General features: G+C 36.5%; 8 protein-coding genes and 2 long non-coding RNA genes across 18 annotated transcripts in view; 6 read left to right on the forward strand and 4 right to left on the reverse strand.

Annotated features, from left to right (window-relative positions):
• LOC123876556 overlaps nucleotides 1-5,826 on the forward strand; it is a 7,111-nt gene extending 1,285 nt beyond the window's left edge. Inside the window, exons 2-3 of one of the 2 annotated variants that reach the window (XM_045922870.1) lie at nucleotides 4,669-4,897; nucleotides 5,645-5,826. In XM_045922870.1, coding sequence (XP_045778826.1) covers nucleotides 4,669-4,897; nucleotides 5,645-5,810 — 395 coding nt within the window. In that variant the 3' untranslated portion in view covers nucleotides 5,811-5,826. Of the gene's footprint in view, nucleotides 1-322; nucleotides 905-4,668; nucleotides 4,898-5,644 lie in introns of those variants that run through there. The other variant, XM_045922869.1, reaches the window with a different exon arrangement.
• Nucleotides 5,827-15,175: 9,349 nt separating this feature from the next.
• On the reverse strand, nucleotides 15,176-19,528 carry LOC123876557. Its single transcript, XR_006798376.1, has 2 exons — nucleotides 19,230-19,528; nucleotides 15,176-15,796 (listed from the first exon to the last, which is right to left on the reverse strand). It is a non-coding gene; the product is annotated as an uncharacterized LOC123876557 (long non-coding RNA).
• Nucleotides 19,529-20,347: 819 nt separating this feature from the next.
• Nucleotides 20,348-26,178, forward strand: LOC123876555. 2 transcript variants are annotated; one of them, XM_045922867.1, is made up of 5 exons: nucleotides 20,348-20,466; nucleotides 21,096-21,195; nucleotides 21,468-21,641; nucleotides 22,671-22,912; nucleotides 26,105-26,178. In XM_045922867.1, exons 2-5 carry the CDS (start codon nucleotides 21,100-21,102, stop codon nucleotides 26,133-26,135), a joined length of 543 nt encoding a protein of 180 aa, XP_045778823.1. In that variant the 5' UTR covers nucleotides 20,348-20,466; nucleotides 21,096-21,099; the 3' UTR covers nucleotides 26,136-26,178. The 2 variants fall into 2 exon arrangements, with proteins under 2 accessions (XP_045778823.1, XP_045778824.1); XM_045922868.1 differs by having other exon boundaries at nucleotides 20,352-20,466; nucleotides 22,671-22,916.
• Nucleotides 26,179-30,447: 4,269 nt separating this feature from the next.
• Nucleotides 30,448-39,550, reverse strand: LOC123876552. Its single transcript, XM_045922862.1, has 4 exons — nucleotides 37,981-39,550; nucleotides 36,284-36,404; nucleotides 33,616-33,741; nucleotides 30,448-31,548 (listed from the first exon to the last, which is right to left on the reverse strand). The coding sequence occupies exons 1-4, from the start codon at nucleotides 39,084-39,086 to the stop codon at nucleotides 31,351-31,353; spliced, it is 1,551 nt and encodes a 516-aa protein (XP_045778818.1). The 5' UTR covers nucleotides 39,087-39,550; the 3' UTR covers nucleotides 30,448-31,350.
• Nucleotides 39,551-41,380: 1,830 nt separating this feature from the next.
• LOC123876553 lies at nucleotides 41,381-58,160 on the forward strand. The gene is made up of 9 exons (XM_045922864.1): nucleotides 41,381-42,132; nucleotides 42,451-42,607; nucleotides 43,208-43,290; nucleotides 52,767-52,932; nucleotides 53,498-53,587; nucleotides 53,719-53,832; nucleotides 55,939-56,009; nucleotides 56,927-57,085; nucleotides 57,570-58,160. The coding sequence occupies exons 1-9, from the start codon at nucleotides 41,665-41,667 to the stop codon at nucleotides 57,747-57,749; spliced, it is 1,488 nt and encodes a 495-aa protein (XP_045778820.1). The 5' UTR covers nucleotides 41,381-41,664; the 3' UTR covers nucleotides 57,750-58,160.
• Nucleotides 44,622-67,561, reverse strand: LOC123876551 (protein tumorous imaginal discs, mitochondrial-like). Of its 4 annotated transcripts, none has more exons than XM_045922859.1 (11): nucleotides 67,354-67,561; nucleotides 66,971-67,185; nucleotides 66,282-66,512; nucleotides 65,682-65,850; nucleotides 64,923-65,017; nucleotides 64,203-64,361; nucleotides 63,606-63,677; nucleotides 62,874-62,981; nucleotides 62,444-62,549; nucleotides 61,539-61,878; nucleotides 44,622-44,640 (listed from the first exon to the last, which is right to left on the reverse strand). In XM_045922859.1, the coding sequence occupies exons 1-10, from the start codon at nucleotides 67,523-67,525 to the stop codon at nucleotides 61,541-61,543; spliced, it is 1,665 nt and encodes a 554-aa protein (XP_045778815.1). In that variant the 5' UTR covers nucleotides 67,526-67,561; the 3' UTR covers nucleotides 44,622-44,640; nucleotides 61,539-61,540. The 4 variants fall into 4 exon arrangements, with proteins under 4 accessions (XP_045778815.1, XP_045778816.1, XP_045778817.1 ...); XM_045922861.1 differs by lacking the exons at nucleotides 44,622-44,640; nucleotides 61,539-61,878 and adding exons at nucleotides 58,818-58,968; nucleotides 59,735-59,767 and having other exon boundaries at nucleotides 67,354-67,559; XM_045922857.1 differs by lacking the exon at nucleotides 44,622-44,640 and adding an exon at nucleotides 60,171-61,232 and having other exon boundaries at nucleotides 61,530-61,878.
• Nucleotides 67,562-68,391: 830 nt separating this feature from the next.
• Nucleotides 68,392-77,018, forward strand: LOC123876554 (protein king tubby). 2 transcript variants are annotated; one of them, XM_045922865.1, is made up of 7 exons: nucleotides 68,392-68,591; nucleotides 68,721-68,844; nucleotides 68,973-69,062; nucleotides 71,154-71,338; nucleotides 74,318-74,501; nucleotides 75,028-75,227; nucleotides 75,673-77,018. In XM_045922865.1, exons 1-7 carry the CDS (start codon nucleotides 68,550-68,552, stop codon nucleotides 76,075-76,077), a joined length of 1,230 nt encoding a protein of 409 aa, XP_045778821.1. In that variant the 5' UTR covers nucleotides 68,392-68,549; the 3' UTR covers nucleotides 76,078-77,018. The 2 variants fall into 2 exon arrangements, with proteins under 2 accessions (XP_045778821.1, XP_045778822.1); XM_045922866.1 differs by lacking the exon at nucleotides 68,973-69,062.
• An 861-nt stretch (nucleotides 77,019-77,879) lies between these two features.
• On the forward strand, nucleotides 77,880-88,887 carry LOC123876144. The gene is made up of 3 exons (XR_006798270.1): nucleotides 77,880-77,892; nucleotides 80,587-80,589; nucleotides 88,661-88,887. It is a non-coding gene; the product is annotated as an uncharacterized LOC123876144 (long non-coding RNA).
• Nucleotides 87,973-88,509, reverse strand: LOC123876143 (60S ribosomal protein L28). Its single transcript, XM_045922297.1, has one exon. The coding sequence runs from the start codon at nucleotides 88,426-88,428 to the stop codon at nucleotides 88,009-88,011; it is 420 nt and encodes a 139-aa protein (XP_045778253.1). The 5' UTR covers nucleotides 88,429-88,509; the 3' UTR covers nucleotides 87,973-88,008.
• Nucleotides 88,888-89,434: 547 nt separating the features above from the next.
• On the forward strand, nucleotides 89,435-119,016 carry LOC123876084. Of its 3 annotated transcripts, none has more exons than XM_045922220.1 (15): nucleotides 89,435-89,721; nucleotides 90,787-90,929; nucleotides 101,293-101,606; nucleotides 107,190-107,296; nucleotides 108,789-108,952; nucleotides 109,271-110,346; nucleotides 111,175-111,295; nucleotides 111,884-112,279; nucleotides 113,390-113,497; nucleotides 114,318-114,484; nucleotides 114,993-115,115; nucleotides 116,874-116,936; nucleotides 117,678-117,768; nucleotides 118,267-118,369; nucleotides 118,879-119,016. In XM_045922220.1, the coding sequence occupies exons 1-15, from the start codon at nucleotides 89,630-89,632 to the stop codon at nucleotides 118,928-118,930; spliced, it is 3,120 nt and encodes a 1,039-aa protein (XP_045778176.1). In that variant the 5' UTR covers nucleotides 89,435-89,629; the 3' UTR covers nucleotides 118,931-119,016. The 3 variants fall into 3 exon arrangements, with proteins under 3 accessions (XP_045778176.1, XP_045778177.1, XP_045778178.1); XM_045922221.1 differs by having other exon boundaries at nucleotides 111,181-111,295; XM_045922222.1 differs by lacking the exon at nucleotides 116,874-116,936.
• The last annotated feature ends 2,880 nt before the right edge of the window (nucleotides 119,017-121,896 follow it).

Below are 121,896 nucleotides of genomic sequence, written 5' to 3' on the forward strand. Positions count from 1 at the left end.
GCATATTCTGTATTGAAAAATGCCTCTTACGCCTTCTATGGGTCTTGCGAATTTTTCAGTCGTATGCTAACCTCTTAGAAAAATTACATGATCTTTATTTATTGTACAAAATCCACAGCTTTATCAATAAAGTAAAATATAGTTCAGCCTATTTTTTGCCAGATTAGATTTCCACTTTTTATCACGATCATCATTTCCAATTAATGAAAAAAAAAATTAATGACGCAATCGTGCACAAAACTATGTAAAAACCGATTAATAAACATAATATGTGCGTATTTTTTTTGTGTCATGTACCTATCTACGAATTCTCCGTTTTCAGTGTTACGGCTCTTTATCACAATATCACTAGGAGCCACCATAGATTGCTACAGACATAAGTTCTTTTCAAATAACCTGGACACGGAGCCGTCTTTATCAATCCTATATGCTCGAGACAAACGAAGTGATCTCATCACAAACGAGTGCCTCTCAGAAATGTACCCACGAAACTTATACAGACACCCTCTCCACATAGACCGGAATGACATACCTTGCATCATACATTGCGTGTTGAAAAAGTTTGGGATCATGTCCAATGATGGTATTATAAACATAAGGAACTACTACAGGCGGGTGCAAGCGATCCATCGATACGATCCAAGGGTTTTAATATCGGATGTTGGCGAGACCTGCGCGCAGAATATCAATGGGATGAACTTGGATCACGACGTGTGTAAAAAAGCTAAAGTATTTAATGACTGTACGCAGCTGTACGTAATTTCGTATAAAGATCCTGAAACTGAATAATTTTTTACCAAATAATAAATTTTACTAGTGTGGACACTACAGGTATAAAACAATGCCAAACAATAATATTGTGTGTGAGAATGCGTTAAACAAAACATATAATTATCATTATTATAATCTGTAATTATTATTTTAGTAATGATTTATACTTTTGTACTATTTTGAATAAAATGTTTTTTTTTTATTTTGTTCCAAAGTTTTCTTTTATAGATCGTAAGATAGAAAATAAGCATGAATAACAATTAAGTAAATGAAATTAATACGTTTTATCGCTTTCATCCTTTAAGAACTACTTATATTGTGTACGATCACTTTTACCGCCGACTAAAACCAAATGTGCACCAATGAAATACATACCTTATTGCTTGACGTTAGGATTTTAAACCCGAGAACAACAGAGACTCATGCTATCTCACTCATAATTCGCGCGTACAAAACATGGCATGTAGGTAACAACCAATAGCAGACAGGCATGCACTATGATTGGCTGCAATATTTTTTCGCCATTCAAAAATAAGATTTCTGCGCAGGTACATTGGCGTAAGTTATAAAAGTAGTACTGTAGGTACATACCTATCTAGGTTTATAATTAATCTAGACTTAAGAAAGTTACTTGCGTTTTATTTTTTAATTAGAATACAACACGACTACCGACACCTTTTCAATCTTAATTGAATTACTGGTTAACACAGATTTAATTAAAAACGGAAAGTTGCTTTCACAAAATAACTGACATAAAATCTTGTTAGTACGACTATGAATCAGATAAAACTAGAAAATGAAAAGAAATTGCGGTAAGTAAAATTTTTCATTTCAACGGAAAATTATTTAATTGAGCTTGAACTTCGATAAAACTTGCCATTTAAAGCAGTGATTTGAAATAATTATAACTTTATATTAACTTAGTAATGCATGATTTTAAATCGTAATTATGTATAGGTGGGAACCACAAACTTTCTTCCAGGAATATTTTAAGAAACTGTTGGTGAAAACTTGAATAATAACAAGCGTTTAGAAATTTGAATTAGTTTTCACCTAGGAAGAGTGCAACCATTTGAAATTCTCATTATTTTATTTCTTAATTTTTAACCCCCGACCCAAAAAGAGGGGTGTTATAAGTTTGACGTGTGTATCTGTGTATCTGTCTGTGGCATCGTAGCTCCTAAACTAATGAACCGATTTTAATTTAGTTTTTTTTATTTGAAAGGTGGCTTGATCGAGAGTGTTCTTAGGTATAATCCAAGAAAATCTGGTTAGACGTTTGAAAATTATCAGCTCTTTTCTAGTTATTGTAACCTCCACTTGTCGGGGGTGTTATAAAATTTTAATTTATATTTGTATAAATAATCATTTTTGTTTGCTTTTTAAAATAAAAGAGTTTAAACTGTTTAAAATCCAGCAGACTTTTCAAGACTATTCTTTCTTGAAAGGCCTAGTAATTAACACGCAGTCAAGACTTGAGCCTCCTATACGAGGAGTGCGGGTTCGATCCCGGGCATGCACTTCTGACTTTCCGAAATTGTGTGCGTTTGGCTCATCACTTGGCGAAGGAAATATCCTGAGAAGAACTGCATGCCTGAAAGTTATCCACAAAATTATCAAAAGTGTGTTTGTTCTTTGATAATTTTACTTTGTATTTAACCAGCATGGTAGCTTTGGCCTAAGCCATTTTAGTTCTGAGGTTATCAGTAGTGGGTCGACAATCGATTGAAATGATGATGATGTCTTAAAAAGGTAATAAATGTGTTTATCTGGTAATCGGATCTTTTCCGAATAGTTCGGGTTTTTCTTTCTACCCAATTATTGTTAGGTACCTACCGTAAGTATCAGATAGTTTTACGTAACTGCCTACCCTTTGTTACCTAGTCATTAGACTGAAACAGTAGTCACGCGCGACGAACTATAGAACTATTAAATTTTATCAGCGAGAACACTTTTCCCAGGCTGAATAATCTTTGATTAGACTTCTTCCCACGAACTTTTAGTTTCATCACAGTTCACGACAGATATGAAACTTGTTACAAAACCTCGAAGCTTCACCTGCACTGGTATGGCAGGCGTCAATGTAGGTTATATGCTATGAAACGACTAGATACCTATGTGACATGGAAGCGCAGTGTGAGAAAGAATGGAGAATTATAATATTTTTAAATATTATAATATTTTTAAATCTTTGATTTTACGTCATTCCTAGTGCTCAAATTAGGCTCAATAAGGTATAGTCCGACAAGGCTCTTTTGGCGCGTGGTCAAAATCGGAACTAAAGCCGCCATCTTTAGAAGAGCATTTGTTGATAGTTCGCTGTGTCGGCATAAAGCTGCAACAGCGCCCTCAATAAGTGCCAAAAGAGCCTTGTCGGTACCTAATATTTGACAGATGTTGATTCAGAATCAAACCGAGAGCTCACTTGGATCTAACTCACTCTAGTTCACTGTGGTTTTGTCCTGTCCATCAGTCTGTCTGTAATTGTATCACAGTCATTTTAAAATTAAACTAGAAGCTCTACCAACCAGTAATTTAAAAAGTTTTCAGAAAACCCCGACTGTGGTTTGCGCTGCATTTTTTTCAATCCACACATTAAAGCACATAAAATCCACCATTTTGATTTTTTAAGAATCATATATACTCACACACTATATTATGTACTCACTGTGAATAACACTTGCGTCATCAAGACAAATCTAATGATGTATCTTTTATCAATATAGGTTTAGCCGTTGAGTAGTTACGAACGGTCACAGGAATGTGCATATACATACCTACATAGCGTCAAGCATAGTTATAACCCTCTGGGCTACAGGTGAAAATCATGTCGATCCGTTCATCCATTGTTGCGCAAATGATATACCAAACAAACAACTTTAGCATTTAGAGTATTATATTACTATAGTTTTGATGACCAGTCATTATGGGAGGTTGTTATGAATCGACAATAATCATACGGTCGTAATTGCTACCACAAATCATTATTATACGAGTTCGTGTAACATTTCATGCATCCATTAGTCATATCCCGTAACCGAAGCCAATAAAGACCGTTGCATGTAACAGATAGTAATATGTTACGTTATTAATTTTATTTGTATTAATAAATAACTCGTCGCTTGCTAAATGATATGGCCATAGACATAGGATCCTCGGATTATGAATATCACACCCATATTTTTTTTTAAAGAATATTAGCCATTTTAATCATCATTAACATTTTCCTTTCCCCTCCAACTATGCGTAAAGCTTGTCCTAGGAGTGGGCACGACAATCGTGCGATGGCTGGGGTTTGCACCGCCGACCTTTCGTAGTTCAGTCCACTCCTGTAACTGTTGAGCTATTGGGGCTTTGTATATTATAAATTGTTTGTCTATTAGTTCGTTGGTTTGTGCTTCAATCACGCCGAAACGAGCTTTTTTGATGTGGCAATTGCAACCACTCTGATTGAGTATTAAAAAAAAAACCGACTTCAATAACCACCAATAAAAAGTAAAAAATAATTTAATTTATTATCGAATATAATATTATGTATACAAGAGTTAATGTAGTTCTTTTTCAATTTCATAGCTCTATTGTTTGTGAATTCACATTGGCACCTCATTGCCACCGACTCCAAAAACTGTTACTAATGTATGTAATGTAATGAAAAACTATCAGACTGAGAGACGCATTTATTAACCCCCGACCCAAAAAGAAGGGTGTTATAAGTTTGACGTGTGTATCTGTGTATCTGTCTGTGGCATCGTAGCTCCTAAACTAATGAACCGATTTTAATTTAGTTTTTTTTTTTTTTGTTTGAAAGGTAGCTTGATCGAGAGTGTTCTTAGCTATAATTCAAGAAAATCGGTTCAGCCGTTTGAAAGTTATCAGCTCTTTTCTGTTCTTTTACAGAAGCACTCTTTCTTTCCCTGCTCATCTGTTCAACATACGCCAGGATCTCAGTGATGTACGCCCACGAGAGGGTGTCTGACATGGTGGCGCAACAGTGCCTCAACGAAATGTTCCCGAAGGGCAGGCGGCTTGAACTCCAGGAGTCCGACGAGTCCTGTATCATCTACTGCGTCTTGAAGAAGTTCGGCATTATGAACGGGAACGGACAAATTAACTTAGATATCTATAGGTAATATCTACTTGCGTCCTTTTTAGGGTTCCGTACTCAAAAAGAAAAAGGGTTCCGCCTTATAGGATCACTTTGCTGTCAGTCTGTCTATCCGTCTGTCTGTCTGTCCGTCCGTCTGTCTGTCCATCTGTCCGTTTGTCCGTCGTTGGTGGCTGCCATGAAGATTAAAAAAGTTAAAAGTGTTATTTCTTGTACCTACGATGGTACGGAACCCTTCATGTTCAAGTCTGACATGGACACGCATTTTTTATCAAACGCCGCACTTCCGCTCTGCCGGTGAGCATTGCATCTTAGGATGAATAAATTGGACCTTTGTACCTCAGGGATCATTCTAGATATTGGACAGATTATTATTAGATAAGTTCAGCAAGTTCCGATTGACCTTTGCAGCTGGTTGTGGGTAAACTAGAACCGAGTTTGGCATAGACAAACTGTTTACCCAAGTTGCTAACTAAGATTATCGGATGTTAACGATGATACCGAGTGAGGCGATATTGAGATAGCTCGAAATATTCGAGATTTGTGTCGCCAGATGAATATTAATTAATTTTACTATGTAAGCCCTTCTACTTCATTTGTGTATTGTTTTTGGAGTTTCGTACTTCAAAAAGAAAAAAGGAACCCTTATAGGATCATTTCGTTGTCTGTCTGTCTGTCTGACATTTCTACAATAATCCCATACGGGAAAAATCTAGTATTTTCATAATGCGTAGACGTTTTTATCGTACAATCTTCTCCTATACCTAGGAAACGAGTAAAGCAAGCACACCAGCTGGACAACCGTCACATGATGGATGACAAGGGAGGTGCATGCATCGAGAGTGCTGAGGCGACGCAACACAAGCAAGACGTTTGCAAGAAGGCCAAAGTATTCAACGACTGCACCCATTTGTATAGATTACTTTTCAAATAAAACTTAGATAGGTATAATGTAGTTTCATTTATTTTTACTGAGCGATCTATCCACTTTTTTGGTACTAAGAATGCAAGTGATATTAGCAGCAAACCAAGAGTCACTCGTATTAGAACAGAAACCCGTGCTCTGTAGTGAGCCGGCAATGCGTTGATTATGATGAAGATGAAATGTACTTTAAAAACATACTAGCTGACGCCCGCGACTTCATCCGCGTGGATTTATGTTTTTCGAAATCCCGTGACAACTCTTTGATTTCGGGATAAAAAGTAGCCTATGTTCTAATCCAGGATATTATCTATCTCCATTTCGAATTTCAGCCAAATCCGTCCATTAGTTTTTGCGTGAAGGAGTAACAAACATACACAGACACACACACACAAACTTTCGCTTTTATAATATTAGTGTGACTAACACCGACGGTTTAAAAAAAAATAGTGAAGAAATATTTTACCAGGTTTGTACCATACTGGCGATCATTAAATTCATCCTAACATCGTTAAACTTTTCTGCATGGTTCCGTCATTTGCTGGTTGGTTTAAAAATCTCAGATTTCCTATTCATTTCTGTAAATAAGAAAGTAGAGTCACATTAATATTCTTTTGAACAAAATCTAAATATTTTTTCTAACTTAAGAAGACTTAAAACATTTTGTTTTAATCATTTTCTTGAATGCACCTACCTATTTATTCAGTAAATAATACCAGAGAACTATTTAAACAGAAAGTCCTCAATCTCAAGTCCTGTATAAATCCAATTTTGTATAGGTACCTACTTAAAACCTACAAAGTGCAACGCTTATTGCGTTTGAATTAACTTTTCCAGTCATTTTGATATTCCATTCCTCCCGTTTATTTTTGTATTTTCTTCCCCGTTAAACTAAACGTCGTGAAATTGAAAGGATTCAAAGTGAAGTGGAAGCCTTCAAGGTGAAAGTGGATGCAACGTTACCTATTTTAATTTTATTTCCATAAAAATGTTTTGAAATGGTTTCCATTTTATAGAAATGCTAACCACATTTCTGTTGAAAGTCTGATGTATTTTTAACCCAAAGTTGCTTGCTGAAATGCTGGGTAAATGGCTTTTTGATTTCTATGAAATTATACGAAGTTTTCTGGCCCAGAACCCAGTAGGTTGTGAAAACTTAATATTATGTTCTTAAAGTTTTCTAGAAATGTTTTAAGATTAGGCATATAATTTTTTTCATATTCAACGAAATTTTACGGTGTATTTTTAAAGTTTTTGAATCGAATTCAAATAAAAACCGAAAAATTTCAATTTCAATTGATGAAATTTTTCGATTGGTTTATTGCACAGATCTCACTGGTCGAGACTTATAAAGTTGGCACAGACACTTAGTTTTATCAGACTGTTTGTTTGGTAAGTCTGGAAAGTGCTGAACTGTTATATCGAAAATCTATGCAAGCGTATACTTTCTATGCTTGAAAACAATCAGGATGGGATTTCAAATAAATAATTTCACGTTCATAAAATCGCGGGAAAATTGTGCTCAAGTTTCTTATCTGTCAAGTTACATGCTGTTGGCAAATGAACCAGATTATGCTTTTAGTAGGTACCTATTAATCTAGCTTTTGGTTGATATTCATTATCACTGGCATCACGCCAGAGTCCTATGCTGACAATAGGTACATAAAGTGAAAATGATATTTTTGCTTTAATTGTGCCAAGATATCTATTTAGGGATTACTTATACCTACGAAAAGTATCAGAGGGCACGGCAGTGCCTCCGCCAAGACGAGCCAAACGGCGGCCGGGGCGCTACGTACCTTTTTCTCGAAGTGTTATCGCCGTATTTTCGAACCGTCTAATATTTACTTGTTTATATAATAAATATCTGCTTGTATCGACTTGCAAAGGGATCTTTCCGAGAGCGTCCCACACAAAATATTCAGCTGGCCACCTTTGTCGTCTAACCCCTTGCTGCCACTTTCTTTTAGTTATTGATCCAGTGGGTTTGGAGGTCGTCCCACGCTATGCTGCTGGCACGTGGTCTCGTATTAAAAAAAAAGGTCACTAATCATTGGAAAGAAAAGCACGGATCGACAGACTTTATACACTTTTGATGAAGTATGCAGGTTTCCTCACGACGTTTTTCCTAACCCTTTAAGCAAGTGATATTATATTTAATTGCTAATGATATATCGAAATACGAAGGGGTGTCTATGTCTGTCGCAGAACTAACGGCCGATGGGGCAGACATGTTCTGAAGTGGAGACCGCGTACCGGTAAGCGCAGGGTAGGATGATCTCCAGCACGATGGACCGATGACCTGAAGAAGGTGGCAGGGAGCGGGTGAATGAGGAAGGCGGAGAATCGTGTTTGGTGGCGTGCTCTTGGAAAGGCCTATGTCCAGCAGTGGACACATAAAGGCTGATGGAATTGAATCCCTTACCTCCCGAATAGAAGACCGATGTCTTACCCACTGTGCTGTCACTTTTTGATCACTTACCCGGAGAGAAATAAAAATTTAGCGCATCCTCCAGTATATTAACATTTAATGACTGGGAATGGACTCGGGTCCCTCGTGGTCGTAAAGCTCTTGAACCTTGTTGAACGTATCGATAAGCCACTTGCTGGCCTTAACTGCTCTGCACTAAATAAAGCCCGAATGACCCTAAAAGTCCACTGTCAGCTTATTCTAAATTTATCTCTTTGGAAACATATCTATGCTTCGGAATCGCTTCTTAAACAAAACAAATACCTTTATACACCCACTAGGTTATTACTTTGGGAGCGGAGAGTAAGGCGAAGCTTTAATGATAATTCAGAGATAAGATTGACTCATTTTTTCCCGCTGTAAACCAAACATTCTTAAAATCCAAACTCCATCCATAGTGTATATTAATTGATACTAATATTATCTATTAAATGTGAAAATGTGTCCATCAGTCTGTCTGTTCATCTATCCTTCTATGTATTGCCTTTTTCAGGTTATCTATTTAATCAGTTTGAAGAAATTTAGTACAGAAGTAGCTTGCATCTCGAAGATGGACAATTTTGATCTCGAAAAATCATTCCGATCTTGAAAAACTTCGTCTGCGCAAAGTTTCTATCTAACTCAATGTGGACGAAATAGCTGGTGTTTTCTGATAGGATACGAGTATAATATGTATGATCATTAATCATACTGACCCACTTTATCTTGTTGCTTGTTGCACAATTTTCACATTCTTCAGACACAAGTGAGTGGTACCTAAAGTCTTGACGTAGCATAAGTAAATCACACAAGTAGTCCCACATAAAGTACTTAATTTCAGTATAAATTCATTCAATATTATTCCCATTCAACATAATAGCTTAGTTTTTTTTAGTTAGGAGTTTGTTTTAATAGCTATGTTTTATCAGTTTCAACACTCCTTTTCATAGTCATAATTTAAAACGATGTCCAATTAAGGAACTTCTTCAGTGCGCTCTACTTAAGGCAACTAACAAGCTTCTCTATTGCGCCTTCGTAGCTTCAGTTACATATACCTACAGGGTGTAACCAGAACGCTAGCAAAAATAAAGATAGTACCTACTTACTGATGATTTCTGATAAGATAACATAAAAGGAACTACGAAAAAAACCTGTATTTTTTAAAAGTTCACAATATATTGCTTTTTTTTTCTTTTTTTTTTTAATTATATAGACTAGCGCTTGGCTGCAATCAGACCTGCTAGCAAGTGATGATGCGGCCTAAGATGGAGCGAAGTTGGAGATAGCGGATGGAGCGGATGGAGATAGAAGTTGCCTATTCACTCTTAACTTAAAGGTACCCATATTATAGGTGGATGGGAAAACTGACGCCGGAAGGGCGTTCCATATCCTAGCGGTTCGAATTAGGAAAGAGGAAGCAAATCGCTTCGTACGTGTTCGAGGAATTTCAACTACGTACGGATGCAGACCTTGACGATGCTTGATAGTACGATGGTAGAAAGGTGCAAATAAAACATCTGATTGACACTAGAGGTCAACGACCGTTCCGTAAATAGGTCACTCGAAGTCAATGCCGCGTCGTAGATGGCGCATTGACCCGAGTTTTGCACGCTATACAATGCGGGTTTGTATATATAGACCTAGCCTTTTCCCATGTTAATTGGGGTCGGCTCTCCTAACCATATTTCTCCAAGTTGTTCTGTTTTGGGTCGTCATTGTGTCTATTTGGGCTGTTTTCAGGTCGTTCAATACTACTGACATCCAGGTTTGTCGAGGTCTGCCCCGTCGTCTGGGTCCAGCGCTAACATGTATTACGCTTCTGGTCATGTGATCCTCGGGTCTTCTCATGACATGACCATACCACCGCAGCCGTCTCTCTAAGAGTTTGTCTTCGATTGGTGCTACTTTAAAGGTGCCCAGAATATGCCTATTCTGTATTTTATCTAGTAAGGTGACTCCACCTGCCCATCTCAGCATTTTCATTTCAGTTACATGCATCCTAGAAACCTGGGTTTTTTTTTACAGGCCAGCACTCCGAGCCATAGATTAGAGCAGGGCGAACAGCGGTTTTATAAACTTTGCCTTTAATACGAATAGGCATCCGTTGGTCGCACAGCAATCCAGAAAGTTCCCTCCATTTCATCCATCCTGTGTTTATTCTGTGTGTGATGTCAGCATCAATAGTTCCATTATTTGACACCATTGAGCCTAGGTATTTAAACATATCAACCTTCTTTACTGGATTCCCTTGCAGTTGTATGGTAGCGCCTTGGTCGATACCACCAAAATTACAGTACATGTATTCGGTTTTTCCTCGACTTACTCTTAAACCGGCATCCTCAAGAGCTGCCCTCCATGTTTCGAGGGCGTTTTGGAGTTCAGTTGGGCTTTCTCTTATGAGTACTACATCGTCCGCATAAAGAAGATCCCAAGGCGGCTGCTCCTGTATATTAGATGTGAGATGATTCATTACTAGATTAAAAAGGAGAGGACTCAGTGCCGAGCCCTGGTGAACTCCCACCTCAACGTTAAACTCATCACTAATCCCAGCTGGTCCTCGTACTTTGGTGGTTATATTACAGTACATATCCTTCACTAATTTAATATAATGTTCAGGTACCTGTTGGGATCGTAGGGCCTCCCATATCAGTTTTCGGGGTACTCGGTCAAAAGCCTTCTCGAGATCTATAAAAGCCATGTGCAGGTCTTTCTGGCCGTCTCTGTACTTTTCTATTAGCAATCTTACAGTATGAATGGCGTCAGTGGTTGACTTTCCCGTGACAAAGCCACACTGATTTTCTGTAACGGCTGTTAGTTGTTTTAATCGTTGGTTAATTACTCTTTCCCAGATCTTAAATGTATGTGAAAGTAATTTAATAGCCCTATAATTTTCGCATAATCTAACATCCCCCTTATTCTTGTAGAACGGCACTAAGAAACTCGTCCTCCAGCCAGTAGGTATACCATAGATTAATATTTTATTAAATAGTGTTGTTAGAAAACTAATGCCAACGTTGCCTAGTCTTTTCCTTAGTTCTGCTGGGATGTTATCAGGACCAGTAGCTTTGTTATTAGCCATCAGAGTTACCGCTACTTGTACTTCCCTTGGGGTTATGTTTGGTATAGGTCCTTCCAGAGCAGCTGATTCTACTATTTCTAAACATGGAAAAGTCTCATTTAACAAGTGAGAATAGTATTCTTTCCACCTGTCTCTTATATCTTCATTTGATGTGAGTAGTATACCCTGTTTATTTTTAATGTATTTATTATTCCTAATGTCCTTGGTGTTGTTATATCTCTGTTTTGCTACCCTGAAAAGCTCCCTATCGTCTTTAGCTTGAAGCAAATCACTATAGAAATTTTCATCACTTCTTGCTCTGGCCTGGGCTACTGCTCGTCTTGCTTCCTTCTTTGCTGTTCTATATTGACTACGATCTTCTTCTTCACCACTTTGTTGCCATGTCTTGAAATTTGACTTTTTTCTGTGTAGTTTGTCTTTTACCTCAGCTTGCCACCAAGCTGGTTCTTTATTAGATTTTAATGGACCTTTAGATACTCCAAGTATCTCTGATGCTTTCTGTAAGCAGTGATTTTGAAAATCCGACCATATGGTGTTTGGCGTTTGATCATGAAGCTGTTCGGCTTTATCGAGGTATTCACTGAGGTTTTTACAGAGTTCTTCACCTTCCTGTTGCTGTAGTTTGTACCATTTTATGCGTGGTTCCTTGCTGCGAAGTAATTTTGTGGGTTTAGGGATCGTAAAGTCAGCTACAAGTAGTCGATGTTGTGTTGTTAAGGGCTCTCCCGGGATCACCTTACAATCCTTGAAAGACTTAAGTTTAGCACGGTCTGCCAATATATAGTCAATTTGGGTTTTGTTGTTACCACTCTTAAATGTTATTAGGTGTTCTGGTGATTTTGTGAAAAATGTATTTACGATAGCGAGGTCGTAGGTTGATGCAAATTGCATTATCTCTTCTCCTTGGGGATTTTTAGTTCCATATCCCGAACCACCATGAATCCTTCGGTACTCTTCGGCACTCGCACCAACATGCCCATTAAAATCTCCTACAACATACTTAGCCTCAGCGATCGGTATAGTTTGCATTAAGTTATTTAAGTCATCCCAAAAAGTTTGCTTTTCAGTTATGGTGCATCCCGTTTGCGGGGCGTAAACAGAGACTACATTCATTGGCAATTGTTGATCCATAGCAAATTTGATGTAAATAATGCGGTCACTAATCCTCTTGGTTTCAATAATACGATCCTGCAAATCATTGTCTACTGCAATGCCCACCCCATTATGTTTATTAGTTATACCGTGGTAAAGTAGTTTGTAACCGTAACCAATGTTACGCGCTTTGGACCCTTTCCATTTTGTCTCCTGAATGCAGCATATATTTACTCGTCTTCTTTTCAAAACTTCGGCTAGTTCTGCACCTCGTCCAGTCATTGAGCCCACATTCCAGCTCGCTATTCTTAGCTTTGGTACATTCGGGCGGGTCATAATAGAGTTGTTATCGTCGCTTCGGGGGGACGCCCTAGTATTTGTAGCATTCGAGACAGCCTTATTCACACTTACGTCGCTTACAGGGGACGCCCTAGTAGTTATATTCATTTCTTTATTTATGTAATTCATGGTTAGGAGTGGAAGAATGGCTATAGATTTTACGGCCGGTTGCCACCTGACGCCAAGACTGTCACCTTGTTAGCGAACCAACAAGATGCGGGAGCCACCGTTGGCCTATAGAGGCTCTTCCGCCGACAACCCTACTGTGTACTCCAGCCAGCACACAGCACTGCAGTACCCTTTTCTCCAAATATGTCAGAGGAGCGTGCTGCAGGGGTTTTTTATGGAGTTTCCTTCTCCAGCCTTATTTGGTCCACGGGGGCATTTTTTTATTTTACCCCTTCCCATCAGATACCACTTGCAATTAAATCGTAAGTGGTATCTGACGAGAGTTCCCCTATCCGCCACCTGGGGACGCGTCCCGTTGGGGTTCGGCTTCCCCGAGGGAGCTATACAATGCGGGTTTGTAAAATACTAAATCACTAAAACTACAAGGTAAGGCAAATGGTAATTGGATTGGATTGTGTTAAGGTAGTATAATAATAAGTTTTTGGCAGCGTTCTGGTTACACTCTCTATAAATAAAAATAGATTCAGTTTATGCATAGGTAATTTTTCAATTAGAAGTATATTCTATATGGGCATATAGAAGTTTTCACTTTAAAAGTATAATCAATCAATAACCAATTCGGATTTCGCGCCAAGAAATCTACGGAAGACGCTGTATTAAAATTAACTTCACTGATCACTCAACACTTAGATCGAAATAAAAAGGCTGTAGGAGTATTTCTGGATTTGCAAAAAGCTTTCGACACAGTTTCCATCCCAATATTATTGGCTCGTCTAGAAAACTGTGGAATAAGAGGATTGGCACAGAAATGGTTTTCCGACTATCTCTCTAATAGAACCCAGCAATTAAGAGTTGAAGGATGCTTAAGTGATACGTATACCTGCTCATACGGAGTCCCTCAAAGTAGCACCTTAGGCCCTACACTTTTCTTAGCTTATATAAACGAACTATGCAATATACGAATCAATAATGCTGATGTCATAATGTTTGCTGATGACACAGTTCTCTTATTCCACGGTTCCACATGGGATGATGTTAAAGTAAATGCAGAAATAGGCCTAAGTAAAATAATTTCGTGGTTAGAACATAGTCTTCTTTCTCTTAATACCAACAAAACCAAGTATCTTTGCTTCAGCAAAACCAAAAGTGGACGACCGCCAAATGATTTTAGAATAAGAGCCCATTGTTACCCGTGCAATCAAGATGATGGATTTATGTGTAACTGTGATTCCTTAACGCCAGCGAATACAGTTAAATACCTTGGCGTTACAATAGATGATAATATGACTTGGGTTCCACACATAGCTAACACTAGTATGCGTATTAGAAGACTTATTTACATTTTTAAAACCCTACGCGCAGTATGTAGTACGGATATGTTAATCAAGCTTTATAAATCCCTTGGCGAATGTGTCCTCAGCTATTGCATCTGTGCCTGGGGTGGAGCTGCTAAAACGCATAATCTTGAGGTTGAGCGGGCTCAACGCGCCTTGCTCAAAGTCATTAAGTTTTATCCGTTTATCTTTCCAACTACAAGATTATATGAAGATTGCGACGTACTCTCGGTAAGAAAACTCTTTATCTACCAGACTCTGCGCAGATATCACAGTGAAGCGGTTCCACTCCTACCTGCGAGTACAAGGAGAATCGACAGATGCCCTGTACCTGCAGTCAAGAGTGGTTTAGCGCGTAGACAGTACGACTTTCTTGCACCCTTCTTATATAACCTACTAAAAAAAAGAACATTGAAAGATATGACGAATAGAGACTTAAAAAGCTATGTCAAAACATGGCTGAAGAAATACGACTATGAGAATGTCGAGAAATTATTCTGCAAAAAGGATTAACAAATTAAATAAATGTAATTATTATATTTTATATTTCTTTTCACGCGCAAACGCACTCAAACTCGCACACACACACACACACACACACACACACATTACACATACAAACACACACACACTACACAAATCTCTTAGAATTGTAACTATCTATCTTTAAATATTAAGTATACCTTTAATTACGTGTTTTCAACTTAAACTTAATTTAATTATTATAAGTGGTTATATTATATTGTGCTGTACACTATATTATGGGAAGACACTGCCTCCTGAAACACAGTTTTCACTTCATCAGGAGGCAGGGCCTCACACCAAAGTCTGTAAATAATGTTCTGTTCAGATAATAAAGATTTATTTATTTATTTATTTATTTATTTACTTTAAAAGTATAATCCTAAGCCGCGGCGAGTAAACTAACTCCCATTAAAGGTGAAATTAAATACAGTTTCAGAACCCACCATTTAATCAAAATGATTCCCTTCACGATCTTCTAGCTACTTAGCAATTGCGAGATGACAAACATGGCTATCTTCTGGATCCAGCACCAAATTGAGCAACTTCTCTTCTGAGGCATTTCTTCCTCTTCTTCTTCCTGAGCCGTGGTCGCTGGTGTAGTAGTAGCGTCTTCACAAAGAACGTATGACGTCATCAGGACCAATAGTAGCACTAAAACTAACTTTATACCTATCAACTTCATTGTTACGTTTAATTTGACTTGTAGTTTTAATTTTACTTGCTTGTATAAAACAAGACCTTTTTGATCTGTGATCGCTTTGAAATGTCCAAATTTTTGGTTGAACTGTACAATTAAGATTGCTATCGTGATTTCCGAACCATCAATTTAATTCTCATCAATGTCATTGTATTTTGATCTTGATATTCCATGATATTCAATATTGTATAGAAATAATTGCTGTTATTATTTTTGATGATCAATTTTGATGTTTGATTTGTTTAGTTGATAACTCTGCCATCTAAAATGATAATCTAACTAAACTGCTCTATAACTTTCATTGATTTTTGCTTAAGAACCCTTCAGACGTGCCACAATCTGAACAATACCACACTGAAAAAGTTAAAATTAAATCAAAAATTTAAACCTCCGACACATTTTTATTAGAATTTGGCTGGGCACTAATTCGTATTGGTCGGATAGTAATAACCGGTCTAATAAGAAAACTAGGAAAGAGCTTATAACTTTCAAACGGCTGAACTGATTTTCTTGGATAAGAACACTCTCGATCAAGCCACCTTTCAAACAAAAAAAAAATATTAAAATCGGTTCATTCGTTTAGGAGCTACGATGCCACAGACAGATACACAAACACACAGATACACAGATACACACGTCATACTTATAACACCCCTCTTTTTGGGTCGGGGGTTAAAAATATAGCTGCCCATGAAATTGTTTGAAAACGTTTTTGTAGTTCGATTCACACGTATCACAACTTGCCATCACGTTCAATGGCTGTTGCGCTTGAGTGGTTAATACACAGGACATCGCGGCCACAGACGAAAGCCTCTGTCTACATCAGGACCACTGTATCATTGAAATTCAAAAGCCAGCGCAATATAGGTAGTGCGATATTGTGGTATACTACAAGGGCTGCTTGGTAAAAGAATTCACTTGGTCAAAAATTGTTCGACCTTGCGTCATGACTCATTTGGCGGACTGTAATATTCCAATTCTACAGCACGATGCCCATTGTCAAACCAATACCATTCACACAAGACTGACTACATGTGGTCCGTGTGAATAGACTCTTATAGTTACAATTATTTTAATAATAGTACAATTTAGCTAAATAATAGTTATAATCGGAGACTCTATCATTAGTTGATGAACCTTATCTTGAAGGTTCTAATTAATTATTATTAAAATTATGAGATAATTATCATCCAAGCGTAATATGATAATAACGATAGACTGAACTTAATAATTTGCTGTGGATAATAGAAAATGATTATGATATAACCTTTATTATTATATTACAAGATGAGCTACTCTCATCATGAAAATTACCTGTCTTGATTCTTTACTTAATAATATAGTTGAATTTTACACTAAAGATTATAGAATAGAATAGAAATTGTTTATTTGCTTACTGTGTGTTACAAAAGATAATAGTAAATATTAAGTACAAAAGTTCAACACATGAGCTGTAGCGGCGGCATACAAATATACAATTTCATAATACATACCATATTCGTAATTCAAATATCGTGTAGCTAGTCAATTTAGTAATTTTAACTGCAGTTATTTATACTAGATGCCCGTTTATTTAGTTATTTAAAAATCCCGTGGGAAATCTTTGATTTCTAAGCTATAAAGATGTTTAAATAATTACATTGAAATTGGCATTCTGAAAACAAAACACGAAGGGGACTCAAAGGATGCCCCTGAGCCACTCCAAACACCACTGGCCGTACCACGGCCATTATGCCAAAGTAAACAAAGCATAGTTTCAGTTATTATCAAGAAAGACGCGTCTTAGCTCTACTCTGCGGATGTGTGTTGCACACTAGGTATTCTCCATCATGGTACCCTGTCATCACTCATGCCTACATATCTGTCATCTATAAAGGGATAAGCTTCCTTTTGTGTGTATTATAAGTTTCTTTCTTAAAGGATTGTCCCTTTGTTGTATTGACATGTACGATTTATCACGTGCTAGACTGTCTTTCCTTTCGGGTTGTGCGAAGATGTGAAATAATATGAATTCCACCAAAAGAGCGAAACGCATGCCCTGAGGTTGGAAAGAAGCTAAGATGCAGAATTTTTAACCCCCGACCCAAAAAGAGGGGTGTTATAAGTTTGACCTGTGTATCTGTGTATCTGTATATCTTTGTATCTGTCTGAGGCATCGTAGCTCCTAAACTAATGAACCGATTTTAATTTTTTGTTTTTTTTGTTTGAAAGGTGACGATGCCCATCGAGAGTGTTCTTAGCTATAATAATAGCTTAGATAGAAAATCGGTTCAGCCGTTTGAAAGTTATCAACTCTTTTCTAGTTATTACTGTAACCTTCACTTGTCGGGGGTGTTATAAATTTTTAATTTTTAATATTTGTTGTTAAAGCGGCAATAGAAATACACATTCTGTAAAAAATTCACGTACCTATTGCGGCCCGTTGACAGACAGACTGATGGACAGCGGAGGCTTAGTAATAGGGTTCCGTTGGCACCCTTTGGGTACGGACCCTAAAAAGGGCCTCTAAAAAGGAAATTTGTTAGGTCCATTCGTAACGCGGAAAAAACGTTTTTAGCCACCATTAGATCAGCCGAGCACGTTCCCAGTAAAGTAGGAAACGTCGTAGTTTCGCAATAACGTCTCACAAAGAAACCTCTGGAGGGCATAAATTTGGTTGCTTTAAGCCAAAAAATCCTAAAGAGATCTTTTTTATCGATGTCTTGCTAAGGGGATATCTAAATATAAGTATAAACGGAAAAGCTGACTGATTGACTGACTGACGGACTCACTGACTGACTGACGGGCTGAATGATTTATGAACGTACAGCTCAAACTACTGGATGGATCGGGCTGTTTGGCATGCAGATAGCTATTTATTAAGTAGACATCCACTAAGAACGGGCACCTCTAATTGTTCAAATTCGCATGATAAAAATTATGTTAAGATTACCTACCTGTTCGCAAACAAAGTTTGCAAACTAGTAGATAAAACGAACTGGCAAGAAATTCTCAAAAATAATCACATAATTAATCATTTCAAAGATCTTGTTTGTAAGTAGCCGTAGTTACAAAGAAAACTTTTCTTGACAAATTCCTACTTAGCCCGTGCCATAAAAAGTCTTCCGGTGCTTTTAAACATTTTTTAATATGAAGTAATTACTTTTACTTTGTTAAAGAGTTTGGAAATTATTTCTTTACTTAAAAAATATTCTTTTGTGTGGATATAATCTCGTTAAAATAATTTAATTTCTTTTTAAAGCATCAAAGCTTTTCAGTTTTATAAGCTTGTTTGGAAGGTAACAATTTTCACGTTTTCAAGAAATCCTTTCGCAAAAGTTAGGATTTGTTTATACTATGTAACTTGGTAGACAGACTAATTGGTAGAATTTAGTTTTAATTAACTATATTCAAAAACTACTTCAAAGGTTGAACAATTCTGTAATATTTAGGTATAAAAGAAATCAGAAAAATATCTACTTCCAAGTAAAAGAAACTACATATTTATAATAAAAAAGTTACAAGTAAATAACTTTCAAACGGCTAAACCGATTTTCTTAGATTATTATAGCTAAAAACGCTCTCGATCAAGCCACCTTTCAAAAAAAATCTAAATTAAAATCGATTCATTCGTTTCGGAGCTACGACGCCACAGACAGTTACACAAACACACAGATACACACGTCAAACCTATAACACCCCTCTATTTGAGTCGGGGGTAAAAACAAATTGAATTTAAAAATAATTACCAAGCTAGGGTTATATCACTTTTACTACGTCTGTAGTCTGTACTATTTCTAATACTTACCTACTATTTATGTTCTGTGGGAAAGAACAATTTCATGAAATTACTAAAATGACCGCATACTTCCTCTGTTTACACGTTGTAAAGTAATTTTAATTACACCACACAAAGTACCAGCGCTAGGAAATTATACAAATACCAGTGCAAATTGAAAATTTCCAGTGCCGCGTCGACAAGAGCAATTTATCTCTCGTCAGTAACAAATGATCATTTCGCGCTATTTTCCGCGAGTTTATAATAGCGGTTTTGTTATTTGTCACATGCAATATAATACGTGCGGGGGAATTGCATGACGTGTTACATTCTCGTTAGGGTCGATTCACACCTTTTCGCTAATCATGATCATATACTTACTATCTTAGGTAGGTACGTCGCCCACACCGACCTTTTTCACAAAGATAAAGTACTTACTACAGAAATTAGTAGAATGAGTGTAAAAATACAACAGAAGCATACCTATTTGTAAAATGCGCGTTATTGTAAAAGTAGACATATTTACATAAACTACTCAAAACAAAATAGGGCCCACCACGAGTTAATCTCGAATTTTGTTTATAAATATGCGGTATGTCAATCATAAGCAAAGTTATGCATTCTAACATCAAGTAGGCTTGTTTATGAATCCTTAACGATGTTTTAAGCAATAACTTAGTATAACAGTTTCAATTAGGTACGTTGCTTTGTATGCTGAACAATTTCCGAATTCCGCTGAATTATTTATGCACATTTATCTATCATATATCAAATTGCACGAAATCGGCGACAACAGATTCTATTTGTTCTATCATAGCGGTTTTGTTATTTGTCACATGCAATATAATACGTGCGGGAGAATTGCATGACGTGTTACATTATCGTTAGGGTTGATTCACACTTTTTCGCCAATCATGTCGCCAAACATGATCCACAGAATCGAATGCTGCAGCTATACCTATTTATTATTGATGATGTATTCTGCTAACCTGAAAGAAGTACCAACAATTTTAGAATCCTCCGCATAATTTTATTTCAGTTCATCCGTTGGATTACAGAGGTTCCATGTTCTAGAACGATTACGTATTGATTCTTATCATACCATCTGGCGAATTATGGGTAAGTAGATTAAAACAATGGTGATTGTTACAGGTAAGTCCGGTCATGTATTGTTTTCAGTTACAACTGAAATTAGTGAAAAACTACTTCAGTATTTAGGAAGTGGTGATAGTTTGTGGTATTTTTGAAAAGTTGATTTTAAAAATTTGTGAGTATCTGCTAATGATTACATAATTATTACAAATTACATTTAAAACGTTTAAAACCATATTATTCGAACCTACAAATCAACACAGAATAATCGGTCTATAAAACCCGAAATACAGCTTGAGATAAATGCCATTGAGATGAAGCCGAAGCAAGAGCTAGTTCATAAATACATACCTACTTATTCTCAGACTGGGGCTTACTAGTAGGGTTTTTATTCTAAGCGAATAGCTTATCTATCATCATCATCATTATCAACTGATAGACGCCCACTACTGGACATATAGGTCTCTTGTAAGGACTTCCACATACCAGGGTCTTGCACCGCTTGGATTCAGCGGCTCCCTGAGACTATCTCTTTGATATCTTCTGTCCGCCTAGTGGACGGTCTTCAAACGCTGCGCTTTGGGACCCCAACGTTTATCGGTTTTTCGAACTATGTGCCCTATTACCACTTTCGCGTCGCCACCCGTTGAGCTATGTCAGTTAGTCTGGTTCTTCTACGAATCTCATCATTACCTCACTTCTATTAACTAGAATAATATTCAACTAAAGTGCGCCTAACATGTATAGTGTACTAAACCTACTTAGAAAATAAATGTTTTATTAAATTATTTAATATTTTTACAGAAGAATGTTGCTGCATATACTGCTGAGTGTAATTGGATGCACACTGGCCACACAACCACATGGCCTCTCCGGCACTTTAGTTGATTTTACGGACCCTAAGGTTTATTATTCTTGTAATAATAATATACTTAATTATTGTTATAAATGTCGAACTGCCGTATTCTCATGGATAGAACGCGTAGATCATACATTAAGTTCAGAGATCAATTAATGGGCGGCAGTTTTTTACCAATTTTAACTTAAAACCATAGTTATCACCCGTCTTTCAGCTCTTTCTTTAAAAATCTTGTAAAGGTACTACGAAAATAGTTGGCCAATACAATCATTCATCTTATTACTATAACCATACTTACTATTTTTGCAATTTGAAAGGTACAAGGTCACCTAGACGCGTTAGTACGAATGGCACAATCCTGCGTCATCAAAGTCCGGGCGTCCCCCAAAGACGTGAGAGCCTACTTCACCAACTCCCCACCAATAACCAGGTCGGGGCAGTGCTTCGCAGCGTGCATGCTCGAGCAGAGTGACGTCATTAACCATGGAAAGGTACAGCACTAGGAGTTTTACCCTATTTTACAAAGGTACAAGGTCATCTAAATGCGTTAGTACGTATGGCACAATCTTGTGTCATTAAACTGCGGGCATCCCCCGAAATCGTGAGCTTATTTCACCAACTCTCCACCAATAACCAGGTCGGGGCCATGCTTCGCAACGTGCATGCTAGAGCAGAGTGACGTCAATAACCATGGAAAGGTACAGCACTAGGAGTTTTACCCCATTTTACAAAGGTCATCTAAATGCGTTAATACGGATGGCACAGAGTGACGTCATCAATCATGGGAAGGTACATTACCAGAAGTTCCTAAAGGTACAAGGTCATCTAGACGTAAAAGTAAAGATGGCACACTCCTGTGCCATCAAAGTACGAGCGTCCCCAAAAGATGTGAGAGTCTACTTCACCAACTGCCAACCAATACCCCATCACTTGCTCACTACTAACCACAGGTCCCTGTCAGAATGAGAAGCCTTGGTCATATACCACGCTGGCCAAGTACGAACTGGCAGACTTCACACACCTTCGACAATGTTGTGGAGAATACTCACGTATACAGGTTTCCTCACGATGTTTTCCTTTACTTTTAAAGCGAGTAATCGCACTTCACACTCACACTATAATATTACAAAGGGGAAAGTTTGTGTGTATGTGTGTGTGTGTGTGTGTACGTTTGTTACTCCTTCACGCAAAATCTACTAAACGGATTGGACTGTCGAATGGAGATAGATTATTCCTTAGATTAGCACATAGGTTACTTGTTATCCCGGAAAATTAAAGAGTTCCCACGGGATTTTTAAAAAACCTACATCCAGGCGAACGAAGTCGCGGGATTCATCTAGTATTTAATACTCATAACTCCGAAATGTTAGAGGTGCGTGCCTTTGATTGCACCCCGTATCCCCCTAATACGAGGCCGACGTCTTAACCACGAGGCTATCACCGTGTTACTACCGTGTTACGTATGGGACAATTATTAATACCAGAGCTAGTCTATTACAAAACAGAAATTCCTCTTACAGGTAAACCGTGAACTCCTCATACACCTGGCAAGCCTAGTGAACGGCAAGAACTCCCGGGTGGTCCGCAAACTACACAGCATATCCCGACTCTGCCTGGACAGCATCGTAGGGATGTCCGACAGATGTCAACTAGCCTCCACTTACAATGACTGCTTGAATGAGAACATGATCGAGTTCGCTTTCCCTCTCGATATAGCCGAGGAAGCTGTGAGAAAGATGCCCTTCCACCTTATACAGCCTAAGTGAGTAAGTCCTTTCCCTTAGATTACTTGTTTCTTTGTAAAGGTGGATCCACACTTGCGCACGCGAACGAACAGCTATAGACACGTCATTGCCTCTGTGAGCACGTATATGTCGCGAACGTATATGTATCATGTTCGTACTCACTGTCAAAAACTCACGGATATGTGCACACCGTGACTTGTATGCTCGCAAACAACACGAGAACACGTCCATCTAATTTTCTTATATGCGCGTTATGTGTATGGTTCTTGCGCGTGCGCAGATATAAGTAGATTGGCCTTAAAGCAACTAAGAGCGACCATATTATACGGGCAACCATATTATTCAAGCAGTCATAACCGATCCTTTCAAACTGCGACTGCATTGCGAACAAGTGTTCCTTTCGTTGTCATGTTACCTCCATGCTTGACCAGTTGACAATGACTAGGTACTCGAGCGTTCCGTGTACGTTATTCAACTACCAGTAAATTCAAGCTACCAGAATGACCCCTTTAAGATACTAAGATAGATAGATAGATAGATAGAACACTTTACTTGCACACAAAAACACATATAAAGGAACACAACACAGAAAGAAGAAACCAGAAAAACAATTGTGTGCAAAGGTGGCCTTATTGCTTGGAGCAATCTCTACCAGGCAACCTTTGCTGAAAGGAGAAGCTAAGCTAGGGTAGGGTAGGGTAGGGTAGGGTAGGTAGGATAGGTAGGGTAGGGTAAGGTAGGGGTAAGCTAAGACATGGCTAGTTACCAAACTACTAACAAAGTTATGCCACCAAGACTATAGCCTTATCTGCATCCAGCTAACTGCATTACCTAATTAGCTCCCAACCAACACATTAGAATATGTATGTTACTGTCACATTAGAAGCTTCTATATGCATGCTTACAAGATTGAATCATTAGTTTTAATACTATTAGCAATGCTTCCATAACTTAAAATACCATTGTTTCTTGACCGAAATAATACAATAGAAATCGACAAAGACATAAATATAATATTCCTGAACATTCTTGTATTGTACGAAAGTCGTGAATTGAGTAACAGTAAAAAAGGCTCAAAGTATCTATGCATTACAGCTCCCAACATAATAGGACAGGAGGGAAAAGCGACAAAAGGAAGAAAACAAAAGATGACGCACAGTGCCATCTTTATCGTAGGGCCACGACTTTTCGATTAGTGATAAGCGTTGCGACAAGATAAATAACATACGAGTAACATATTACTCAATTAATGATTACCTCTCAGAAAAGTTATAACTGTATTTTAATTTTGGACATTTTGCTATTATTATTTAATTATTATTATTTTTATTTATTTTTTGTGTGACCAAAATGTATCTTAATTTAATGTAACATATTGCATGCTTATAAGCAGAATTTGGCTGTACCTTTTTATCTTTGTAACATCTCCACTGTTTACCCAAATTCGCAATAATAATAATTAAAAAAAAAAAAAAAAAAAAAACATTCTTACAACAAAAATGATAGTAACAAAAAAGAAACACAAAAATCAAAAGGGGCTATATCACTGAAAGTCAACTTTTATAGACCTATACGTAAAATTACGAGCAATACTTTTTTAGTTTATATGTTTTTTGCACATATATCACATTTTTTTATATATATCACATAGCAAGATAATACAAAGCTGCAGCATTTGATTTAACATTGTTTCCAGCCCCTTATACATTCATTTAACTCTCATTTATTTATTTTGGACATTTTACCCTATTTTTAAAAAATGTTCAAAAATAACAGAAATAACAAAAAATTTAATAACAAAAACAACAAAAAATAACAGAAACACAGAAAGAAAAAAAAAGAAAATAAATCAATGCTCATATCACTTGAGAAAATACCGTTGAGTTGCATACGAGCAATAAAATGCTAATCTGAAACCACTCTTATTGACGCTTAACTCTACGCACGCTCTCGCTAATTCTACGAGGTTATGGCCCTCCAGACACTACAGTTATCCTGTTTGACCGACTGTAGCACTATCTGGGTCAATTTACTTGAAATGAGCAAAATATAGTATCTTTATATCGTGAAAAGATTCCCCTGTTCTTGTATTAGCGTCGTGACATTTATTGTGTGAAGAAAATAAGAGAAAGCTTATCTATTTATTTTGTACGAATGCAGCTTGTCTACCAACATATTATAGCGTTTTCATTAACCCCCGACCCAAAAAGAAGAGTGTTATAAGTTTGAGGTGTGTATCTGTGTATCTGTCTGTGGCATCGTAGCTCCTAAACTAATGAACCGATTTTAATTTAGTTTTTCGTTTGAAAGGTGGCTTGATCAAGAGTGTTCAGCCGTTTGAAAGTTATCAGCTCTTTTCTAGTTACTGTAACCTTCACTTGCGGGGGTGTTATAAATTTTTAATTTACACTTGTGGGCCTATAGCGTTTTACGTTAGTCGTAATGCATTTTGTACATAACTAGCTTATACCCGCGACTTCGTTCGCGTGGACTACACCAGCCTATATTTTACCCCCTTCAGGGTAAATTTTCAAAAATCCTTTCTTGCGAGAAGCGGAAAGTGAATAGGGCTCCGTTTTTGCCCTTTAGGAATGGAACCCTAAAAATTAAAGCAGAACCCTAAAGGAGGAATTCATTCCTCCTTACTTTGCGTATTCTTTAACCCCCGACCCAAAAAGAGGGGTGTTATAAGTTTGACGTGTGTATCTGTCTGTGGCATCGTAGCTCCTAAACGAATGAACCGATTTTAATTTAGTTTTTTTGTTTGAGAGGTGGCTTGATCGAGAGTGTTCTTAGATAATCGAAGAAAATCGGTTCAGCCGTTTGAAAGTTATCAGCTCTTTTCTAGTTTTCTTATAGAGGTTTTTGTGTCGGTGGTTTTTAAATTTTGAGTAATTTACCACGTCACTTGGCTGAGAGCAATATAGAGCGATATAATTTAGACAGGTATAGAGAGATACGTATTGTGCGTGCTTTGACTTTACTCAGACTTCAGTTAAAACGAGACAGATGTATGCCAGCGATGTAACGCTGTCTCGTTTTAACAGTGTCTTAACTCCTAAGTCTGAACAAAGTCAAAGTGCGCTCTATAGATCTGAACCTTAGACTTGAAGCGAGAAACTTAGACGGCCTGGTTAACAACTTCCGCTGAGAAAAACATAGATTCTACTTATTTAATCTAATACTTACTGTATTTATTATTGTTACAGCTTACCACAAGAATTGAGACACGCATACTAACTACGATTTTTTTGTACTTTAATACCTAATTTAATAAAATATTGAAAATGCTTTAATCGTTTTATTTTACCATCTTGATACTTTTTGCCATCTTTGTTGCTGTAATACTAATGTGATAAGCTAATTAACCAAATCTCATACAGATATTGTACGTAAAATCTGAAGATAAGCGATTTCTATTAAAAAAACTCCAAGTTAGAAACCACTTCCTGAAAGGTTGCCTGGTAGAGATTGCTCCAAGCAATAAGGCCGCCTTTGCACACGATTGTTTATTTCTGTTTTCTTCTTTCTGTGTTGTGATCCCTTACATGTGTTTTTGTGTGCAATAAAGTGTTCTATCTATCTATCTATCTATCACTTCCCTTGTGGAAGTCGCTTAAAATGCTGCTTATATACGTTATTTATACGTTACCAAAACTCATGTAACACCAATTTTTTTAATTTACATAAATATTATGATTACTTATAAGTAACCACAACGATATTTTTTATCTGTCCGTCGATCTATTTTCCAAGATTTATCCGGTTCATTTTCAATTTTTTTATTGCAAATTCCACAAAATTATTTCTTAAAATATATTTTCAATGCTGTACTGATCTTAACGATACTCGTTGGCATAACTATGTACCTAATGATCTAGGCTATTTTTAACCGCCTTCAAAAAAGGCGGAGGTTCTCAATTCGTCGGAATCTTTTTTTTAACCTAGATTTCATCAAAACAGGGACGAAGTCGCAATCAAAAACTAGTTAATCACAATACCAACCTTGTGAAATATGAAAAAAAGATTAATGTTTGCCGAGTGAAGATAAAAAATAGGTAAGATGTAACAAAGCCTGCCCAAAGATTATTTGAAGAAAGGTCAAAATAAACAAAATATAGACCTGGTATGCCTGGTATGGATAAATAAAAAGATCTTTCCATAAATGTGGGAGTTTCATTTCATCCCATCGCCAGAACAAAAGACAAGAAAGTTATTTGACTGAGTTTATCGATACTACCTTTCTCTACCTTACTGTTTATTTTCAATACAAGTAGGTACCTATTGAGTTTTCTATAAGCTTTTGCAATTTTTATGGTTCCGTACCTCAAAAGGAAAAACGGAACCCTTATAGGATCACTTTGTTGTCTGTCTGTCCGTCCATCCGTCCATCGTGTCTGTCAAGAAACCTATAGGGTACTTCCCGTTGACCTAGAATCATGAAATTTGGCAGGAAGGTAGGTCTTATAGCACAAATACAAGAATAAATCCGAAAATCGTGAATTTGTGGTTACATCATTTGAAAAAAAATTAAAATGTGTTTAAATTTTCAAAGTATGGTAACTATACCAAGTGGGGTATCATATGAAAGGGCTTTACCTGTACATTCTAAAACAGATTTTTATTTATTTTTATGCATAATAGTTTTTGATTTATCGAGCCAAATGTAGAAAATACCCGAGTACGGAACTCTCGGTGCCCGAGTCCAACTTGCACTTGGCCGGTTTTTTGATAAGGAAGAAGTATTTTTATCTTATTTTCACCTTCCACGTCTTTTGTCATACTTAGTACCTGCGTTACTTCCCATTGTAACCTAAAAACCTCATAAATCAAGTGCAAAATGAATTACAGCATCACATACCTAGAACCTTATCCTGACGAGAGTCATTTGTAAAGTGTAAACATTACGAATAAAAATGAACCCGAATTTGTCTGTAGTGCATCATACCAGTGAATGTGAAGGTATATATGGTGGCGAATATGTTTATCTATACTATCTTATACCCGCTACTTTGTCCGCGTGGACACTTAACTTCAAACCCTCATTTTACCCCCTTAGGGTTTGAATTTTTAAAAATCCTTTCTTAGTAGTTGTTTACGTCTTAATAGCTATCTGTATGCAACTAGGAGGTTTCTATTCTTCTGCTTAAATTTAAATTTTACAGTTCTCACAGTTCACTTTTATAATGGCTGTGACGTACAGACAGACTGGATAAAACTATAAAGGGTCCCTTGTTTTACCATGGATCTCTAAGCATATGTCGTATTTCATTCGATATCGATATAAATGAAAAATAGGTAAATATTTAACAATATAAAGAAGCAAGTAGGTAGCAGCCATAGACTTATGTCATTTATATCAATGGAAGCAGCAAACAAAAGGCAATTTATTGGAATGAAGGGTAAATACATAATGTCACAGCCTAAAGAACTTCATACAGTTGGCCGACGGAGGCGTCTTTAGTCTGATTTTTCATTCCGTGGAATACTAATGGTATAATACTATAAGAATAATGGGTGGTTTTTTTATGTTGACAGGGATTTGGGTTGAAACCGGTGGTACATGGGTGGTACATTTTACAAATAACCCACCCAATCTAATACAGACTCTAATATGACATCTGTCAGAATTCCACCGAATTAAAAATAAAAATCAGTCATTATTAATCAATATTATTAAATAATCCTGCTAGGTCACATGGGTAAAACAGAAGAGGAATTATTATACTGACGTGATCGGTAGAAGTTGGCAGAACAAACTTTAATATTTTAATCAGTGAGTAATTTCATCGTCAGTCGTTAGGTACGGCTCGCTACGCGCTGGCTCTCTGTATGCTGTGATACACAGTTCTATAAATAAAAAGACATAGTAGATCATGTTTGTACGGAGACATAGAATTTCATTTCCGATGAATGCTTGGAAGACAGCAGAGAACTTTTATTATTCAATATTGGAATACTTATATACATTTTATTATCCAAATGTAGCTAAATAACCATAGATATATTTAAATAAAATGCTGTGATAGCCCAGCAGTTATGACTGCAGCCTACTAACTAACTCTACTACTACATACTCGGGGCTAACTCCCGGGCACGCTTCTCTGATTTTTCAGTTATGTTTATATATTTCAGTTATGTTGTATATTTTTCAGTTTACACGCACGAAACGTTTTGCGTCTTCATTCCTCATACGCATGGCTAAGGTTTGGAATACTCTCCCGCGATCTGTGTTTCCTACCAATTAGAATCCGGGTATCTTCAAAACAAGAGTGAATAGGCACCTTCTAGGTAAACGCGTCCCATCTTAGACCACATCATCACTTTCCATCAGGTGTGATTGTGGTCAAGCGCTTGCCTATAGTGAATAAAAAAAAAAGTTCGTTTTTAACCCCCGACCCGACCCTTAAAAAGAGGGGTGTTATAAGTTTGACGTGTGTATCTGTGTATCTGTATATCTGTGTATCTGTGTATCTGTCTGTGGCATCGTAGCTCCTAAACTAATGAATCGATTTTAATTTAGTTATTTTGTTTGAAAGGTGGGTTGATCGAGAGTGTTCTTAGCTATACTTCAAGAAAATCGGTTCAGCCGTTTGAAAGTTATCAGCTCTTTTCTAGTTACTGTAACCTTCACTTGTCGGGGGTGTTATAAATTTTTAATTTACACTTGTAAGCTACTATAAACATATCACTTGCTTTGCTGAACACCATGATGACTCTATTTGAACGCTTTTTTAACGGACGATAAAAAAGCTCTCGTGCGAATGAGGCCTTAGAGCTTGGAGGTGCGTGCCCAGGATCGAATCCGCGACCCTCGAATAGGAAACCGACGTCTTAATCACTGGGCTATCACCACTTTTTTCAGTTAGTTAGGATAAAATACAAACAAACCGAGTTTCATATATTATTTATTTGATAAATTCTATTACTTTCAATTAGGACGTAATTATAGTGCATTTCATAAGAAAGGATAATAATTAATCATAAAATATTACAATGTCTTATATCTACATACTTATTTGATATAATATAATATAAATATTTTTACATTAATAGCAGTAGGTAATTACATCAGTTAGTCATTTAAGTTACAATATTTTCGCTATTAATAAAATATAAAAAGTAACTATAACCAGCTACCTATTTAATGCTATAAAAAAAATTTCTTAAACATATTACAATGAAATAACATGAATTTAAGTTTTTATTTATACTTATATTTATCAAGATATTCACAGATACTGACATACGGCCACTTTGCACATGGCGACTTTCATGACATATAAATTACTAGCTGACGCCCGCGACTTCGTCCGCGTGGATTTAGGTTTTTCGAAATCCCGTGGGAACTCTTTGATTTTCCGGGATAAAAAGTAGCCTATGTGCTAATCCAGGATATTATCTATCTACATTCTGAATTTCAGCCAAATCCGTCCAGTGGTTTTTGCGTGAAGGAGTAACAAACATACACACACACACACACACACACACACACACACACACACACACACACACACACACACACACACACACACACACACATACAAACTTTCGCCTTTATAATATTAGTGTGACAATTAGTAAAAATGTCGTCATACGCAAAGTCACTCCAATCACCTTTAATATGAATTTTAAAATGTTCATTTATGAATTTGATTACAAAGACTTTCTCCTAAAACAAGCACCTAAATAACGTATTGTATTATCTCAAAAATTCTAAGCAGCACAAACTTCTGAAGAACTGTAAACTTGCTAAAAGGTTCAGGTACTTTAAATGTAAACTAAACAATCTGTTTTATATCAATATTATCTTGAACAACAAAGACTCAAACTGAGTATTATTATCTAAATAGTTGCAAATTAAATCGTTTGTTTTAGAAAATTCTAATAATAGGTACCTATTGTTTTTTGAATAGCGCGGGCGTTATCAAGTTAAAAGATTCTCATGACTACTAAACTAGTGTTTAAATTATCTTATAAAGTATTCAATTTTGAATGAAAGAAGATAGCAACTAACTATCACTGTATTGGCAATATCAAAATAAATATTTACGCTTTCACTGTTGTATTGTAACTGAAAATATTAAAATAAAGGCTAAACTTATTTAGTCAATTTAGTTTTACTCAAGTTCATCTTATACCGTTGGTCGTCTGATTATTATTATTTCTGTATTACCCGTTACTCATGTATTATAGATAGGTACTTATGGTGTAAGTTATTTTAAAATTGTGCAAAATATCTCACAAAAGCAGTAGGTACCTATCTAATACATCTTCGCAGTGCTACGTGAGAGTCGTACGTCAAAATTGTCGTGGGTTCCAATATTCACATTGCGATGGTCGCGTCACAGTAATCGCGTCGCGGTCGTGTGACCCAAAGTACCTATAGCTTTACTCCTGACATATACTCGTCCTATGCCTATATAATTTTTCATCGATGTTTGTAGTGCACAAATTAGCTCCCAAACATGAGTTTGCACTTGGGTCTGTTAGGGTACTTATGTCTAAACGAAGCGACGATGGTCTGGTAGCGTCTATGGTTCATCCTCTCTGCCCGGTTGTGTCGAGGGCTGACCCTCGTGGCGGCGGCGTGGCAGAGAAAGCCGCCATCGAGTACCACCATCCTGTACTCTTGCAGGCACATTTCTAACATCTAGTTGTGGAATAAAACAGAAACAAAATTATAAATATTTAATTACTAGCTGTGCCCGCGACTTCGTTCGCGTGGAATAGCTCTCAGCGCGCTTTTTATAGCCACGGACGCTCAGGCGCGAGGCGTGTAGTACGTACTCTGTACGTTAAAAATGTTCGCCGTGATTCTTTAAATTGACAAAACTTTTTTATTTATGAACCGATTGACATGAAATAAACACTAAAGGTTAAGTGAAGCTTACTACAATATATTAGTGAAAATCGTATCTAAATCGAATAAGCCGTTTCCGATATTAGCGTGCACAAACACACAGACAAACAGACAAAAAAAATTAATTACAATTTCGGGTTCGGCATCGATATAATAACAACCCCTGCTACTTTTTTTTATATATTTCCATTGTACAGACACCACTTTTCTACAATTTTATTATATGTATAGATTTCATTCTTTATATTTCGAGCATCTACGCAATAGGTGATCGTTAAAACACAAACAATAATAAATAAATAAACTTAAAAGAAATAATTAATTTATCCCAAAGCATGAATCGTTAACTTTAAAAATCATAAAATTAGATTACACCCTAGGTATCAATTGCGTGAAATGAATAAATTTTGAAAACATCTCCCCAAGGCTGACCGAAGTAGCCGTTGGGCTACTGTCGCTTAACATACTTCTTCATCACCATCTCAACTCATCGCCGGCCCTCTACTGAGCATGGGTACTAGTTTTCGAATCAAAAGAGACGCTGCACATTAGCTCCACTCTTTTCAGAGTGTGTATCTTTTTAACCCCCGACCCAAAAAGAGGGGTGTTATAAAGACGTGTTAGTATCTGTGTATCTGTCTGTGGCATCGTAGCGCCTAAACGAATGAACCGATTTTAATTTAGTTTTTTTTGTTTGAAAGGTGGCTTGATCGAGAGTGTTCTTAGCTATAATCCAAGAAAATCGGTTCAGCCGTTTGAAAGTTATCAGCTCTTTTCTAGTTACTGTAACCTTCACTAGTCGAGGGTGTTATAAATTTTTAATTTACACTTGTCTCTCCTAGTAAATAGCAACTACAATTTTCACTCAAGTAGTTTTAAGGCAAGTCGAACCAACACTGCACCAACGCATCCTATCTCTTTGTTTCCGAATAAACGATGTTTAAACATTGTATTCGCGATTGCTTTATGACATTATGACAACAAAGTTCCATAGCGCTCTGAAACTTCATTAACTAAACAATAGAATCTACAATAGAATAGAGGAAATAGAAACTTTATTAGCCCGACGATTGTAAATCTAAAGTTTAGTGTAGTTTGATTTGCTTTGTATAAGGAGCTTTGTTTGATTAATTAATTTTGTGAACTGATTTCAACATTATTATTAATTTCGAACGTTTAAACTCGAAACGAATTCAATATGACGAAATGGCACCTAAAAATAAAAATACTAACGGAAAAAAGTTAACACAAGATAAAGTTGAAAACTAAAACCTGAAATATTAGTGTAAAACTATTTTTTGTAGCTTGGTATATTTAAATGTTGTACTTAGTACATTTATATTTATGAACTCAAAATTTTTTCCTCTTTCATTTATCATCCCACTCGATACAATAGCAAAAAATTTTTTTGGAAACCCCCGCTTTGTTTGATGTAACATCATTTAGGTCAATTTTTTCGTATAAAATGTAGCCTATGTCACCCGGACCTTTACGACGAATCGATTGACACCTCACTCATCAAAATCGGCCCAGTAGTTTAGGTGCTACGGTGTAACACAGAGAATCTGGATACAAACATACATACATATAAACATACATACATACATAGACTGCTAAAATCATAACCCTTCCTTTTGGCTTTGAGGCAGTCGGGTAAAAACTTCAAGTCAATCCTGTATAAGTAGCCCGCGTGTTGATGGCGTCTTATCCGTCTGCATTATTAGCGCACTTCTAATATTTCAATACCAAATACCTATTCCGGAAATCCGCACGGTTTTTTCCGCTAAGTTTCTAGACTAACAAAGGACGCACGGGGTTTTCCGCTCAATTGGTTCCTAGTCTAATAAAGGAATTCACCTGAGTCATTTTGTCCTGACGTCCTTCCCAAGACAACAACTCGCTGTACCAGGGTTCGTTCTTCGTGCCGAAGTACAGGGGCTCCCATCTGTGGTACGGGTACTCTCTCCGGGCGATCAGCATTGGCTAGAAATAAGTCTTTATAAGCACACAACAGATGTTACTTACTATTCTGAAAGGCCTGAGCATACTTTGCAACACTCTAAGGCCCAGTATCCACCTAAGCAGAGGGAGAGGAGATGTTTTTAGAAGATGACGTGATAATTTTTTTACGTCATCACACTTCACACTATCACACTAATCACACTAATATTATAAAGGCGAAAGTTTGTGTGTATGTGTATGTGTGTGTTTGTTACTCCTTCACGCAAAAACTACTGGACGGATTGGGCTGAAATTAAGAATGGAGATAGATTATACCCTACATTAGCAATAGGCTACTTTTTATCCCGGAAAATCAAGGAGTTCCCACGGGATTTTCACAAAACCTACATCCACGCGAACAAAGTCGCGGGCATCAGCCAGTCTATTATGAATCTGATTGGTTGATTGAACACATATCCTCTCCTCTCCGCTTAGGTGGATACCGCGCCTGACACATTCTACGTACATACGTCGTGTGACAAATCAGTTTTAATATTTGACGACCTCACTAACATTAACACGGTGGTAAATGAGAAGCCAGAGATTTGGAAATGCAATTGGCAATATATGGGTAGGTAATTTCTAAATTGTCTGTAGTTCTACACTTTGCAAGCATCATCAAAGAGATTATGTAATCCAGTACTATCCACTGCGAAGTGTCCAACTACTGCGCTGCAGTTAGAACAGGAGGATAACTACATAGTTAAACTAGTTTCATTGACCATAATACAAGTACGCTGGACTTACGATAAACGACCTGTTTTTGAAGCAACTTGATTTTCGTAATTTTGGCGCTGATAGCATCAATGATCGTCAACGTTGTACTACAGGAAGACTATTTGACCCAAAGTGTCAATTTATTTCCCGGTACACTCGGTGGGGCATTTTGAATCGGTGTAGTACCACAAGTGTAAATTAAAAAATTTTAACACCCCCGACAACTGAAGGTTACAGTAACTTGAGCTAAAGAGCTGATAACTTCCAAACGGAACCGATTTTCTTGGTTTATAGCTAAGAACACTCTCGATCAAGCCACCTTTTAAACAAAAAAAACTAAATTAAAATCGGTTCGTTAGTTTAGGAGCTACGATGCCACAGACAGATACACAGATACACATTACACACGTCAAACTTATAACACCTTCTTTTTGGGTCGGGGGTTAAAAAATAATTGTCATATTATATACGGCACATCTTTTCCAGTGTACTTGTAAGTGTATGTCCATTTCAGTGCATCTATTGTTAGATATACTATCCTTATCGGTAACTATTACTGAGATGTCATTTGGTTGCCCACAATTTTTTTTAGGATAAAATAGATTTATTTGTTGGACTAAAATGGTTCTACTGTAAAACTCAATTACCCACTGAAGTGCGGAATTAAGAATAAGCCTACAGAAATATTAGAACAGAAATCGCAAAAAAAAAAACCTTTTTCTGAACATTCACACGCAATCTAGTCTCGTATTTCATATTTCCCAGGTTATAGGCGTTATAAAAACACGCAATCCATCAAACAATATTTTAAACGCTCGAACCATGCTAAAAGGAAGCCATCCGTATCTGTCGGCGGAGTTGATTGAAGTGGCACTGAGTTAGACGGTCGGGCAATTGGATTTTTCAAAATAAGATGAACTTTTATGAGATAAGCTATTTTGGTGCCAAGCACTTTAATTTGATTATTTAGTAAAACACTGTATCCTTAAAAAACATTATAGGGATTAATTGATGTCGAAATAAGTTATGTTATACGACTTATTTAGCTTCTTTTAATTTAAAAAACTTTTCTATCTTCACTGCTGTAAAATTTTATTAAATTGTTTTCTTCATTTTTCACTTAATTGGATGTAATACAAGTACCTATACTGGAAGAAGACGTGTACCATAAAAATGACAGTTATTTTTGTGGCGATTCGAAGTGCCCACCAGCTTATCGGGAATCAAATTTGACACTATGTCAAATTCATGTTGACACTATGTTGACAGATGTCTCATCATAACTAACATTTAGTTCCTAGTACGAACAGATGACGCTCACGCGCAAAATGGCAGAAACCAATTTCTTCAAAATCAGTCGGCAATAGCAGGTCCAGCGTGTATTAGAGGTCAGTGTTCTAAATTATCAAAATAACCATCAATCACTCAGTGATGGCTACCGAAACCGTCAGTTGCGAAGTTGAAATACGGTTTTGTTTTTCTTTTGTTTTTTAAAAAAAAAAGACTTAGCCATGCTAATCATGACTAATACTCCCCTTTCCCTTCAATTTAGCTTGTGCCTAACCACCGTGCTCCCGTGGTCGGTGGTATCCATGACGGATTTTCTTCACGAGAAAAAAAAAAGGAGTGGGTACGACAATACGATCTGCAACGCGTTTTCCGGTGTGAGGTCGCAATTCCAGCACTTGGTACCCCACCGGCTATCGGTTTTTCAAACTAAGTCTCCGCCCAATGCCACTTCATCTTCGCAACTAGTTCAACAATGTTACCCTGGTTTAATACATACCAATACATTTATTTCACCAACCTCAAGTCCAGTAGGTGATGGCCGCAGCAGCCAGGATTGCAGGCCTGGGAACCGTTGACAGTGAGCGCATACCTTCTGGTGGAAATACTTCGCGCGGTTATCATTCAGTAGACTGACCAACCTATTCATAAATGAATTATTATAGATTTTAAAAACTTAAAAATGGCGTACTAATAAGTTATAAATTTATAAATTAAAAAGTATCTGGAATCACTTCAATTCTTCATCTTCAGTCCCCAAGGACGAGCCCAAACTTGATAGACTTCGAAACCATTAAAGAGTCTCTTCCTAGTTTCAAGTAAGTTGTTAGATTCTCTTACATTAGCACAGAGTTACATGAAAATCTATAAAAGTGTGTGAAATACTTTTTTATCCAGAGTAATAACAATAAAAATATCGAAAAAATCCTGAGGATGAGCCTCATGATCCTCTATCTCGCATCCCAAAACTCTACACAAGTAATTTCTCTTCAAAACTAATTTCAAAGTATGACTCATAGAAATAATGGTTTAAAGGTCTGTTCATAAATATGCAATAATACGTTTCATTACAATTTACAGTATGACTACAAGGTGGCTTTAGCTATGAGTAGTTTCTCAAAAAGCTTGTCAGCTTAGAATCACCACCCGATATCAGTATTCATGTACAATACCAGAAACAAAGCTAAATTGCCCAGCCCGCTTACATCTGTGACTGCGTCGTCACTTCATAAGGTGATAAAGACTTACATTAACAGGGCTCCTCTCCGTCACTCGCTTCTGCTCGCTTCATACAATCGTAGTTCCAATTTCATTTGAATATTAAGCAACCAAAGTCCATGAAATTTTGCAGACATATTATAGAAACTAATATCTGTGTCTGTGGTGTTTTAGATTTTTCTAAAATATGTAGTTTTAAAATTACAGGGGCTCAAAGATTTGTATGAACATTTTTAAGACCGCGTAACTTTGAAACCGAATATTTTAACAGAAATCTGGAAAACCACAGACATAGATATTAGTTTCTAGAATATGTCTGCAAAATTTCATGGACATTGGTTGCTTAATATTCAAATGAAATTGGAACTACGATTGTATGAAATGAGTGACGGAGACAGCCCTCTTAAGTTCTTTATTAAGTAATACTACCAAACCTTTATATCAATCGTAAAACTTTGTCGCTTCATTTTGTTACAATTTTATGTTACGACCATGTAGGCGGCTCAAAATTTTATGTACCACCACAAAGTTACGATATCATCTTAGTTAATTGACATTTACCATAGAATTTAACCAAAAAACAGAAGCTAAAGATAATTGAAATTGAAATCATTATACCTAATGATTAAAACCTCTGCGTAATCTCGCCTTTCGCCTACGTAAATGTTATACAAACTTTTAATAATGCTAAATGAATCCGCCTACACGTTTGTTGTTATCATCTTAACCCGTAAAGCTCTATTAATAACGACAAAATATATTTAAACTTAAAACACTTTGAGACTTAAAGCTTCATCTCACTTAAAAGGATGTACATTGTATGCTATAGATTTAATAAGGTTACACGGGTCATCCATTTACTTGATGCACTGTAAAAGGGTATCCTTAAAAGGATGATAAGGTGCTTATCAACACCCACAGTACATTTTCCCATTGTTAAGTACAATAGCTCGTACATGCAGGTACTCTAAACACTAAGAGGCTCATTTATCAACTTACGTGTCTTTGTCTCGAGGTATCTCCGTCCCCTTCTCAACTTCGAATAGCGGCACTACAAAGACCGTCTTAGCGAATATGCTTCCCTCGTCTCGTTTCTTATCGCCCATAAGTTTCCTTACCATTGTCAGAAATTTCGTCGCTAATCCGTCACTCGGCACAAACTCTATGTCCGATACGATAAAATAGTTCGTCCTAGAAGCATTTCGTGCTACGTTTCTACCCACATTTATAGGATATATCAAACTTTTCTCCCGTCTGAAGGTCTGTATATCAAAATCTGCCAATCCAGAACAGTCATCGAATATTAGTTTTGGTACAGTGCTCTGTTTCGGCATCCTGGCCATCATTCTTTCTATCTTCCTCTTTCGCACCCATTGTATATACTCTGCCCTCGTTTTGTTATTCAAATTCCTATACCGATCCAATTTTCTCGCCAATAGCTCTTCTGTTGATGTGTTTTTAGTGGTTGTCGAAGTTTCTACTGTCGTCATAACATAGGGTTTTAAAACCTCCTGCGTCAACGTTGGTGGATAGCGTTTCGGATAGAAGAGGTGAAGAGATACTTTCGAAATTGCAGAGTAACATCGACAAAGTTGGTTCATTATTTGCATGGTGATATCTATATCATAATTCGGTACAAAGACTGCGAGGCTAATAGGTCCGTCCCAATATCTCGCAATTTCTGTAATATGGTAAATAAATTCTGGAGTCGCTTGAGTGGCGTACGTCACAGCATCATATTTTGAATTATTTGCAAATGCCGTGCCCTGTACAGCGTTGTATATTACTCTGTACGCACTTTGAAAATCTCCTTCTGGAGTGGAGTACACCGGAATGTTTTCCCAATTGAGTTTTTCTGGAAGGCCGTAGTTAAAGTGGCAATAGCTTGTGTTTTCGTTAGGATGTTGTCCTGCTAGAAACGCCCCAGGTCTATAGTCAAAGTCACCTACTCTCGCAGCAAAATGGGGCATTTCTTGATGTCTGTAGGCATAGAGCTGGAGGATTATCGTCAGGACTAGTATGAAGGATGCTATAAGAAGCATGGTTGAATGCCTTCGTGACAGACGGTAAGAGTAAGCTCCACATATCCGCACGCATCTCGACATTTTTATTGCTCATTGTCTTAGATAAAAATAATTCTACAGAATTGTACCACTGTAAATGAACTCATAACATCTACCGATTCACTTGTTGTCCATTTTTCGTTGCATTATTAATAAAAAATTAGCACACCAGACTTTGATATTTTGCTTGATAAAGCAAAGTTTTCTAGCGTTATCTAGAAAATTGTCCAAGAAAACTGTTCAAAAGTTAAGTAGCCGGTAGTCTACGTGGAACAATTTACAAACAATTTGCGAAGCACAGTAACATATATTTTTCACAACTAAAATACTTATTATATTTAACACTTGCAATTTTTTTTTAACTATATTCACATTTTATATTTTGGCAATAATATTTGCTGCTTTTACAGTCACTTTTATAATATTTAATACAGTAAGAATACCAAAAATACCAAAATTGCTTGAAAGAATTTTCTTATTAGACAGGAAACATCAGTTTGACAGCTGCGCGCGCCGAAACGCGAAACTGGTGCGCAAAAGGAGCTTCGAAGAAATCAATAATATATCTGTAAGAATAAACTTTTGCTACTTGTTAGGAGAAGAAAAATTGCAAAAAATATCAAAACTATCCCGCTACAAAATTTAATAAAATAAAACAACCATATTATTATACTAGTTGATCCATACCTACTTCGCTCCGATGTTATATTATTATATAATTACGTAAGTTCCTGTCTTAGTGGAGGTCTACGTCATAAAAAAATCTATATGCAAAGCTTCTAGACCCCAGTAACTTTAGCGTTATAGAGAGAGAGCCAGCGCGTGCCAGACCTTCGTTATTTTATAAAAGTTGAAAGTTTTTCTGTGTATTGTCCCAGCACAGGGAGGAACAATCTGCGACTGTGAAGTTTGGATCACGGTGGCTTTGGTATAAAATAACGAAGGTCTAGTACATGCTGGCTCTTAGTCCATTAAGTTGATGTAGGTTTCCAAATTTATTGTTTTACTATACTCGAACTATAAATTACCAAAAGAGTAATTATTGAAATACACTTGACAATTTTATAAAAGTAGAAAGGAAATTAAGGGGTTTTAGTATCTTTAACTGTAATTAAAGTCGGGAGTAAAATTCTAAGTGAGGTCTGTCCAAGTCTGAAAGGCAGGCCACGCAAACTTAATTTAAACTTTCTTTTCATGTTTCCTAGACTTTTCCCAGACAAGTAAATATGGGGATGTTACGTTTCGTCACAATTTATATTTATTTCATCAATATGCTGCCTCCTTTTTATAATTTTTTACGATTTTTAGGGGTCCCTACCTCAAAAGGAAAATAAGGGACCCTTATAAAATAGATCACTTCGTTGTCTGTCTGTCTGTTTATTCGGGGGAATCAAACTATAGAGTATTTCCCGATGACCTAAGATCATACCATTTTGCAGGTAGCAACGTCTTATGGCACTAGTAAAGGAAAAAATCCGAAAACTTAATTTTATTTTAACTAAACTAAAAAACAAAACGTACGAGCCTAAATTAAGGTCATCTAGGTTTTAATTGTTCAATTATGTAAACTTTGGGGGGGGGGGGGGGGGTATAAAAACTTTGGGGGGTAAAATGTAGGCAAATGCCTACTAGACTGTGAAAAAATTTTGGAAAAATTTACAACTAGTGTCCTCTTAATTACAGAAACCTTGAAGTACTGTTCGCATCATTCTCATCTCATTCTAAGCAAACGTTGTTCGAAGGGTGTTTCTTTCAAATATTCCAGCGAACGCCATTGAAAAGCGCTGGGAAACGTCGGGAAGCGTTGAGTGGCGTCGAGTGACACGACGCTTACATTTTAACTTCGTTCCCACGACACTGACATGAGATGTAAATTGGAAGCCAAAGCGTGACTGCAATGAAAATTTAACTTCGTGTACCCAGGTGCGGAGTTTCACAAGCGTATCGTGATAAACGTATTGTTTTCAAAGGAAATGTAATGTTTGATACGTTTAACTGGGTTGCCAAGTTTGCTTACCTACTATTCTAGTACATCAGTAATGTTATGTAATACGTATTTCAGTTCTTGCTTCCTACTATAATTTATTGAATACATTGTTGATTTTTAAATGTTTTAAAATACATATCTAAAACTACGGAACCGGCAGGATTCAAACCTCCCGTCTCTATGGATATCGCGCCCGGTGCACCTATGACCGCTAGGCTACTGCTCTTTTATCCTTCAATACTGAAAATTTTAGATATGTATCTACTCAATCCAAGCGACTGTTTTTTAAAAATATTTAGAAATTTTTCTTAAAACACACATACATTCTTCTGAAATGGAGGTCTGGGATCGAACCTCCGATCTTACGAATAGAAGGCATATATCGTATCACAGCTCTAATATACTTAAAGAACATTTTAATTAAACATTTCAAAGCTCCGTTGCCTTTGCGATTTCTAATAGTTTTAACCTCATTTCCCTAAAAGTTTGGTGCTTTGATGTTCCACTTCCGGAAACTGAACGTCTGCTCCGGAACTTGATAATTTTAAGTTTTTTGCACGCCACCGTTTTGTAGGCTTTAACCGCTTTAAACTACAGTCTTCTACCAGATTCAGTATCGAAAGCTTAGAAATTATGAGAAATTCACTGAGTGAAAAATTCAAAACAGATAACTTCGTAAAACCACTGTATAGAAAAACAAAAATTCATGATCGGGATAATGTTGAAAAAGGTACAATACCGCTCACTTTCGATAGGACGCTTAAACTATGTGGCGACGACTTCAACGTCAAAACTGTGATATCTAAACATGGTGTGAATGTGATAAACGTTAAACGTAAAATTAATAAAGACTACAAAGTAGTGTTACCTGGTGCTTGTAACAATGAAATAAGTGCTGATAGCTTCAGAAAATTTAAACAAGTAGACCTAAGTAAACTCATAAGCAAGCAAGCGAATAAAAATGCTAAAATTGAACCACATTTTAAAAACTTTGATAATAAAATGTCAGGCAGTAGTAAAGATAATGTAGAGACTGTGAAAATAGAAGAATTAAACAAAGTACATAGTGCAGATAGTAAGGAAATTGTTATTTTACATAAGGTACTTTGCAGATTATCCTACTTCTGATCGAATGACCGATACTTATCAGACCCACTATTAACAATTTATTGTTTAACGAATCATCTATCGGTATTCACACAGATTTACCTGGATGAGTCAATAATGCACATTATTTAGATTGAAATTGTCTTTGTTTTTTCAATAATAAAGCTTAGCTTATATTAAAATTTCATACAAAAAGCTCCAATGCACAAAAAAAACTTCACAAACAAGCTTCATGCTTAAAAAACAGCTGCCGCGGTGTTTTTGGTAATAATTAAAATAATAATTAATTAGCTAAATTGAAAGTATTTTTAGGTGCCTGATACATGGCTTAGAATATACCCAGCACCGAAGGTATCGGGAGAGACATTGCATTCAGTGATATTAAGATGTGTTCTGTGCCAACTAGGATTGACTACGTTCCTCATACTTTGGACTGTTATTGCAGTTTTCACCATACAATCGTTTGAAGGTAAAGAAACACCGCATATAAATAATAACTATAAAAGACAAAACAAAGAAAATATAATAAGATAAAAGTTGAAAAATTTCTCAAACTTGCATGATTATAACGAGATTCAAGGGGTTCAATAAAACAAAGTGATAAATACAATTCACTTTCTCTCTCTGTATTGTTTGCTTAGGACCACTTAGACAAATATGCAGAGAAAATAGAGCCCCAATAGCTCAACGGATACCGAAAGGTCGCCGGTTCAAACCCCACCCGTTGCACTATTGTCATACCTGCTCCTAGTACAAGCTTTGCGCTTAGTTGGAGGGGAAATGGAAATATTAGTCATGATTTAGCATGGCGAATATTCTTTAAATAAAAGTGTCTTCCCTGCAGCGCTCACTGCTAATTACTTTTACTTTTAGGACTTTGTCTATTAGGTATGTTTGATAATTAATATACTACATAATATTAACAAATGATATTAAATAATTACATATTATGTATTAAAACTATAACTTGAGTCTATTTAAACAATGAACCTAAAACTAAAAACCTAACACAGATTATGTAATGTAATTTGTCACTGTATCCAGATAGTTTACCTTAGCTTTCTTATAGGTCCTCAAGAAGAAAAAGTTTCAATAGAATTTGAAAAAGAACAGAACCAACTTGTTATCGACTTGGCAACGGAGTTAAGACAGGTAAGTTTCTACTTAGACTTATATAAGTAAGTATCTTAGATTAAGGAACTACGATTAAGGACTCATTCCATCCTTAAATTCTTATAAACTAGGACTATCCTTACTTTGCGGATACTGTGCGTTAATAATGGCGATAAGTATAATGGACAGAAAAAATAATCTTAAATAACCTCTAGCTTATTAGTTATTACACTTCTCTTTCTTTACTGTCAAATAACAAGTGTAAATTAATTTATAACACCCCCGACAAGTGAAGATTACAGTAACTAGAAAAGAGCTGATAACTTTCAAACGGCTAAACTGATTTTCTTGGATTATAGCTAAGAACACTCTCGATCAAGCCACCTTTCAAACAAAATTAAAATCGGTTCATTAGTTTAGGAGCTACGATGCCACAGACAGATACACAGATACACACGTCAAACGTATAACACCGCTCTTTTTGGGTCGGGGGTTACTAAAAATGCACATATTTATGAAAATTATAGTATAACGTAAAAAAATATGGGAAGATATTCATACATAATAATTGAGATTCCCTTCGGTGGACTCTCAAATTTCATTTTCATGAATTTCGCAAATTGGGACGCTGCCATATTTTCGTTTTCCTTTAGCGATACGTTTCGTAAAATAACGTTACGTCATAAAATATCTGTTTTAGGTTTTCTTAGATTTTCTTTTCATCTGCCAACATGTCATCGATAGTCAACCTCAATTAGTTTGGAGGAATATTACAGTACCTCATACTGTAATATTCCTCCTAACTAAACCATGAGAAATCCTTTATTTAAATCGCAAAATAAATATTATGTTCAAGCGAGGATTTGAAAACTATTTGAAATTTTAAAAATGAATGGCAGGTCTTCAGTTTATCATTTATATTCAGAAGAAATACCTTACAAGCTTTAGTAACTTACTAGAAGCTGCCTGCAATTTTGTCCGCATGGGTTATAGGTTTTTTAATATCTCGCGGTATTTCAGACATAAAAAGTAGTCTAAGTCGCATTTATATTAGGTACTAGAGGATGCCCGCGACTTCGTCCGCGTGGATTTAGGTTTTTAAAGATCCCGTGGGAACGGTTTGATTTTCCAGGATAAAATGCCTATGTCAATCACAGGGACACAAGCTACCTCGGTACCAAATTTCATACAAATCGGTTAAGCGGATGGGTTTTTAGGAATCCCGTGGGAACTCTTTGATTTTCCGGGATAAAAAACCTATTTTAGTCCCCGGGATATAAACTAACCCTGTACGAAATTTCGTCAGAATCCGTTAAACTGTTGGGCCGTGAAAAGGTAGCAGGCAGACAGACAGACACACTCTCGCATTTATAATATTAGTATTGATGGGTAGTGATAAGCAAAATTCCAATAATCGTTGGACCGTTCGGATATCTTGAAACTATTGAAAAAATATTTCTAAGGTACGAGTATCTACCCAAAATCAGTTCCCGGAAGAGTGAATCTTCGGGATATTTGCATTCCATCTTTGAAAGAATTACTTTCTGCCTAGTGGGTGGGCCGTAGGACTGTAGTCAAGCAAAAACCTATCAAATCTAAAAATTATTCGACTAGAAATTTATCTTCTTTTCTTCAGGACAAAGTAGTGAAGTGAAAAACTTTCATCAGATAATCACAGATTTAATAGAATTGATATTATTCTCAAGATATAAGAATTTAGCCTGTTCTAACTTTAAAATGTACAACTATTTTTACGTATAAAATCTAAAACACAATTTTTGGTTCCTTTGTACTTATCTCGGTCATAAGTATTAAGCACTCTACACGTAAATTCAGTAAGTAAACCTGCCAGTAGGTAAATCACATCGTTTGACCGTCCTTATTAACTGTTGCGTGCTGGCAAGTGATGAGTTTCGCTTGCCTTGAAGATGCATATTCACTCTTGAATGTAAGCATATTAAAAATTGAAAGGGAAACTGATGCCGAAAGGGCGTTCCATATCTAGGAATTTAGGTTCGAATTAGAGACGAGTAGGCAATATGGCAATCCGCACTTGGCCAGCGTGGTAGACCAAACCATACAACTGAGACATACAACACAGGTTGAGACCATCCTGAAAGGAAACCCGTGCACAGTAGTGAGCCGGCAATGGGTCGATGATGATGATGATTAAGACATATTAAGTGTATTCTATTAACTAGCTGTGCCCGCGACTTCGTTCGCGTGGAATAGTGACTTTATATAGCCACGGACGCTCAGGCGCGAGGCGTGTAGTACGTACTCTGTACGTTAAAAATGTTCGCCGTGATTCTTTAAATTGACATAACTTTTTTATTTATGAACCGATTGACATGAAATAAACACTAAATGTTAAGTGAAGCTTACTACAATATATTAGTGAAAATCGTATCTAAATCGAATTAGCCGTTTCTGATATTAGCGTGCACAAACACACAGACAAACAGACAAAAAAAAATTAATTACAATTTCGGGTTCGGCATCGATATAATAACAACCCCTGCTACTTTTTTTTTATATATTTCCATTGTACAGACACAACTTTTCTACAATTTTATTATATGTATAGATAAAGCTAAAATCTTAGAACTTAATAATTTATCTGCTTATTTTGATTAATGTTACTTTAAACATTAATCAAAATAAGCAGATCTCCGCTCAAAGGAATTCAATAATCTTACATAGAAATCATAGTACCTTTCAAATTCCTACTCTTCGAGCTTTAAAGCTTATATTATTCGTAGAAATATGCATCGCAGTCTCTCTCTAAATATCTGCTTTGAAATCTAGTATGCAAAGATCCATTTAAAGAAAAAGGGTGTATTACTAATAAACCAGTAAGTAACGACCTCTGGTTGACTAGATTCAGTTGTGTCACAATCACTACCCATGTTATAAAATATGCGAAACTATGTTTGTTTGTTGGTTTATTGGTTTGTCCTTCAATCTGGCCGCAATGGAGCAATGGATATAGAGAGTGATAGGCTACTTTTTATCCCGAAAATTCACGGACACATTTGCGTTTCGCGTTGTTTGTGAACCTTTACCCCGGATCGTCTCCGCCCCGGCTCTAATGTTTAGAAAAAAATTGTTACCGAAATAATCAGGGTACTTTTTATCCCGGAAAATCGAAGAGTTTCCTTGACATAAAACATAATAAGTGTTACGTTTCTCTTTATTTTTATTTTTCTCTCCTTTGTTACAATAATAATTTCCAATTTCCATTTATTGTCATTCATGTTATCAATATAATTATGAAATATGTTGCCTATTGCACACCACTATAATGGTAAATACACTGTAACCTTAAACTTTTGTACCACCTATTGTAAAACGTGTATTTGCAATAAATTAATTATGATTATGATTATGATTATGATTATGATTATGATTATGGGATTTTCAAAAAATCTAAGCCCAAGTGGCAGAATTTGCGGGCTTCGTATTTAGTACAGAGATAGCATTTGCATCCTGGAAATAGATAAGCTACTTAGTATCCCGGAAAATAAAAAAATCCCCACAGGATTTTTTAAAAACCTAAATCCACGCCGACGAAGTCACGGGCATCATTTAGTAATAATAACAAATACCACGGAAAAATCATAAAATATGTAGCGTGAATTTTATGAACCCACATAATATAGTAAGTAACACACGTTGTCACGTCTTTGAATGTATAAAGTATTTATGATAATATTCTCAGAATACGTGTGTCGTCATGACGTCTCCGATACATTAAACGTGACGCGAGTTGACAAATCCTGGGTGTATTAGCTATTAGCCTTGGCCAGACCTGACGTATTAAAGAGCAACCGCCGAGTTTCTTGCTGGTTTTTCTCGGTAGGGAGGGCATTCCGAACCAGCGCGCTTCTTCTGCTTGAGGCATGTTGGCTTTAATGCTCAAGTTGAGATAACAGTGGGATAACCAACTCTTAGTCAATATAAGCCGTGATGTGTGGCCACAGAACACCGTGCGTGGCACAATTTAAGAAATATAGGTTTTTCTTTCTTTCTTATAGATTTATTTAAAAACATTTCATTGGACCCCATGTCTTTGTCCGATAAATACCTACTCGAAACTCTAAGAAGGCGAATATCTTTACATAACAAAAACGTCTTGCCAACATCAAATTACGTTTTTACTCAAAGAAAATACCACGATAAATCGTTAAGGGTATATTTACCCCATTGACTTACAAATTCATAGCCAGCCGGAATTTTCCCGCCGTCGTAAATAAAAGAAGGAAATAAAGACAACCGCCAAACGTCCCCCTTCCAAGGGTTTGCGGAGGATCTGTGGGTTATGACATGAACCGTAGACAATAAAATTAATGGAAAAAGTAATAACCACGAAGCTATTCGGCGATATTTTTTGACGACCTCTCTTTTCCAGCGGAGCTCAGTGTCTTAATTTTGAAGACTTTGATAACTTCGTTAATTTATGATTTCATAATAACGCATAAACTAATATAGAAACATAACTTCTCTATACCAAACATTTGCAACAAAAAATTTATAACATCCCCGACAAGTGAAGGTTACAGTAACTAGAAAAGAGCTGATGGACTTTCAAACGGCTGAACCGATTTTCTTGGATTATACCTAAGAACACTCTCGGTCAAGCCACCTTTCAAATAAAAAAAAACGAAATTTAAATCGGTTCATTAGTTTAGGAGCTACGATGCCACAGACAGATACACAGATACACACGTCAAATTTATAACACCCCCCTTTTTGGGTCGGGGGTTAAAAACGTTAGCTTTTTCCACTGAGAATTCCGTTTTACACGACTATTTTCCATTTCTATCTATTTTCTGATAAGGGTTTTATGGACCCTGAATTTATATGTAGCAACTTGAATTAAAAATCTGCCTGCAAAATAACAAGGGAAAAAGTCGAAAAGACAAAGGAATAACGGTCGATTTATGTTAGACCGTGCACGGTCTGCAGCTGTTACATTGAAACACGTAGGCTTGCTAGTCGTGATGTACTTTTTATTAAGCAAATAAGTTATCACTTGCTTTAACGGTAGAGGAAAATATCGTGAGGAAATCTGTATGCTTGAGAGTTCTCTACAATGTTCTAAAAGGTGTGTGAAGTCTGCCAATCCACACTTGGCCAGCGTGGTAGAGTATGGCCAAATCTGTCTAACTCTGACAGGAGACCGGTGCTCAGTAGTGAGCCGGCGGTCATGCATGCACCGGTTTAAGCTACGAAATGACAGCGGTTTGTTTTTCCAATTAATTGTAGTATTAAAATTAAAATGTCATAATTTGTAAATTAGCTCTACATCTAGTGTTTATATCTATCGGCACTCCGAGCACTATCAATATTATTAGCGACTTTGAAGTTTTTAATATCTAAAAATCGCTCAACGCACCTTAAGAAATTTTCACTTTGAAATGATAGTTTTGCATTGTTTGAAGTAATTTATGATAGACAGTGCAATGCCAGTACCCCGTCCGGGCACAAAATATTATTTAGTACAATTATTATATCAGTTGCCCAACTGCAGCACGGCCCGGTCTGACCACGGCGTAGCATAAATTATTTCTACATGAAAAATATTTATTATTAGCGACAAATCTTTCACAATATATTTGTGTATCGACAGAGTGTTTTCACTAATTTATTTATTCACTCATTTTGTCCATTCTGGATGGAAAGTTCCGCATAAAAAAACTCGACAGTTTTCAGCTTTTCTCGATAAACAACTTTTCTTGTAAAAATTTCCCGATTAGCGATGTTATCGTATCTTATAATGTAATATTAATGAATCTTACGTTATGCTGAGTTTAATAACACAGCAAATTATTTATAGGTAAGCTATTACGTCATGCATTTAACTTAGAAATCCTTTTTCTAAAAGCATAAGGCTAGATTTATAGTTTTAATAATCTTACTAAAAGGTGCGAATGGTAAGATAGGTATGAACGGTGGTGGGTGGACTTATTTATTTGATTCAAGAATGAATGTATCGTTTAGAAACTTTCTTCGTACAAGTGTAAATTAAAAAATTATAACACCCCCGACAAGTGAAGGTTACATTAACTAGAAAAGAGCTGATAACTTTCAGACGGCTGAACCGATTTTCTTGGATTATAGCTAAAAACACTCTCGATCAAGCCATCTTTCAAACAAAAAAAGCTAAATTAAAATCGGTTCATTCGTTTAGGAGCTACGATGCCACAGACAGATACACAGATACACACGTCAAACTTATAACACCCCTATTTTTGGGTCGGGGGTTAAAAATGCTCTAAATGATGATGAAAATCGCATTGAAAATTTCAACTTATAGACAGACAAACGCGAATTCGTTTTATATTATGTATTTAGAAATGATGAAAAATGTACCCAACAGACAAAGATATTGGTGCAAATTTGGTTGTACTGCTCTTAACTACAGGTACAGTTTATTATTACCTACCTCTCTGTACCACAGGTCTAAAGTTTATGTCATCCTATTTATTGTCTACCTACTACATGACTTGTCAATTAAGTTTAGTTTAGAGATTCGTAGTACAACACTTTCGCATTTATACTCGCAAAATTAAATCTAAACGACTCTGTTTGAAGCTCAACTCGAATCCAAGGGTTTTTCATTCCAAAGTAAAACAAATCCGGTTGGATGGCATCCATTAAGCCAGGACTGCATAGCAACTATCTAGATGGAACACTTGATTTTGTGCTCTATGTAACGAATCATATAAGGTTGGAATTTGCATGGTGGTAAGAGCAAAACTAAGATTCCTTTGATTCCTGTGGCCAATTGCTGAACTTGCGAGGATTGCGTGTCAACCTCTTGTGCTCGGTAATTTTAATGGAATTCAGTCAACAAGAATGTCTGCAGAAGATCGGAATACTGTTTGCGAGATCAATAACCATAGTCCTAATCCACAATCAATATTCACAGATCATTGCACAGTCTTCGGCGTAATAATTTTGTCCATCAAAACAGATCAAGAATTGTTGGAAGATTATCCGTATCAAATAGAAAGTTTATATTAAAGAAAAAACGTTGATACATTTATATACCCGGTTACTTAGATATGGCACGAGCACAGACTAAAATTATGTGTGATCAATCTTTATTAGTATGTTATTAATTTAATACTGGAGACAATGTGATGGATGTTGGCGGGAGTTTTGACAGATGTGCTTGTCAAGATAAATCTTCCGCGTAACTTTTTGCGCGTTCTTAATAATACCTAACGGACACCTAAGTATATTTATTTTCACGGTGTATTTCTATAGCAAGCCTATTCACCAAGCACGAGTTAGTAAAGGATTCTTTTTAATCACCAGATTCTTCCTTCCTTCTGATTTTTTATTTCCAAAAGTGTGTTTTATAAAGCACGATCATATTTTTTTAAATGAACATTTAACTAATTTCACACAAATAAACAACGCTGGAAAAACTTGAATGGTTTTAAAAAATCAACAAAGTTATAGTGGTCCTTATTTTATTTTTAGAAGGTAAGGTATAGGTACCTAGTACATGAATGTCTGGACTTTGGGACCTTGTACAAGTTACAACACAGTTTTTGTGTACGCATTAAATATTTTTTGTCATAGTATGTATTCAGTAAATAAATATGTGACACGTTATTCATACAAAAGACGTGACATGGGTATTGGATATGAAACGTTCACGCTGGAACAAAACTCATCCCACAATAAGCCAGCAATGTGGGAAACGATATTATGTTATGTCCTGCCTCTGAATGCTTTCAGTTGAAGTATAAACTACATTTCATCCCTGGATATGAATATATGAAACGAAAATGACAAACTCAAATATCAACACACAGGCTACACCGCTGATGCTTACAATTTTTGTAGGGAATCCTTTCTAATGAAGGCACTCACTGAGGTAAGGTGTTCGGAAATTCTACCCCTAAAGGTGTTAAGTAGGGGATGAAAGCTTGTCTGTCGTTTTTCAAGTTATATCCATGAAAATTGGTATTTATGCTCTAGGTTAAAAATTAATACGTGTTTCATGATTCTTGATAATTCTACCTACATGTAAGGGTGTTAAATAGGGGATGCGAGTTTGTATGAAAGTCCGTCATTTTTCAAATAATTGCCACGAAAATTACTTTTTGAGCTTTCGGCTAAAAATGAAAAAAAAACTACGAGCTTCAGGAGTTTTAGGAATTCCAACTCTTGAAGAAAGTTGAGATTTTCATTTTAAGTTCTTCCTATATATAACGTAATCCCCATCGGACAAAGCCAAGGTCTGGTCATGCAGTCAGACTGACTAGCAGTCAAAAGCAAAAACTCACTAAGCTAAGCTGAATCCTAGTTCAATAAAAAACGGAATATTTGATATGTAAATAATTACAAACGCTCAAAATACTTGGGTCTTGAGTGAAAAAACTTGAGATTTTCGTATAGGGTGTTTCTATAGCGTAGAGGTACGTAGAGGGCCTACGCCGTAGAGCCCACAGTGAAAGGATTTTCATAAATTCCATTACAGAGCAAAACCGTGGCAGGCTGACTAGTTTATTATAGCGCTTTATACAAAGTTACTGTCCCAGTTTAATAAAGAAATAATATTTCTCTCGCACCAATTAAATAAAAATACATGAGATAAATAGCTTGGAAGCCCCTCTTTAGCCCATAAAATCTCAGCCGAGGGATTTCTGCCGCAATTAATCAGTTTCACGTTACTTTATCCAAGAACTAACACGATCATTAGTGACCCTTATCGCGAGAATAATAAGGACTATATTGGTATAAAATGTATTCAAAGTTTATCACATTACGTAGGTTTGCAAGATTTATCTTGTTCCACGTTCATATTGGATTGCAGATTTATGCAGATTGTAATAGCGTCTCCCTTATAATATAATTATTAGGTATTTATTGTAGCTAAGTTTACTTATATGATTTATCTTATTATCACAAGAAAATGGTGATAGCTTGAGGTTAAGAGTTCAACCTCCTATTGGGGGGGTCCAGGCTTCGATCCCGCGCATGCTTCTCTGACTTTTCAGAGCTGAACATTTGCTTTGATGGTGAAGGAAAGGAGAAGCATGTATATTCCTACAGAAACATGCATGCTTGAGAGTTCCCCATAATGTTCTCAAAGGTGTGTGAACTCCAATACGCACCTCACCAGCTTGAAGAATTATGGCCCTTCTCACTCTGAGAAAAGACCCATACTCAATAATGGGCCAGCAATACTCCATTCACGCGTTTTTCCGCGCGTCCACGTAACTACAACTTTTATAGGTTCCAGCGTCTCTGATGTTTGATATGTAAGTAATTATAAACTTGAGATTTTCGTATAGGGTGTTTCTATAGCGTAGAGTTACGTAGAGGGTCTACGCTGTAGAGCCCACAATGAACGGATTTTCATAAATTCCATTACAGAGCAAAGCAGATTTTTCCGGGTAGTGAAAGAATTCCACGCAAATTTCAGCTAGGATTGTCCCTGGCCTAAAAAAGAATTCCACAAAGTAAAAGAACAATTTGTTTTTAAATTCCAGATTACCCCACTCTCTCCAAAATGGCGGAACGCAATAGAAAGACGGATAGAAGATGAGAGGCAGCTGACGATGCAAGCTGTTGGGGATGGAGCGAGAATAAAACCTGGAGAGTACTGGAGCTTGCCCGGGACGTTTCTATTCACTGTTTATGTTATGACGGCATTAGGTGGGTGAAGTAACCTATTCATGTCCTGTTGGCATTGAGGACTGAGGTTGAAATCTAAAAAGAGCACTTTGACTTTGCTTAGACTTAAGTTTCAGTTAAAACGAGAGAGATTTATGCCAGTGGTATAACGCTGTCTCGTTTTAACAGTGTCTTAAGTCTGAGCAAAGTCAAAGTGCGCTCTATAGATCTCAGCCTGAGTGTATCGTATCGCATACTCTGGCATGACGTTTGTTTAATCGGATTACACCTCAAGAAATTTGTGTCATGTCTTTTTGCATGCAATTAACAACAATGATTGCCTTAATGTTATTTTATGATAATTCTTAATGTATCGATTCGATAATAATTATAATATGAATATATATTAACTTGAACTTGTCAATTTTATGATTACAATATTACTAGCGGAAGCCCGTGACCTTATCCACCTCGTTTTAGGTATTAAAAATCTCGTTGGAATTCTTTGATTTTCCCGAGTAGAAGATCCCGTTGACGTGATGGAAGGACAAATCAAATAAATACTTTCGCATTTATAATATGGGTAACTAGTGATGGTCATTTCCAGGTTTTGGCGCGCCAGTGCCTCATACACTCTGGGGCAGGACGTCTGCATTGGTCTATGCTATTTTAGCTGTACCCACGCATATTTATTTAAGTAAGTAACATTATTTTGCTTAACTTTTAATACCATTTAAGATTGCAAACGAGCCCTAATTGTTGTCGATAAATTAATTATTGCTGATAACTGGGTGGTTTACCCTAATGTAAGTGGTTTGTTATGTGCAGTGGTAAACGCGAGCACCTGCGCCGTAGTACATTTAGAAGCCTGCGCTCGCCATCTGCGAGACAAAATTAGTGGAGACTTGGGCGAACTAACCAAATCCAACTTCAACAAAAGAGGTAATTATTCTTGCTTAACGAACGATGAAAGATCGCGTCACAAGATATCCTTGAAGAAAATTATCCACGGAGTTAAACTTTGTAACATTATAAACGGTTTTAGTCACCTTCATTGTTTACTTTCTAATATAATTTTCATGCTTTTTCTTACAAAATAAAAACAACGTCGCGTTAGGTTTTTCAATAAAGCTATATATAAATTCGAAAATAAGACTGTCTATCTGTCTGTTTATTGTGTGTCCTGCTAATAACATGCTTTAACGGCGAAGGAAAACATCGTGAGGAAACCAGCATGCTGAGAATTATAGGTGGATTATGACTTAAACCATTCATATTCTGAGAAAAGATTATCCTCAGTAGTGGCCCGTCGATGGGTTCAGATAATGATGGTGATGTGAAATTATAAAGATTATGATACCTATAGTAGTAATTTGTTTATGGGCTAAATTCAGCGTTGAAATACTAGGTGTTCAGTGTTTGTTTTTCAGCGCTGAATAGCTACATTAAGTGGAGCAAATTTTCCTTCGCAAATAGCAACTAGGTACTTCCCTTAGCTAACGGAAAATAATATGCTCATATCGCGTGTATTACAGACCGAGGCCGTAGAGTGAACCACAAACAATATAGAGTACCTAATAGCATGTAGAGTAGAAGCTCATATTGTGCTAACGTTATTCGCTTCAGCAACGTTTGCTAATTGATTCAGCATAATAATTCAGTTAACTTCCCTAATCGCGTCAATAAGGATCTCGTCTTTACCTGCCTGAAATTAGATTTTCCTAAAAATATTTTGATTTTCCGAGGTAAAGTTACCATTTCCAGAATGCAAGTTATCTTATGCCATTTATCAACATTGGATCGCGTCGAAAAGATGAAAGACGGATACATGATACCTCTGCATATTATTATTAATAGTAAGGAAGTATAGATTATTGTTAAAGCTTAATAACCAAGCCTATTTAATAAATAAGCAAAGCTTTTGTCTGGTGGGAGGCTTCGGCCGTGGCTAGTTGCCACCAGTGACGGATTAAGACTACTTGATGCCCTAAGCAATCCATGCCTGTGGGCCCCCCTATCCGTATGTCAACTAGAATCGGTCTTTAAACCTTTACCGCCTAAAAATATTTTTTGTAAAATAAGATGATGAGATGTAACGTACTTTAGAAGTGGAGTAGGTGCGACAACAATAAAAACCAAAGCATAATAATTTATTTATTCATTGAAATGCGCCTTGAAGGTCCGACTAGAAACTTTTTTTAGTGTGGTTTTTTCTGACGTGAGAGTATGAGACGTGATGCCCTAAGGACGGATTTTTTTGTGCTTCTTCTGGTGCCCCCTCAGACGTGATGCCCTAGGCAATTGCTTAATTTGATTAAGGGTTAATCCGTCACTGGTTGCCACCCTACCAGCAAAGCTGTGCCGCCAAGCGATTTAGCGTTCCGGTACGATGCTGTGTAAAAACCAAAGCGGTATGGGTTTGATAAAACCTGCCACGCCCCTTTCAGGTTAGCCCGCTTCCATCTTAGACTGCATTGCTTGTATCTGAATAAACAAACCGGCCAAGTGCGAGTCAGACTCGCGCACCGAGGGTTCCGTACTCGGGTATTTTTTTTAACTATTATACTTACTTAAAATGATATATATAGTAATACTTAAAACAGACGAAAGGACATACAGACAGACAACGAAGTGATCCTATAAGGGTTCCGTTTTTCCTTTTGAAATACGGAACCCTAAAAAACCAATCTAACAAGTACTTATGTAGGTACTTGCTGCTTAATGAGAAGAACGTTTGCATTGGTAGGTGTCGCCGCAATAAACGACACGGCACGAGCTTCTGCGGTTTCGTTATTTATTAGAATTTTAATGAAACAACTTAATTGCGTGCTTGTTTTTGTACTTTTTCTTAGGAGCTAGGCAATTGGTGCTTGTAATTACTGTATTCCTTTAAATTATTAAATAAATTAACTTAAATAAATTAACTTTTATTTCAGGCCCTTAGATTATTGTATTAGTGTATTAAATTATTGTATTTATCTCTGAGTCTAGATACATAAGTACTTTTGAACAGAATAATAATTGTTGTTATCCTGACTCTTATTTCAGATATCCCAATCAACAGCCATAATTCAGAAATAATCAAATCTTCTAAATTGAACGCGCGTAAAAGTATCATCGTAAGTATCTACCTACCTATTAAACATGAATGTAACTTTAAGTTAACGTTAGAAGTGAGTATGCTAATGCTAAAGCTAATCTCCTTGCTAACGCTATGCTATGGATTATAGTTACACCCAATTGACACTGTTACTTTGGTCTGACTCGTTGGAATTCTAAAGGAAAAACAAGTTGCAAAGAGTAGATAAGTAACTCGATAGGAGAAACCCCCCAACGATTCACACTGTGACACGATTAGGTGTGACTCTGGGTCGATTTACCAAGGTGGTAAATCTTACCTAAAAAGGTGCAGTTTAGGATAACTGGTAAGTCAACAAAGTATAACTAGGTAAGTAACTGTGCATAACCTCCCAAAATGGAATGTGACATATTGAGATGATGAGACATCATCACACGATTTTTCATCCAACCATATAAAAAAATCAAAGATTAAAAATCGTTTATTTTCAGCAACTTGTTTACACACATCTCTAGGAGGTTGGAGCCTTCTTTTAGAAGTAGCCGAACTACTTCTGTGTCAGAAGACACCGCTCTTCCATAACAATATCAGCATACGTGTGTATCCAAATGTAGATACTAACACACATATTTACGCATCAGTTAACTTGAAACTCACTGGCCTCTTAAATTATTAGTGGGACAAGGATACGATCCCGGGCGCCCATCTCCAACTTTTCGGAGTTCTTACTTTGACGTAAAGGAAAACATCGTGAGGAAACCATGCGTGCTTAAATGTTCTCAAAGGTGTTTGAAGTCTGCCAATTCGCCCTTGGCCTAAACCCTTCTCAATCTGAGAGGAAACCCGTGCTCGTAGTGACTTGAGATGATGATGATGATGATAGCTTGAAAGGTTACAGTAGAGGCTCTGGACTCCTATAGAAACATACCTACCTGAATATTTTTCTTGTCTCCACAGTGTTGCTTAAGAGTGTTCGGTGTAGGCCGAGGTATCCCTCTGGCGACAGTATCCTACTATACACTGGGTTTGGTGTCGTTTGGCGTCCTCCGCGGCAAATCTCCCTCCAAGACCTTCATGTTCCCTCTGGAGTTTACTACGTCGGGAGGATTGGACCATGTAAGTCTTTAAGACTCCTCCTCTCTCTCTCTGCTGAGGGTTGTGAACTTTCCATTGATCTAACAACGGTAGAATTTTCGGTATAGTAATGCCGTGGGTTTCGAAGGCCTCTTTCGCACGAGAGCTTTTTTAACGTCCGTTAAAAAAGCGTTCAAATAGAACAAATGCATTCCCAAGTATCTGTTCACACGTTATCGTTTTTTTAACGCGCACTTAGTATGTCCAGCGCAACGCCGGGTTTTAACGCAACGCTTTTTTAACGCTCGTGCGAATAAGGGCTAAATCCCAGCTATTGCGAGTGGGTTGCTATTTATCGTTCCAATTCAAGATACTGTAAAGGAACCTATTAGGGGTCGATATCTATCAGTTTAATAAAACTGCCACAGTTTTATTAAACAGTTTTATTAAATTAGCCCGCTTCCACAATACTTGCCAGGATTCTGGCTGGAATTAACACCTGTTTAGACATTTTTAACCCTCGCAGGTAGAAGACTACGTGAGAATCCTGTATGGTTTCTACGTGGAAGGCGCGATGTGCTTGTTGGCGTGCATGCTCGCCACTATTCGCCGACACAGCAGCTCGGCGCTCGCGTGCCTGTCCCAAACGCACCGCTTATTCCAGACCGATGTGTGTGAAGACTGCGTTAAAACTACGAGGAAATAACCGAGATTTGAATATTTGATGTGTTTATACTTGCCTTCTAAGTTCTAGCTGGAACAAGTCTATGGCTCGTCTTGGCGAGGGCACTGCCGTGCCTCCTGCTTTATTACCATACTAGCCGATGCCCGCGACTGCGTTTCCGTGGATAGGTTTTTAAAAATCCCGTGGGAACTCAAAAAATTCAAAATTGTTTATTTTCGGTAACTTTGTTAACAATCATCTGTAGGAGGTTGGAGCCTTTTTTTAAAGGTAGGAGAACTACCTCTGTGTCAGAAGACACCGCTCTTCCATAACAATAGACTCATTGATTAATCGGGATCATAGCCTATGTCCGTCCCCAGGATGTAAGCTAACTCTGTACTTTTCAACAAAATCGGTTAATGGTTGGGCCGTGAAAAGCTAGCAGACAGACATACACACTTTCGCATTTATAATATTATAATTATGAATAATCTGATGGGTCTGCTACTACGCCACCACTTCATTGGATAGACACCCAAGGCTATTATCATCAGATAGGTAGATACTAATCTACTGAAAGAAATAAAAAACAGAAAAAATATTATGTTGTATTTATTTACCACTTCCTACTAACTAGTCAACATAGCTATATACAGCGTTATTTACCACGAGCAAAGTAAAATAACAGTAATCGAATCATACAATAACTATTACAATCTGCGGTTTCATATGAAATTTTCTATAGATGTATATCTAATCTTTGTCCAACTAATTCATATCACAGTACTGTACGAAATAAAATAGACATCATTCATGTGAAATAAAAGGCAGATTTACAAGAAAAAAAAAAAAACTGAAAATTAATACATTGCGATTTAAAAATATTGGAATATTTTTCTACGGGTCGCGCGGAACTTCTGTACTGAACCCTCACGAAATTAGACTTTGATTTCGTAATGCGAATTCCGCTTTACATAATTTTCCAGTGTTTTGAAATTAAAACCAACTTTTCGCTATAAGATCTCACATTAGCTAGAAATTCGACGCGACCGCTATTTTAGCTTGCATATTCAAAATTGCAAAGCTATTAAAGCTAAATAATCATATAAGCTATTGTTTTATCCCTTGCTTCGCTTGGATTCCTTCAAAATGTCATCTTCTGGGCTCTCGGTAGTGACGCCTGGGCTGCTTTTCTTCCCCTTGAGCGCTTCCTTCACAGCATCCACTAAGTTCTGAGGCTCAGATATGGAGACTTTGTTACCTGTACCAACAGAACATCCTATATTATTTATTTTATATTGGTGTCTATTCCGTTGTACACAATCTCTAAAATGGCGTGGCAATCGCGATGGCAGTAATTCAAAAAGGCAGTTTCGAGAAAACGGCGCTTTATGTTTTGTTCTAATAATATTTTGTATTCAGAGGCATACAGCCTAGATCTTTTAACGTATGAATGTAATTTTAAAAAAAACTAATAATTCAGCTTAATGCCTTCTCGATTACCCCGGTAGTAAGCTAAAATTTAAAACTTTATTTTTTGGACAAAAAACATTGTGGAAGGCTCTACTTTCATATCTGGCATTTTACTTTGGCTCAACATTTTAGGAACCAAAACTATTAATGCAGCAGATATACAGTAGTTTGTTAAAACTGTACCTACAATATGCTGTCCAATAACCTTCTAATTAGAAAAAATTACGATGACTGAAACTGTTGTTGTTGAAGTGAACAACAGTTAAACTAGGGTTTTCTATTATACGTGTTCTATTTTCGCTATTTTTAGGGTTCCGTACCTCAAAAGGAAAAACGGAAACCTTATAGAATCACTTTGTTGTCTGTCTGTCTTTCGTGTCTGTCAAGAAAACCTATAGGGTACTTCCTGTTGACCTAGAATCATGAAACTTGGCAGATATTTTACTAGGATCAACTGCTAATTGTCTGCTCAGTCTGGTCGACGATCTGTCGTCTGCGTTAGGTTTAAGAGCGTGCAAAAACTCACAATACGTTAAATAAATTTTGCAACTTACAAAAGAAGCGCTTCTCTCTTTATATTTTGTGACCTACGAGAAGCAAAATTATTTGTTAATATCACTTTACAGTTCTACCACTTTTATAAGCCATTTCAACAAAATTCGTTTGCGCAGAAAAATTCAACCTAACGCTGGCTAAAACCGAATGTAAACCAATGAAATTCAGACCTTATTGCTTGAAGTTAAGATTTTAAACACAAAAACAACAGAAACTCGAGCTATCTTGCTCATAATTCGCGCGTGTAGGCAACCATCAGTAGCGTACAGACGCGCGCTATGATTGGCTTTCTGAAAAAATAAGATTTCTGCGCAAGTACATCGACGTAACTCATAAAAGTGGTAGCATCGTACGGTATTACTAATATATTTACAACATCGGCTATAGCATGATGGCTAAAGGGGATTGCAAAGGAATTTTGAAATAAAACAACAGTTAAATTGTCAAAATTTTCATATATTACTGAAAATTATTTACACCTTTACAATTTCATAAATATATTACATAGAACAACAACCATCATACTATATCCTTACGGATTAACTAACAAGCGTTCATATTTTAATAACATAACTACAGTAAGCATTAAATGCCTTTATTTATTTACAAATGTTTGTGCGTATTCGCTAGTACACAACTCTCTAAATTGACAGATCCTTAAATAGTGCTATCCTCTTCAGCGGGGAACATTCTATAGCTTCATTCAAAGGATAGCATTACTATAAGACCTGTAAAGCTTTTGTTTAGAGAGATATACACAATCGAACAGACACCATTATTATCCTAAATATTTTCAAAATCAATGCGATTATTGCAATTCTTTCTATTGGCTGACTACCACAAATTCAGCTTATTTGGTTATAAACAAGTCAACAATTAAATTGACTGGTCAAAGAGTCACCTTGTCCTGGCTGAGACAGACTTAGACACTGTTTAAAACGAGATAGCGTTGTATCGCTGACATAAATCTGTCTCGTTTTAACCGAAATTCACAGATCTCATCCTTAGTGTCTATATAATGTCTAATATATCTGTCTCCTTTTAGCTGTATCTTCAGTCAGGACAAAGCCAGAGTATAGTCTAATAGACCTCAGTCTTAATCTTACTTCATACTAGCTTCGCACGGGTGCTTAAAATAAAATATAGCCTATGTCACTCAGGAAGAATGCCGCTTTCTATTGGTGAAAGAATGTTCAAAATCGCTTCAGTAGTTTCAGAGATTACTTTCTACAAACAAACTCACAAACTTTACCTCTTTATCATATTAGTATAGATATAACAACCGCCCCTCTTTCACCAAACTTGTAATTACCTGGCTATAATATTATCGTCAGTCAGTTATAAATAATAATGTGATTATTTATTAAATCGTCGCTGTTAAAGTTCATGCTAGATCATACAGCTTAAAATACTTTTTTCTAAAGCAACTGTTGATTGTGACGATCGCAATTTCATACATCAGATGTGTGACTAATCTCACTAAAAACTATACGAATACTAGCAAACCCGGCGAACTCCGTTTCGCCACCAGATGGCTTCGTTTTATGTAACATTTCGTTTGGTGATTAAAAGAAGAAGAAAAACGGCGCCATCTACTTAAAATATTGGTTTGTAGTACATGCTATGAAAAAAGATTTTCACGCTTTTCTGTTGAAATTTTTCCTGAATTTTCTTTGCTATAAACCACACGGAGCCCGAGACCTTTCCAACGAATGCAAAACCGTGGAAATCGGTTCGTGCGTTATGGAGTTATAGCGTCAGGAAGGAAAACCCGACTTATTTTTATATAGTAGATTATTAAATATTTATGCCTCATATAACTCAGGGTCCTGCTCTTTTTGTTTGCGTACCGTATCTCTATATCCCAGAGGTACATCCCGATATTGTAACTCTTTTTCAGACCGTTCACTTTCATCAATATACTTTTGCAACCCTACAGTATCTTTCACATCGCTTGAGGCAAACATAATAAAGGCTATTATGGAAGAAAAGAAGCCTACGAGGAAAGTGGTTCTATTTTTCTCGAAAGTGTCAATCATGCTATCTAGGAAAGTCCACACTGGTTTCTCTCGGGTGTTAGATTCGCGATTGGCTTCGTGAATTGTTTGGGAGTCTTTCGGACTTTCGCTTTTTTTGGTTGTTGCTGTAAAATAAATTTTAGCAAGCTTACAAGATGCAAACTAGATGGTGGCGGATGAATTTTATATTTTACTGAATTTGTTATTTAGTACATTTTGACGTTACTGTCTAATTTAAGCTCTCTATCCATGGAAAGAAGTTTGTATAGCACTTTCTCTGTCACATAATGCCATACATGTGACAGAGCCAAAAATCTCAGTGGACGTGTTTACCATTTTGAGTCACCAACCAATCACAATGATTCATTGGTGACTCAAAATGGCCCACTGTTTGTCAATGTCATTTGTATGGGAAAGAGCGCTACACTAATTTTTGTAAACACTTTCTGTGGATGGTCTTTCGTTGCGTTCGAATGATGTTACTTACATTTTAATAGTACATTAATACAGATTAATAAATAAGCTCTGTTTGAATCGAAATTCCATCGATAAGGGGTTAAGAAAATGATTTCCGACTTTGTAACTCCAAACAATTAGGTAGATAGCAACTGAAGTACTTTATTTTGTCGGTAGTATATCTAGTTTCTATGATAAATAGCGTTAATCTACATAAAAGCTATGTTTTCTCACCGTCTCTGTCGTAGGAGACACCTTGTATTTGTCCGGGTGTGTCCTCCTCCAGCTCCGCGTACGCGTAGACGAGGGCTTTCTGCTTCTCGGTCAGCGACTTTGGTACCTTAAAGAACAAAAAATCAAGCAAAATGAAGTACATCTTAGCTGGTGACGCTTGGAAAATCTGGAAGAATTCACCGAACGCACACAGAGTTGTCTCTAGGCGTTTTGTTCAAGCGTAATATAGTTCTCTCATTTCAGTATGTCATATTGGATCAGTTCATCAATCCAAACTAAATATAACCCTACCCTAAACCCTATGATGTTTGAACCTAGCGACAGCCGCGCGGCCGCATCGCTGCAACCGCGCTGCCTCCACGCGGCACTTTGCGGCAAATTTTAAGACGCCCTTAAGCGAGAATCAAACATATGGTTCGTTAGTTGTTACCTGTATCTTGATATGGACATAATGATCGCCGTAGCCGTGCTGGCTCACACGCTTCATGCCCTTCCGCGACAAGCGGATCGTGCTGTGAGACGACGTGCCCGGGACGATCTACGACAAACAATCAATTAATATAATATCATCCTAACCTATATAGAGATACAGTACTCTGACGCCTCTGATGGTAAATGCCGACCCTTTAACATAGGGTTTTTTCAGATCCTTCATCCCGCACGATTGCTCTGTCTAGACCACTTCGTTGTACCTCCTTACTTTAATTAAAATTCCCTTTTTTATAAAAAATAGCGAGCAAACGAGCAGGCGGGTCACCTGGTGTTAAGTGGTTACCGCCACCCATAAACAATTGCAGCACCAGAAGTACCGTTGATGCATTTCCTGTATAAAAATCCAGTTCTTTAACTATACCCATGCGATCAATACGAAACGAAAGTGTGTTTGTTTGTCTTTCTGCTGGCTTTTCATGTTTAACCAATTTTGACGGGGTACAGAGATAATCCTAAAAAAGGCCATAGGTTACTTTGGTCTCGGAAAATCAGAGTTCTCACAGTATTTTTAGAAAACCTAAATCAATGCGGACGAAGTCGCAGGCATCTAGTTATACATAATAATATCCTTCTGACCTTCTTCTTTCTTCCTTCTGGGCTGTTTTCCGCACTTAAACGTTTCCGTGCGTTGTACGTGTCCTCCCGACCTAATTTCATATGAGTTACGTACCTGTAATGTATGGTCTTCATACAGCCCTTGTATTCTCACAGTGCCGCCTAGAAGTGCTTGAGATACGGAGATCTGAAATAAGAAATTAATTACATTATAAAACAATTTTTGCTTAAGGCTGGCTATACACAAGTCAGGTTGAATACTTCCAGATATTGGTGGTACCAGGGTAATCATATACCTGGCGCGGATCAATATTAGAAAAACAGCTGGAGAGCCATTAAATAACTCTTGAGATTGGTATATGCTCATATATGTGCAGACATCTCGTTTACATTTATCATAACGAGGCGAAGTAAGTTCCAGATATGTAAAGAAAAAATAAGTTTTCTCTTTTGTTTTTCTTTACATTTCTAGAACTTTCTTCACAGAACAGTTAATAGACCTGAAAAACAATCAATCGCCACCTTCCACTCCATACCCACTAACGGCACGTTCACACTGTGTCGTCACGGTAATTTATCGTCGTTTCGTTATTAGAAGATCGTGCCATCCTATATGTGAACACCTCCATTCAAATATACAACCCGTGATGTTGTAAACTGCACGACAACAGAGTGGCAACGCGCTTTACACTGCGATATCAACAATACTCACAGTACAATCAGTGTGAACATCTGGTCCATCCCGCTTGAAGTAGCTAGAACTCTCCACTTTGAAGGTGACGAAGATCTCCGAGTTACCAACTGACATGCGCACTGTCTGACCGTCTTCCACACCCGCTGGCACTGGCACTGTGATTTTTTTGCGTTGTACCTTACATAAAACAGTAGAGGTTACAATTTGTTCATATAAATAAACACTGTAACATAATCCATCCTATATATGAAAGTGGCCTGTCTGTCTGTTAATTTTTACATCCCATCTGCTTAACCGATTTTAACGAAAGGTACAGAGATAGCTTGCATCCTAGAGATGGGCATAGGTAACTTTTTATTCGCGATTCCCACAGGATTTAAAAAAAAAACATACTTTTAATTCAGGATAAAGAAATAGTCCCATGCAATTTATAGGAAGTTTTTTTTATTAGAAACTTTTTCGCGTGGATTTAGCCACGCCGAAAGAATCGTAGGCATCATTTATTTTGAAATTTGGAGAATATAATATTATTTGAGTACCTGGTTGAAGAATTTTAAGTTTCAATGGGATCTTTAAAAATCCATGCAGAAGGGAATAAGCTAGTTATTTCTATAATGTTTCATCTTTATAACTTTCATACTTTTTTTAATAAGATGAAGAATAGATAATGAACTATAACAGTGCTTATTTCTTTCTTTGATTATGGAGCCTTAAAAAGTAAGTGAAATAAATACTTACTGACTGTCCTTTTCCTTCACACTCAACACAAGGGAACTTAATTAGCATCCTAGTGCCGTGGCAATGTCTACATGTGGAGCGCATCACAAATGGACCTAAAACAAGTTCAGTGATTTAAAAATCCATACTAATATTATAAATGCGAAAGTGTGTCTGTCTGTCTGGCATCCTTTTTTAAACTTAGCTATGTTCAGTCTTTCTATTCAGTATCTATTATGTATAATAAAGCACCATGGGCAAAAATGCATGGATGCTGGTCCAGTCCCCCAACAGTGTTAAAACCTATGTCATATGAAAGCTTTTAGGGTACAATTTATTTCATACAATTTATTTCATATTGATGGGGGACTGAACCAAAATGACTCACTGTCCATTTTCGTGACGTCATAACACAATATGACACGCTAAATGCTTAGAGAAAGCCAACATTACCATATTTATCAAATTGCATTTGTAATATAATCGATGACCATACTTTTTCTTTTATTTCATTTATTAAAATTACATTACTGTTTCAGAATTATAGATTTAAAGGTTTAAGGTATTTAGTAATTCACATTTAAGCACTTTATAATAAAATTAATATAAAGTACTTAATCTCTCCAAGCTCCATAATTTACAGCACGAAAGGGGAGGACATTTATTGGAATGCCCCCTAAACTAACAAACAAATTTTCACAACTCCTCAAATCTGATTATGGCCGGAGGGCCGATCGCAGATGGACTTATTGGAAACGAAAAAAAAAATTATAATGGTACCTCGGGAGAATGTCTCCATGCCAGTGCCATTGCAATAGGTGCATTTGATCGACTTAGTGCCCGGCTCGCATCTTGTGCCCATACATTTAGGGCAGGTGTCTATTATGTTTATGTTGATGTCTTTGTTCACGCCGCGGGCAGCCTCCGTGAATCGCAGATTTACGATGACCTGGAAAAATGCTATTGGTAAACTTGTGGAAGTAGTAAATGTTAACAGTAATTGTTTAATATGCTTTGGGCAAAAATTGCATTAAAAGTAGTACTTTTACTAGTATCAGTACTAGTATCAGTACTAGTAAAAGTATTATTTTCAAAGCTGAGAGATAATTTTTTTTATTTTAAGAATTCATATTTTATAGTCTAAAATAATTCAAATTTAACTGTGGATTTAATTAAGGTCAATATAAAGACTCAACAAAAAACATTACTTATGTAGGGATGTACCAAAGTATCAAGATGCTTTTTGATTTCAAACTAAGATTTTATTACAAGTATTCATATAAAATAGGTATAAAATTCATTCAGGGAACAAACATTAGTTTTCCATGTTTTGTGAAGAAAGGCTCTAGAAATATTTAGAATCAAAAAAAAATTGCATACTTCCTGAGAAGCGCCAAAGCCAAACTGGCTTTCTGCAAAGTCACTGAATGCCTCACTCTTGAACCCTGCATCACCAAATATCTTTCGGAACAGCTCCTCAGGGTCTATGGTGGACTTGTACTGCCATTGGTGTGTGAAGCCCTCTGTACCTCCTGGGCCTCCCATACCCATGTTGTCAGAGGTTGTCCCATATGTGTCATATTGTTTACGCTTGTTTTCATCTGACAGAATCTACAAAAGGTGTTTGGTAACAATTAACAGTGGTAGACAGGGTACAGTAGTACAACTAGAGAAGTGCAGAGTGGTAGACAGTAGTATAGATTGGTAGATAAAGGTAGACAGTGCTCAACGCAGTGAGCACAGAGTGGTAGGTGATTTATATGTGTATATTTTATAACTTTTATAGAAATTTTAAGTTTTAGAAGAAAGCTTGTAGTTCAAGTGAGTGCAAATAATAGATACCTACTTAGTTATTTAAATTATCAATACAACAAAATAAATGCCAATACCAGAATTACAAATAAGAAAACCTCAAAAAGTATTTCATAGCTTGCATGCTAAACCTATCAGGAACAAAAATTTTGCTAATTGATATTTTTCTATTTTTGTTTTAAAAATAAATCAACAAAATACTCAAAACTGTAACATATTGACGACATTAACATTTAACAGTGAACGGAGACACTTACTTCATACGCTTCTGAGACTTCTTGGAACTTCCTAGAAGCTTCTGGGTCCGATTTATTTGCATCAGGGTGATACTGCTTAGCAAGTTGGTAGTAGGCTTTCTTAATATCTTTGGCAGAGGCGTTCTTTGAGACGCCGAGGACTTTATAATAGTCGACTCTTGCGTATAGGCTATTCGTAGTGTGAATACTTCGATGTCTTGGACCATCGATGTTATCTACAAAACATTTGAGGTTATGTTGTACCAAGGCAGTACATTTCTATTTTAATAAAAACTTAGCCTCACTTAGAGGTCAAACACTACAAAACTCGTACACAAATCTTAGAGGGAACGTAATAACGAAGCATTTAGTTGAATGATGTAATGACAGCATGTAAAACTTACTCTTGAAATTTTTACGTCCCAATGCCGAAACCGAAACCATGGGGCTTCCTAACAAATGGTTGCAGTTACATCTGTGAATAAACCGGCAAGACGTTTTTGATATATTACTAGTGAAAACTGCACTTAAAGTTTTTGGATTTAAAAATCCAATAATACTCTGGGTCGGAGCCATTTTGAAAGAAAAATCGAAATGTCAATTCGAAGATAAAATGACAATTGACACTTGACAGCGTAGCTTGACAGATAGAGTGTTGCCAGATTCTGTAAAAAAATTGTAGTTATGCTGTATTTACACTGCGTGTAACCCATGCAAAGACGCGTGTCATCAAAGAAGCTTCATAATAAGTATCAAAGATTTTAATCTTTAAAATAAATGTGTGATATGAAAATAGATTTTAGACATCTTGTTACTTCTAATCAATGCTTCTCATTTACCAAAAATAAATAAAAAATTGGAACACCTTTTTTATTAAAAAATAGTGTACAAAAAAGCTGACCTAGAGACCAAATATTGGGTTTTTAAGCATACAAAAACCAAACATTTGTTGCTCATGCATACCACTGCGCAGGTCCTGCGTATCCATACGTCTTACACAACAAAATAGGGCCAAAATGTTATTAAGCACTCATTCATATTTTTACAAAGTGATTCATTTTTGCAAGCAGTACATTTTACTAATGATGTTTGCATTAACGGGTCCTGTAGCCCATGCATGTAATCCACACAGATAAAGGAACCTACTTCTTTGGCACTAAGTACCCAGCCGTGAGAAAAACTTGCCTATGAAGTCATTAACTAATACATTTTCAATCCTGGTGAGTAACTTGCAGATACTCACCAGGATTCAATATGTTACTCTACAGGCAGACAGAAAAACGTATTATCATTAGCAAAATTCGTACATCACAGGCTAATCATGATTCGCACAATAATATTATAAGCCACGCTGTTTACTTGCTTGGTATTAACTGCAGTGTATTTGCACCATAACGTGGGATTTTTTTAATGTCAAACTTTTTTCACCTGACAACATTCGATTCTCGGGGCAACGGTAGGCAAGATGATTTATAAACAAAAAATGAGCTTACAAAATGCCAATAATTGTATTGAATTTTGAAATAAAAGTATTACAAAAGCTTTAAATATTGTACAGTTGTCTATAAACGATTTACACAGTATAAAATAATAATACGAGATGGCTTCGATAAGCGTACGGGACCAGAAGATCGAACAGCAAGTAAGAATTATCTCATTTAATTTTTATAGAAAAAGTAGCTTTAATCTTACATAAAAATAATTAAAAGTAATAGTTTTAACTGAAAAAAGTGTTAATTGATGTCATGTAACTTGTGTATTATAATTTTAGCGCCAAATAATGGAGCAGAAAATGAAACAAAAGAGGCAGAATTCTGGTATGGTCCAAGCCAATGATCTAAGAGTAAGTTCTGCTAAGCGCCCTATATCTGGAAGTCGCTCTCGAGAACTACACGGTAAGTTCTAAATTATATATTCTTAACCATCATTCATTTTGTTATTTAATTCTTAGTGTTTTATTGCATGAATGTGCTCCCAGATTTTTTTTTTGTTAAGAATGCCTTTTATTTATTTTTTATAACAGGCTATGATGGTCCGATGCAATTTCTCATGTCTCCAGTAAATCCGGACCAAGTTATCCCTCTCCAAACAAATAGAATATCAACATATGATGGTAAGTAATAAGTAATGAGTGACCATTTTGTTTCACTGTAAAACTAGGCTCACTTGACATGATCATTCAAGTAAACCTCTCATTTAGTATGGACGGGTAATAGCTGTGATAGTCCTCAACATTTATTTTGACTGTAACATTTGTAACATTTTCATATTTTGACCGATAATGTCTCCAGTGTCATATTTTTTTTACTTTATAATATACATTAAAAGGCACTGAGTACAATGTTAGCTGGCTACGTTATCTTTAGATCTTAAATCCCACACACCTTAAGTCCTGACAGGACCTGTAATGTAAGTCTGCTTTTACACATTCATTTAATTTCATATTATTTTCAATTAACTGTATTTTAAGCAAACCTTAGACTTTAGAGCATTTCAGCAATGAGTATGTATTAATTTGTTGGTGATTCTTTTTAATTGTATAGTTTTAGATAGCCTGGCACATAGGTCACCTTTTGCCTTTTGAAAGGCCCTTAAAACTTCTGATTAAATAAAATCATATTCAAATGTCAACTGTGTACATAATATTATCATCATCATCATCATCATGCTGGCCCACTACTGAACACAGGTCTCCTCAGAATGACAAGAGCCATAGCTTGCCATGTTAGCCCATGTGGACTGGTACATAATATATTAGTTTTCATTTTGTTCTTATTTATAACAGCCTGTATTGCTACTTGCTCATAAATTCATTACAATTTTATCTGATAATGTTGATCCGTGCTTAAGAGCTTTGCTTGTATTAAATGTGTAATATAATAATAGTAAGTTACTCCTATATCTACTCTAATTGAACATATTTTGGTGAAAATATGTTTCAACCCCCCAATGTTAATTTCTATTGCCGCTATGACAACAAATAATAAAAATTTTGGTCACCAAGAAAAATAAAATGTTATTTCTTGTATGATGGTATGGAACCCTTGGTGTGCGAGTGTGACTCGCACTTCACCGATTTTTGTGATTAGAGTCCTGAACAGATAACCAGCAGACATTATTTCAGAGTTTTTATAAAATTAATATTTAAATATGGAGTATGGATTTTGCTGACACACTTTTTCACTATGATTCAATTAGGTTGGAAGAATTGATTGTTACACTTTAACCACACTTAGATGAGTAATTGTTCCTTGAAATGTGTGACTCATAATTGCCTTCATTGTACCTAGAGGTATAACAATATTGTAATACAGACCAAAGTTAATCAATGATTTGCTAAACATTTCATCTCAGGAATAAAAACTTTCAACTGTGAATGAATTCATAAAGATTATAAAAAGTTCTTATGCTCTTGAAAGTTTAGCTATACAAGCACAAAATATCAGAAATAAAAATGTAGTAAGTAGTCACACACTATAATTGGTATAAACAGTAGTTATATGAGACACAAATTTGTATTGAATATCATATTTGATAATCGTTTGGTAAGCACCAGTCTGTTTCATAATTAATAGTTAATTGTCGTAAGTCGTAACCACCTTAATGTAGCACAAGATTCACGTTTGATTGAAAAGTTTGTTGATGGGAAAACAGAATATTCTGTATTTGTATTACAAAAATTAATTATGCCCGCGAGGTCTAACACTCGCTAGGTCTTTAACTCTATCCAGAAAAAAAAATTGCGGCGATCCGTTGCTTCGTTTGGCGTAATTGAAGAGGCATTCAACAAACAAACACAATTTTGCATTTGTAATAGTTCATTATGATCATTTCCGCCCCACTACTGAGTACGGGTCTCCTCTCAGAATGAGAAGGGTTTAGGCCATAGTCTGCCACGCTGGCTCAATGCGGATGGCAGACTTCACACACCTTTGAGAACATGGAGAACTCTCAGGCATGCAGGTTTCCTCACGATTTTTTCCTTCACCGTTAAAGCAAGTGATATTTAATTGCTTAAAACGCACATAACTGAAAAATTAGTAGTGCGTGCCCAGGATCGAACCCCCGATCTCCGATTAGGAGGCGGACGTTCTAACCACTAGGCTATCACAGCTTATAATAGTTAGCAGGCACCTATTAGCAGCACATCTCCATTGGTGGCTCAAGAAAATAAAAAAGTAATTTTGATTGTAACTTATTTCAGAACTTGGGAACCAAATAGAAGTATTAACAGTAGGCGATGATGTTGGCGAAGGTAGCGGTGAGGAGGAAGGCGAAAGTGTACCAGTGTGCAGTATGGGACGAGATGCCAGTACTGACGACGTCTGTACGGATGCAGCGGTTGCTCCTTTGCAGAATAGGGCACAGAGGGATGTCTCACCCAGCCAGGTAAATGTTCTAGAACCTTCTAGAAGTATTCAAAGTAAGGAGGAAGGGGAAAGTGTGCAGTATGGGACGAGATACCAGTGCTGATGACGTCTGTATGAACGTAGCAGTTCGGTCGTAAGAACGTAGGGCACAGAGGGACGTCTCACCTAGCCAGGTAAATGTTCTAGAACCTTCTAGAAGTTTTGATAGTAAGGAGGAAGGGGAAAGTGTGCAGTATGGGACGAGATGCCAGTACTGACGACGTCTGTATGAACATAGCGGTTGTTCCATTGTGGAATAGGGCACAGAGGGACGTCTCACCTAGCCAGGTAAATGTTCTAGAACCTTCTAGAAGTTTTGATAGTAAGGAGGAAGGGGAAAGTGTGCAGTATGGGACGAGATGCCAGTACTGACGACGTCTGTATGAACATAGCGGTTGTTCCATTGTGGAATAGGGCACAGAGGGACGTCTCACCTAGCCAGGTAAATGTTCTAGAACCTTCTAGAAGTATTGATAGTAAGGAGGAAGGGGAAAGTGTGCAGTATGGGACGAGATACCAGTGCTGATGACGTCTGTATGAACGTAGCGGTTGTTCCATTGTGGAATAGGGCACAGAGGGACGTCTCACCTAGCCAGGTAAATGTTCTAGAACCTTCTAGAAGTTTTGATAGTAAGGAGGAAGGGGAAAGTGTGCAGTATGGGACGAGATGCCAGTACTGACGACGTCTGTGCAGACGCAGCGGTCGTTTCTTTAAAGAATATGGCACAGACGAATGTCTCGCCCAGCCAGGTAAATGTTCTAGAACTTTCTAGCAGGTTCTAAAACCTACTAGAAGTATCGATAGTGAGAAGGAAGATAAAAATGTATTAGAATCGATGGAGGTTATGTTTTGGGTTATCTAAACTTTCCAGGTTAATATAAAACAAAAGCCCAAATGAAATTCAAAACATCAGAGATGTACCAGAACGCAAAATCATAATATTATCTCATACTGATTTGTATTTATATTTTAATTTGAATGCGTTTGTTCATAAAAAATTATGTGGTTATAGCAACTGTGCCCGATTGTAAATATATGTGTAGGCAAGTTATATTACAATTACTATATTGTTTATATATCTTCAAAATGTATTTTTCCTGGAAGGAACAAGGATTGTGGTTACAGATACACCACATCAATAATATTTCCTTTTACTTGACGCGTACGTTCGTAGTCGTACGTCAAGTCAAGACTTTGAAGGTGGATCCACACTTGGTATTTTTTCACCAATCACGATCACGTATCATGTACGTGTATCTTAAATTTAGCCGCTCATTTTAACCATATCGTATTATTTGCACGCCATTGCATGGCAGTGATCTTTTTTTATGAATTAATTGTAACATCTTTGATGATTTCCATTGCATTGACAGTTAATATGTGATTTATTTGTATGGCTCAATGATCCTTCCATCCGATCGTATCAATAATCGTTGCAGTGATCTATAGTATGGACTCAACTGATTTTTGTCACAGCAAAACATGTTCACCACTCTCGAAGCAGTAATTATAGCATTTCGATATTATTTGGACTATATATCACTGGGTCCAAATTACGCTCATGACCGTGGGAAGGTTATAGTGCGCGCAGAACAAGTAGTTCGATTTAAGGCCGATTCACACCAAGCAAGTACACGTGACACGTGCGTAGTGACACGCGTAAACCCATAACACACCGGGTTACGCATACGTCCACGCTTTACGCAAGCAGTGTGCCATGTTTCATACAGTTCCATATACAGTTCCATATATTACAACGCAATGGTACGCGCTACGTCTACGCTTACGCAGCCTGTGTGAACGAGCTATGAAATACGAGGCGTATGACTGCTTATTGTACAAAAACAGATGTCAGCCGGGTTTGTATAATGTAATCCATAGTCACACCTGCACAAATCGCCATGTAACCTCAGATTGGATTAGGTACTTATTTTGCGCGCACTTTACTCGAGGTCGGAACGGAGTCGTGATCAGCGAAAATATCAAGTGTGGACTCACTCTTAGTTTACTCAATTAGTCATAAATGAGTTTTCATTAACAGTCGAATCAGTATTGTGTTTGTTACAATAGTGAAGAACTTTAGTAGTGGGTCGTAGTAAATTACTGGAAACAGTTGTATAGTTCTTGGAATTTGAGTGTTAGTTTAATTGAAATAACATTAATTAATAATTCAATATTTGTTATGATACGCTTGTATTTGGTAAGCATTGGAAGATTGCATTGTTTTATTATGAGATTTTTTGCATTCGAAAAGCCTACGACTTATTACGCACGGTGACTTGTGGCGATTGCGTGCGCATACACACGATGGCTTCTATACAAATTCTATGTAGATTCTCACGGTTACCGTCGACTGAGTCGCTGGGCGATAGTGGATTGTGCGTAATATCTTCTATGATTATTTATCAGAATATTAAACATAGTTTATTATTTAGAACTAGAGGATGCCCGCGACTTCGTCCGCGTGGATTTAGGTTTTTAAAAATCCCGTGGGAACTGTTTGTTTTTCCGGGATAAAAAGTTGCCTATGTCAATTATAGAGACGCAAGCTACCTCGGTACCAAATTTCATACAAATCGGTTAATCGGATGGGTCTGTAGGAATCCCGTGGGAACTCTTTGATTTTCCGGGATAAAAAGTAGCCTATGTCCATCCCCGCGATATAAGCTAACCCTGTACCAAATTTCTTCAGAATCGGTTGGGCCGTGAAAAAGTAGCAGACAGACAGACATATTTTCGCATTTATAATATAAGTATGGATTCGCAATATGTATATTGTAAACTTTTAAAAAATACAGGACTTTGTTAAGTTTTTTCGGGTTTTTTTTTTGGTACCTTATCAGTACTATCATCAGTCTTCGTTTTTGCTAGCGTTCTGGTTACACCTTGTTTTATAATTCACCGCGTAATGTCTACCTTTGCTGTACTTATTAAGAGCATGATATTGAACTTTTCCAGACAGCAGAAATCGAAGGGTCAGTGGAAGGGTCGGTAGAGACGTTCGTGATAACGCCGGCCAAGCACGGCACGCTCTACAAGTGCAGGATAGCGCGCGACAGGAAGGGCATGGACAGAGGGCTGTATCCCACTTACTTTCTGCATCTCGAGAAAGATTATGGCAAGAAAGTGTTTTTGTTGGCTGGTAAGTATAGTTTAATTTTTATTGTATAGCTATAATGAGTTAACTCAGTGCCCGGTTAAACCAACTGTGGTTTTTGTGGCGCTGAATGTAAGAAAAACCCTCTGTATATTTTTTCAGTTAATAAATATATAAATAAAATAAAAAATAAAGTAATTTAAGATTTTGTCCTTTTCAGGGTTCCGTATCTCCTGAAAAAAAGAAACTATAATAGGATCACTTCGTTGTCTGTCTGTCTGTCTTTCGTATCGGTCAAGACGTGAGTTTGTGGTTACATAAATCACAAAAGAGCTACTTTTTAGGTTTTTTGTCAGGAACCATCGTGTGCGACGCCGACTCCCGCTTGACCGTTTTTATTCCTAGACCCTTTCCTTTTGTGTTGTCCTGCATAGTTGGTAAAGTCTCTCCGTTGAATTTAGAAACTTTTAGACGAAGATTCTCTTTATAGCGTAAGCTATAGAAAGTATTTTCAAAAATTCCAATGAGCAAAGCTGGTGTGCGACAACTAAGTAATTTTTTTTTGTTTCAGGCCGCAAACGCAAGAAATCCGCGACATCAAACTACCTAATATCAACAGACCCAACTGAATTAACTCGCCAAGCAGACAGCTTTGCAGGCAAATTACGATCCAATCTGCTCGGTACTGCGTTCACTGTGTATGACAATGGTAAAGCGTGGAGGAAGACCCACAGAGACCCGCCTAGGCATGAACTGGCTGCTGTTGTCTACGTAAGTTGCCATATTGTTTTTCAAAAAAATTCTGACCCCAGAATTTCATTGGTAGGCTTATTTCTAGAAGATCCCTCACTAGATAGAAAGACCTAACGAATCGCAGGCGCTCCTAGTCACGAGTGACGTAAACTGGATTCGAGCAATCAATATCATATATTTCTGTCCAGCTGTGAACAGTCTTAAAGAAATAATTAAATTCATTCACGAAATGCCATTAACTTCTTCATTCCGTTTTCCGAAAACTCAATATTAGTTTCTAAAATCAAGCTAAATTGACTGTTCCCAAAATAGTGTTACCCTTTTCCATAGATAATATTGTGAAAGGCATAGCACTACTTGACAATTTAGTTTACTGTTTACTGATTTTTGTTCATAATGATAGGTACCTTTATCGATTTATTTTAGAAATCAATAAAATATGTTTCTCCAAACATTGTTTTAGGACACAAACGTCCTCGGTTTCAAAGGCCCCCGCAAAATGACGGTCATCCTCCCCGGAATGACACCGGACCGTCAAAGAGTGACAATAGCCCCTCAAGATGACAGCGAATCGCTGCTAGAACGTTGGAAAAGCCAAAACTTCGACGACATCGTCGTTTTGCATAACAAAACTCCAGTGTGGAACGACGAGACTCAGTCCTACGTTCTCAACTTCCACGGAAGAGTTACACAGGCAAGTGTGAAGAACTTTCAGATTGTTCACGATTCGGAGCCAGATTACGTGGTGATGCAATTTGGGAGGATTTCCGAGGATGTCTTCACTATGGATTTCAGGTATCCGTTGTGCGCTCTGCAAGCGTTCGGTATAGCGCTCAGTTCGTTTGACAGCAAATTGGCTTGTGAATAGATTTTTTTATCTGTGGTTCACATGTTTTCAAACGATTTTTCTGGTGTTTTATTTTTTCAAAATCAATAAACTAACATGAAATATGGTTCATAACCGACTTCCAAAAAGTATTTATTTTTCAATGTAATTTTGTCAGTCAACTTTAAAGTTTATTATCGGTTGACTTTCAAAGAAAACCTGTGAAATACAAACCTTTGGACACCTAGCTATGTTAATGTATTACTCAAACATGTGAATCACATAGTTTTTAGGTTGTTTTAATGTAATGTAGATAGTTTATACAATCATGTTTTCTTACACACTGAACTTTAGTAGTTGTTTTATCAAGTTTTTGACAAAAAGGTCACGTTAGAATGATCACGTGGATTTAGAGGCTAAGGGCGATCAGCCGATCACAAAGTGCGTACCGTACGCAATTTAACGTACGGAGTTGATTATGTACGTTCAGCTACATAATTTGTAAAGTTAGGGGCACTTTCGTAAAAAAAATGTTCATATTAACGGTAAAGGTGATCACAAAGTCAGTATCGTACGCAAATTAACGTACTGAGTTGGTAATATACATTCCGCTACATAGTTTGTTAAGTTATGGGCAACTTTCGTAAGAAAATGTTCATATTAACGGTTAACGAAATCAAATAGCAGCGAAAGTAGAAACTCTTAAACACGTGATCGTTAAAAAAATCACATATTATCGTCAAACGAGCATTTACAATATTATGTAGAATAGAAAAAGTTGTTAAAGTTTTCGCCCACTACATAGGTCCATATTCTACCGGCCTAAGGGCGCCATCAAAAGTGCCGCGCGGAGACAGTGCGACTGCAGCGCTGTGCCCGCGCTGCTTTGTAAAGCCACATCATTTCAATCAATGAATTGATGTGTGGCAGCAGCGGGGTGTAGCGTTGCAGTCGAGCGTTTTTAGCGTTTCGTACTTCAAAAGGAAAAACGGAATCCTTATAGGATCACTTTGTTGTCTGTCTGTCAGTCAAGAAACCTATAAGGTACTTTCCGTTAACCTAAAATCATGAAATTTGGTAGGTAGGTAGGTCTCATAGCACAAGTACAGGAATAAATCTGAAAACCGCGAATTTGTGGTTACATCATTAAAAAAAAATTACAATGTGTTTCAATTTTCAAAATAAGATAACTATACCAAGTGGGGTATCATATGAAAGGGCTTTACCTGTACATCCTAAAACAGATTTTTATTTATTTTTATGAATAATAATTTTTGATTTATCGTGCAAAATGTTGGAAAAAATACCCGAGTGCGGAATCCTCAGTGCGCGAGTCTGACTCGCACTTGGCCGGTTTTGTTATTTATATGGATTTACAAAGGTAAATACTGCACAGCACTGTAGCCGCACTGCTTCGCGCAACAAATTGCGGCAAATTTGAAGGCGCCCTTACAAATGCGTTCCATTTTATGCCGATAACCAAAGTAAGCTATGTTTAAAAACGAAAAAAATAGCCTTTGTGGCTTTTATTACAGCATTTTGTATGCCTTAAGAACTTTTGGAAAAAAGTAACTTTTTTTGGAAGCACGAAAACCGTTCAGTTTCTGATTGGTTGGATATTTCAACTAAGACTAAGATAAAATAAATCGGTAAACTTTCGAGTACGATCCTATTGTAGTGGTACGAAAACTTTCTGAAACTAAGCGCACACGATTGAGTTTTTCGGTGCTTGTGACGACTTTATAGGTTGTGTTTCGTTTTAGTCTGCCATCGACGAACCAGTGATCGAAGTATTAGTTGTTTTTTGAAGTATTAGATGATTGTGTAACAATTATAATTAGTAGAAATTTACACCTAGTTAGTTATATGGTCCAAGATGTTAGTCCAATTGGGATTTGCTACGTGTAATCCGAATTATTCAGAATTCTTACACAGATAGTTTTTTTGAATTTGAATATTGAGCGAAGTTTTATTTATATGCCAATGTAATCAAATCCTTGCCATCGATTGGCGGTAAATGTACGTGACTCTTGGAGTGATATCTATATAGGACGCTCTGACTTTGCACCAATTTAAGACAGAGTTAAAACGAGATAGATATATATGCCTAGATAAAGCTGTCTCTTTTTAACTTTGAATTAAGTCTGAGCAACGTCAAAGTGTGCTCTATCTCACAATAATAGGGATGATGACTACTAGTCAAATCAGTGACTTTTTATCAAACGTCAAAACGCTCGTTTAGTAAGGGAGCTTGTATAAAACTCACAGAGTGACGTCATAGACATAATTGGACGTACTTTTTCAGTTAAATCTAACTTAACTAACTAACTAACATCGAATGTGGATTTTACGAATTTTGGAAGCCCCTCTATTTAATGACTCCTAATAAATAATTTATTTTAGACATAGGCATCATCCCAATTAATGTTAGTATGGCAAATTCAAATTGAAAATTAATTTAAAACGAGCAAATAAGTCAGTGGTAGTTATATGTTGTGTGTAGTTAGTGTTAAGACACTTGACAGAACATTCCGAAAATTATTTTATATGGATAATTTAGATATAATTTATGAAACGAAACGTCACAAGCTTGCGTGTAAAATTGTGCACCGCGGAGCCAATGGTAGGAAGTATTATATTTAGGGAATAGGTATTAAAATAACCAGCAGAATTTAATTTGACTAAGATAATAATAGATAACGTCTCAGAAAATTTACTACAGCGGTCTCTGGGCATTTTTGTATTTATTTTTATTTAGAACTAGAGGATGCCCGCGACTTCGTCCGCGTGTCGAATTTCTTATTTTCTCTTCGATTTAGGTTTTTAAATATCCCATGGGAACTGTTTGAGTTTCCTGGATAAAAAGTTGCCTACGTCAAGTACAGGGACGCAAGCTACCTCGGTACCTTTCATACAAATCGGTGAAGCGGATGGGTCTTTAGGAGTCCCGAGGGAAGTCTGATTTTCCGGGATAAAAAGTAGCCTATGTCCGTCCCCGGTATATAAGCTAACCCTGTACCAAATTTCGTCAGAATCGGTTAAACTGTTGGGCCGGGAAAAGGTAGCAGACAGACAGACACACTTTCGCATTTATAATATTAATATGGATTCTTTATTGCAACCACATACCTATACATATACAGAACACACAGAAGAAACAATACATACAAAACAGGCTGCAAAGGCGGCTTTATTGCTAAAGCTATCTATCCATTTGTATCTTAGGCTTGAATTTACTTCGGTCGCGTAGCAAACCGATCGTCAGCAAAATTCGGCTTCGTAGAGCGTTGTCTCTGTCACTCATTATAACTATGTGGCGTTTTGTCGGTGCCGTCAGAGACAGCGATCTACGAAACCACTATCTCTTTCTAAAGGTCGATGTACAATATTTCCTGCCAGGTACTGTAGGCAACGATGTAGCCCGACGCTTGTGGTACGCGATACGTAGCAATTCATACGTCATCGTCGCAAAGACAAAAAACTGTGAAGTCAAATGTGAATCTCAAATTAATTTCTGCAGGTTTTTACGAAAAGAAACATACTTTTAACATGTGACGCGATCGGATAAAATGAATTTATTTCGATTCTCACAACACGCGTGCGTGCGTGCGTGTTGTGAGAAACGAAATCAGATATTTTCTGATCTTTTGACCTATTCCATATTTCAGTGGCTATATCTAATGAATTGTATACTACAATAAGTGTTTAAAAAAATACTGCTTTACAGTATTCATTTCATCTCTATCAGTGTCTATCTACAACTAAATTACGTAGGTAGCCACTACGAACATGAAACACTGTCGCGTTGGGTTTTAGTAGTTTAATTCCGTCGCGTTGGGATTTAAAAGTATGTTTCCATTATTAATAAAATCGAAATGGATTTGATCATATAAAATAGTTATATCTTTAATAATTATACGTGTCCCAAATGAATTAACTTGCCTTTATTTTATGCTAAATGTACAAATTTTGTGTCATTCGTATTAATATTAAAATTAATAATATTTTTATTTGTACTAGTCACTATTACGTATTTTTTTAAGCTAATAAAAATAAAGTATATCAGTAAGTGATTTTTTTACCATTTTCAGTATACATATTAAATGTTTCGTCTTTTACTAGGTACGTCGCAAATCACAATACTGTTTTCAGTGCATTTATACACTAATAATATTAATTCTTTATTCGCAAATAATTTTAAATGTACTCTTAAGCACCTTATACACGCTCCATCTGGCTGTACTTCCAGCCAAAGTCAAGCAGCAAGTCGATCGCGAAAGCTGTGGTTATCACATTAATTTCAATTTGCTGTGATTGGCTTAGTTTATGGTATTCTTGATGCAACAAAGCGTTCAGCCAATAGTCAGAGAGTGTCGGCCAATCAGAGGCGATTGTGATCATCACACCTTAGCTGTCGAACTATGGCAATCGACCCCAGGGATTTACGACGGAAAACGACGGTAAATACATAGTTCCTTTTGCTAGTTTGCGATTTATCGCCAAAATAATGGGAATATAGAAAACTGATGTTTCTAAAAAAACTTACGTAAGTACGTAAGTTCAGTGACGGATTAAGACTACTTGATGCCCTAAGCAATCCGTGCTTGTGGGCCCCCCTATCCGTATGTCAACTAGAATTGGTCTTTAAACCTTTATCGCTTAAAAACATTAGTTTTTTGTAAAATAAGATGATGAGATGTAACCATGTAACGTACTTTAGAAGTGGAGTAAGTGCGACAACAATAAAAACCAAAGCATAATTTATTTATTTATTGAAATGCGCCTTGCGGCTTTTCCGAGCATTGAATTCACGTAAGATAATTAAAATCTACCGTTTTTAACATATCGGACTCTATATGTACAATATCGATAAATTATCGAGCCTTTCTTGTATCATCTTTGTCCTTTTTTCATTTTTTAATATTTTTAATTTTGAAAAAGAACGTTCCGCTGAGCAATTTGTAATCATAAGCGATAAAAATAAAAAACGCAGGGCTGTTTCCACATTAGGGAAAGCTAATTCAATCGTCGTCGTCGAAAGTCGTGCGTGACCTTGCGGGACGTACCGCAAGTTGGACCGTGTATAAGGCGCTTTATAAAAATTTCTTGCAAGTCGTTATGTATCCGATGTGAATCCGAGAAAATACAATCCGTAGTAGTAAACTGTATTTTCTCTGATTCCGATTAGAAAACTGACACTAAATACATCCAAAATCAGCACAAACTATTCTCTGGTTTAAGACTTTTATTAGTTCCATAAAGGAATTTCCACTTAAATGAAACTTACAGGCATAAAGGAATTTCCACTTAAATGAAACTTACAGGCATAAAGGAATTTCCACTTAAATAAAATTACATTTTAGAGCGCACAATAATCTCTAATTCTCGATCCGTATTTTCTAGGCTTAATTATACTACTTTACATTTATAGTGCTTATTCGATTGTATACAATCTCCAAACTAAACTAAGGTTAAAATCTATAGACCGTACTTTGGCTTTGCTTAGACTTAGGTTTCAGTTAAAACGAAACAGATTTATGCTAGCGGTATAGCGCCGTCTCGTTTTAACAGTGTCTTAAGTCTGAGCAAAGTCAAAGTGCACTCTATAGATCTCAGCCTTACTCTGCTATAAACTGTTAGGGCTGCTGGAAGAAATCTTTCCAGTAAACTGCTTCGTGCACGTCTTTTTCTTTGTATCGTATGTTTTAGTTTTCAATAATTATTATTGGTACGTAAATAAATAAATAAATCGACGGATCTAATAGTAAAGCTATCCTTTTCCGCGGGGAACGTTGTGAAAGGAAAGATAGCACAGTCTTTATACCTATCAATTTATTTAACAAATTGTGTATAACCGAATTAGCATCAATACCAATCTGAATTCTAAACTATCAATAGAAGTATATTCTTGAGTAATTAGCAGATTTTTGACCAGTTCAGTATTACTGTGGTTAGAATTTATTTAGCTCTGACAATAATGTTATATTGCATTCCACTCACTTACACTGCCTTATCGCAAAACTTAAGCCCTGGTCACACAACGGTAAGGCAGCGAATTCTAAAGTTTTAATGCAAAAAACTTTATTACAAAGTGAAGCGCGTGTTAGGGTTTATTCAGACGACTGCATGCAGCCAGCGTGCAGTTCTACTACGTTCGTTCCGTGTGAACTGCACGCAGATCTGCAATCGGTCGGCAATTGCAATGCAGTTGTCTCAACTGCAATAGAACTACATCCCAACTGCAATTTTGCAGTCGGCGTGCAGTCAGTCTATATAGCAACTTACACTCGTCGTTGATTTTCACATTTCCAAGAGCCGTTGGCGTCCTTCCGGTTTGCTGCCGTGCCATTGTGATTGACCAAGGCTCTAATATAGGTACCTACTTAACTTTATAATAATCTCAATATTTATACACTAGTGTGCAAAAACGTTTTTATAAAATTCTGTGTTATAATTTTAGTCAATTTTTTTAATTCATATTTTCATCAGCTCAAATAAATGAATTGTGAACTGCATTCTAAATTACATAATATTTGTATAAAGTAAAGCGCAGGCGGCGGAGCTTTTTATATATCTTAAAATATGTATTACATTTAATTGTGGCCAATTCTACTGTACACCATCTTTAAACTAGGTTAAAATTACAGCTTACATTTATTGCATAATATGTCTCCCATCGGCGAAAGATAGCACTATATTTTGGTTGAAATCTATAGAGCGCACTTTGACTTTGCCTAGACTTAAGCTTCAGTTAGTACGAGACAGATTTATGCCAGCGGTATAACGCTGTCTCGTTTTAACAGTGTCTTAAGTCTGAGCAAAGTCTAAGTGCGCTCTATAGCTCTTAGCCTTAGACTTGTTAATTTAGAGATTGTGTACTGGAGAATTAGCCTCAATTGTCTGTCGTCTGCTAAGGCCTTAATTCTTCTACGCTGTCGTCTGTTGCGCGTACTTACATAAAATTGTGTCCACACTAATGCTGAGATTTATAGAGCACACTTTAATTTTGCTCAGACTTAAGACAGAGTTAAAACGAGACAGATTTATATAGAGATATAAGTGTATCTCGTTTTAATGAAAGTCTAAAGTATACTATGCTCAGATCTGTCTAAGCTTCTCGAACAATGTCGCAATACGAATAGTACGCGCGATCGACATAAATAGGCTAAGTATGAGTTGTATATTATCGACAACGTTGATAGATGTCGTGAATTGAAACTAATAGCTCGTTTACACAGGCTGCGTAAGCGTTGACGTAGCGCGTACCATTGCGTTGTAATGTATGAAACATGGCACACCGCTTGCGTAAAGCGTGGACGTATGCGTAACCCGGTGTGTTAGAGGTTTACGGGCGTTACTACGCACGTCTCATGTGTACGCAATTGGTGTGAATCGGCCTTAATAACATCACAATAAAATGTAATATTCGATAGGTACCCGAAATCTTTCAGGGTTGTCGAAGTGTGTGAACTTATAACCGTATAGCGTAGGACCAATTCAGGCCTTGAACTCGCTCTTCACTTGTGCCGCTAAAACCCGCGAACGCTGCGAAATAATAGTTTTCGCGTTTCGTGACTTCCCCGTCCAATGTTGGTTTTTAACCCCCGACCCAAAAAGAGGGGTATTATAAGTTTGGCGTCTGTATCTGTGTATCTGTCTGTGGCATCGAGCTCCTAAACTAATGAACCGATTTTAATTTAGTTTTTTTTGTTTGAAAGGTGGCTTGATCGAGAGTTTTTAGCTATAATCCAAAAAAATCGGTTCAGCCGTTTGAAAGTTATCAGCTCTTTTCTAGATACTGTAACCTTCACTAGTCAGGGGTGTTATAAATTTTAAATTTACACTTCACTAGACGTTCGCGGGTAATTGCAGTGTAAGTGATGAGCGGGCATAACATAATAAAAATAAGAGTAGAGAAATTAAATGTGTGCCTATATGTAGGATATGTGTATAGATAGCCTAAAAAGAAATCGTAAATGAAATTTTGTAAAATAAATAATAAGAGTATAATAAAAGCGTCACAGTCACGAGCTTCTAGAATATCGTATAAACTGAGGTTATTTTTCTTATTATGAGCACAAAGTTTTTCACAATATCGAATTATGTAGTGAAAGTTTTTTTTTACATAATATTTACTAGTATTCGTATTATAACTACATATTATACATATTTATTTTTTAAATAATAGAGAATTAATTATTAACAGGGCTCTCTCCGTCACTCGCTTCATACAATCGTAGTTCCAATTTCATTTGAATATTAAGCAACCAAAGTCCATGAAATTTTGCAGACATATTCTAGAAACTAATATCTGTGTCTGTGGTTTTTAAGATTTTTCTAAAAATATGTGGTTTTAAAATTACAGGGGCTCAAAGATTTGTATGTAAATTTTTAAGACAGTGTAACTTTGAAACCGAATATTTTAACAGAAATCTGGAAAACCACAGACATCGATATTAGTTTTTAGAATATGTCTGCAAAATTTCAGACTTTGGTTGCTTAATATTCAAATGAAATTGGAACTACGTTTGTATGAAGCGAGTGACGGAGAGACCCCTCTTAATTACTGACATTAAAAATAATTCTCTATTTTATAAAAATACAATATTCTCTCCATATACATCTCATTCCAAGTCTAGAATAATTAAGATCTTATTTTATATCAAGGCATGTTGCGATCTCATGTTTTCAAATCATGTCAATTTACATTTATGAGCCTGTAATTGGTTACAATTTAGTATCATGATTTGTGTCATATTTTTATCATAAAAATCACCTAATTTGTATATAGATTATAATATGTAATTCTATGTATGTTATGTATGTGGCTCGAATGTAACTTTTTTGGTGAACAAAACTGGGTCACTAAAGTTGTCGTTTATGTTTTGGGCAAACTAAAGTTTTTCAAATCGTCCGCTTGGAGCGCTGGTATCTTACGTGTTCAAAATAAGTACAGTTATAGCTGTTGCAGGCGACTTTGTCTACACTAATAAAAAGATTTACTTAGTTCAAATAGTTGATTTTTGAAATAACCACCTTTATTTTCTGTAGAATTCAAGGAGTTTTACTGTTGTAATTAAAATATTATAACTACCTACTCATTCAGTGGTTTATCGCAAAATGTTAACAGACAAACTTGCACTTAATATTAAAATACAGTACAGGTAAATACTTGCAGATAAACTCTAGTGATACTTGTTAAACAAAAAAGTCACACTTGAGACAAAGTTCAAGGCACATTGGCGGAGAGTCAAAGCGACGCGTTTTTATCTAAAATATTTCAAATTACACTGAACCTTATTAGACGTACAAATGACGAGCGAATTCACTCATCGACTCGTGTATTATTGTGTTCAATAATAGTACAGTCAATTTGTAAATTGCCCTCCGAAAAAAGACCTACCGCAATTTGACATACTGAATCGTTAGGGGGGCATGTCAAGAGGTCACAGGATTATAGCTAAGAACACTCTCGATCAAGCCACCTTTCAAACAAAAAAAGTAAATTAAAATCGGTTCATTCGTTTAGGCGCTACGATGCCACAGACAGATACACAGATACATACGTCAAACTTATAACACCCCTCTTTTTGGGTCGGGGGTTAAAAAAGATAAAAACTGAATGGCATGAGAACTGTGCAACGGCACGGTACATAATGTACAATAAATTTGTACACTTCGACAAGTTCCAGCTCGAAAACGGTAAGTTTTATAAAAATTTTGTTTAAATAAAAGTTGTAGCTAATTTTGTGACGAACAACTTTCCAATTTACATTATTGTAAAAAAATCATTTTTTCCTATCGAAAATAGCGTTGAAACACTTTTTTGATCCATTAGCGCCCTCTACTTTTTGTATTTCAAGTCGGATGACGTCACTCCAATGACAAAAAATGTAGTTCGCAATGCCCTCTACATTTTTATTTAAAAAACTTTTTCCTAAAACTAATAGTTTCCAAGAAAAAAGCATTTCAAATTTTTTTTATTCATTTTTTGAATTTCTCAAAATCAGCAATCAGCACAACCTTTTTATTTTTCCTGTGACCTCTTGACATGCCCCCCTAACGATACATTATGTCAAATTACGGTAGGTCTTTTTTCGGAGGGCATCTAATTATTCCTTGCATATTGACTGAACTATAAAACGATTTTAACATTACCATCAATAATATGTAAAAAAGAATACATTTACGCAATCATATTCATATTTTGTAGAGAACTATCTCTTCTACATTTTTATTTTCTGTCTTACTCATCACCAAGCATGAATTATATACGCCATGTTATATAAACAGGTGAACGTAAGATGTCTATGATATAATAGTGTAATTGTACATTACGAAAAAGAAATAAGTACTTTGGAACTTTTTAGAAAAGAAGCGTCGTTCGCTTCTCTCAAACTCTGCGCCAATGTGCCCCGAGCCGAAGATATCAATTTTGGTGTATTGTGCCTTTGAGAACTAGGTTAAATGTTTGTGCCTTTTATTTCCACGTCTACTATGTATTTTGTACCTGAGGCTTTTGTATTGTGCTTGACTATCATAGTATAGTTTAATGCTTTACACCACCCAATTGGTACTTAGTAATTTAAATGGTAGACAAAATATTTGAACCAATTGTTTTGGGGGCTGTGCATTTAATAGTCTGTTATTAATTTATCCATAAACTTCAGTAAAATAATATACTTAACTTTAAAGATTGCAAAGATATTTAATCTACCTAATAATATTAGGTTTTCTTTATTAGGAACAATATTTTCTACTCAGCCCCTAGGTAGGTACATGTTTAGAAGTAGTCTTGTGTAAGCTACCTATTGATAAAATAATAATAAAAATTAATGAGTAAAAACATGTATAAAAACTTGAAGGCAGAAATATTTATAAAATCCTTATATTATATTTATAATGGAAATCTCAGGATATTTTAAACACTAAAATAAAACAGACATAATTTCTCTATAATAGGTAAATTTAATTTTTTTTGCACTTTTGTCTGTCTTTACTCTTACAAAATACAATGATTCTGAGAAAAATTATGTGAAAGAATTAACAAGTGATTACTCACTATTTTAGCATTTATTAAAGTATTAAATATTATTCCCCATTTTTATAAAAATGAAAAAATATTGTATAAACCTCTGGTAGTTTCGCTGTTATTGGCTTTTTAGATATGAGGCACCTCGGAATACATAAGGAAAGGCAAACATATTATAATTATTATCAGTGGTTTATAAAATATCTTACTTATAAATTAGGAATTATGTATGTATAAAATTATCTGTAGTAGGTATGTCTCGCTGTCTATGTAAAATAAATAATTCTTGTTTTACATATTATACACATGTATAAAATATTCATATATTATATAAAAAATGTATTTAAGTATTAATAAATATTTTATTTCCTGACAATGAATATTTTATATTAATATTTAATTTTGTGAAAATCATGTCTGAGGCTCTATTGTATTTGTTGCATTTAATTCACTTTTGTCTTCAGTATAACATGTATCTTACAATAGTTTGTTTTTAATAAATAAAATTATAATTATTCAAGCAATTTTCTTCATTTATTTCACTAACTCTAAACTGCAGTTTGAATTTTAAAACAGAAAATTGTAAAACCACTGGACAGCGAACTGTGGTGCTCTACAGCTCTTCTAATTTATAGTCCAGGCAGAGTATTAAAGGTCTAGGCCTTAGGCACACCCATATTTGAAACAAAATAGTTTTAACTTTTGTAAATGATACCTAAAAATACGTATAGAATTTAACTCAAATAACCAATGCCATTTTTGGACCAGACAACAAAATAAGTTTATAAAATTAGACTAAATCAATAGGTATATTCCAGAATCGGAATACTTTTTAGCTACAAAATTAACAGCTATCCTTATCATTTAAAAGGACATGAGGTTAGGATTTAATGAAAAATAAAACATGATTTTATATTTTTATTGGAAGCTTACATACAAAGTTATTCTGTTTTGGCTGCCGCCGCCTTGGGTTTCTTTGCTTTGATGGGCCTCTGGGATCGGAGGATGGCTGAGGCACGACGAAGGGTGGCTTTAGCCAAGTCTGTGCGGTAGTTATTGGCTCTGAGCAACCTCTTTACCTTGTGGAGTGATCTACGCGCACCAGCTTTGAAAGGTCTGCGAATTAGGTTCTTAGCCGGCTTGTTTGTGGCTTTCGCCTTCTTGTACACCACAGTGAAGCCTTTTCTGTTGGGATTCTCCACAACTCCAACAGCTTTTTTGTGGATGAGACCATTGTATCTGAACGCGTTGAGGTTAGTCACATTGTTGGGCTCCTTGCTGAACGGCTTCTTGATATTACGCTTCTTCACGAGGAAGGCGTTATTGTTTCTGATAATCATCCAATTGAGATGAGCCGACATTTTTAATGGGTAACACGATAAATTCACGAAACAACGTGCTTACAACGTGTCCGTAGACAAAAGAAAGAACCACAGACAAATAGATCAAAGTCAATGTCAAGTAGACATTTGAAACAAAGTGCTGCCCAGGTGCTGCCATATATAAATTCATAGATAACAGTTATGTTTCATTTACACGCTTACAGTACAATAGAAATGGGTAACATTGGTATGGTCACATCAAGTCTTATAGTCGGCGCGGCGAAACTTGATCCCTATGACACTGACAGCTAATGTCACCATATAACATTGTAGTGGCGTCACCATTAAATTGGGATCGAATTGGGGGCGTCTAAAAATGCCATTTATAAATTTTACGTAGCTTTATACCATTAGAAATGATATTCCGTTGATATTTTTAACAATTCTTAACATTTACAAGAAGTTATCTCAATCTGAATTTATGTTTACGTCCTGCAAAACTTACGTCGTGTGACCATTACCGACTAGGGCGGCAAGTATCGATATCGGCAAGAGCGATCGCGCGCGTCTCGTCGTAGTAACCGACCAAATAGTGTGGCTATATCTAAAAATATCCTATAATATTATTATAACCTATTGTAGGTTATAGTAACAAAAATTTTTCAGACAAAATAAACAAACGGGAACGCCGCGCCGACTTTAAACTCTCAAAGTATCGCCAGCCCACTACTGAGCATGAGTCTCCTCCCAGAAAGGAAACTGCTTAGCTAAGCTACCACACTAGCGAAGTACAAACTGGGAAATTTCCGCTAGTAATATAGTTCAATGGAAATTTCACGCACTAGTGAGATCATTATAAAGTACTCCTAAGCATGCCTGGGTTCCCTTCGGTTTCTTCAGACGCAAAAGTTGTGGGTGTGGTCGTGGTGTGGTCAACCATGTAATGATCTCTGTACACGCTGAAAAGTACCATGAATAGGAATCTATTTAGTTGCCAGATTTTATAAAGTCTATGGAACTTACCGTTGTTTCTATATTTGCGTTTTTGGCAGATGTCTCATGTCAAATGTGGTCAAATTCTAAACTAAATAAATTGGACTATTTCGTGTAGGTTCTTATTAAATATCGCTTTTCTTTATAATATTTACTGTTTTTATTATATTAAATGTAGTTGTTGGACACAAAATTCGTGTGTGACTTGTGAAAAGTGCCAAATTGATGTTTTGTTTTAATCGGTATTATGAATCAGTGTGATCAAAATATAAACAAAGATATGATCGATTCTGATCTGATTGACGTGGAATCGTTGGATTTTTCTGATGATCAGACATGGTAAGTGTTTATAAAATTCATAGAAAGCATTACGGTCACAGTAATCTGTGTTGGTGCACCAAACTTTCATCACTAAAAACCAGCCAGTTCTAAAGGATCTTCACACCTGTTCATAATCAAGTTCTAAATCGACTAAATTAGCTATTTATTTACGAGAAATCTTAATTTCTTCTTGTTTTCGCTGCAATGAAATAGAATTTATTTATTATTGTGCTGTCATAACCCATTTCCATGTAAAGTTTTATACCAAACAATTTCCTGTTTATTTACAATTATTATTCTATAGCAAAACTATAGTAAGCTGCAAAGACCATGTACTTTGGGATTCCAAAACATGCAAAGAAAAATTGTTAGTCTAGACTTGTATGCTTTTATCTGCTTTCTCTTTAACTTCAGAGTGTCCAAAACTTTTTATCAGTATCAGATAAGATTACCTTACATATCCATATTTATAAAAAATTAAAGTCATTTTAATTATTCTGTTATCTTATTAAACTTATGAAAAAAACACTACTTACAATCTTTGTCACTTAGTGGATGGAGATCAGCAATATTGAAAAAACCTACTACCTAACAAGTTTCTGTTTAAGTTATGTCAGCCAGTCAACATCATCTATTATCCAACACTAGCGACCTGCCCCAGCTTCGCACGAGTAGTTAATTACAATTCTTGTAGGGATCTCTAATTTATTGAAAATATAGCCTATGCCAGGAATATTATAGTTTTCTACTGGAAAAAGAATTATCAAAATCAGTTCAGTGTTCCAAAGACTACTTCCTACAAACAAACTTACAAACTTTACCTCTTCATAATAATAGTAATAGATATTACTATCTGATGCCTGTGATATTGTCCACATGGATTTAAGTTTTCAAAAATCATGTGAGAATCCCTTATATAACATTTCACATAAGGGATTCCTTAAGGAATATTACTATGGAGATAGAGTAATACATAGGCTACTTTTTATCCAGGAAAAAGAAGGATTTCCGACAGGATTTTTAAAACCTATCCACGCGGAAGTAGTGGGCAACAGCTAGTCTTTAATAATTTTGTTTATGCAGGTTATACACAATACCAGGAGACTCAGGAGAGAAGGTGGACTTGGTAGAGTTCAATTTGGCTTGCGACTGGCCAATTGATGAAGATGAAGAATATCTTAAACTGGAGAAGGAATTGAATGATATATTAGATAAACTGCTTCAGAGTGAGTAACTATTTGGTATTAAAATTTAAGAGAGATGAACAAATTTTATTTTTACTCAGATACAAGTTAGCCTTTGACTACAATCTCACCTAGTGGTAAGTGATGATGCAGTCTGAGATGGAAGCTAGCTACCTTGGGAAGAAGTATGGCAGTTTTCATTAAACCCACACTCCTTTGGTTTCTACACGACATCATACTGGAAAATTAAAACACTTGCCGGTAGGATGGCGAACTAGTGAAGAGAGAAGAACATTTTTAACTAAATGAAGCACAGAGATTAGTTAGACCTCATATTAAGATGAACAGTTTTCTGTTCAGAAAGGCACTATTTGTTATTTGTTTTGATATTTATAACATTAGAGTCTGTCTGTTGAATGTTCACGCTAATCTAAGACCCTGTATTGTCTTTATCATTTATCATCAATGTATATTCACAGATTCTCCAAGAAGATTTGGTGCATAGGTGATTTTTGTATTGGTATAGTCTACTTTTTTACTGCGGAAAATTAAAGATTCCCATGGGATTTTTAAAAACCTTAACCCATGTGGACGAAGCCGCGGGCATCATCTCTCAAGATGTCTAATTTGAGAGCCTACACCAAACAAAAAAAATTGTTAGTGTGGTCAAGTCTACTTAATTTTCAACAGCTTCTATTTCCTTTATAAATTACTAGCTGATACCCGCGACTTTGTCCGCGTGGATTTACGTTTTTCAAAATCCGGCGGGAACTCTTTGATTTTCCAGGATAAAAAGTAGCCTATGTCCATCCCCGGGATATAAGCTAACTCTGTACCAGATTTCTTTAGAATCTGTTAAACTGTTGGGCTGTGAAAAGGTAGCAGACAGACAGACAGATAGCATTTATAATATTAGTATGAATTATGGATTAGGATATATTAGGATTAGGATCATCCTTGACCACAAAATTACCGTCATAGGGAGTGTTTAGAGTGTTAAGACCCAACACTCTGCATGGCAGTATGACTTGAAAAAAAATTTGATCGATCTATTTTTTGCTAGCTCCTAATTTATTATAATAACACACAATTATAACAATATCTTCATCAGTGACCTATGAACCATGTCAAATGTTATTTAGCTGCCTGATAATAATCCATCCGGATGATCATTGTCTTTTGTTCATTAAGAACAATTGAATTGTCTATCTCCGAACAATAATGTGTGTCACGTTGGATGAGGCTTCCTTATTCCGATCAATCATGGAGCCGAGACCAATACGTGAACTCTCGGGTTTTACTCCATTTCAATAAGAAGAGCACATATTTAAATTGTACAGTTTTTGGAAATGTACGTTAAACTTGTGTTCAACTTTATCATTCTGCATACATGAATTACTAATAATATTTAACTACCTTATGCACATGACTTCTTTCGCGTGGCCTACATACATTTCAAAGCCCTATTTTACCCCCTTAGGGGTTAAATTTCAAAAATCTTAGCGGATGTCTACGTCGCAATAGCTACCTGCATGTCCAATTTCAGCCAGATCCATCCAGTAGTTTGAACTACGTTGATCTATGAAAATACAAGTTCTATATTCTGTGTGTGGTTGTGACGTGATTTGTGACACGGCAATAAATGATCGAAATCATAAATTTTATATGAAGACTAGCTTATGCTTGCGACTTCGACGTCGTACTATACTATAAATCAGTAAATCGTGTCGTTCGGAGGTCTGTGAAAACACGCACTAAGTATATCATTAGGGTTTTGATAGATACACGGTAGTATTATCACAACATGAAGCTATAGAAAGACACTGAAGTGTTACTTTTTACTGCCGTTATCGAACAATCGAACAGATTCCACATAGGAAGTGAACGAGGAAACGGGCTGGCTAAACAACAATTTTCCCATATTAGAAACTTCCTACTTGAAGCTATATAGACCTTAATACAATGTACTCATACCTGCGAGCTATGTATACTAGGTGAGCTAGGTTGGATAATATTCTTCACTTATACTGTTTGCCCACTAGTAATCGTTCATGGATAGATAGATAAGTAGATAGACTTTATTGCATACAAAACAAGAAACTATAAACTAAAAACAACTGTGTGCAAAGGCGGCCTTATTGCTTAAAGCAATCTCCACCAGGTAATTTTTGATGAAAGGAGAGACAAGGTGTGTTGGATAGTACTCATGCCAAATAGGTACACATAATCTTAATTAATTATATTAATTCATAGGACCGGTTTAAAGTATTCCCATGTCAGGATCCAGTAACTTTACTCAGCTGAAAAAGACTTGTTCGTCTAAAATGCTACTGGAATAAACTAAACTAGTCATTAATTAAACTTACTAAAATTACTTTCTTTTGTCAATCCGCACATGGCCAGTGTGGCAGACTATGGCCTAAACCCTTCTCATTCTGAGAGGAAACCCGTTCTTAGTAGTGGGCCGTCGATGAGTTGGTAAGGATGAAGATTTTTACATAATGTAAATAATAGCATTTATCCTACTTCTGAATATATTTTTCGTTTATTTTTTAACGAAAGAAAAGAATTTTCCAAACTAAATTTACAACAGAGGCCTAAAAAGGTCATCTTTCTTTGAACAGAGCTAAATTGTCTTACTTCCGAATTAAATATACCTAGCCTTATAGGTATGTTATTTGAACTTCCAGTTACTCTTCGTATATGGATGTAGAAATGATACATTGTGTCAGCTTGTTCAACAAGTTTGTCATAAAACCTTGATAGCGGTTATTCTCACTACTATTAACTATTAGTAATACAGACATGTTAGTGCTTTATTAAAAAATAGGTATCTAATGAAACTACATAAAATACGTGTCTACTAAGTTTTATATATTTATTATATTTGACACGTTTTAACCTAATTAGGGTTCCGTACCACAAAAGGAAAAACGGAACCCTTATAGGATCACTTCGTTGTTTGTCTATCCGTCGCGTCTGTCAAGAAACCTATAGGGTATTCCCGTTAACCTAGAATCATGAAATTTGGCAGGTAGGCAGGTCTTATAGCACAAGTACAGGAATGAATCTGAAAACCGCGAAGTTGTGGTAACATCATTTAAAAAAAAAAATTAAAACGTGTTTCAATTTTTAAAATAAGATAACTGTACCAAGTGGGGTATCATATGAAATGGCTTTACCTGTACATTCTAAAACAAATTTTTATTTATTTTTATGTATAATAGTTTTTGATTTATCGCGCAAAATGTTGGAAAAATACCCGAGTACGGAACCCTCAGTGCGCGAGTCTGACTCGCACTTGGCTTTTTTTAATAATTGCACGTCTGACTTTGCGATATGAGTACCCAAAATTAATACTTTCTGAGTCAATTTTATTTTCATTTTTACCACCTTTTCACACAATGCATGCATAATAAAACTGTAGTAAGACATGCATTTGTATGAATAGATGTTTAAAACATAGCCTACTTACTAACCTACATCTACAATCTACATTTATAGTATACTAGCTGTACCCGGCGTTGCAATGCCGTAAACAAACATGATTTTTTTTATTTATATATATATATAGTTTTTTATGCAGGAACCATCTCGGGCGCCCTCAGAATACCCTACCAAAGTTTCATAACAATCTGATCAGCGGTTTAGCCACCTATAGAACACAAACATACAAACATTGATTTTTATATATAAGATGTATAGCTAAGTATCTTTTTACACATTTGCAGTTTTAATTTTCTCTACAATCATAATTATTATTTATATTATTGAAAGCTTAGCCTATTTAGTATTTTTATTCAAACTCTACGAAACTCTGCAATAGCTAGATATCTCTAAAAAAAATTACCTGGCAAATGCATACCCATACACAGTAATTGGTAACATACAATACATACATTATGTTCGACATTTTTACTGTCGCGGTCGCCTTGACCGTTTATTTTCCGCAATGTTTGTTATCTAGAAAATGTTTTCCACACAAGGACTGAGCCAGTTTTCAAGGTCAATTTACCGTAATTTCCTGATTTTTAGCGCATTAAGCCAATTAATTTATCGACATTGCCAAAATCCAATGAAAATGGAGTGTTTTCTTCAGCCATGGGACTTAACAGGGCTCAGGGCTTCATACAATCGTAGTTCCAATTTCATTTGAATATCAACCAAAGTCCATGAAATTTTGCAGACATATTTTAGAAACTAATATCTATGTCTGTGGTGTTTTAGATTTTTCTAAAAATATGTAGTTTTAAAATTACAGGGGCTCAAAGATTTGTATGTAAATTTTTAAGACCGCGTAACTTTGACATTGAATATTTTAACAGAAATCTGGAAAACCACAAACATAGATATTAGTTTCTAGAATATGTCTGTATTTCATGGACTTTGGTTGCTTAATATTCAAATGAAATTGGAACTACGTTTGTATGAAGCGAGTGACGGAGAGACCCCTCTTAACTAACTTACGTTGTAACATTACTTCTGGCTATGGACTTTTTAATTTACATCCCTTACATGTTAACATAGTTTTGCTTCGCAATACTGCTGGGCTGCTATATATATATATAATAGTAATATCTCCAATATTTTAATACGAGATTTTACTGTACGACTTGTAGACGTAGATTTTCAAGTCATATAAGGGTCCAGTTAGAATTTCTCAAAATCTTATTTTACGCCCAGTACTTACGTAGATCGTTATAGAGATAAACTACGTGTCTCAACTTTCTAGACCCACTCGTTTGAGCTGTATAGATAGATTCAGTTATCCTTGTTAAACTTTCCAAAAAGGGTCAGTTGCCCAGTTTGGTCGTAACTAGAAATCCAAAAGTGCATAGTGCATACGACTGTGCTAGACAGATAAATTGTCACCTTACCGGTCTACTGATGTCGTCAGCTGCAAAACCAGTTGAGTGCCGATACTTGTTCCATGTTTGCGCTCTACAGACTCAGAGATCATGCTCGCACATTACGTACTGATGAGCACCGTACGCGACGAATGTGCTTACTCAGAGTACTTTTTTATATTCTTTATTCGCTAAATACATAATAAAAAAGGAAGATACAAAAGAAGGGCTTATCGCTAATTAGCGATCTCTACCAGGCAACCTTAAGAATACCAGAATGAGGAAAACTGACTATTTCCCGTGGGAACTCTTTGATTTTCCGGGATAAAAAGTAGCCTATGTCCGTTCCCGGGATATAAGCTAACCCTGTACCAAATTTCGTCAGAATCGGTAAACTGTTGGGCCGTGAAAAGGTAGCAGACAGACAGACAGACACACTTTCGCATTTATAATATTAGTATGGATATGGATTAGGATAATTAGAATATTAGGATAAACTAAGTACCTACATAATATTTTTCACTCAAAGACCTTGAAAAGTAAATACTATTGAGTATTTATTTAATTTAATATTTATTTTGTGACCCTCAAGGGGTTTTTTTTGATTAAATAAAATTAAAAAAAACCTTTAAATGAGTCTTTCACATACTCCAAAGGCGATGTTATATCTAACGAAAGACTTAGGACAGTTGCAAAAAATGCTCGTTAGGTATAGGTACATTGTTTGCTTTTGGTTAGGTGCAAGGTAAGGTTGCAAGTAATTTTCTACTAATAAATTTTTAATGCGTGGCATGTACGTACCGTGCTTACGTGCAACTGTAGTGGTAACAAATGTGCGTTCACCTTTATAATTCCACAGCTTGAATTATTTTGATCCACCTGTGAGATCTACGAAAGTTGATCATCCAATCATAAACCTCAATATATCAAGGACTCAAGGAGTATAAGGGCTTATACGAATACTAGTAACACAAGATACACAGGTAGTACGAAACTTATTCGTTACAATATTGTCGTGTCTGTTCTTTCATAAAAAGATTTTAATTTCATTTTTAAAATCACAAGGATACTAATTTGGGGAAGAAAGAAAATATTAATCATGATTAAAATAAAAGGTAAATTATCTCTTTTTTTGGTTTGAGACATGTTTTCATCTCTTTATAAGAGAGTACGTAGTTAAATTCCTCTTCTGAACTTCCAAAACTGATAATGATTTATTTTTTTAATGTTAAATTCTGAGTGGGCTGTTGTTTATCTATTTATACTTTCTATCCTACTTAATGTTATAAATGTGAAAGTGTGGATGTTTGGATGTTTGTTACTCAATCACGCAAAAACTACTGGACGGATTTGGCTGTTTGGACTGGAGATAGATTATACCCTGGATTAACACATAGGCTAGGTACTTTTTATCCTGGAAAATCAAAGAGTTCCCGCGGGATTTTGAAAAACGTAAATCCACGCCCACAAAGTCGCGGGCTTCAGTTAGTAAAATTATAAAGAGGAAAGATTTGTTTATTTATTAACCGATAAACTCTGAAACTACTGAACCGATTTTAATTAATAATAATCCATTCACCATTAGAAAGCTAGTTTATCCAGAAATAACAACAGATTTTGTTGTTTTTTATTTGCGTATAAAACTTGAATGTTCACTTGTGAGAACCAAGAAATGATTGCATTGTATCAAGTGTTTATTCAGTAGGATTACAAATTACAATACCGTTAATCAAAATGAGAGAAGTGATTCATAAATCCTCTTCAGTCTGAATTATATTGTGTACATAAATGGGATTAAGTATTTTATGAACATTGCTCTTGATAGATTGCGGTTAAAATTAATTAAAATATTGGGACTTCACCTTTATGGGTCTCTGAAAGATATTAATTAATTGCCTAAAACGCCACAAAACTGAAAGTTAGAGATGCGTGCCCGAGACCAGACCCCTGGTCTTCCGAGTAGGAGGCGAACGTCTTTACCACTTGGTTATAACGGCTCTTTACTAGAATTTTATTAAACTTACACTCAGTTAACATTAACTTGAAAAGTTTTACTAAAAGCTCAGATAACGCAAACTTCATTGAAGAGTTTAGTTTTGTATCGAATTTCTGATTTATCTAACAACCTTCTATAGGCTTGTTCTATACCACGTAGGCGGCTAACGTAAATTCTATTGCAACCTTTAGAAAATATGAACCACAGGCTAACTACCTAGGTTTCTACGGTTTCGTTTTTAGAACTCTTTTCGCAATCATTTTAGATACTAGCTAGATTTAGATCATTGCCATAATGATTTTATTTATGTAGTAGGTACTAGTTAAGCCATCTGGCTTCGTACGAGAGGAATTTCTGAATATTACTTTTTTTTGAGGAGGTCTACTTTATATACAAGAATTATATCCACGCTTAGAGACCTAGCTGTTTGAGGCTTGATATTATGTGAATAACAAAATAATATGTCAGTCAGTCAATGAGTCCTTTTAAAGGTAAAGATAAAAAGGTAGGTACAGATATTTGAAAACAGAACAATTTTTATTCGTACAACTTCAAGTACCTAATACAAGTCAATCACGCTTGTCCTATTTAGCCTCGATTTGATAAGCAAATCCTTTTATGTCTTCAACTAATTACAATTATTATAATGATGTCATCACGTACCCATGGGCACTTTACGGTGACAGTGGTGACACCTACGCATGGATAGCATTCAAATGTGGTCTCCTTATGCTTTCACTTTCATACCAAACCTGACTTTGTAATAGGAGCACAGGCTTTACTAGTTCCTAGATATAATTGAATACAGATTAGTCTACATTTTGCAAATTCCTACCCGATAAGGTCGGTCGTAAAATATACAGTAGGTAACATAGCTCTAGGTTTTACGTTTTTAACCCCCGACCCAAAAAGAGGTGTGTTATAAGTTTGACGTGTGTATCTGTGTATCTGTCTGTGGCATCGTAGCTCCTAAACTAATGAACCGATTTAAATTTAGTTTTTTTGTTTGAAAAGTGGCTTGATCGAGAGTGTTCTTAGCTATCACACTAATATTATAAAGGAGAAAGTTTGTATGTGTGTGTGTGTGTGTGTGTGTGTGTGTGTATGTTTGTTACTCCTTCACGCTAAAACTACTGGACGGATTGGGCTGAAATTTAGAATGGAGATAGATTATACCCTGGATTAGCACATAGGCTACTTTTTATCCCGGAAAATCAAAGAGTTCCCACGGGAATTTTAAAAATCTACATCCACGCGAACGAAGTCGCGGGTATCAGCTAGTAATCCAAGAAAATCAGTTCCGCCGTTTGAAAGTTATCAGCTCTTTTCTAGTTACTGTAACCTTCACTTGTCGGGGGTGTTATAAATTTTTAATTTGCACTTGTTATTTTATTGGCTTGACTTACGATACGATAAACTCAACATACCCTGATATTAATTAAGAAGAAACGCACTAATTGAAAGCCTAAAATATTCAGTGGTTATTCGTCCACGAGTCATACAATAACTAGGTCCCAGCTTGCCTCAGGTGGAATTTCTAAAAATCCTGTTCTTTCCGTGGGGTCAAAGTTATTGTGAAAACCTAAATGCGAAATCTCAAGGTTTACACCCCGCGTACGGACATCTACTAATACACGTTAGACTTGTGATTGCCGACGTGTTTTTGAAGCAACTTGACTGTCGCTAATTTGGCGTTGATAGCAGCTGTGATCGGCATGTGAGCGTGAGACATCTATCAACATAGAGTGTCAACACGAAGATCATTTGCCACAGAGTGTCAATTCTCAGTACGCTCAGTGAGCTGCCGTCCTAACGAAGAGAGCAATAACTAGGTTTCGACTACTTTCGAGATATTCGCGGTTATGATTAGCTACTTACAAATCGTAATATTACATATTGCAGTTTTGATAACCAACAGAACAGAAACTACTGAAGATACAAAAAAGACGTCTAAGGCGAAAATATAGAGCTCATTTTCCTGATTACGGATATGGTCTTAAGTCAATTTGCCCAAAAACTCGACTTATTGCACTCTTTGTTAGGACGGCAGTGAGGTGATCCGAATCGGTACAAAAAATTACTGTCATTTTGTATTCACACCTATTCCAGGGTACTTGTATGAATATGTCCATCCAACCTCTCAATAAATAAATTGGATACGTTGAAAGGTTTCCATCAGAACCAAAGCACGACCATCCTTTTACATCTAACTACTTACTCATATATTGTTGGCTCTTTGCTGTAACTTAATTGATTATACAATGTTCACCCTTTTTACTGTCAATCATAATGATACACGAAGAACGTTTCCTGTTAATTAAGCAACCAACGGAAAGCTTCCGGCCGCCATTTTCTTTTTGATTTTCACTAATTGTTCACGTAGTAGTCTCTTGCCCTAGATATGTCAGACAAATCGACGTCTTATCGGACACGCCGGAAACACACCTGTACCACGCAATCTCACTACTACGTGATATCACGCAAACTCTATCTTTTTTAGGGTTCCGTACCTCAAAAGGAAAACCGGAAACCTTATAGGATCACTGTCTGTCTGTCTGTCTGTTTGTCCGTCTGTCGTGTCCGTCATGTAAAAAGTAAGATAACTATACCAAACGGGGTGCCTATCATTAGAAAGGGACTTATCTGTACATTCTAAAACAGATTTTTATTTATTAGTATGCATACCTAATAGTTTTCGATTTGTCGTGCTAAATGTTGGAAGAAATACCCGAGTACGGAACCCTCGGTGCGCAAGTGTGACTCGCACTCAGCCGGTTTTTCCATCCCATTCCCGTTTTCATAGTAGATCCTCTGAGAGTCTGAACAGACGTCACAAATCTCCCATGGCGTCGAATCGCGACCGGTCGCGTAGCGTTTTGTGTGTTCGGCCCATCAGCACCACTTTCGATTGGCAGATTGCCTGGCGAATCTATTATATGCAATCTGTTTCTTTTTGTCCGGATGTCATTTGCAGTCCAGTTTACATAACGGTACGAAATAACGACAGTGAATACGTTATGTACTAACGGTAAATGGAAATTATTTCCGTATACATGAAGTACTTAATAACTAATTAGCCTAAATATTTAAGTAAACTTTGATAGGAAATTATTTTAATTAATCTCGAAGAAATGTAATTTCTCTTTATTTTCTCATGATCTAGAATAGTTACCTTTACGCGGTCGAAATAAGAGTAAAAAAACTGGTCAAGTGCGAGTCGGACTCGTTCACGAAGGGTTCCGTACGATCGTACGAGGAATATAACACTTTTATGTGTAACACTGCAAGTTAATTACGGACCGGACTGTGCCACTATACCTATGTGATTTAGTAAATTCATTTTTTCGTGAACACATTTAATTCTTTTTTATGATGTTCTTAACCGCAAGTTATTCACAGTTTACAAATTTTTTCCTTTATTAATTGTACTGTAAGACCTACCTACCAGACAAAATGCCCTATAGTTTTTCTTGACAGACAGTGTTACTATAAGGGTTCCTTTTCCTTTTAAGGTACGGAACCCTAATAACAACAAAAGCTGTAATGATAATGTTTGTTTCAGATGAAGTGGCATTGCCCGATAAACACAAATTCGACTCGCGCACTTACGTCAGGCCAAAGAAGCGCATGCAAAGACCAAGCATCCAAAGCATCGTCGAAGTTTCATCCAACCCGCCGTCTATGTCCCCACATCCATCACTCAACTCCTCGCCGAACAAGTATCTGACATACAACAAATACAACAATCCCTTGGGTCCAATCAGCCCCATGTTGAGACTGAAGACGTTCAATGTTGATACCAATACCGAGAATAGCCATGTGGTTAAGGATTTCGCGATGAAGAGGCGGGGCGTGATCCAAGACGATGACCCACAGGTATTATTTTATTTATAGCATCTTTAGACATGCCAACTTGTCCGCTGACCGCACGTTCCGGACGAGCCAGGACACGCTTAAATCATCGTTGAGGTTGCATCTCACCCTCTGTCCACGTTTTCACATCCATCAGTCTATGCTCCTCAAATTAGTATTTAATACTAGTTGATGCCCGCGACTTCGTTCGCGTGGATGTAGTTTTTTAAAAATCCCGTGGGAACTCTTTGATTTTCCGGGATAAAAAGTAGCCTATGTGCTAATCCAGAGTATAATCTGTCTCCATTCTAAATTTTAGCCCAATCCGTCCAGTAGTTTTTGCGTGAAGGAATAACAAACACACACACACACACACACACATATCATCTGCAAACGTCCAACGTTGATGCTAACACTGAAAATAGTCATGGGGTTTAAGGTTTCGCGATGAAGTGGTATAGGGAATGACATTATCAAGTACTCCTTCACAAGTTTAATTATTACTAGCTGATACCCGCGACTTCGTTCGCGTGTTAAAAATTCCCGTGGGAACTCTTTGATTTTCCGGGATAAAAAGTAGCCTATGTGCTAATCCAGGGTATAATCTATCTCCATTCTAAATTTCAGTCCAATCCGTCCAGTAGTTTTTGCGTGAAGGAGTAACAAACATACACACACACACACACACACACACATACAAACTTTCTCCTTTATAATATTAGTGTGATAGAGCGTGCTGTCTTCTTTCTTCGACGTCTAATGCGAAAAACGTGGGCTGAACAGTATTTATTCATCCAAGGGCTGAACATGTAATTTTAGCTCTGAAAATTTTGTCATTTGTGTTACGGGTTTTTTATTATTATTATGTATTAGTAGTTGTTTGACATTGGTCAGAGCTTAATTAACCAATCCCATGAAAATCAGCATCCGAAACATCAGCACATCTGTATTTGCCGTTTCGCACCAAAAAACCGGTAATTTCGTTTTAATTTAAGGCAGTTGAACCCGCCAATGTGAATCTGATTGTTCGGAATGACATCACAACTGCTGTTGTATAAATAGTCTGTATTTACCGTTTACTGGTGCATAAAAACAATCACTAAACAGTTTTATGGGAAACTCATTTAATCGATCTTGAACTTTTAGTAAAGTAGAGTAGCCAGACATCCGTCGCGGCGCGAGGAGTATTAGTCACGTTAAACCTTCGTCATATTATAGTTCCTAGAAATGGAATAACTCGTTCCTAGCTTGGAATGGAATAAAAACAAAAACCAGGCAGATTTTGTTTTTATTCCATTTCAAGCAAGGCCTTGTCTGCGATTTGACCTGGATTGATGGGTAGTGACGATGCAATTCTAGAAATGTTGTAAGTGGGTTAACTTAGTTTAGTTACCCTAAGTTGAAAGAGTTGGCTTTTCGTATGATGACTGCCAACCTTCGTTTCGAATAGGGTACGCGATGATGATGGTGATCTGGCTTTCGATCAGTCTAAATGTACAATATGGTTGACCGTTGACATGCTGTTCTATGCTAAGAAACTAAAGATTGACTGATGTACCAATCGTGCAGCGATATAGATATCCCCGCCGTGCCATCTCACTTTATTACAAATAGATCGATAAATCACCCACTGAGCAGGTTCAAGGTCACAGCTGGTATATATAGCTGACACTAACTGAATAATGTGTTCGTAATATGAGAACCAAAGTCAATCATTGCGATATTCTGAGCGGGGATTTATTAGATTTATCATGGTATCGAATTTAATTGAAAGCAACTCGGATCTGTCGGTCACGCGCAGTTTATTGCGTCCATTGATACCGTTACAGACGATTTGGTAACGCTGATCTTTTTATAGCTTATATTTTTAGTTCGAGATAACTGTCTCTTAGTTAACTGCCAGTTAGTATCAACTGTTGACCTATTTTAGGGCGACTAACATTTTTTCTTCTGTGCCTAGGCGTTTTAGAGTTAATATATTTAGTAGCTCAAAAGGAAAAAAGAGCCCTTATAAGACCACTTCCTTGTCTGTCTTCTTCCTTGACTGTCTGTCGTCATGCTTTTTCTTAGAACTCAAATGTGTATTTAGGTCCCTTGACTTACTATGGACCCTTGGAGCTGTACAAAAAAATGAAGCTTCTAAATCAACGCAATAAAAAATAAATATTTTGACGCTCGCAATTAAATCAAAACCTAGGGTACCCGGTACATCTTATTGAAATAGAATCATGAAATTTGAGCAATGTTTCACAGAACAAGTGAAGAGATAAAGAAACACGTTAAATCATAGTTTATTATTATTATTCATCATATCCCAAAAAAAAATATTTTTTGTGATTACATTATTTTTTGATCAATCAGTCTGTTTGCGTCCACTGCTGGACATAGCCCTTGCCAAGAGCGCGCCACCACACACGATCCTCCGCCTTCCTCATCCACCCACTTCCCGCTACCTTCTTAAGGTCGTCAGTCCAGCGGGTTGGATGTCGTCCCACACTGCGAGTATTTTTTACCCGACTGCGGCAAAGCCAAAAGGAAGGGTTATGATTTTAGCAGTTTATGTATGTATGTACATGTGTATGTATGATTGTATCCAGATTCTGTGTGTTCCACCATAGCGCCTAAACTACTGGGCCGATTTTGATGAATGAGGTGTCAATCGGTTCGTCGTAAAGGTCCGGGTGGCATAGGCTACATTTTATACGAAAAAAATTAACCTAACGGATGTTACATGAAAAAAGTGGGGGTCTCCAAAATTTTTTTTTTGCTATTGTATCGAGTGAGGTGTCAAATGAAAGAGGAGAAAATTCTGAGTTCATAAATATAAATGTACTACAAAATTAAAATATACCAAGCGACAGAAAAACAATTTTTGCTATAATATTTCAGCGTTTATTAAGACGATCGCAGTCGGGTTTTAGTTTTCAACTTTATCTTGTTGATACATGAAGTTATTTTAAGTATGGATGTATTTTAAAGCATCAGCTAGATATAACTAGGTTATCAATCTTCTGTCTTCAAGAAGAAAGATAATAATTACTTTATTGGTTAGTTTGTAGTTAGTAACAGAATATTATAATGGCAAAAGTTTGTGTGTATGTGTGTCTGTATGTGTGTCTGTATGTTTGTTACTCCTTCACGCAAAAACCACTCGACAGATTTGGCTGAAATTTGGAATGGAGATAGATAATTAGTACGTAGGCTACTTTTTATCCCGGAAAATCAAAGAGTTCCTTCGGGATTTCGAAAAACCTAAATCCACGCGGACGAAGTCGCGGGCATCTGCTAGTTAGGTATAAAACTAGTATGCCTACGTAACTCAGGTAACAGCTCACCGCAAAGGGACAGACATCAATTCCTACGTGAAATATTATTCTCGGTTTAGCATTGCGTAAAGTGATATACGATACTTGCTTCTAGTGTTGCATTTTCATAAACCTACTCATATTCTCAGTGTCAATTCTGCATTTTGCATTATAATGCTATTTTGTTCTTTATGAAATTGCAGTTTTATATCCAATTACTTATCTATTAAATTATTTCAATTCAGTTTTCCACTATTATTAATTAACTTTGGCCTGTTTAAGCCATACATATTTTTAACTAGATCATGCCCACGATTTCATTCGCGTGTAGTTATATATTTTTTTTAATCCCGTGGGGAACTCTTTGATTTTTCGTGTTAATATCTCAAAGCATGTTTTGCAATATGTAAACCATGACTTGGTGCAGTCATAGGGTTTGTAAAATTTTACACTAAGTAATTGTGACTCTTGTAAAGTGATATTTATGCTACAGAGACGATGTTTCTGTAAATTGGAAACACAACCTTCTACATATTCATATTATATTTAGTATTTATTTGCAAGTATGTAAAATCAATATAGGAAATTCGAATTTGACCGAGATGATGTCACACTTAACCAAACTAGTTCGTATGTAGTGAAGCTCCTGGGGACAATTTGAATCTAAGCCTCTTTAAAAACTTGAATTCCTGATATCCCACAATTAAATATTATTTGATTGGCACCTTTTGATTGGTGGTTACCGAAGTGCCCAAAACTTTCATGCTAGTCCCTATTTTTCGAAGCTTTTTGGCATTTAGGTAACAATGGCTACAACTTCTACCTACTTACAATATGTAGGCATGTTGGTAACCTCATTTTAAAATTCCAGGAAACGCGTTCCATCTTACACCTAAACAATTCGTCCAAGACCTAAACATTGCTTTTCTATTTCCGCGATATCTGAGAATTACGTCATAGCTTGGTCTGTGGAGTAGATGTGACGTCTTCGACTGTCATTGCCAAGAGTAAACATTTCGTGACCTACGTCGTTTGCTTACTAACAAGATATTATTATCCGTATGATAACACATAGACGCCGGATAGACGTTAATTCATTGGTAGAATGGAAAATACGGATACACCCACACGATATGAGTCAGTTAGACAAAACTTTCTTTGCAAACTTGGACAATCGAATAATTTTGTAAGCAAAGGCTTTCGAATCTAGTCATTGGTTTTCGGACAAATTCTGTCGATCGTTTTAAGGTCTGTTTATATAGGGTATCCTTAGTGAATGTGGTTTTTAAGTTACTAAAAGTGTAAGTCACTTTGTCAGAAACTTTAAAAACGGATATTTTATATCTACAAAATATATTCATATTCTAAAATGGGAAGTAAATTCACTCTTTATTATCTTATTATATTTGCTTTGACCTTATTTTAGTTTTTTTTTGTTAAAAAAGAATATTAGCCATTTTAATCATGACTCACATTCCCCTTTCCCCTCCAACTAAGCGTAAAGCTTGTGCTAGGAGTAGGTACGACAATAGTGCAACGGGTGGGGTTTGAACCGCCGACCTTCCGGATTTCAGTCCGCTCCTATAACCGTTGAGCTATTGAGGCTACACCTTATTTTAATGGCATCAGTTAGATTATTTAGTTTTCAAAAGTCGTCTAAAACGGAACATACACGAGGATACTATAAATGTAACTAAATATGTATCTATTTTATACAACGTAAAGTCACATCGATATACAGACAATATTGTGATTGTTATGAAATCGATGCCGTGACTACAAATCACTTTCGATTTCAGAGCAAGTCTAATAGTTACGTGAGATGAAGATTTTTTGGTTGAATGCATTGACCGGCTTCTGCCATAAGAAATTATACAGTTTTTAAGCATTTTATTTGAGGCAGGCGTAGACTTTTATTTAAGCAAAAAGTCTGAGTTTAAGAAACAGGAGAACGTAACTCAAATAAAAACATTTCAATACTTACGCTTAGATAAAATAAGAAAAAAATTATAAAATTAAGTTAAACCTTAACATTATAAATTCTCTCCATTAACAGGCCCTTAGATAATTATGTAATAGCCCCGAAGACACAAAATAATAAATAAAATGTAAACCTGTCCTAAAAATTTCCACCTTCATCATCAGAGACGCTAATTGGAGACACAAGCATCTATTGTCATCCAAACCACACGTGTCTGCAAAACTTCAACTTAATCCAAGTATGGTCGAAAAATCAGTTACCAATTTCGACGGCATGGCATCATACAGACAAGTGAATTTTACGCTTGATTCTATCTTACAGCTTGAAGATACCGAAGGAGAAAACTCGACGCCCGAACATGTGCCGTTCAAAGCGATCAACATCGACCTCTCGCAGCCGGCGCACAACATACACAACACTTTCAACAAGTGAGTAAAATTAAGAGTTCCATTCCATTCCATCAGCCTGTATGCGTCTACAGCTGGAAATAGGCCTTTCCAAGAGCGTGCCACCAAACACGGTCCTCCGCCTTCCTCATCCGCCCGCTCCCCGCAATCTTCTTCAGAGCACCGGTCCAGCGGGCTGGAAGTCGTTCCACACTGCGCTTACCGGTACGCGGTCTCCATTCCAGAAAATGAAGAATGATACAGTATTTACTAAAATCTCCCTTTTCGGCCGTTCCTTCATTCCTGGAGATCAAGGTCCTGGCAAATTCCTACCCTCAAACGGTTTCTATTGGTGACTAATTTTGCAATGTTGTGAAATTTTCTCTAAATTGGACTACCTCAACTGGTCAGTCTATCTGGCGTTTGAATAGTTAAAATAATTTACCACTCGTTCGAAATGCCGTTCCTACTGAGAAAAACCAACAAGAAACTCGGCGGTTGCTCTTTTCAAATGTTTTATTTACTATAATATTATGCCATACTGTACCGCGTACCTGGTAAGCGCAGAGTGGGATGACCTCACGTCCGCTGGACCGATGACATGAAGAAGGCGGAGGACCGTGTTTGGTGACGCGCTCTTGGAAAGGCCTATGTCCAGCAGTGGACGTATACAGGCTGATGGAATGAATAGAACGGAATACTGTGCAAGCAATTGCAACCCGCGCATGGTTGGAGCGAGTCAAATCCTGGCTTTTTATCATAATCTTCGATTATTATATTATGCTTTTTTAGCAGCATACTTTTAATAGATTTTGTAAACTTGTCAAAGGCTAGTCTAAAATTGACTGGATTTTTTTAAGTATAAAATATTACACACATATTGAAAGTCAAAGTCTTACGCTAACGATTGTCGTTTTCGTTCCTTTGTGTTGAACGCTTTCACGGCTTTTTATTTCTACGTCGAGTCATTTCAAATGATTGGCCGGAAATCTATTTTTATCGACTTTTAATTAAACAGATTTACACATACATATGTACACACACAAACATAATATATATACATTTAATTTTTATTATTGGCAAGAAGAGAAATGATTGACTATCTGTAAAAGTTTAATTTCATAGATGACGAATGTTGCGAATATTGTATTTAAGGTATAATATACCTTTTTTTAAGGTTCCGTATCTCCAGACAAAAAGGAACCCTTATAAGGATCATTTCGTTGTCTGTCTTCAAGACCCGTCAAGGGGATCACAACCTATAGGGTACTTCCCATTGATCTAGAATCATGAAATTTGGCAGATAGCAATGTTTTATAGCACGAGTACAGGGACAAATTAGAAAACCGTGAATTTATGGTTACATTCCAAAAAAAGTGTTATTTTGCCATTACTGTACGTAATTAAATACTGTACGTTACTACGTAATTTACTGTACGTCATTAATATACGTTAATTTTTAACTTTAATAACTCTATTTTTAAGCTTAATAACTCTTGTTTGTTATGACTATAATTTTTTCTGCTCTTTTCAGAGGCATAATGCATGTAATGCAGGAAAGTAGCAGCATGAACATGTACCGGAGTGGCGAATCACTCATGCGCATGTCGCCGCCAAGTCTCGTCTCTTCGATGCTGGAGAACTCTGGGAACTTCAACGCCGAGTCTATGGATAGCCGGAAATCGCAGAGAGACTCAGGTAAAACTTCTCTAGGAACCAAAATGATATTGCAAATATATTTACATGAGTATAGGTAGCTATAAAAAAAGATGTCTGACTGACTGTCTATCATCGCTAGGCTCAAACTACTGGACCAATCAGGGTAAAATTTGACATGCAGCTAGCTGTTATGATGTAGGCATCTGCTAAGAAAGGATTTTTCAAAATTCAACCCCTAAACAACAAAATACATTGAAGGTTTCATCTGGCAAATTATTAATAGTTTTTAGATGCTACTGAAAATAGTTATGTTAAATTTAATAAATTTGTTCTTCATAAAATATAAAACATTTTCAGGGCTACCGATGTCCGGTCGGGATAGCATAGACCCTATGATGACAAGTATGACACTCAGCATCTTAGACGAAAAGGATATGAGCACTAGTTTCCTTTCCCAAACTACTTATCCTGACAACGATAGCTTCATGGACTCTCTACCGCCCAGTTTAGTCAACTCAGTCAACTCCTCTTACGTAGTCTCAAACTCATCGAAAGCCAAAACTGAAACAAATGACACAAATATATTTAGTTCAGCAACATTCACTCATTTGGAACAATCCGAAAAACTCCTCTCTGCAAGACCAAGATGTCACCTATATAATAGTGTCACCAAACGAGACTCGATCAAAAACTCTGAAAGTTACACCAAAGCGAAGGAAGAGGCGTGTCAGATTGATACAGTGAAAGTTCTAAACGAAAACTGTGATAACAATTTAGGGGTCCCCCAACCCAAGAACTCACCGAAAACTCAAAACAAACCCAACGGTGAAATGAGTGAGACTATTACTCTGCATTATTCCAATAATAAATTCAGGCGAGACAACGATGCAGAAAAGGAAAATATGAACAGAACTTTCCAATGCGACGATACTTTTTATAAAGATATGGGCATCCCTAAAACGCAAGCGGTCGATCAAGGCAAGAGTAGTATGAATGTTACCCTCGATAAACAGGAACTAAATGAGATTATACAGGCGAGACAAAAGCTGTCACTGGCGAGGAAAGCATTACCGAGCGAACCGGACAAACCTTCAAATCCAGTGAACCAAGTAGATACATCGCCAGTTAAAACTATCCAACTTCCAAACCAAACTGTTATAACAGTGCCAAAACAGAGTATGGAAAATGCCTCAGAATTACTGTCTAGACGGAGAGCGATGAATAACTACGACAGACCAGAAGAACATATGAGGGAAACTCCGAAAAGGAATGCAACCTTCAAAAAACCATCTCCAACCTCTCCAAAAACCTTTGCAACTAGCGCGCTGGATGCGACAGTTGTGCACGTGAAGGCAGATGATAATAACATAATCGATATAAATTCTGCAACCATGAGCCTTATCGATTCCGGTGATAGGGCGTTGAATCAAGAGGTAAGTTGTTTAACCTAATAAACTAGTTTGCAATAACAGACTACCTTAAAAACTGTTGGCGTTCAATTATCGTAATTTTACATAAATATTAAAGTTAGCTTATAGTGCACTAGAATTACAGGGACGCAAGCTAGCTCGGTACAAAATTTCATACAAATCGGTTAAGCGAATGAGTCTTTAGAAATCCCGTGGGAACGCTTTGATTTTCCGGGATAAAAAGTAGCCTATGTCCGTCCCCGAGATATAAGTTGACCCTATACCAAATTTCGTCAGAATCGGATAAACTGTAGGGCCGTGAAAAGGTAGCGGACAGCCAGACACACTTTCGCATTTATAATATTAGTATGGATTTTTGAGAAAGGATTCGACTTATTTGCTCTATGTGTCAACTGTCATGTCAATACGATTTTAGTCCTTAATCAAAAGATAAACGGTACTTTTGATATGCCAGATGAAAATTTGTGTTGCTAAAAATTTATGAATACTTTAATGCTAGTTTAAACGCTGAAGTAGTAGTCCGTTTAACCTACAGGCAATGACGCAAATTTTAAAGATTCATTCATTTCGAGTATGGCAGCAAAAATTCTCCCACTATACTACTGTGCCCACTGTGTGGCTCATACTACTACTACTACTACTACTACTACTACTATGTGTATACTACTACTACTAGTACTATGTGGGCTCATAGCCGCTGTATTCAACTTTTTTCCTGTCTTACTTAAAGACAAAATATTCAGCCGACTAATATATGTTGGATTATACATCACAGACATATATTTGGATTATACAGTCGGTTTGATTTTCTAAATTGCTTTTTATTTGTAGTGTCAGGATTGGGGTATGCAAGAGCGGGCGATGGTTGGCTCAAGTGAGAGCACAGGAACGGATACAGGCACCTTTAGCTCCAGCAGTCCGCCCGAGAGTGTGCCTGATACCGTTGATCCACGTAAGTCAATGACTATACTATCTCTACATTTTTTAAAAGTCATGCTAACCATGACTAATACTCCCCTTTCCCCCCCAATTAAGCGTAAAGCTTGTGCTAGGAGTAGGTACGACAATAGTACAACGGGTTTGAACCGGCCGGTCTTTCGGAATCCAGTTCGCTCCTTTACCGATGAGCTATTGAGGCTCAACCTAGTATAAAACAAAGTCGTTTCCCGCCGTCTGCCGCTCTGTGTGCTTAGAAGTTTTATACGTATACTTCAATATTGTTTGGTGTTAGTTTGTTGATCATTGTTCAAGACGTCGCTTGGAAGAAATCTAGCCGACTGAGAGCTTTCAAATGTGACCTAAGTGTCGTAGTTTTAAGTCTGCACTTTAGATACCTATGTAACGGATCATTCGAATGAATGCATATACTTTTATTGTACACCATAAAATTATTACAGAAAACACGTATCTACAAAGCAAACCATAAATATAAAAAAGTGGCAACCTTATCGTACTACTTTTTTCCCCGACTACAGCAAAGCCGAAAGGAAGGGTTATGATTAGAAGAAAAAATTGTTAAAAAATATATTTTATTCAACAGGCGCTCAAGTAGCATCAACACCACTCATGCTCCTCAAGAGGGGCGTAAAGCAAGAATTCTTAGATATCAACAGCACCATATCCCCAATTTACGATAATAACATGGTAGACGACAAATCGTATACCGTCAATAAAGTTCCGAACTCTATTGATATGGGGAAGACATACTTTAACGTAAACGACAAATCGTATACCGTCGCTAGGGCTCCAAACTCAAACGATAACATGGGGAAGCCATATTTGAACACGGCAGTCATTAACAGTGCCACCATGGTCAAAAAGACATCCGCTAAAAGGGATATAATGGCTGCAAAGAATTATCCCGAGAAGAAAATATCGGCTCCCTCACAAATGGTAAAGCCAGCTGCCGTGAATAGAGTTTCGCCTACGGAGAATGGTAAGATGTTTTTTTTTTTAATTTATATACTAGCTATAGCTTTAGTGCAATTGTAGAGGCATGCAGCCTCTTTTAAGACCGGCAGCTGCGAAGAAAGCAACACACTTTGCAGCTGTCACTTAGAGAACACAATTTGAATTCGGAACAATTCAAAATATCTTGCTGGCCTGGACGAACCCCGGGCAGCGCATTCAACGAATTCACCTTAGAAACATCAAGACCGCAACACCTCGGTCTAGCATCAAGCTCCGGCCCTCGTTTTATACCACAGTTTTATTATAACTACAGCCATATTGTAAATATTTGTTCATATAATACAAAGTGTAAATATGTAAGCAGCATTTCATTTATCAGTAACATTCGCTGCTACATATTCTGGTGACCCCGACGTGATCTGAACACGCAACCTTCTGATCAGACCTGCTGGCAAGTGATGATGCAGCCTAAGATGGAGCGCACTTGCTTACAACAATACCTATTCACTCTTGACTTAAAGGTACCCATATTAAAAGTGGAGGGGAAAACGAATGCCAGAAGTGTGTTCCATATCCTAGCGGTTTAAATTAGAAACGAGGAAGCCAGGGACGGAGGGAGGAAGATGTACCTGTCCATGGGATTTCTAAGCCTACAAGTCTTTTCTACGTAATCAAATGAATTCAACTTTATTATATACTAACTGATGCCCGTGTCTTTATCTATATCGATTTAGGTATATTTTATAAAATCCTGTGGGAACTCTTTGATTTTCTGGGATAAAAAATAGCCTATATCCATCTCCAAGATGCAGGCTATCTCTGTACTAAATAGTTGATTCTTGAGATTTCATTGGCGTGGATTGAAGTTTTTAAACGTCCCGTGGGAACTCTTTGTTTTTCCAGGGCAAAACGTAGCCCATGACTTGCTCCGAAACGCAAACTATCTCTGTACCCTCCAAAATCGGTGGTTTGTGAAAATATTTATTTTAATTTTATTTAAACACTTTATTTCCTAAAACTATGACAAAGAATAAAATACAGGAAATATTTGCAAACAGAGGGTGACCTTTATCACTATAGTGATCTCTTCCAGGCAATATATTGTTATAATCAAAGATAAATGTAATTATTCCAGGGCTGTACAGTGTTATGCCACCGCCCGCAACTATCCCAAGGAAGACATGTTTACCGACATCAAAACTCCGACAGTATAGCTCACACAAGGAACTTAATAGGATACCTGGTGAGTACACACAATTCTTCACATTATGTACATCCTTGCTTTATTATTGAAGATGCCTATTCACACTTGGCTTGAAGACTTAAGTTACCTTAGTTATAGATGGCCAGGTTCTACACCTTCTTTTTCTTCTATCTGGGCTGGTTTCCGCACTTAAATGTTTCCGTCTGTTGTGCGTGTGTTGCCTCTCCCCGGCGAAGTCTTCACTCTAGCCATCCAAGCTCGCTCCAGAAGCTGAGTAGACCGCCCAGGTTGCCGAGGGCTTCATGAAGTGAGGTTGGGGATCCCCTAATGGCGTTCTCGTTGTTCTGCCACGCCCGTGCGTGCACTCAAGGAGCTCGTGCGTCGGTGTTTCATCAACCTCCATGCAGGCCCTGCACAGAGGACTGTCTGTGACACCTATAACGAAAAGGCTTTTGTGGAACCTTAGCGGTTCGTATAAGGAACGCTGAACAAGATATTTTTATGTTGGTTGATTGGATGGCATTAACGAAAAATGTCAGAACTCGTGAGCCATTTCGCTGGTCTGCGTTTGAACGGTAAAGGAAGTACAAGTTTGTGAAGTTCCTGAGCACACGCTCATGTATTATGCGTAGAAGACCGATAAGTTCCTATGTTCTATATAACAAGATAATGTGAAATAAACATTTTATTAAAAAAAAGGTAACTTTATGTAATGGCCCTGGACCGTGAACTGAGCAATTTCGCCTTTGCTAATTTGTCGACAAAAATTATCGCTTTTCATACGAAAGTTACAGTAGGTAGATGCAATAGGTAGATGTGTGTTTTTTCAAGATCAATAAGTAATGATACCATTTCGTAGGCAACCCACCATCAAGTGCGGCGCGAGTGTTAGCGGGGCGGACGATGGTACGGCGAGGGGTGTACGCGTCCAACCCCGCCCTCAGTCCAACTGCGCCTGTACCGCCCACACTCTCGGCGCTCGCCGTGCCACAACGACGGGAGTCCTACACTATCGCAACACATCAGGTGCGTGCCTCCACCCGCGGCGTGAATGTTAGCGGGGCGGACGTTGGTACGGCAAATAGTGTACGCGTCTAAGAGTCTTTTCTGGAGCGCTGTTAACTCAAACATATAGTCAAGTATGAGAATGTTTATGCTGAAGCGTTTGCTTGTTATATGGAGTAGAACAACGCGCGACGCAACGTACCAGAAAAGAGCCCTAACTGTTCCTTTGTTATACCATATTCCATCTGAGATCTCTCACATCATTCCCTCGTTATGTTACATAAAAATTCACGTGGCGTTGGCTCAATTTGTCACACTTTTTAATCATCGACCCTTAACACTTTTTCTTCATTTTGACATGCATACGTAGTTTTTTTTGATAATATTTCTTAACTTTTATCCATACTAATATTATAAATGCGAAAAACATAGATGCTTTTATCTATCATGGGATTTTTAAACACCTAAATCCACGTAGACGAAGTCGCGGAAATCATCTAGTTTTACTATAAAAGCGTTATCCTTCCAGAGAGAAATGGAAGCAGAAAGACAAGAGAGGCCAACGTTAATGAATCCCCCAGCACTCGTCCGACAAGGAACTGAGACTTTGCGTCGAGAGCGACCGCAAAGTCAACTTGTGGCGCCGAAAGATGTAAGCTATTTTACTCTTAACTTGTTATCATGGTAAATATCTAACCTAAGGGGTTTGATATTTACCATGATAAGCTTTAGCTAAGCTAAGTTATAAGCAACAATATGAATGACCAAACAAGTGATCATAAGATTTTGAGCCTTAATAGCTCAAATGTTGAGAAGCGCAGTGAAATGTTAGCGATTCAAACTCCATCCGTTGCGCTATTGTGCTTCTAGCACAAGCTTTACGCTTAGTTGGAGGGGAAAGAGAAATATTAGTCATGATTAGCTTAGATGATTTAAAAAATTAGGCTAAAATGGTATTCTAAAGCTAACAAGCGCCTTTTAAAATCTTCCTTACTTCACTTACACGTTCCTTAGGATACGAATACTTAGGATTATTACAAGTTTGTGAGTGAAATTAGCAGGTTTCAAACCGTTATATCGCTGACATAAATCCGTCTCGTTTTAACTGGAACTTAAATCTGAGCAAAGTCAAAGAACGCTCAATAGATTTCAGCCTAACTTGGAACGCACTTGCCTAGAAGATATCTTTGCACTCTTGCCTTGAAGGTACTCAACTTATAATAACGGAAAACCTGAAAGTGTAAAACGGAAAAGCTGAAAGTGTAATCCACATCTCAACAGTTTGTATCAGAAGTTTAGAGCAAATATTATATGATATCAAAAATAGGGTATAAAATATAGTTGTGGATCATTTTAGTTTACTTTGGGGTAAAATAAAACAATCATGGTGGTGGTTTTCTAAATTAAGGTCCAGTTGCATTAGTACGACAGGTAGTTAAAGTTACGTTTCGATTAGCGCTAATCTTTGACCGTCAGTAAAATCAGTATGGGTCGCACTACCTTTATCATGACAACCCACTTTACGTTTTATTGGTGCAACTGAACCTTCGTGATGTGTTTAAGTGATTTTAATATTTTGTGACTAACCCTTCATTGTCATTGTGTTAATTATTGTGTTATTAATCCTACATGTTTGTGTATGTTCAACGTTACGGCTCATAGCATAATCCAACAAAAAAAAATTGCTTGCGTGTACCCGTTGTGTACGTACACGCAAAAGTGAAACTTCTTTAGATCCTATTACACTGAATCGGGTTGGGTCAAATTAGGTTGGGTTAAGTGGGATTGGTTTTGGTTGTGTCAGTTACAAACATACCGAATTCTTGATGCCACTTCCAGGCAACTTTTGATTCACCTATTTTTTCCCATGCCTTAAGAATTAATTTCACTTCAAAATACTTGCATAGAAAGTAAATAAATCTCTAAATTAAATTGACAGGTCCATCAGCAATGCTCTCCATTTTCGCGCAGTAGGTACATTGTGAAAGGGAGAGCACTATATTTAGGGCCCTTTTCACAACTACCAGATAAAAGTGACAAGTACTTTCCCTAAACAAATAAAGACGTTATGACAGTTTTAGTATTAGGAATTAGTCAAAATGACTTTATCCATCAGATAAAGTTTATCTGGCGGTTGTGAAACAGGCCCTAAGACTGAGATCTATGGCTTTAGTACACTTAAGACTTAAGTTTCAGTTAAAACGAGACAGATTTATGCCAGCTGTATACGCTGTCTCTTTTTAACAGTGTCTTAAGTCTGAGCAAAGTCTAAGTGCGCTCTATAGATCTCTCAGTTAGACTTGTGAGCTTAGAGATTTTATAGAAGCGAACCTTCGATTAAGGTTGTTGGTATTGTTATGCTATGGGCCGTATGCCGTATGGCCTGGTGATACGGTTCAATTTTGTGAAGCTTCGGCTGAGCGCAGTGGGGCCGAGTGGCGTGCCGGTGTCGCTGCGGAACCACTACGCACCTGTAAGTTCACTCACACACTACCATACTATTATTATTTTCATTAAAACAACATATATATTATATACATATTAATTGAATAAATCTATGTACATTGTACATATATAATATTGTATACTTTAAAGGATCATCTAAAGATAAATCATGTGCATGATAAATAGTCAATTCGATATGATACGATTTTATCGACTGCGAATCAAGAAAACAGGTTATTTTCTAGGTTTTAAGCAATTGTGGATATTTTTGTCCTCGCATGTTTAATCAGGATGTCCGCTATGTAAAACTTCTTTTCAATGTTTTCGAATATGTTCAATATGGTGGTGGCTTAATATGAAAAAACCGGCCAAGTGCGACTTAGACACGCGCACCGAGGGTTCCGTAATCTGGAAATTTTTTCCAACTTTTTGCACGATAAATCAAAAACTATTGTGCTTAAAAATAAATAAAACTCTGTTTTCGAATGTACAGGTAAAGCCCTTTCATTTGATACCCCACTTGGCATAGTCTTACTTTGAAAATTGAAAATATTAATTATTTATTTGTTCATGAACACATTTTAATATTATTTTTTTGTGATGTAACCACAAATTTACAGTTTTCAGATTTTTTCCTTTACTTGTGCTATAAAACCTACCTACGTACCATGATGACAGACACGACAGACAGACAACTAAGCGATCCTGTAAGGGTTCCTTTTTTTCTTTTGAGGTACGGAACCTTAAAAAAAACTTTGCAATGTTACAGCCTCCTACAACTCGGCCTTACTCAATAGCGGGTACGTCTCAGCTGCGAGTGTCCAGGCCCGCTTCTGTGCCACTTCAGAAAACTGCGACAGGTATCATTTTTTATTCGGCTTTTCCTGTAAAATGTTAGATGCATAGTGCTATGCATCTTACTGTGGATCTTGTTGAAGTTTATAGCGTAGCAATAAAGGCCTAAACTACTGGCTGATGCCCAAGACTTCATCTGTGTGGATTTAGTTTTTTATAAATCCCATTGGAACTATTTGTTTTACTGGGATAAAAAGTTGCTTATGCCAATTTCCGGGATGCAAGCTACTTCAGAACTAGTTTCATATAAATCGGTCAAACGGATGGGCCTTTGAGAATCCCGTGGGAACTCTTTGATTTTCCGGGATGAAAAGTAGCCTATGTCCGTCCCCGGGATGAAAGCTAACTCAACCAAATTTCACCAAAATCGGTTCAACTGTTGGGCCGTGAATAACTAGCAGACAGACAGACAGACACACTTGCATTTATAATATTAGTATGGATATTGATTTCTCTCTGTAGATAGAGTATACTCTGTCTATAATGATACTATATATTCTCAGTGACGATGCCACAAGTAGAACAGCCGCGACCGTCGACAGGCGTCGATCGCATGTCTGCGCTGCCCCGGCCTTCCCGATTGCCTGCGCCAAGGAGAGGTCTAAGGTACTTACTTATATTAAACCTACTTAAAGTGAAGCCACACGATGCATTGCCTATAAGCGTCGGTCAGAATAAGCAAGTATTATTTAAACATTTGCATTGAATTATTGGAATGTCCTCCCAAAACCTACGCGAAGCACACAGGTTCAACGTGTAGAGGTTATCCGAGGATATTAATCTAAAAAAACTAGTGATCATGACACGATCCAATACCAATTACCATTTGCATTATCTTGTAGAGTGAACTATTTACCGAACGTTTGTTGACCTCTAGCGTCAATCAGACGTTTTATTTGCAATATATTGTGAACTTTTAAAAAATTCAGGATTCTTACAATTGTTTTCGTAGTTTTTTTTATGGTATCGTATTAGTAATCTTCAGTACTGTCTGTCCTGTCTTCGTTTTTGCGTTCTGTTTAGACCCTGTATATTATATATTTGATTCGATATCGTTATTATTTATTTGTTGGACACTTCTATCACAAAATATCACGATTTTTTTTTTGTTTCAGACCCCCATCAGTATACTCAGTTGCTCCGACGGGCGACACGGACCAATACTGACATACAATCTGTTGTGCCAAACTCCTGGGCCTCTAGCCCTTGTATTATTAATGTAATAAACTAATAAATAAACTAAATTTAGCGTTTAACATACTAAAGTTCTAGTTTGCTAGGATAACGGTACCGTCACATAGTCTTTTTACACAGAGACACATAAAGGGTGACGTCATATAGAGAAAACTTTTACGTCACTTAAGGCCTCATTTAGACGAGAGCTTTTTTAATGGAAGTCCAAGTGGTACAAATGTATTCCCCAAGTATATTGTTCACACGTCAAAGCTTTTTACGTGTGGGAAATGCATTTCATTTTATTGGGACGCTTTTATAATGGACGTCAAACAAGCTCTCGCGTAAATGAGGCCTAAGGATGTCTACATTGTGCTAAAATGCCACTGTATTTTATATCCCTGATGAACGCCTATATAAATAAAATTATAATTAAATAAAGAAATTTGATTTGATTTGATTTGAAGGCACCGTTGTCCTAGCAAACCAGGGTTTAAAATTGCTTTTGCACTGGTTCGATCTGAATCATAGAAAAAATATTCCGAAATACTCGTAGCACTAAATTAGGTTATTTGGATAGTATAAGATGCACCGATGATATAAAGAGGCTGGCGGGAAGTGGCTGGATGAGGAAGGCTGAGCACCGTGGTGGCGCTCTTTAAGAAAGGCCTACGTCCAACAGTGGACGTCCAAAGCCTGATGATGATGATAAGATGCCATCTCTAATGAGTTACTGACATCTGGAATCAATTCTATTTGATCAGATTTTTTTATCTGATTCAAATCGAATCAGTACCGAAGCGTACACACTGTAAGATCACACTTAGTGCCACTGTTTTCTCGATATTAACTGGATAAAATCTGTGACAAAATCATTTTGATGGTCATCTGTGACAGTTTTCGATATAAGGTGGTTATATTAGGCTTGAAGGAAGATGATATCAAAAACTACCTAGTGTGATCTTAAGCTAAACTAATATACTCCGAGAGCCTGTGGGAATTTTAGTTAGGTGCTTGATAAAAGGTAAAAGTTTTTAAGATTATTCTTCTATTTTACCTTATCGTTTGATAAGGTAGCGGGAATGCATAGAATTCGATTGTGCTCGTTAAACGATGTCACCCACAGTGGTAGCTTTGATGCTCTGTAGGGATACGCTAAGCTGTCGGTTCCGGTTATTTAGACTTTTTTTTTTTCTTCATATCTCTTCCATCTGCAATCAGTCGGTGGACTATGAACAGATTTGAGGATTTAGACATCTGATGAAAATAATTATACCTATATTTTTCTTAATCTGATTTCTTGCTTATCTAATTGTGAAGGTCTGATGAATCGCACCACCTGAAAACTGTTATACTTTCAGTAACAGTTTGAAATAGTAAAAAAATAAAAATTAGTTATATTTGTAGCACAGCGTAAAACATACAGTGAGAGGATGCTCTTGATGTTTGCGGGCTAAACTGGCTTTATGGTTGGGATATGTACCTATCACCTACATAAGTGTGTACTACCGTCTTGTACCGATTGGTGTAATCCCTCCCCTGCTTCGCCCTTGTGATTTCTCTGTCTAGACGTCTCAATTGACTGACTGTATGAAGTATCTGCTTAGGCTGTGGTTATAATGAGTACTGAGTACCTATATCGAAATAAACCTGCCAACTGTTCAAACTTTCAGCTTTTACCAAGCACCTATTCCAATTTTCTCACCAACTCCTGGACTAATACGAAATAAATACGACTGATTAACGAAATTCGATGTCTATTGTCGAACTTTCAATCGCTTTCGTATAAAACTTTTTTTATGTAAATGTAGATAAATAATACAGTTTAAAATAAATTAATTTAAAAATAAATATTCCCAGTGTTGTTGCTTATAGATTCTACCGTTTGAGATTAAAATAATTAAAATTAATCTGTAGCAACAGTATTGATGATATTTTTTTTATTTGTTAGTCACCAATCGATTGTTGGTAATTTTAAGGAATTTATATTACATATATAATTTCAATAAAAACATTTTTGAATACGGGGTTACAAACAAAAAAACCGTTTAAAAATAATATACCCATATAAATCTGTCAGAAATGTTTTTATTAGGGCTCGGAGTACTTGCAACTTTAGTCAAATCTAAAGAAATAGTTCTCCAATGTTGCGACTTGATGTATAAAGACTTCTTATGAGAGACGAAAGTCGCAAGTGTGCACCACCCGCTATTGTAAAAAAAATAAGAAAACGATCGATTATATAATATAAATTTTTTTATATAATTTACCCCCTAACTCTAGCATAATTTTTGTACGAAATTTTTTAAACTGGCAAAGTGTCAACGTTTTTACCTTAACCTCTAAAAATACCTTTTTAACCATTTCCTTAAGTATGAAATATACTAATTGTATTATTTGGAAGACAATATTGTAGTTTGGCTTCAGAGCAATAAAAAATATATAATTATAGTTCCTGACATTAAATATTTATTAAGACGGAAATACACTTATAACACGCGAACTGCGACTTAAGGTGCAAACACATTACTGTGTGATGCGTGACGCGACAGAAGGTGATTGGAGTCATTATATATGAAAAAGTGAGTTAGTATATTGTGAAGCCTAGATACTGCAGTTTCGAACAATTTGTCATGAGTTGCATCATTCGCATGTTATAAGTATGTTACCACGTTTACTTATTTTCGAAATTAATGCACACACATTTTGTCATGACTTTTTATTGACATACTTTTGATATTTTTTTTTATATTGCACTAATTATAAAATTTTAATATAATATTTCGACATTCAAAATTTTTGTGTCTAAAAATTTTGTTATTGTCTTTCACTTGAGGATAGGAAATTCACTTTTCAGATAGTGAAAAGTCCCCGATTTCACCCTCAATATTTTTTATGACGCTCTCTTTATAAACGTTAAATAAATATTTAGCTCAAAATTCCAAATTTTCCACCTAAAT

The sequence above is a fragment of the Maniola jurtina genome, chromosome 21, assembly GCF_905333055.1.
Source record: "Maniola jurtina chromosome 21, ilManJurt1.1, whole genome shotgun sequence".
Classification (NCBI taxonomy): Eukaryota; Metazoa; Arthropoda; class Insecta; order Lepidoptera; family Nymphalidae; genus Maniola; species Maniola jurtina.

What these genes read in the sequence shown, in the direction of transcription:
- LOC123876555 (XM_045922867.1), top strand. Translation starts at nt 21,100, where the DNA reads ATGTTGCTGCATATACTGCTGAGTGTAATTGGATGCACACTGGCCACA. An exon ending in TTGATTTTACGGACCCTAAG is followed by an intron (nt 21,196 to 21,467) that starts GTTTATTATTCT and finishes GCAATTTGAAAG; the next exon opens with GTACAAGGTCACCTAGACGC. An exon ending in TTCCACCTTATACAGCCTAA is followed by an intron (nt 22,913 to 26,104) that starts GTGAGTAAGTCC and finishes TTATTGTTACAG; the next exon opens with CTTACCACAAGAATTGAGAC.
- LOC123876552 (XM_045922862.1), bottom strand. Translation starts at nt 39,086, where the DNA reads ATGTCGAGATGCGTGCGGATATGTGGAGCTTACTCTTACCGTCTGTCA. An exon ending in ATACCTCGAGACAAAGACAC is followed by an intron (nt 36,405 to 37,980) that starts GTAAGTTGATAA and finishes ATTTATGAATAG; the next exon opens with GTTGGTCAGTCTACTGAATG. An exon ending in CATCACCTACTGGACTTGAG is followed by an intron (nt 33,742 to 36,283) that starts GTTGGTGAAATA and finishes ACTTATTTCTAG; the next exon opens with CCAATGCTGATCGCCCGGAG.
- LOC123876553 (XM_045922864.1), top strand. Translation starts at nt 41,665, where the DNA reads ATGAGAAATTCACTGAGTGAAAAATTCAAAACAGATAACTTCGTAAAA. An exon ending in TTATGTTATGACGGCATTAG is followed by an intron (nt 52,933 to 53,497) that starts GTGGGTGAAGTA and finishes GGTCATTTCCAG; the next exon opens with GTTTTGGCGCGCCAGTGCCT. An exon ending in CGTCGGGAGGATTGGACCAT is followed by an intron (nt 57,086 to 57,569) that starts GTAAGTCTTTAA and finishes TAACCCTCGCAG; the next exon opens with GTAGAAGACTACGTGAGAAT.
- LOC123876551 (XM_045922859.1), bottom strand. Translation starts at nt 67,525, where the DNA reads ATGGCTCCGACCCAGAGTATTATTGGATTTTTAAATCCAAAAACTTTA. An exon ending in ATGTTCACACTGATTGTACT is followed by an intron (nt 63,678 to 64,202) that starts GTGAGTATTGTT and finishes TTCTTATTTCAG; the next exon opens with ATCTCCGTATCTCAAGCACT. An exon ending in ATGTCCATATCAAGATACAG is followed by an intron (nt 62,550 to 62,873) that starts GTAACAACTAAC and finishes TTGTTCTTTAAG; the next exon opens with GTACCAAAGTCGCTGACCGA.
- LOC123876554 (XM_045922865.1), top strand. Translation starts at nt 68,550, where the DNA reads ATGGCTTCGATAAGCGTACGGGACCAGAAGATCGAACAGCAA. An exon ending in TCGCTCTCGAGAACTACACG is followed by an intron (nt 68,845 to 68,972) that starts GTAAGTTCTAAA and finishes TTTTTATAACAG; the next exon opens with GCTATGATGGTCCGATGCAA. An exon ending in GGGATGTCTCACCCAGCCAG is followed by an intron (nt 71,339 to 74,317) that starts GTAAATGTTCTA and finishes GAACTTTTCCAG; the next exon opens with ACAGCAGAAATCGAAGGGTC.
- LOC123876143 (XM_045922297.1), bottom strand. Translation starts at nt 88,428, where the DNA reads ATGTCGGCTCATCTCAATTGGATGATTATCAGAAACAATAACGCCTTC.
- LOC123876084 (XM_045922220.1), top strand. Translation starts at nt 89,630, where the DNA reads ATGAATCAGTGTGATCAAAATATAAACAAAGATATGATCGATTCTGAT. An exon ending in TCCAAGACGATGACCCACAG is followed by an intron (nt 101,607 to 107,189) that starts GTATTATTTTAT and finishes TCTATCTTACAG; the next exon opens with CTTGAAGATACCGAAGGAGA. An exon ending in ATAGGGCGTTGAATCAAGAG is followed by an intron (nt 110,347 to 111,174) that starts GTAAGTTGTTTA and finishes TTTTATTTGTAG; the next exon opens with TGTCAGGATTGGGGTATGCA.